This window comes from Pezoporus flaviventris, unplaced genomic scaffold, assembly GCF_033815535.1.
Source record: "Pezoporus flaviventris isolate CSIRO_AGI_PZ_B2104156 unplaced genomic scaffold, CSIRO_AGI_Pfla_v1 ptg000013l, whole genome shotgun sequence".
Classification (NCBI taxonomy): Eukaryota; Metazoa; Chordata; class Aves; order Psittaciformes; family Psittacidae; genus Pezoporus; species Pezoporus flaviventris.
In genome coordinates this window covers 19,052,863-19,197,041 of record NW_026892561.1, presented here as the reverse complement: position 1 = coordinate 19,197,041, position 144,179 = coordinate 19,052,863, and the positions used below count along the sequence as shown (strand labels likewise).

General features: G+C 37.8%; 2 protein-coding genes across 6 annotated transcripts; one reads left to right on the top strand and one right to left on the bottom strand.

Annotated features, from left to right (window-relative positions):
• The first annotated feature begins 25,960 nt into the window (after positions 1-25,960).
• RALGPS2 (Ral GEF with PH domain and SH3 binding motif 2) lies at positions 25,961-143,655 on the top strand. Of its 5 annotated transcripts, XM_061452017.1 has the most exons (21): positions 25,961-26,079; positions 33,835-33,930; positions 51,503-51,634; positions 54,710-54,817; positions 65,665-65,715; positions 72,391-72,474; positions 79,314-79,403; positions 82,270-82,362; positions 87,428-87,554; positions 112,969-113,106; positions 113,992-114,082; positions 116,191-116,258; positions 116,916-117,051; positions 117,890-118,041; positions 124,128-124,182; positions 128,136-128,213; positions 129,720-129,825; positions 130,523-130,615; positions 138,067-138,172; positions 139,644-139,735; positions 141,994-143,655. In XM_061452017.1, exons 3-21 carry the CDS (start codon positions 51,578-51,580, stop codon positions 142,021-142,023), a joined length of 1,755 nt encoding a protein of 584 aa, XP_061308001.1. In that variant the 5' UTR covers positions 25,961-26,079; positions 33,835-33,930; positions 51,503-51,577; the 3' UTR covers positions 142,024-143,655. The 5 variants fall into 5 exon arrangements, with proteins under 5 accessions (XP_061308001.1, XP_061307999.1, XP_061308000.1 ...); XM_061452015.1 differs by lacking the exon at positions 33,835-33,930; XM_061452016.1 differs by lacking the exons at positions 25,961-26,079; positions 33,835-33,930 and adding an exon at positions 26,098-26,786.
• Positions 93,650-110,429, bottom strand: ANGPTL1 (angiopoietin like 1). The gene is made up of 5 exons (XM_061452020.1): positions 110,007-110,429; positions 102,494-103,351; positions 97,586-97,779; positions 94,953-95,223; positions 93,650-93,927 (listed from the first exon to the last, which is right to left on the bottom strand). Exons 2-5 carry the CDS (start codon positions 103,317-103,319, stop codon positions 93,740-93,742), a joined length of 1,479 nt encoding a protein of 492 aa, XP_061308004.1. The 5' UTR covers positions 103,320-103,351; positions 110,007-110,429; the 3' UTR covers positions 93,650-93,739.
• Positions 143,656-144,179: the final 524 nt, after the last annotated feature.

The window sequence follows — 144,179 nt, the reverse complement described above, 5'->3', positions numbered from 1 at the left end:
GTTTTGTCATTGATGAGCTGAAAATTTAAACAGCTGCCATAGAATGTAGTGAAATTCTGGGTTTACAAGTTAGGGTTTGTGTGGGAGAAGGAAGCTGGCTGGATTTTCTTCTTGTTGTTAGGGTATAATTTTCAAACCCTAATTTATGACTGTGATGTAGTTTGGTAGCTAAACACATTGTATCAGTTTTGTGGTGAAAGTGATATCAGAATGAAGATAGATAAATATGGGCCTCTTCATAGCTACGAGAGAACATGCACAAGGGAATGCTTAAAGTGAATAGATTTGGAAGCTTTTCAGACAGGACAAAATAACCTAGTTTTGCTTACACGCAGCACACATTGGTTTAGAATATACTTCAGACTTTGCATATGTTTTGGAGTATTTAGCTGAAAACGAAGCACTGCACCTAACCATAATCTCATAGACAAATGCTACAGACTCAACACTTTGAAACGTAAATGCGACCACAATAATGATACTGACACAGGAGTGACAGAGGTAAAAGTGAGACACGCCTTCCACAAAGTTCAGCAAGAGCACCCAGGGCAGGTAGGAAGAACAGGGACAATGACGAGAAATAGAATAAAGGTTTCTAACACTCTACAGTTACACACAGGACTCGAGTCCATCTAATTCAGAACCTGTTCCTCAGAGAGTCACAAAGTGGAGTTTCAGTGCTGCCCCAAAAGTGTAATGCATCCAGCCAATGGTGATACTGAGGGGTCTGTGGTGTGGGTGAGGTGATGGTCTCTGCCTCACCCTCACTTGTTACTAAGTTTTGTCCTAGAGCTGAGATGCTGATGTGTATTTGAGCATTAATTAGGTCAGATGTGAACTATTTAATTATTGGCTAACCAACGGAGCTGGAGCGGGCTTTGAGTTTCTCAAAGCCCCTGACATTCAAGCCGAAATGCTCATTTAAAGAGGCCTTCTGTTCTTGAACTTGGACAGGAAAAATCTTTCCTTAAAAGCATCCCCAGTTCTAAACACAGTTTCAAGGGTTCTGTTGGAAAGCGGTGCCTCATCAGAGAAGTAAAGGAAATAGTTAAAAGGCAGGCATAGGAATTAGAAAAGGGAAGTTTCACATCTTAATCATCACCCAAATCAGTGCTGAGAGCGAGAGGAGGTCATGGTGCGCTGTGCTCAGCCAGCTGGTTATCTGGAAGCTCATTAGTGAAATGTGCAAAATTGCAAATGCCGCAGAGGATGGTGATGGGTAATCGCAGAGGAAGGATTAACGCCACGCTTGACGGCACAGGCAACAGGAAACAACACTGTTCAGACAGGCAGTGTCCAAGCAGAGGTCTGCAGTCTCACCTTAAAAACACACGGCTGTGTGCCTGCCTGGCACTAGGAGCCCAGAGCAGGGGAACGCTTGGAAAAGCTCCTCGTTGCCACTGGGTGGAGCTGAAGCCCTTTTTGTTCAAACTGCTCCTTTCGTAACTTCCCTTTCGTAGGGAAAAACTGTGAATCAGGCTGTTTACAGATCGGTTTGGAGAGCTCATTATACTGGTGACCTCATTCTTCTGGAAGGGGAGGTCAGTGAGTGGATTTCGTGGGGGGCTGGAGTTCTCCAACAGTACGCGGTTGTTTGGACCTACATGTCAGACGCAGCCAGGTCCTGTGACGAATTTGTAATGCAATCAGTCATATAAAATCATGGTGTCTTTAAATGCCTGTAATAAACCAGCCAGGAGGCTCTGACCTGAAAAAGTGAAAATACAGCTGAAAGAAATTTGTCAGGGTGAGGAGCGTGTATGTTAAACAATGTTTTCTTTGTTTCCCCATTTGGCATTTTTGCTCTAAATGATTTTAAGTGACAGTACCGGATCCATAAGAGACAAGATGGGAGCTTGGATCAGGACAGACATAAGGAAAACAAGACTTGTTTTGAAAGTAAATTCTAAGCAGATGGGCTGGGCAGCAGGAGGGTGAGAGCAGTTGCCCAGATCACTTGTTCTTTGTCCCGTCCCGCTCACTTGGGCTCCAGTTCCCTGTTTTCCACCTGCAACCAGACTCCCTTTATCTCATTCTGATTTCTCAGTGTTTTGCTAACTGCTCTGTTTTCTCACAGCTGGCTCAGGCCTGAGCCCAGTTCCCTGAAGCTGGGCCATTTGTGTGATGGCAGTTTTAGAGCATTCCACCCATGCCTGTCCTCACTGCCCCTTCCTGGAGGGTGGCTGATGCACAGTGAAGGTGGCGCAGTGGGCTGTGCTCTGTTCTGTCCGTGCCACAGATCACCTCCTAGACAAGCAGCTTATAACGCCAGGGAGCTGAGCTCCCTGAGATGTGAATCCTGGTGGTCAGGAGCTCATTTAACGATCCCTGCTGGATTTAGCTATGGTGGGTGAACATCTCAGTGCCTCACAGCTCTGAGAGCAGGGACTGGTGGCTTCAAGCTTTTAGTACGACAAAGGTCTGCTGATACAGCTGTGCCAGAAACAGTTACAGGTGCAGATATAACACTGTTCACCAGCATGTGCTTTTATTGCTTGGATTCATGTTACCCAGGCCATGAAAAGACACTAACAGCAAACATTTGCAAACAGCTGTGACCACGGAAGACCTTATTCTTTGTGGCTTGCTAGTGCTCTTCTGGAGGCTGCAGCACCCTGTATGTGCAGGCAGAAGAGACTGTGCTCTAGCCCATTTCAGACAAGGTTCATGGGGTGATTTAAAGAGCTGATGAAGGTAGCTAGTGCTTCATCCACCTTTGTCCAAAGTGTGAGAGAATGTCTTTTGTTGGCCCAGCTGCGTGGTGGTAACTCTGAGCTGCCAGATGCTGATGGACAGATGCTGTGAAGCAGGACACCTTCAGCCATCTCAGCCAGAAGGGCTAGGGGTGAGGGTGTCTGTCACTGGCCTCAGGAGATGGGATAGCTAATTTGGCAGACAAGCTCTTCCTGTTGGCCATGTTGGTAATAGGGAGCCCAGATGGCACAGCTCTGCTGGCACACACACAGCTGTGAAGATACTATGGCATGGAAATACCCCTTGTTTTTACTTTTGAAGTCATTCTGAACACTTTCAAGATGTTTGAAGGTTTCCTGTTACGCAGGAGTGCCCTGGCACACCCCTTGCCAGTCGCACCTCCTCTCTGCTCCTCTCATCTCTTCTTCGTAGACCCATCTCAGAATCAGCACACACGGTGCACCCTATCCACTGAAGGTTTCTGGCTTCACCTGGCACCACATTTGAATGTATTAAACAAGTCAGACATCTTGGTCTGTCTTTCCCCTATACTTTTTGTGCTCTACCCTAGGTCACTGCTGTTATAATTACTGTAGACCAGCACAAAGCGTCATTAGATCATGACAAAAAATGCATGTGTAATACAGCTTAGTGATTAGAACCAGTAGAGGGATCTTCTGATACCATAAACATGCTTGGATATGTGGGTGGTGATGTGATTGTAGTCTTTGCATCTATACCCTGTCCCATGTGATGATGAAAAGGGATAATTATTACACTCATTAATAATTGAGGAAGCTAAGCAACAGCATCTGGAAATTAGGTGTCAGTTTTACAAGATTTCCACAGAATGAGTAAGGATGAAAAATAGGTCAGGCAAAGTTACACTTTTGTCATTTTAGAGAGGGGAAAGAAGTATTTTTAGCAAGAAGAAAATGCTTTCCCTGCCTAGATATGCAACACAAGTAGGTGCCCATAACAGATGAGCTTTATTACACATGATTGCTCCGGGCCGGACAGATCGCTGATGCTTTCTACCACCACCCCACAGGAGCGTCAGGTGGTCACAGCACAGTGAAGCCCTGTGCTGGCAGTCTACCTGTGGTGATTCAGAGGGTCGTCTTTATTTTCTCCTTTTGGCTGAGAGGTATTGAGATTCCACAGGGCTGTGTTCTGGCATGGATTTGTTTTGTTCCTGACAGTAATTTTCCACAGCAAGCATCCTAAAACACTGTTTCCCAAAATTTATTTTTCTGTGCTTTCAGTACTGAAGAAAAAGTACACATACATACTCAGTGAGACAACAATAGGATGTTAGCGCTGCAGAAAGCTTGTCCTGATATGCAATTGAATAGAATCATCACAGAATCGTATGAATAAGAATCATAGAATAGGCTATGACAGATAAAAAAGAGTTGTCTGTGCTGTCTGTTCTGCTGTAGCTGGAATATTTCTCTCTTTCAGTTTTTAATTCCCCCATCTCCCTCCAGGCTGACGTGGATCATGGATCTTGAAAACTGCTTTCAAGGAGCATTATTATTGTTTGTATTTAAGAACACTATTTAAAATAGGAAGCCAAGTGAAGAGTTGTGACACACAGGGTGTGTATGTTTGGCACCTCTCAATAGTAACTGTGTTAAAATGCAAAATCTGTATTTTTGCAAATGCGTTATTACGATTCTAGCCGAGGAAAGGCCACTTTTAAAATTAAACATCTATGCTCTTAAATCAAACTGCTCCATTACTTTTCAGTATATAGCAGTACAATATGTATATAGCAACTAATTAATTGCTCTGCCTTATGTGATACTTTATTTCCTGGATAGCTTGAGGACCTTTGCAACTGTTCCTTTTGAGATTTGTGACCAGTGGGGCTGTTAGAAAAATAAGCCATCAAACCATGCATTACCAAACCACTTACTATCAAAATAGAAGCTACATGTCTTCTTCACTCTGCATTCACCTCCGTACAAGAGCAGCATGTCCATCTCTGGAAAAGTAGTTGGGAGCACCTTACAGGACACAGTAGACTCATCTTCTGATCAGTTGGATTAATTTTTATGGACATCAGGCGTTGGCTGGTCACTTATATTTTTAATCCCAAAGCATCCCAACAATGTGAATTTTGTACACATTTAAGTACATGCAGGGTGAATATTTAGCCAAACAAAGACTTGGTCTTTGTCCCAAGTCCCAGCTTAGTGTTGGGAGTGTACTAAGTGGTAGTTAAGTTTTTATTCTTGAAGTAAAAAGAGGATGGCACAATGACTGTAACTAGAGATCTCAAATGCAAATGGAGTGTGGAGACAGACCAAGTTAAGAAGGTAGGCCGACTCCTATCATCTTTCCTGCATAGGGAAGGGGACATTTTTCCTGGGGTAAAAGAACACAGCATGGAGGCGTTTTCACTCTACCCCATTACTTAGAACAGTGCAATCCATAACTGCCTCAGGAGTTATTTTCCCGGGCTCTGATAAGCTTGAGTCATTTTATATTTCACATTTGAATTTATCGTATCGCTTTGTATTCTGGAAAGATGTAATAGTATTGAGTCATATTTCTAAAAAAAAAAAATGTTTTCTTGCAGATTTTGGATTTTACTATGGGGAAGTTTAAGCCATTACAAGCTCCTGTATTTCACCTCTGATACGTGCTTTTACAGCCTCAGTTCTCCTGAGCAGTAGGAAGTGTTCCTTCACATTACAGAAACCTCAGTTATATATAGATGCTGGTGGACAGGAATCCTGCTGGATGGGTGCCAACATGTGTGCGTTTAAACCGATAGAGCTCTTAGGGTTGTTTTTAAACCATACTGTTATTTCAGTACTATTGTGTGCAATTTATGATTCTGAGATGCCTTTTTTTAAGTTTCTGGGATGAGTGGTGAGTGCAGCTCCTACAGCTTCTCTGTCAAGGATGCACCTGAATGACTCTTTATCTAGAAATATCAGTATTCTTCACTGGCCCCATGAAGGAACACTTCAGTACTGGCTGGTTTTACTGAAGTGGCACCATAAACATTTTTTTAATATGTTTTCTTACAGGATCCAAATTCATCCAGTCAATAACAATATTGTCTCAACAAAGTCTCATTTTAGTGTTTGGCCAGCCGCACTCCTTAGGTTAACTTTCAGTGGCAACAGGGTTTACATAATGCATAAATACCCTGGCACCTGTAATAATGTAGTGTATTACTTCCTGAATGTATTATAGGCTCTTAAGCACTTACTTAATCAAATTCCTTAGGATTATCTTCTGCATCCCCTTCTGGAGGCAGGTTTGTGTACCAATTTGATCATCTTTATCTGGGGAGTGCTTTTAACCTGAGCACATATGGGACTTTTTGTTCTGCTGTTACAAATCCTGTGAAGGTACACCTGCTCTTAGGCACACAACTTGCCACATGCTTACATTTGAAAGAGTATTAGGGCTTCCTTCGTTTTAAATTAGGCCCCCAGCAATATTTTTATACCCTTGTTTTAATTACTCTGTATTCCATTACAGTAGCTGTATTTCAGTTCATTCTGGCTCATTTATTACATGGTTATAAAGCTTTGGGTTTGTTTTTTTTTTTTGACTCTTCTACTTTGGAAACATTTTAGGATATGCAAGGAAAAATGCTATCTACCATAAATAGAGCATTTTCTCACTGTATGTTTATGCATTTGTTTTGGTCTGAAATTCCTTTCCAATTTGTAGTGAGTGCAATGCACTACTGCAGATTCCTTGCTTTTGGCAGGCATGACTTGAACCCCTTGTACAGATCCCTTCCCACGTGTCACAATCTTTTTCTAACTTCCATTGCAAATAAAACTTTTTCCTTCTGTTTAACTACCCTTACATTCTGTCTTCAGGCACTAGTACATGTTTTATACCAGAAACACCCTCATTTTCTTACTTCTTGTGAAATACTTCTGTATGGAAGTGTTGCAGCCACCAAATGTGCTCTGTTCTTAACTGTGTCCAGCTTGCCGTTGCAGCAACAGTTACTCCTTACATGTGTATGTGGCAGGATCTGAGTCAACAGGAAATGTGGCATTGTATATGGTACTCTAAACATCCCTGGCAACTTTAACCCTTTTTATCAAGAACAGTGGAAAAGTGAGTGGTTGTAAGATGTAAATGTATAAGGAACAAAATGTATGCTTTTAAAACAGTGCAGTAACTTCTATAAACTAGACAATTGCACTCACATATTATCCATCTTAAAGTCTCATTACTTCTAGATAGTCCATCTTATCAAATTCCTCCTTCATTTCTACTGTGATGTTTTTCTAGTGTCAAGACTTCTCTCTGTCACATGAAGTGCATGCAGCTAGCAGGTTAGACCTCTTACGTTGAGGAGGTGACTTGCTGTTACCTCAGATGGGATAAACAAGTGCTCTCTGTTCATGTGCTTTAAACTGTAAAAAATCCACCAAATAATCACGACAAGTTGTTCATTTCACTTCACATCAGTGAACTGATAATTCCTGTACACAAACACAGACTTTTTTGGATTATGCAACTTTTATCTGAAATTACTTTTATCTCCTTTGATTCTATGATCCTCTAAGCAATGGGGACAGATTAGAGTATGTGGCAAATACAGAACTAGCTCAATAAATAACCTTTTTTTTTTGCAAATGAAAAATCTAGTTTGTTTCTTGAGCACCAGCACATCTTCTAAGGCTATCTGTAATTGCAGTTGCATAGCTAAGTTAAAAAGGGGCTAATACAATACACCTGGGTTAAAGCCCATCAATTACCATACAGCTTTAAGATCATCTGAAGGCCTGATCTTGCTGTGTTATGATTCTGTATTTCCTTCTTGGTTGTTTTGCTTCATCTAGCTTTTAAAACATAGTTTATTATTTAAAAAAAAATAAATTAAGAAATCCTTCAGCTTCTAAGAGTTAGAGGTTATCCACTGTCAGAAGCCACCACATCCATCACCTGTCATAATTCTGAGCCCTACAGACCTCTAGGGAAGACCACTTCTGGATCAGGTTTAGAGATGCTTTGACATTTTTCTGGTTTTATAGATTCCAGCTATTTGAACACAAACTTTTATTTTATTTTAAAAATACAGGAGAAATTAGATAAAGGAAACCTTTATTGATATTCATGATTGTACTTTTCTCCATAATAATCAAGCAGTCATTGAAATCTGGGTTAACTCAAACTGGAAAACTCACAGGAATGACCCACATAGAGGGAAGGGTACAGAGTGGATTTTATACTAAGTTAAGCATGGCATAGTCCCAATTGTGTGGATTCTTCAGTAAGTGAATGGATCCTGGGAAATCTTTAAGAGTCAATTATCTCTGAAACCTAAGCTAGATGAAGCATAGTAACCTGTATGAGGATTCAAGGGTTTGGAAGATAAAACCAGTAGCAAATTCCTTCCAAATCTGAACTGTTAGCTGTGTTAGTCAGAGTAGCCAAGGGCACTAGTCTTCAATTGTGAGCTTACTCAGTAAAACCGCAAGGACTATGGGTCCTTTACTGTTGCATGACTCCAGAATATTCATATTCCTCTTTCCTAACACCATTCTGTGGAAATCTTGGAAAATGTTATAGCTTCACAAAACAAAAGCTGCAAAAGCCATCAGAGACATATGCCACCTCTTTCTTTCTGGTAGCATTAAAAAGAAGCCAGACATTGCCAGGTATTTTTACAGGGCTTTTTGTAGTCTTAATGGCCATGTCCTGACCCTGCTGAAGTCACGTAGCTGGGTTTACTCTGTGCCAAGCACAGGTCTGAGCCTGCATTTAAGCCCAGACTCGCCTCCAAAGCTCAGTGTTTACACATTAGGCTGTGCTGAGGAATAAAGCTTTGTCTGATCTCTTACACACTAGCACAGTATTTTAGTGCAGGCCTGGGCTGTCACTCCTCTGCCAGTCATAAGCAGTTGAGCTGCTATTGAGACCACAGCAGACTTCCCAGCCTGGATTCTTTGTCAACGTATGTAGTTGTTTTCCATTTCCATGCAGCTAGGCTAGTAGCTAGCCACATGCAAAGATGACATGTGGGAAGTAGAGCTCAGCAGGGGTAATCCTGCCCTCAGACCCTCTAGTATTACAGCACAAAGCCAAGCAGTTCTAAAGCAGTTTGGCTGTAGAAGGAATTCCCAGGTGTCAGCAGAGCCTTGGAAAAAGAGTACAGCTGTGTAGACAGCTGAGAATTACCCTCATCCCTCCTCCCAGTACAGGAAAGGACAGGCAGTGGAAAGGGCATGGCTGAAGAATGGCTTCATTCTGCAGATCCCCTGGGGCCACTGCAGCTAAAACAACTTTAATTTGCTCCTTGAGTCCCATCTGTTGTCTGGGACACAAGGAATCGAGTAATCGCTGAGCAGCCTATCTGTTCTCTGTGGGGATAGTTTGGGTGATGAGCGTGAGGCGTCTAGACAAGCACACTGAGCTGCCACTGGACTTTCCTATGCCCTGATTTTGTTCGGCAGCATGGCATTGCTACGCCAAAGAGTTCTGAGGCAGAAAATTCTTCCTCAATGCCCAACCTGCTTCTCTGAGTGGAGAGGAGAGGGAGACTGAAGGGACATGATGGGCTGCCCACTGAAATGCAGTTGGTAGGCCAGGTATGAGACATACAAACTCTGGTGGCCTCTAACTAACAAGCTCAAAACCTTATCAACTTTTATGGAATTGGAAAATTAATTGTGTCAACACAATGATGAACGGTCTGTGAGACAGTTTTGTTGTTTAGAGTCCAAGTACTTTCTGGCAAATGTTACACATTTGCATGGATAATTCTTCAGCCTTTATTTGAGCATTTCAAGTATGGCTTCCTCTCTTATTTGTACTACTAAATCCTTAGTTGAAAATAAAGCAGATAAAAAAAACAGTTGGTGATGGCTTACAGAAGTGAACTGCAAATGGTGATGTGTATATGCACGTGCCAGAATACATACCATACAACTGCAATCTACATGAATGTTCCTATAACATATTGAAAGATGGAATAATTATAATTACTTTCTGTTTAGAAGTATTGCAATAAAAATCAGATAACTGAAGTATTAAATGCAGCACACTCCAAGACTATAAAACATACATTACTACATTTAGTATGTACTTAAGCATAAGAATCAGATTTTTTGTAATAATTTCCTGCATCCCTTCAAATGCTTTTAACATACTCTGGAATAAGCAGGCATCAGGGAAGTGATGGAGATAGAGTTTACAGAGCTGCTCATGTGCTGAGTACACCAAATGCTGTAAGGAGTGCAATTCTGAGTGTTTTGGTTCTTACTAAAACTTCCTCATGCAAACAAAGGGACACACTGATAAAAATAGCATCATAGCAAGTTTCGTCTTTGTTAAAATTAAAAATTCTTATACTATCTGGCCTCATTTTTGATCAGGAGGCATTTATGTACATGTTCTAACAGATTTAGAGTATTGATTTTCAGAGTTTTACCCACCAGGGTCCTGTTAGTACTGTTTGTAAACTGTTCCCATAGCCTTGGCTAAGACATGATAACTAGCCAAGTGCATTCACTCGCCTTGTTACAAAATTAAATGGAGTGGATTAGATTAAACCACCTTCACTGATTAACTTGTTTTGCTGTATTAATACAAAAGTTATAATTATCAATAGCAAATTTTACCATGAAAAATCTATTTGTGCACATGGCAATCATCAGAATAATTGTATTAAAGACAGCTTATTGCGAAAATTAGTAAGGATTAATGTACATATTTGAGTAATTCCAAAAGAATTAATGGAGAGGAAGACTTATTTTAATTAAGATTATATCAATACTGCCTTCCTAAAAAATTATCTAGCTTTCCACGTCCCACTGAAGTATATATTATGTTAGCTACAATGGAGGATTTTATTTCATGCAGTCTTCTGCTCTTACGTGCAAGATAAGTCTCCTGATCAGAAATACTTCATGTCCTGATGACTACTACTACCACTCCTGACGCACAAAGTAGCAGAAAACTGAAAATGTTTTAATTTGTTCTTTGGGAGGAGTTCTAATTTTTTACTGAAGAGAAGCTATTAATCCATCTGAAGGTCCTGTACAGAACTTTGCAGGTATTAATTAAATCAGTTTGCCTCTTTTGTCTATTATGTGTGTGGAGCCAGTTGTGCCCTAACAGCAAAACCACTGTGCCTGTGACTGAGGTGAACAGCAGAGAAGTGTTGGTCTCTTTGGCTGTGAATGGACTCACCTTCTGTGTGTCAGGACTACTCTACCTCCATAATGATTTATCATTTTTAACTCTTTGTGATGCTTTTTTTCCGTCAGACTCATTTAACAATAGCTTTTGTTTCCCATTTTTTGTATGCAGTACCAGCCCTAAGTACAGTCTGAATTAACGCTTGCATTTTCAAAAGGTTCTGTATTTTTGTCTGTTTCCCATACAGTTGTATGGAAATGCATAGTCCAATAAAAACATAGAGGACTAAGACAACTTCAAGTTGTACACATATACAAAATTCACAGGCTTATATTCTCAATTTCTATGTTTGGTGAAAGAGGCAGTTGAGAAAAGACCTCTATGTTACTTAGTACACTTTTAACTAAAGAAATCTCTTCAGTAGTATATTAAAGTCAGTGTTTCACAGCTGTTGACCGAAGTAAAAAAGCATTAGCTGCTTATTACAGTTACAAATCTCACTGAGATGACTGTATTCTGGGAATAAAAGGCCCTAATACAGCTGTGTTGAAAACAGCACAGTGGGTTTTTCGAAGACCTTCACCTGCAAAATCAGCATTCTTGTGACCTCTGAGGTCTGGCTGTTATTTATTGAGTTCAAGTCAAGGTTTTCTTATGCGTTCTCAAAGGTTTTTAATAATATAGGATTCTGATCCTCAGTTTTGCTTCTCCTATTCCACTGTATTACAGCAAAGGTTCTGGAGAACAGAATGCTCTGGGAGGGACAAGCCATGACCTGCAAGATGCAATCAATAGCAGCTGACAGTCATTTGAGACCCCAAATCCCCTATGTGACTTGCTGTCACTGATGAGGCTGGAACCTCAGATTTCCTACCCAGGAGCTCTTAAGTCTGAATGTTACCTCATTTAATCACTAAAGCATACTCTCAAGCTGCTGTTGTGCGGGTGAAGCGAAAGGTTTTTATTTATTTGCTTGGGCTGTTGGTTTTTTTTTCTAGTTTAAAGACTATAGGTTTCTTTCGCAGGGAATCACTACCTCATTTTGAAAAATAAATTTTAAAATGCCTACTGACATTTCAAGGAGCCTGATATTCATGCTACACTGATGCCGAGTTCCTACTTAGCATGAAGTTCTGTGCAAATACATTGTGACTTCTGTCATATAGGAAATCTGCTACCTAGATAAATCATTATGTTGCTTCTCCTGTTGGAGTCATTAGGTGAGCTCAGTGGGTTAGATGGCACAGAAGGCCAGCTCAGTATTTCCCAAGTGAGGAACCTGATGTAACATGCTGTTAGTGAGTGAGGCAGCATCAAGGCAAGTGTTAAGACAATGAGACGTGACAGCATGTGTAATGGCAGGATATCCCTACGCAGTGTGAGTTGCTAGGCAGTGAGCTGACAGTGCACAATTGCAAACACCTGACAAATGGTGTGGTTCTTAATGTGCTTTCTTAGGATAAAAGAAAAAGAAAAAAAAAGTAAGCTTCACTGTAAATAGGAGCAGGGCTTTTTCAAAAAGTTAGTCTCCCAAATCTCACTTCATTTGAATGATTTGGGTTTTTTTTTCCAAACTTCCCTTGCACTTCAGTAAGTTCCAGGGCTGATTTTTCTTTTGACCAGACAGAATAGACAAGAGAGCAAAAACTAATAATTAAAAATCGTGTGTCAAATACCTTGGCATTGTAAGTGGGGAGGAAAGGTGATTGCAAACTATCTCTCATTTCTAAGACTCTCCAGAAAACTCTTTCTTTGCAAACTCAGGATGCAGATGTTGCAAGTAATGGGGAAGAAAACAGCAATACCATTTAGTGTATTACTTTTGCACCTTTTAATTGCCAGTCATAATCTGGATATCAGACACTGCTGCTCAGTGAAGCATTTCTTCCACATCTATAGTTTCTCCCCTCTTTGCATGAAAGTGTGTGGGAGGGGGGATTAGTGCATAGCCATATGGGAGGGAACTAACAGCAGAACAGTTTCTTAGTGAGCCCTGCTGCAGGACTCGTAGAGACAGCAAAGGCAGCAGGAAATGATGGAGGAGGAGGGGATTGAACTCTAATGACATTTAATGGAAGTGATGCAGAATTCCCACAAGGACCTGAGGGGCCAAGGACACGAAGGCTGTGACCCTTCCACATGCCTCGCAGATCCAACTGGAGAGGCACTCCAGTTGGGAGTAATTTAGCAATGCAAATTCCAGAATGTATTCTTTCCTACTTCATGGGATTTTCTAGTGGATGAGAAGGAGAAGGATGCATGCATTACTTAATGGGAAACTGAAATGAAGGTTGTTTGATGTTTCTTCTGTAAATCAGCAGGATGGATCATAACTTTATGCTCATAATATAGTAAAGCAGACAAACAGCAACTGTTAAAGACATCGTTCCTCCTCCCTGGTTACCAGAAGACTGGAAACTCCTAAAATGAAAGGTAGGGGATGGGTAAGTGGTAGGGGAGGGAATGGGTTGTGTGGGAGCAAGCAAGGACTTACACTGTCTCTGTTTCCTTTCTCCAAGTCTAAATCCTCTTCTACAATATTTCGGAGGCAGGTGCAGACTTTATGACTTAGCATTCAATCAGTGACTCATCAGTACTGCTCAGTTTAAGAGCACTGCCATTGTATCAGCAATCGTCTTTCTGCCCAGAGCCTTCACAGTATTTAAAAACCCTGACACCCAAATCAGCCCCTGCTTTTCATCTGTAGAAGGAAATCTCAGTGACAGCATTCTTCAGATTATCTCAGATCAACAAGAAAGAGATGTCCCACTGAAATCTGTCATTTCCTTTGGGATCTGTGGGAGTCAAGGACAGTTTTCCCCCAGCAGGCAGCTTTTCCAGCCAGCTCCCTAGCTGCATAGGCTTTCTCTGAGACACTACATGGGAACTATGCAGAACAGATAATATGGTCCTCTCCCAGTTAATTTTTCCTGGCGTATTTCCATGGGCCTGAAGAGCAGAAACATGTGAAGAAGTAGGAGGCAAGACCTGGCCCTGAGTATCTTCCTGAAAAGTTAGCTCTGTTCCACACATCTGCTGGTGGTCTCTCCCTCTGTATTTTTCCTAATAAAACCAGAAGTATTAATATTTTTTTTTCCTAAGGATGTTTCTTCAGCTATTATGCATATTCTGTTATTGCTTTGCAAATGTTGCTTGCTTTATCACACACTGGCATTTTTACTCCCTTTATTCTCACAGGTCAGTAGACCAGCTAGTAAGTCTAATTGCCCTCATTCTGTTCTGCTGCTTTCGACAGATAAGAGCTGTAAACTGGGTAATACTTCAGTATACTTCAGACCTTCTGCTTTATAAGCACCTCTCCAGCCTACTGCCTTTCCCTGTGGCTCATTGTGCAGCAATTGGTTTAAAAATATGTCTCCAGTTACTTAATAGAAAGAAACCAACAAAATAAATTTATTAAATTGAAATGGAAAAGTTTCAAAAGATGTTTCCTATCTGTATGAATCCAAACCATAACCGCTTAACTCAAATGGGATTAGAGGATACAAGGGAGAAAAAGAAGACTTTTTTTTTAAGATCCTTTATGTTCTTTTTTTTGAAATACCCAGCAACATAAATTTCACATATACACTTGCTTATTCCCTCTGCTTCAAAACAAAAATCGTGACAGTCTGGCTTTTTAATAATATATTATAAACAACTGGTAATACACCACCCCCCCACCCCCACCCCCCAAATAATAGAACCATGGACCATTAGTCTTGAGGATCTTCTCTGCCTCCAACAGCAGCCTATATCAAAGGCGACAGCTAAAGGCATAATGTGCCTGAACTTTACGCAAAATAGATAAAGGAGAGAAATTTCTCCAGTCAGTGATCAGTTTAGGCTGAGAAACAACACCAACACTAATGCTTGCAGTCGTTCTCCCTGTCAGCATGTTGCTATTATTCATGTACATGTCTAATCCCTCAAAAAGTCTTCTAAGATATTTGTTTCATTTGCTGAACTATTTGTTCTCTAGCACAGAGTTCCAGAGCCAAAGTAGTACATTCCATTAATAAGTATCTAAAGAGAGTTAATGAAAGCTTCTATTATCATTTGACAAGGTGTTTTCACTTTCTAATAGTATGTGACAGGGTGTAAGTTGTGTTTCATTCACTTCCCAGCTTCCTCTAAGCCTCCCTACTCTGTAAAGACGTAGTTTCCTTACAGCTTGTGTGGCCTGGCCCCTCTCCTCCCAAGAGGCAGGACACTAAGTCTGGCCTCGCCGCTGGTCTCAGACGCATTCAAACTGGGAAGCTGCCACAGAAGCCCAGGTCGTTCTGGGAGCTCAGCTCCCATGCTTTACCTGCAGAGAGCAGAGCGAAGCTGGAGCCAGGGGAACGTGGCCACGACTGGGGATTGCTATGGTGTGCCAGGCTGGGGGGTAAATTCTGCCTGAAGGCCTTGGTGCCCCCTCTTCCCTCAGCAAGCCCACCATGCTGCTACTGGAGATCTGTAATATTGTGTGCTGTTGAAAACATTGTACACCTTTGATCTTTGGAGTAGAAACTGTCACTGTCTATAAATTTATGTGCCTATGAGTGCACTGGCCTACTAGTTTCAACTGGATGATGATGATGCACGGGACTGGAGCACCTCCCATATGAAGACAGGCTGAGAAAGTTGGGGCTGTTCAGCCTGGAGAAGAGAAGGCTGTGTGGAGACCTCATAGCAGCCTTCCAGTATCTAAAGGAGGGCTATAAGGATGCTGGGGAGGGACTCTTCATTGGGGACTGTAGTGATAGCACAAGGGATAGTGGGTTCAAACTTAAACAGAGGAAGTTGAGATTGGACGTAAGGAAGAAGTGCTTTACTGTAAGGGTGGTGAGGCACTGGAATGGGTTGTCCAGGGAAGTTGTGAATGCTCCATCCCTGGCAGTGTTCAAGGCCAGGTTGGACAGAGCCTTGGGTGAGATGGTTTAATGTGAGGTGTCCCTGCCCATGGCAGGGGGCGTGGAACTAGATGATCTTAAGGTCCTTTCCAACCCTAACTATTCTATAATGAAGCTAAGAAATTTGTCTCTTCTCATCTGTCAATCAAAGTGCTTACACTGTTTTAGTTTCCTTACTCTTCTCTTGGGGCTCTTTTAGGTTCTTCTTCCTAATCCCCTTTTATTTTTATATACATTCTTAAGCCAGAAGCCCAAATGCAAAATAGCATTTAAGGTAACAATCTGTTGATGAAAATACTAAAGTATTTTCTGTGTTTTCCATATATAGTTCTAGTGTCCTAATCCTTTTTTTTAATAATATGCCCATAATTGCTTGATTTTAAGTCCACCTTCTAAAATCTGCTCCCACCACCAATTCTGCATTTCAGCATATTTCTCTTATCTCCATAAAACACACCTGACCTGCTCTTGATTTAAACAGAGATTCCCAAATTTAGTTTGCTTGTATGGTATGCAGAAGTCATGACTGTCCAGGTGAGAGCAACTATAGTAGTTTCCATGCAGGTGAAGGCATCTCCCATTCCTTTGCCTTTATTCCCCTGTTATTATGCAAACACACACAGCAAAGTAGTATCCCTCTCTTGGCTTTTGTGCTGTTTTCTGGTACCTCTTTTTGTCCTCAGCATTATGCTTTGACCTGCAGCAACAGTCCCCAAACTCATCTCTTTACCCAAGTATTTCCAGACCCACTGGCTAACTGGTATCCAAATGCTATCCAGGGTTCACAAATTATCATATGTATATAACCATTTGGGAATCCCAAGTATAACATGCATTCTATTCTGACAGCCTTCTTCCTGAAAGGGAGATGTGAACTTTATCTTGTAAGTTATCAGACTGAGAGAATGACAACTGTCACTTATGACAAGTAACATTGTAATGAATAGTGGCTCTTAAATGCCAAATATTAAGAAAAAAAAGATGTGACATGGGTGAAGTCAAACATCATACTTCCTCTGTGTTGCCTTTTGGCAGAGTATTACATCATGTTCAGTGTTAGTCCTTAACCTGAGGTTACTCAGTCATCTAAACTCAGTACTTCCATATGAGAACCTTAGACCTGGAAGCAAAATGTACCACGCTTGTTAGACACAAAGGAGCTTTCTGCTATATAGTACATTTCATCTATGTAGGAGACAGAGGCAGCCAGGTTGAGACCTTAGAAAGGATCCCTGTAAGAATTAAAGACCATTGGGAAACTCTCTAATTTCTGACTCAAGTTCAGTGTGTAACTCTTCAATTGTATCTTCTCTAGAGAAAACTAAAAGTATCTCTAGATATATCTAAAACACAAAGTGTAGCAAAACAATACAGCTTATTTACACTTCTCCTCCAGAGGGAGAAAAAGGCAATAAATCTGTCCAATTTTAGTTGCTGTTCGTAATGTGCTGAGAAGCGTTCAGATAGCATACAGGCAAAAGCGATGTCATAAACCATAGTATAGAATAACGTACTCCATTTCTACATTACGTCAGAATAATCCATGGCAAAGTACTTCCTCACGTAACTCTCAAAGGATAATCTATAATGGATGTGTAATTTTTCACTGTGTAATACTCCTCTGAGTCTTGGGTATGTGTTTTCTGATATTATGTGGTATACAGCAGTAGCTGGTAGGACACTGTAAAGTCAGAAACTTTTAGATTTTAGCAGTGTTGAATGTTTACTTCTAAGGTTTTTACCTTTTTAGAATTTACATATTTATAGAGTGTATTAACCACAAACTTAAACCTAACAGCCAGAAGCTCTCTTTATAGGGTTCCTTGTCATGGCTCCTCTTTTGAAAAATAAAACTCTGGAAACAGAGATTTAATCCTCTCATGTATTTATGCATCTGGTTTAGATCTGTAAGACTCAGATTTCAATCTTTAAATGACAACTTCCCAAGAATATCAGTGGGAAAGGATGATATGCAAATGAAAATTAGCTATAGATGTCAGTTTTGGTCACAGAATCAATCAGACAGCAGTAAAAGTTTAGGTGAACACTGGCTAAAATACACCCATTGTACTTCTGGAATTTGCTTGCTGAGCGTACTTTGAAGCCTCTCCAGAGTATACAGGAAAAATCTCTTCAAAATTTCAGTTCAGCAGCCATCTCCAGCTGGGACACATTTATAAACACTAGACCTTTCAGTCCAAGCTCTCCATATCTGATGATTTTTCTTAAGAAACAGGCCTTCCTCCATGTAGACTGACTTCTTATTTATTTTCAAAATTTAATTATTTGTTTTTTGGTTTCGTCTTTTTTTTTTTCCTTCCTTTCTCATGTAAAATAAACTATTCTGATGATAGCTAAAGTGATTTTTCAGCATGGATATTATAAGGCTATGAAAACGTCATGGTTATCTTTTCTCTTTAAAATGAAATTTTGAAAAGCCTCCATATTCTCCATAGTATTTATATTGATATGAAACCTCTTATCTTTAGAGAGAATTTTGGTCTAGAAACCCATATTAATTTCATACATGCATTTCTCAGTTCTAGTAGAAAATATTGAAACCATATGTAAATATTTTTCTAAATATTGTTTTGCCTTTTTGTTTTAATGTAAATGATCTTGAATCTTGTTGGCTAAATCCTGACATTGAGCTTATTCTAGACGTCCTGACTCTTACTGAACTCATCCTGGTAATGCCTGGGATACAGAGGAAACTATGGAGTACCTGAGGCATTACTTGTCTTTTTGTTCACTTGAAAATAAGTAACTAAAATTATATTATAACTTGGCTTCCTAATTTTCATTTAATCAGGAATGCAGCATAACATCAGAGTACTTATTCCATCTAACTCCAGCTCCCAACAAGCCACTTTACATGCAGTAGGATGATACTAAAGACATTACCAGCAGATAAGACTTACAGAGCAGGACATATAAACTACTGCAGGTGATGGCTTGCTGCTCTGCTTATCCTAAAAGTATTCCCAAGACATTTATATAAATAATTCTGAAAATACTGCCTGTAAACCAATGTATAGACCAACTATTTTAGTAATTTAAGCAATCGTATTTATTAAATCTAAAGCTGAACTGTCTTGACTACCCACATAGATCAGTAATGGATTGAAAGGCCTTCAATGGAGCTGCACCTATTTATACTAGTAGGCATTATACTCTCAGATTTTCAGACAAGGATTATTAGCTATAGATAAAAAAAAGACATTCTAGATTTGCATTGTTCTGCTTTATTTCTGACAATACTTCACAGTGTTTTATAAACAGTGCAAAAAATTGTTTTCCCTTCTTTGCAAGTAGTAGCAGTTATAATTGCAGGGGAGAGGAGAAGCATAGTAAATCAGCCAAAAGAGCAAAGACTAAAAGTGTCACTTCCTATGAAGCTCAGGAATGATAAGGTGAAATCCATAATTTCTTCTATATAGGAGGAAGAAAAAGTCTAAAAAAAAGAAAAAAAAAATTAGGAAACCATTAGAGAAAGAATAAGGTAATTTTTTAGTATGTTTATGACAGTATTATTATTGCATTGTGCCTCTAGTGTAACAAGTAACAAGATGCTTAGTACATCTCTAATACTTTTCATGGATTTAAAGGTTCCCAATAAGCACTAAGAGATGGATTGTGAGCAACCATTCTGTGAGTATGGTGAATGATGGATGCAGAGTAAAGTGCTTCCCTAACTAATGTGACCCACATGAGGACCAGGCGGGCTATAGCCTTGGCCAGAAGGCAGGACCACAGGATCTGTCAAATTTCTCTTTGGTTCTTCTCAGGAGAAAAGAGAGAGCTATGCCTCTATCCTTCCCCCTTCTCCATATGTGGACATAAAGAGCTAAGTACACAACACATCTCAAAGGCATGTAACTTGCAAGGCGTCCCATGGTGCAACTGAAGAATTGTAGGAAGTTTCCTTCTTTTTAAAGCAGAATGCTTCCTGATTTGCCCATATAACGTTACCTCTTAACAACAATTTGACTGATTAACTAAATGGTATTAACTTAATGTGCTCATGATTTATCACACTCTACAATGAAGCTACATTAACTCTGTGGGTGCAGTGTTTCCTGTTGCATGGTCAAACATAAAGATTACTGGAAACTGAAGTTGAGCACCTTATTCATAACATTTAGTATCACAAGAACTACAGAGAGCTAAGCAGGTGTGGTTTTAGTTGTTTAACATTTTTTCCAGTTGTCAACTCAGAAAAAAAAAAGCTCAAAAATTGAAAAAAGACTTTTTTAATTCTCCAAATAGTTGTTTAATTACTGCTTGATGTTAAAAAAAAAGTGTGTTGGAGCAGATGGCAAGAACATAGGATTTAAGCAGGAGACAGATGTAACCACATTAGGGAGTCTGGAAGATAAATCTCTTGAAGTCTTGTGGTCGACGTAATCATTACTTTGTTTACATAGATGAAATATTACTAGTTTCAATTAACAGTTGCTGTTGTCCATATTTGGGATCTTTCCCCTTCAGATAGTCATTAAAACCTGTTGTAAACCATCATGTTTGTGCTGCTTCCATACTGTGTATAAATCACTTAGGCATTCCAGCATTTTCTTTCTTTATGGAAAATGTGTAGATAGATATTTATACAACATAATAAATGGTGTTGGCTTTCTATTAAGCAGTTTACAAGTGCTGTCTCTAGTTATGTACTGTCTCCTGTGATATACAGGGGTACTAGGAAAGCAGAAAAAGGACAGTTGTACTCAGCCTCTGTGTTGCCAATCCATTCTTTGCTGTAGCTCCCTTTCCAGTACTATCAGCATTGTCCCTGCTGCAAATGGTTCCTCTCAGGACTCTAACATAAAGCATGTTTCTGACTTTCATACATCTGGAGCATAGGGAGGCAACACAGCAAAGAACAGTGTTCTCTTCCTATGGGGAAATCTGTAGCTTGTGTGAGAGACAGTGAGGAAATAGCATGTTATTTGTGTGTGGCTTCCTTGCTGCTGAGATACGTGGAAAAACCTTTGTTGAACTTAGTAAAACAATGCTTTGCAGATATAAAAAGGAAGTCCATTTGAAGTGTGTGTGTGTATAGCCCCACATTCTTTATTTTTATATGTGTATATATATATATGTATTTACATGTATGTTTGGGTGAATTCAGAAACTGCTGCTTGGATACACTCTTCAAAAAGTTGTGATCTTAGAAATATTAAGAAAAACCCAGAACCAGCTAAGACTGCTATTATGCTGTTGTAATTCCAATCTATCCCTTCATTATTGCTGGAACTGAGAAACAAGTAGATATGTATACCTAAGGAGGTGTTCTACCATTGATCACAGTACCTTTAGGAGCAAGTGATAGCACATCAGTTGAGCATCTTGAATTTGAGCAGCTGTGAAGCCTGCATCCATTCTTCATTACAGCATTCCTGGTAAATTTTAATTCCTCCAACTGTAAACTCTAAAGATGTAGGGTGTCTAGTGTTTAGTTGAACCAGATTTCTCTTGTATGGACATTTTTATCCGTTAGAAATTTTTTTTTTTTTTTGATGCTTAGTTTCGAGTTTAACTGAACCAACTAAAAATTCCATTTTGTTACGGCTGAAGCAGGAAGTTCTTCCTTCCTATTAAAGGGTAGAATATATATGTGTATATCATGTATTAAATGTAAACATCCTCCAGAAGGAAAGAGGAAGATGGTAATAGTTACAGAAATGTTACATTTATCCAGTTCTGACTGCTATTTTACCTAGAACAAAGGCAAGGACACCACAGAGTATCACAGATCAAAAAAGTAGGAATATGTAGGTGTACATTATTACAGACTATCTACCTTTCTAGAAGTCAGACCTGTATAGGTAAGCATTCCAAAATCAGGAAATAACAAAATTAAGGTGGCAGGTACTGCCACCGTTCTTCAGCACTGCGAAGCAGTCTTAAGATACGATTACGCAGTTTCAACAGAAAATTGTATCATTTTATTATCATAAATTAACAAGTAAATTTAGCAATATTCTACATTTCCTCAGCATTTCCTGTTGTGCTGTGTGAATTAAGTGCAGCCACAGAATAACTTAGTCAAAGAGTAAAAACAGAGCATAGCACTTACAGTTTATAGAAATAAAAATATTTTCTACTGTATTTTCATTCCTTAGGGAACTATATGCTTTAGCAGTTATCTGGTTTGGACATTTATCAAATTGATTTTAACTGATGACTTTTTATGATAATAACTGTATCTAGATTCAGGCAATATAAGAAGAACTTTATTTAGCATGCAATCAGTAATTAATGAAGTGTTAACTATATGCCAAAATGTAAGCTATACTCTTTCAAATCATTAGTTACTAAAACAAGATTAAGAAGTATCTTTTCTGCAGTACACATGAAGCTTGGCTGAAAGGCAACAAAATTAATTAGATTTTATATTAATGTATGGGTTTAATTCCAGAGCTTTGTATGCAGAATTACATATTTAGTCATAATCAAATACCATTTGTCTTTTTTTCCTTAAAGTGTTTAGAATAATTTGCTTTGTAATCTGTGCAAGCAAAGCTTATTACATTAAAGTAACTTATATTTTTTTAAAATCTAAAATGCTTAAGATACTCTCTATTAATGAAAGTGTAAGAAATAGGGACTGTACCCTGCTGGCATTTTTACAGCCTCAGATTTTACAATACCAAGTGCTTTGGGCTGTAGTCTCAACATTTCATCATAGCTGCTGTTGCAAACATATTGCACTTCATGTATGGAAGCACATTTTATGTTGCCCAATAGAAAAATGTTTTTGATCCGTGAAATTAGAAATATGCATAAATTTTCATTCTCTTAGTTGGAGAATAATGTCAAAGACACAAGCTGTTGCCTTCAAAAGGAAATGTTATGCCCTATATAGTTTCAAGAGTTTCTATGTACAGTGAAGCTAGTTACCCCCTAGCTACTTTGTTGATCAGTGAATTATATAAATAATCGTTGCTAATAAAATCTGGGATAAGTATGCCTAAAAGTAACTTCTGCAAACCATAGTAAATAATTGTTCAGAAGAATACTCTTCTGCAGAGTGGCTGACAGATACCATTTCTAAATTTGTTCTCTCAGGTAAAAGGTGCTGATGGCAAGAGTGATTTCCTGTGGGCTGTAACAATTTTGGCCACGTTCATCTGGATTGATTCAGCTAGCCATGTTTGCTTGGGTTTGTCCCTCTGCACCCATTCCCTCACAGTCTGCCAGTCACAAGTGACAGAGGTTTCCTGTTATTTTTGACAGCAGCTTTCTGCATTATAACCGTTTTGCCACATATTTTCATCTAGTAATTTCCTCCATTTTTGATGCTTCCTGTGATTTGAATATTTAATGGCACAGCTGCAGTATTCAACTAATAATGAATTTAAAATGGAATACTTAGTATAATGAGGAAAACCTGTCCCTATAAAATAATGAGGAACATCAGCTACGTGTATAGAGGGGCCCACTGAATACCGGAAAGTGGTATCTTGGAAAAGATTTCAGAATCACAGGGGAAGAGCAACTAAACATGGGGCTCTAGTGTAAAACTGGCATTTCAGCACTTTAGTGGAATTGAGCATTTCAGTTTCACAGCCTAACGTACATTTGCATTCCCACTCATTCTTTAAAACACTTCTGGATATGAAATGATGACAGCTAACCATCTCTGTTTTTCTCCATGTTGCACCGCGACATGTTGCGTGCATGACTGTGTTCATATACTGAGATTTCCGCTGAACTATTGCCTAGGATGCCTGTGTATTTCTTAAACTATAACTTTTGGTTTAGACCCCTCTATAATGTATTAACAGATTTCTTTCCCCCAGTATGTATTGTGTTGCATTGATGACTATTTATCAATATTGAATGGCACTCCAAGACCTTTTCTAGATTATTTTTAAGGGCATTTATAAGAAAACCTTAAAAACATCTTACTCTTTTTAGGTTTTTCACAATGATTATGCATTCTCCTGTTTAATCTCTCTTAGTTTTTGGTCTATGACGTCACTTCTTCTTCACAACCCCATTATGCAGTTTTTCTGGAAGCATTTAATAAAAGAATTTTAAATCATCTTTCAAAATTTGTCGTCTAACTCTGTATCCACCACTGAGTGCTAAGAAATGTTGACAAGCTTTTATTATTAGATACTTTGTCTCCTGCTTTTAGTGAAGGAGAATATCTTACAAAAAAAATTACCTTTGCTTCCCCCTTCAGCGGCATGTTTACTGCCTTTTTCCTTTTCATCTTCCTATATTATTTTCTTATTTCTGTGTTAAAAGTTGTTGTGGTTCCAAATATGGTGAAACATTCTTTCCCTTCACTGATTCACCTTCTCCTGTGGAAAACCTTGCAGAAGGATGGCAATTTGTCCTGTTTCAGAATGAGGTTGACACTATGCCAGATTAGCATGGTAAAAAAACCCACAAAACCCAAACAAAAACCAAAAAACCACCACCCCCAAAACAGCGAAAAGAATGTTCTAGGCGCAAAGCTTAATTAAAATTAGGAAAAAGGTAATGTATTTTTGCTTTACTGTCAAACTTGTGCCTACACTTTCTCAAATCATAGAATCATAGAATAGTTAGGGTTGGAAAGGACATTAAGATCGTCTAGTTCCACCCCCTCCCTGCTGTGGGCAGGGACACCTTACGCTAAATCATATCACCCAAGGCCTCGTCCAACCTGGTCTTGAACACTGCCAGGGATGGAGCATTCACAACCTCCCTGGGCAACCTATTCCAGTGCCTCACCACCCTCACAGGAAAGAATTTCCTTCTTATAACCAACCTAAACTTCCCCTGTTTAAGTTTGAACCCGTTACCCCTTGTCCTCTCACTACAGTCTCTAATGAAGAGTCCCTCTCCAGCATCCCTATAGGCCCCCTACAGATACTGGAAGGCTGCTATGAAGTCTCCACGCAGCCTTCTCTTCTCCAGGCTGAACAGCCCCAACTTTCTCAGCCTGTCTTCATATGGGAGGTGCTCCAGTCCCCTGATCATCCTCGTGGCCCTTCGCTGGACTTGTTCCAACAGTTCCTGCCTCATTTCCCTGCCTGTTTTAAAAACTAGTACCATCTTTCCTGCATGCAGTACTCATTTAATCTGGGCCTTTCAAATAGGCTCTGGATCCTGGTACTTGTATTAGCAAGAGTACCTGTACCTGTGTTATAGCAAGAGGCTACATACTGCATTAAAAATGCATAACAGATGGCTGTATGTCGGGAGGCACAACATGAACTATATGAACAACTTACTTGCTGACTCTGTCTCTGAAATACGTGAAGCAAACTATCGTAATTCCATGACAGGATGAAACAAATAAATTCACAAGTTAACAACAGCATGCACTGTTCACAGATCCTTCTGCATATGTATAAACAGAAGCTATAAATTATTGTAATGACCCTGGCAGGGTGTAAGTGGGCTATGCCGAGCCCCGTCTCCACCACAGCAGCATGGCGAGCATTGGTGCCTTTATTGCAATTCTTGCAAAACCTGGTGGTTTTCTGTGGAATTTCACTCCTGAAATGATGCAAACACCCTGGGGCCTTGCTTTCCTCTAGGAATCACCGAACAATTGTGAGAGCAGGGAAAAAGCCTAGGAAGTCCTTGCACCGTGTTACTTCTGAACGAATGGATTTCTTAGCAACGTAATGTTGTTTGGATGTGGGTTGTTATTTTATTTGGGCTTGTTTTGTTTGGTTGGTTTTGGTTTCTTTTGAGCCGGTCCCTTCCCTTGCCCCAGCCGTCTTTCCTAACTACGGGAGCGGCGCATCCCGCTGAGCTATTTGTCCCTCCGTGCCTGCGGTTCCCGCTGGTTTCACCGGCGGTGGCGGTGAGCAGTACCACTCGCACGCACCGCTCGGGCTGCTTGCGGGCAAGCAGAAGCGGCGGGGCGCGGCAAGCCGTGAGGTGGGGTGACGGGGCGGCCCTGCCCCGGAGGCCCCGGCGAACGCCGCTCCTCAGAGCGAGGCTGCCCCGCGCGCCCCCCCATCGCCACGGTAACCCGCGCGGACGTTGGGGCACGCCCCGCCCCGCTCCGCAGCGCGCCCGGCGGCCCTCGGGCACCTGGTCTCTGTTCGGGGTGGCGCGTGCGCACTGCGCGCCCGACGCTGGCGCTCAGCCACACGGGAGGAGGCGGGCCAGCGGGGTTCGGCGCCCATGCGCGGCCAGCGCCGAGTGCCCCCCCAACCCCCCTCCCCGAGTGTGTGTGTGTGTGTGTGTGTGTGTAAGGGAGGGCGGGAGTGCGTGTGGTAGCGGCGCTGCCAGCCCCCGCACCGGTGAGGCCCGCGGGCGGAGCGCAGCCCGCAGCCCCTCCAGCAGCCGGAGCGGCTTCCCCATCCTCACCCGCCCCCGCTCATCCTTCCTCCTCTAGCAGGTGAGCAGGGCTGTCGCGGGGAGGAGGAAGAGGAGGGGGAGCCGCGCGGCCGGCGCCCGCCTCCGCGGGGAGCTGCGGTGGGACTTATTGTCCGGTTCTTCGGGGGAGGAGAGAAAAGGAGGTTTAGCCCCGGCAAGCACGCCGGGCCCTGAAGGGCTGCCGACCGGGGATTGGAGGCACACGGTTCCCTCCCAGATCCGGGGAGGGTCCCGGCCCCCACCCGCCACCCCGCCGCCGGCCGGCTACTCGCTGAGCCGCGCCGTCTGCTGCCCACCTGTCGCCCGCCGCCTCACACGGGGGGCGGTGGGGAACGGGGCGCTGACCCCGCGGACCGGGCCGGCGGCTCGACAGCGCCCTCTCCCCCGGCAGCGTGTTTGGGGTGTGTGTCGCGTGACGGCGTTGCCCGGGCCCTACGGCCGTGCTGCGGGATGGAGCGGTGCGTGGCTGTGGGGCGAGCCTGGAGCGCGCCTCCAGCCATTTATCCTCTCCCCTCGGCGCTACCTGCGTGAGGGGCCAGAGAGCGGGGTGGGGGGAAGCTGCTTCCTTCGCTCTGTAGAGAGGCCTCGGGGTGTGGGGCGGTAGCCGCGCACCGGCGAAGGAAGTGTGGGGTGTGTGTGAAGGGGTAGAGCCGTGTTCCCCCGTGGGTCACCGGGCTGTGCTACAGTGGAGCCCGAGAGGGGCCCTGGGAGGCGCCAGGGCGGAGGAGGGTGGGTGTAGCTGAGAGATAGTGCTATCCAGTCAGCCTTTCCCGGGGGGGCTGGGACACCTTCCCATTAAGTGAGGCCGAGTTAATGTGTTAGGAAATGCAGGGCAGCAAGACCCCGGGCTGGGTCAGAGCACACGGGTGGGGTTGAGAGGGGTACTCACGGTGTCCACACCACACGGTGTTTCTTTTATATAAAACGGGTAAGTTCAGAGCGCCAGTAATGCATTGCCTTCCTGTAGACAAGAGATGTGCTTTAGAGGGTGGACAAATAGGTGCTATTTATTTGACATCAAGAGTGCTTTCTGTATTTCTTTCCTGTCAGCAGGTACTGGAAAAGCAATTAGATAAATTTAAACCAGGATAAGTGGTGATGATAGGCAATAGTTTGAAGTCGCTTGTCCCCATGTGTTTAATAGTAGTTACTGGCTTGATGAAATTCTACAGGTATGTTTATCTATTTGAGAGATCTTTGTACTGACAAAAGGTGTCTTTGCACACAGGTGTTATTCCTGTCCTCCCTTTCTCCTTCGCCTGATGTTCCTGTGCTAAACTATGGGATTTTGTAATCATAGATAGAGGAGATGGGTGGCTATTTCTTATCAAATAGGATAAGGCAATCACATGTTTTGTAGGCCTACAGTTTTTGAGTTTCTTGACAGGAACATGTCATGGGATGCACAATGATTGTTTTATTATCACTGCCTGCCTCTGCAGCTGACTTGCTTTTAGTAGTATTTGGTGATGTTTTGTTTGTAAGTGAAATGGGCTTAACTTTCTCGTTGTGTCAAACAGTAGTTTGCAACATTTTTGATATACAGACTTACAGTGGTTGTGCACATTTTTGTTTAATGAACTTCGACTCGCCAGCTTTTTTTTTTTTTTTTTAAATCTTTATTGGGTCTCAGCAGATCATTAGAAATAATATATGGACCAAAGGTTGAAAACTGCTCACCCTGCTGATACTTTTGTATTACCTTTATGCAAATGGTTTAATTTTTGACCCTCTTAAACAGCATCATATGTGGAAAAATGTGTTGTTTCCCAGAGACTTCTTTTGACAATGTAGACGTTTGATATTTTTTTTTCATGTATTATTGTAAGGTTTAGTATCTCTGATAATATTACCAGAGGAATTCCACAGGCACCTCTACATGAGCTGTACTGGCTTGGGCCCTACTTCTGTACATTTGGGTGCGAAAACTGCTTGAGTCAGTTGGTGCCATCAAGTACTACAGTGTAATAATACAGAAGTTGATACTTGCCTGTGACCTTTACGAGCAGTGTCTCAAGTTACTTTGAAAAATAATTCAAGTTTCTGGGATAAATAATTAAATTGCATTTATGTTTGGTGGTTTTGCTGTTTGTGGGGTTTTGTTTTTTTTTCCCAAGGGAAATCTTTGAGGCCCTTAGTGACATGGTTTAGTGGTGAACTTGGCAGTCCTGGCGTAATGGTTGGACATAATGATCTCGGAGGTCTTTTCCAGCTTAGTTGATTCTATGATCTCTTGCAAAAGCGAAACTATTGCTGTTTTGTGCTGCCTCTGCGGGTCCCTGCTTGTGGGTTGACCAGTCTTTCTCAGAAGTTTGCTAAAGCTAGGTCACTTTAATTGAAAGAGTGCCCTCTGGTGATATCTGTAGAGAAGCACTCCTGCTACTTTGAAATTCAGTATTTTTCCCAACAAGGTTGGAGATGTATTCTGCACTGGAATGCTAGTGTGGCATGGCTGAGATGGGGGATGAGGAGTTGCTTGCAAATATATGTGGAAGATGTACAGCAGTCACTTGGAGTCTGTTAGCCCCCTTGTGAAATACTCTACCTTGTAATTTATTTTTACTGGATTTTGATAAGAAATGTTTGATTCCTTAGTCTAATGGAGAAATAAAAACAGCCAATCCACAACCCAACAACAAAATAAAACCCTCTTCATGAGGCTGAGTGGTTTACTGTCAGGTGTTTTTCTTCCTCTGAAACCTGCCTTTGTACAGATATTTTTGAGAGATCCCTTTCCTTTCACACTTGTATCTTACTAATGACTGTGAAGATTAAAAATCCCAATCTTTAGATATATTCTTAATCTTGATGCTGCTCAGCAACAGTGAACAAGAATGAAGGTACAGAGCTAACTCTAATTTCAGTTACTCTTGTAAACTGTGATTTTTAAAATTGTCTGTATTCATAATAAACATCTTCAAGACTTCAGGAGGTTAATGAAGTCTTAATGTGCTAATGTTCTCCTTGACATGTCTTTGAATATTAAAAGATTTGAATTTATAAAGACACACCTCCACCTTAAACAGATTGTTCTTCTGTTGTATTTGTGTTTGTTTTTGTTTTTTGTTTTTTTTTTTAACCTTCTTCGAGATTAGGGATTAATCTTTTCCTTTATGTTTGCTTGGAGCTGAGTCATGTGGGCTCCTCCTTTCATTCAATAAAGCTGAGTTGTAAACTTCCTTTAGGGTTGGGGTGTGTAATTTGTTGTGTTTTATTAAAGGATGAGGCATCAAAGGCATGGTATATTTCTGATCCGAGTGTTGTTTATAGCCCTTGTTAGCAAAGACAGTTAAAAATACATTTTCAAAATAATGAGAAAACATTTCTGTTAATACCCTTTACATTTAAATACCTGGAACTGCTGCAGTAGAAATAATCTTTTAATATTCATGCATGCGTAATATTTATTGCTTGAACAGGAGCTTTGTGGGCTTCATGTTTTGTCTCTCTGTGAACTTATTACCTTGAAAGACTGCTGAAGCAAGAGAGTCTTGATGTTACAGTTGGGTGTTTTTAAGTAGATGCTCTGTATGCTTAGTCCTCTAGAATGTGTGGATGTGTGACTGCAACTGTTACTCATTTACTCTTTACTCCTTAAAGGCCCCATAGGACTCAGGGGAAAACGGCATTGCAAGCCTTCTTGTGGGCAAGCTGGTACAACACAGTATTCTGCCAAGCAGAAAAGGGACATCTGAAGTAAGAGCTAGAGCAAGGCAGTTGTGAGGTGTCAGAGAGCTTGCAACTCTTGCTGCTGTCGTGGCAGTCCAGTCTCTAGGCTAAGCTAGTGGCAGCAGCTTTAGGCGGTTGGGTGGAGCCATGTGAAGTGGAGAAGGTAGGATGAAAAAGGAGAGGGTGGCCTGGAGTCACAGAAGGGAAGGACGTGTTCAGCAGCATGGCATATACTGAACATTGGAGCTTTTTGCTGTGACTTTGAAAAGTTAACATGGTGTAAGTGGTGGTCATTGAACCTGCTTGTTGGCTGAGAAAGAGGGAGACTTTCCTGTCTGTGTTCCAGTTATAAGAAACTTGGTTTAGAAAAATTGACCCGTTCATTGACTCTTAGTGCATAGCAAAATAAAGTACTGGGAATTCTGGTGGGCTAGCACAAAGGATTTTAAAATACAATGTTTGTGACAACCATGAAAGATTAATATTTGCTCTTTTGGGCTTGCTGTTCTGAGGTGTGCCACTCTAGTACACTTGCAGCTGCACTTTTCAAACCTCCTTAGAGGCTTCCAGATCGGTTGTAGACTGTCATGTGGCACAAATGGTGTCTTCCTTCAATCACCCTTGGACATGCCTTGACAATGCTCTCGGAATCCTTACTATCCCAGCTTTATTGTTGGTGTAAATTTTTACATGGCTGTAACTTAAGTGCAGAGAAATGAGTTTCCATGCTTGTTGTGTGCCTTTCCGTAAGTAAGGATAGGATTCACTTTTCCTTCCTCTGCCTCTGTTATCTTATGGTCCTAACAAGAACAGCCATTTAAGTAGAACTGTGGAGCAGTAATGCTGGAGGAAAAAAGGAGCTGTGTAACTTGCAGGTCCCAGAAGCTTTGCCTTTATTTCCGTAGGGCCGCACCAGTCAGGCTGTTTTTCTGGCTCTTTGTGACAGCGTCGAGAGCATCAACAAGTCAAGGTTTCCTGCCCCAGAAGATCTCTGGCTTTGCTGCAGTGCGTTTTTCTGCCTGACACAGAGAAGCTCAGCAGCTGCTTAGTCAGAATATCAATAAACATGCTTGTGAGCCCCTCATATGCATTATATTTGTGATTTAAGAACCTCCTTATTTCTCAGTGGTAAAGAGCAGCCTCTTTTTGTTCAGATTAAACATATAACAGTTGATCTCATGCCAAATCTGGGGTATGAGCAATGATTTGTTTCTGCTTGATGGTTACATGGAAGCCCTCCCCTTCTCCCTCGCTAAGGCAGATTTGCTTGTAGTTCCCTATGGTAGGATTCACCCTTGTGCAAACTCATAGGAATAGTTATTTATTGCGATTCTTTGAGGTGTCAGGCTTGTGATCTGTTCTCCATGGCTGTTTCAGAATTTCATTTATATGTATGCATATGGATTCATTTAATAGGCAATGTAAGCTTTAGATTGCAAGTGAACTGGGAGAGGCATATGCTTGCCCTGTTTTCTCTGGACTAACTTTAGACTGGGGAGACTGGGGAGACTAACTTTAAGTCTCCCCAGTATGTTGAAGGTGTGACCACAACAGTTATGTAGCCCAGTGCCACATCAGCATGCAGTTAAGATTTGAACATGGATTAAAGCAAACTGGCTGAAGTGCAATCCAGGTAAAATATACATGATGATGTGGATGTAATTATCAGTCTTCCTAATCGGAGGAGTGCATCTGCCTTAGAAGTGTTAGTGCCCTCTGGTGACTTTGAGTTTATTAGTTATTGTTCTTAGCAATCATATTGAAGCAGTAAAATCAGGAATGGTTTGGATTTTTATTTTTTGGTTGTTTGTTTTTTTTTTTAAAATCTTTGACTGAAAGATTGAGACCTCCTCACCTGATCAGAGCTGCCTAGAATCTGAAGTAGTCTCCTCCCCTCCTCCCATTGATTTTTAGATTGTTATAGCAGTTCCTAGTACAAGTAATGAAGTGTAACTTGGGGAGAACCTGAGTCAGTTAAGGAAGAAAGAACGGCATGCTCAAGAATAACCAGAAATGCCAGAGGAGAAGAGTTATTATTAAGCTTGGTATGGGGTCCTCTGCTAAAAAGTAGTCAGCCCAATTTAGTGATTTCTTGGAGCTCATGAATCTTTTCACTTATACTGTTTTACTGTATGTCTGTTGGCTGTCTGAGGGCTGAAGCGCTCAAAGTCGAAGAGAAGAAATATGTAATGGGGGATTGTAGAGAAGAAGTTTTATGTGTGTAACTCCAAAGAGATTTGGAGACAAAATGTGATGCAGAAGGTTTTGCTGTCTTTGGCACTGTCTCAGTAGGAGTTGGGCACTGGTACTTCGGGATATAGATGTGTTACATCTTTTTCTCTTACAGACCTCTGGTATTGGCAGCAGTCAGTTATGCCTGAAGTGACCCAGGACTGGCTATCAACTCTTTGGCCATTGTTGTAGTAGTGTGACATTAAAAGCTGTTTGATTTGTGCATCCCTCGTTATTCATTAAGGGACAGCTTTGAAACTATGGATTTGGCTCTCCTCATTGAGATTGGTTCAGATTGATCATGCTTTTGAAGTTGATCTTTAAAAAAGATTTGATCTTCAAGTTGAAGATGTAATTCTTCGATAATAGTGGCTAGATAAAACTGGCAGAGATCCTGAAAAAGTGATCTGAATGCACTTTATAAATTAAATTGCTTTTATCCTGTTATTCGGGTGCCCAGGGTTTGGGATAATTGTCTAAACTACAGTATTATATTTTCATTAGATTCAGAATAAGTGGTGTAGTCTCACAGAGTGACTGGAGTTGGACCAATAAGTGAAGAAACAGGACTAGTAAAAAGCACATTTTCTGCCTTTTTAGATTAATGTGTACGTAGGCAGAAGCCTTCACTGAAAAGCTAAAAGTCCCAATTTACTAAGTTTTTCTTTGTAAGCTCCATGTCCGAATCTGCATCTGAAGAGGCATGGAAGCACAGGTTGACTTGTGACTTTTTAGTTTCATGTAGAACTTGCATTTATAAACTCTTTTAACAGGTTGTGTTTCTAGTCCACTTGTTTTATTGCCAAGTGTTTTGTTTAATCATCTAATGGTTCTTAAGTTCCATTACTTACTTGATAATGTTGGGGTCCTACACAGTTCTAACTAATTTAAATTGTTTTGTGATTTAGTTAGGTAGTGACCCTGCATGCAGTGGGGCAGCTTATTTATTGATGGCTCACTCCTCTCACTGCTATAGCAGAAATACTAGCAAACTTAACTGCATGAGAGAACTTACCCAGCTAGGGCTTTTTCCCCTCTTGCCTTGGTTTTCAGTTTGATATTTTCCCCAAACTGTTTATTCTTCAGCTGTACAAAATCTGGCTCTGATGTCATGGGAGAGAAAAGGAATGAAAAAAAAAAAAAACAATTAAAAAAGCAGAGATGACTGGCAAGTATAAAATCAGAGTTCCCATAAAGGAACTGAAATCAATTAACTGAATTTGTCCCTTTGGTTTGGTTTTTTTTTTTTGGTTTTTTTTTTGAGTGCTGATTTCTGGTATTAGAGCCTAAGCTCATCTCTATCCTGAATCTCTAGCTGGGTTTGCAAGTCTGGGAGCTTGTGGGAAAAACTCCTGAGTTTCAGATTTTATGCAGAAATATTTGAGGCATGATAGGATCCTTGTGACATTTCTGAAAACTTTAGCATAAAGTTAAAATTAACAGTCACTGCTCTCTTACAGTAGGCTGATTTGGGAATAATGTTGGTGCTACTGAGAACTTGATAATACAGCCTTTTTTATGATCAAGCAAAAAGTAATCCAGAAGCCTGTAAAGTATTTGGGGGATTCCAGAAGCATTTGCAGTATGATATAACATTTACTCGTGTGAGGTGTCAGAATGCTGCTGGGATAACCTAGTTCCTTAGGTGTACATCTTGGTTTTCGAAATGCACATAAATTGTTTGAAGTGCTAAATCAGTTAAAAAGAAAAAATGGATTTGGGTTACTTTCTCCCCTATTAATGCATCAGTGTTTTATGCTGTTACTAATTAGTAACTCTAAGATAATGAGGTGTATTGATAAAGCATATGGTTAAGTGAATGACTCGTATTTCCTCCCCTGCTGCCACATAATTAACTTTCTCTGTGTGGTTAAAGGGCACATGAACTGTGCTGCCATTGCTAGCAAGGCCACACCACTTTGCCAATAGCCTTGTCTTTGAGTACCAGCCAGTTTTCCCATGTGCTTTATTGGTAAGTATACCTGAGTAGTGGCAGCTATCTCATCTATTTTTAGCATAATAGTCACGTACTTTTAGACTAACCAGTGTGTTTAGGCGTTACTTCTCAGGCTTGTCTGTTAAGTGCCTTTAAATAATTGTTATATTCTTATTGATCAAACTTTTATGGAAATATGCCAACATGCATTTTGGAAAAGAGTAATGTATAAGAAGAATAGAATCTATTGATTTCAGCCCTTCTTTGCAGTTGGGATGATCTTCAAATATCTTCCGGAGCTCAGAGTGCAAAATTACTGGAGGCTTAGCAAGATTTCTTCTTAGCTGGACTCTAACCTGAGAACCATGGTTCTGAGAAGCATGAACGTGGTAAAGCGTAAGCAGCCTGAAACTTAAGATGTTTGTTAGTGCAGGTAGAACCTGGGCCTTGTAGGTCTGCCTTAATATAGGATGAGAATAAACATTACCTAAGTATAAGGCTTTTATTAGTTTTTAATATGCCATACATGGATAGTATCAGGTGTGCAGTTTCAAATGAAGCTGGTTTCTAATGTCCCTCTAGAACAGAAATGGTTTTGCTACTTTCTGTTTGAAAAGTGCTTGACTAGCCACTCTTTGTTTTCTGGTTGAGTACCCTACTGGTTATGCATAATTTCTTTTAATCCTCCTTTGTTGTGGTGGTTTTGCTGTTGTTTATTTGTTCCTCCTCCTCCGCCCCCCAGTCTGGGCCTATTTTGGATTGATTTTGAGCTTATTTTGCCAGTTAAATCTTTCGTAATAGATTTTGGTATTCTTAGTTATGTGCCTTGCTAAAGGTGCTTTTCTCCTTACTAGTGAACAAAAACTTTCTTTCTGATCCAGTCATGGTAATAGATAATTTATAATGGTACTTTGAACAAGCTCATATTGTGTTACATTGGACCAAGTCTTCATTACAAATGTGCCAAAGGTAGTAGTACCAAACCTTAATCTCATTATGAAACTGTGATTCTTCGGTTATTTTTTTAATACCTTTTAGCTCTGCTAGATCTACAAAAATAAAATTATTTTGTATGTGAAAGTTGTTCAGCTCTACAGATAACACCTGTTTTAAGTGTTCAAAGTGTCCACCCAGAATACTTCTAAGAGAATTTGGAGAGGAAAAAAATGTTAATAAAATTGTAGTCAGGAGATCAAACAAAAAGGCAAGCTTGATACTGTTTTCATGTGAGGTGGCTGCCAGATGTACAATGTTTTATAAAATTGAAGGCATATTAAAGTGATATTAAAGAAGTGGAAAAACTAGTTTTGTGGTACAGTGTTTATTTACCTTTGAAGAACAACAGCTATTCCTAAACAGATAGTGTGCTTTAGGACCTGCTTGCAGATGTGCTTCCTCAATGTCTGCATGTAATGGCTTGCCCTTGCACTTAATTAACTTGCTGACTTTTTTTTTTTTAATGTGGATAGGGTCTGTGTGATGACAACTCAAACTGTATTTCATGCTGTGACTTGTGTTTGAAACTCCTGCAAAGTCAATCTTGACTCCTATCTGAAACTGTCTCGTGATGGAAGGTCTTCTTTGCTAGGATCTAGTTTTCATGTTTTAGAAAAGGTAATTTAACTTTCTTAAAAGAAATATTCATACAAGTCTGTGTGTAAGCTAGCATTCAGGGACTTCGGTTTGTTAAAGAGGGTTGTCTTAAAATGGTCTGTTACAGCTCAGCAGTCAGACTTGCTTTAGTTTCTTCTCTCTTTGGTAACGAATGCTGTATGACTAGGAGAGGGAAAAGGAGTATCTTCATATCTGTTGTTACATGATCCCATATTTTTTTTTTGTATATACGATGGAAAATGTTAAAGTATTTAAGATAACAGAATTCTAGGGCATCTAGAAACTTACAGAAAATCTGGTGGTTTTGGTTTTGTCCTGTGAAATTGAGTGCCTTCCCTGTTCAATTTGATTAGCTTATGGGAGAAAACACCTACAGGTGTGAAAGCAGGGTGTACAGTTGCAGCATGTGCTTGTTGTAAGTCCAAAGTGAACATATGCAAAATGGGTAGGAATTCCTAACAAGTTTATACTTAGAGTAACAGAGGTATATGTGCTAATGATTTGAGGTTGACATAGTTTTGTTGAGGAATAATTCTTAATCTAAGTTTCATAACTTATTTATAAGACATGAAAGAGATTAATTGAAAAGGTATTGCTGAGGCCAAAAAGCCTTTTATAAAGGATAGCTTAGTGAAATCTGTTGGGCAGATAATTCAGGGGTGTGTTGTATTTGTTACGCTAAGTTTGATAGATATAGAAATCTAGTTAGCCTATGTTAAGTGATACTGTTAAAAAGGGAAGCTTCTTTGATAAATAATGCAAGTAGCTAACATGAAAGATGTCTTGCTAAGGTATTCTGCCCACAAAACTTTTGTTAAATCTTCTATTTATTTATAAACAAAAGTATATTTTAGAAAAGTTGAGGGCTTTGATTATTTCAGCTGTACCTATTTAAAAAGAAAAAAACACCACCAAAAATATCTCTTTCATGACTTAAAAAAAATTCCATGGTTTCACGTATTTACCCTTATTCTGTGAAGTCATAGTCTTCAGTGAAAAATGGAATTAGGCAGTAACAGAGTTAAAGGATATGGACAGAAGTGAGATCTCTCCAGTGAACAGGAAAAAAAGACTTCCTGTGCTGTCTTGAGATATGCTGGAGTTTGTGTTGCTTTTACGTGTCATCTTTCTGTGTGGACTGGTACTGAGTGTCAAGAATATCTTCTTGATTTTACTTGTCGAAGTGAGGGAGGGAAGATGGGGAGAAGTGATGGGCTTCAGGAATGGAAGTTTTTGTTGCAGGTCTCTTTCTCTGGTATCATCTTTCCCTATTACACTCCAGGTCATTAATGGAATTGGATATCGTCCCCCTCCCCTCTTCCTCTCCTCCCTGGACCACAGGGCATGTTTCTGTTGTCTTATCATCAGACTGGCTCCTTGGTATTTGTTTGCAGCTTTTTTTGTATTTATGATTCTCCTAATATTGGTAGAAGTGCTTTGCTTACAGGAAGAAAATTAGAATCTTTTGGCAAAGAAGGCCAACATTCTTTGATGTAACAATCCTCAAAATTGGAAAACACATTTTGGAAGAGAAAAAGGGGTCTTGCCTAGGTTGGAGATAATATTTGCATATTGCGTACTTTAGGGGGATGGGGCTTGGTTAAGCATGCAATTAGGTCCCAGAGCATACTGATGTTGTATTTGCTCTGTTCCTCAATGGGGGAGCTGGATGATGTGTCAGTGTCTGTGGCAGAGCAGTTCCACTGCCTGCTGTGTGATAGCTTTGTCAGATTTATGATGTTTAATAGCCACACACAACTCGGGTGCAAAACCCCACTCTTTGTAGGAAAAACTAGATTCTTAGATTGGAAAGATCTGTGAATCACTGTATGAATATTGCATTTAAATTAGTAGCTGTTTGCTGTGTTTGCTGAGGTTGTTTTTTCACTGTCTTGGAGGTAGTAGAAGATAAATTTGTGCAGCTCATTAAACACTTAAAAGCTAAAACATTTTAAAGTGTTTTGTGTGTTTTATTGTGGGTTTTGTGGTTTGTTTTTTAAGGGTTTTTTTGCCCTCTTTTTTTTTTAATAAAGCTGTTTCTAAAGTACCACTTGCCAAAAACACACCAACCATGTTATGTCTAGTGACTTCAGTGGTACTTCAGCTGTAAGTAATCTTATTTGTGATTTGACTGATTCTCCTGTATGTTTAAATAACATTAATGACCAAAATGAACCTCCCCAACCTAGCAAGCTGAATATGAAATGAACTAAAATAATACAGTATTTTCAAAGCACAGCCAAGGTGTTAGTGTTATCAGCCATTCTTTTCACCTGGTAGTATAGAATGGGAAAACTGATTACTAAATTGGTGTGGTTTGGGGTTTTGTTGTTGTTTCTTTTTGTTTTGGTGGGTTATTTTAATTATTCAGTAATATACGATCTTGACGTTGAGACAACACTGAAGCATCTGAATTTATTTAGTTAAAGTGTATGTATCTTAAGTGTAGCAAAAAATAGCTGCGTATTAATTTCTTTCACCAAATTATTTCTAGTTCCAAGTAGTCATAGGCAGTATTGGTTAACTCTCTCATGGTGGTGACACCATGAATTGTTGGAGTATCAAAGCACTGTGAAGTCTTTTGTCCAAGATGACTAGAAGAAGTAGGCACACATAAGGGCTTGCATGTACTCAGTCTTTGTTCTTTCCTTTAATGATACCCAGCTGATATGCTGTTTACTTGCTTACTTGACTCTTGTTTCATAGCATGGAAGGTTGCAGCTTTTATCTCCTGTTCCTGATTATGGCCTTCTATCACCTGTACACTTCATTTTTCAAACAGACCTCAAGCTTTTTTAATAACATTTATCTGCTTTTTGGAATCTAAAAAATATATAGAAATTCATATCATCAAGAGCAAGAAATGAAGTAGATTGTGTGGTTTGATTGTGCTTGAACAGTATATTTGGGTATACTTCTTTCTCTCTGAACCTATACACTATCCTAATTAGATCATGAAGGCCTTTTGTGTTTTCCTTAAACTAGAGAATCAGAATACTTTGGGGGAGGCACCTGGTTGTCATCTAATCCACATTGTTGCTTGGACAGCAAAGACAGTTTATTATTAGAACCGTTTGAAAATACTGCAATGTAAAGTGTTTTAATATATCTTGTATGTCAGCAAAGAATACCTTCAGGAATTGAAAATTTACACAATTTTTGAACTAGAAATCAAATTCACTTCTTGCCACAATATTGCAGTGGTAAAGTAACTTATGCCCAAATTTTTTTATCCCCCACCCCGAATTTGAAAGCACAAAATTCTGCACAGCAGAACTCTCCTCCAACAGGCAGCCCATGGGCTGTGGTCTGTGTCTGCAGGGCAGCAAAACAGTCCTGCTGGTAACTGGGTTCCCCGTTCAGCTCTCCCAGCTCAGCTTTTTTCCCAGCACATCTTTCTCTTCATGGGGTCTTTTTTGTTGCAAGGCTACTCCCTGTTTGGTGTGCAGTGTCTGCTTATCTTTATTCTGTTGACAGATATCCTTGCATCTCCAGCAGAAGGATGGTTTGATGTCAGTAGTTACGAAGCAGTATCAAATCCTTGTCCAAAGTGTAACTTAGGCTAATGGCTCCAAATATTATAAGTGTTCTTCAGAGCCTTTCAGTTCTTTGTATCAGTCATGGCCTTTTTTTCATTTCACCTACTCATGTTGAATCTTGCTTGATGGCAAAAATGCTTGTCCTGGCCTGCTGTGTATTAATTTGGGCGGCTGAAATTTTTATTTATTTATTTTAATATAGACTTAAAGCTCTTCAGGCAGCAAGAGAGGGCATGACAGGGTCTCAAAGAAGTGTTGTACTTTCATTTAGATATGATAAAGAATTAGCTTTTATTGGTTTGTCCAGAATGGCTTATCTCTCTTGCTTAAGAGTAAGCCAGTGCTGGTAATTAGTTTGAGCCAAATGATTCCCTTTTTGTAGAAGGGGACAGAATTCCAGCAAGCTTTCCTGCCAGAAGTTGCCAGAAGAGCTTACCTGGTAGGTGTTTTAGGATCTGAAGATCTTTGCTTTTGTTCTAACTGTAATTTCCTCAAGATTTGTACTTGTTTGTTTTAGCGCTGTGATGGTTTTGGTGATCCTAGAAAGGAAGGCAAAGCATTTTCTAATCAGTGTGCTAAGATTACAGATTTCAGCTGTTTGTACTAACTGAAGTTAGTTTATAGTTTATTGCTGTAAAACAATAAATTTACATTCAAAATATCTTTCACAAACAAATCTCTATTAAAACTACATTGTGTCATTGTTCTTTGACCCAAGTTTTCAGCTTACATGTGTCTGCACTTAAATAAATTTTTAATGCGTGCATCCATTGATTTGACAGAAATGGACACAGCTGCATTTTATAAACTGAAGGATATGTTTAAGTAATAATTATCCAGTCATCCACTGAATGTCTCAAATATCCAAGTAGAATTTGGATAGGATATTGCTTGTGAATTTACTATGTTGAGTTCATAGTGCTGGAATAATCTTAAAAAATCCTTTATTAATCCTAATTAATCCTATTAATCCTAATCATTACCCTGAATTTATTTTTCTGTTTTGTAACAAGAATTTGAGGCTTGACTTTACTACCATTAGAGATATATAAATGTTTTGGCATAGTTGGTTCTCGTACTTTGCCAGCTATGCTCTTCAGATTAATGCTTGTCTTACGTCTCAGTATCTTTTTGATGCCTTCTGGAAAACATTGTATTCTACATCAGTTATACAAGTTATACAAACTAGATATTTATTATGTCATTCCTTCCTTAGAGCAGATTCTTCCATCAATAATGTAGATAGATGACTAAGAAATAGCTCCAGCAGGGTGCTCCTTTATGCTGTCTGTTTACCTGAAACCACATTTAGTTTTTCTGGTGATTCAACTGTTGATGTTAGTGCACAAGAAGTACAGTGGATATACCAGAATTTCAAGCCTTGAGATAAATTCCTGTCACCTTTGAGTATCTGAAGAGACAAGATTTCCCTGTAATCTACTGTAAGTCTGTTTTGAAAACAAGAAAGTCTGATACAATCTTAAAAATACACTACCCCATTCATGAAAATATTTACTCCAAGTTATTTTAGTTGAATATATGCTTGGTCTCTAATTTGAGGCACTTTGACTAGGTCATAGACATCTGGTTGGGCCAGCTGACAAATTCGCCCTGGATTTATTTGGACATTCTTGAACATGTGAAACAAGTTTCCAACATCATTTGGTTTGTTAAAGTCCTGGATTTGTATGAATTAACTTGGATTTACTTGATTTCTGTATTATGTTTTTTTTTTTTTTTTAGGCAGATGCTTTGCTGGTCAGCAGTTACTGACTGGTCTTGGGTGAAGAAAAATATTTAGTATTAAACTATTGGTATTTGGCTCTTTACCTGTTCTTATTAGTTTCCTGATTTACTGAGGTTCTCCTGAAGGGAGGTAGAAATGTGGGGAAGAAGTGGATGCTTGGATAGATAAATGTCTGGCTTGTGTCTCGCTTGCTTGTAGAAGTCGGATACTCTGAGCTTGACACACTTTCTTAAACAACTGCAGCAGATAGTGGCACAGCAGAAAATCCAGCTTTCTTCCCCAGATGTCTGTTGTGGTTCTACAGGATACTTGTCATACTGAATAAAGGCAATTCATATGCTGATAGATTATTTTTTTTTAATTTCCTGTTAGCACCACTTCTTTAGCAACCGTGCAAACTTCCATATCAGTGCATGATGTTAAAAAAGGAATAATTGTAGAGAACATTGTTGAAATGTTGTCATTAGAGGTGTTAATGATAAAGAGTATACTCATCTGTCTGAAAGCTGAATTTTAAAACGGACAAAGTATTGTGTGTCTTCTTCAAGAAAGATCCTGATTGTCGATTAATGGCTTTACAAAAAAATATAGTAGAACGTTCTGTCAGCAGTCGTTCTCCTGAATGAGAAAGTCAGGCATTCAGTGGGGGAGGAGTTTTGCCTTCTTTTTACTAAATCTAAGTCTCTTTTGTCTTGCCGCACAAAAAAAGTGTGCAGTTGAGGCAGGTGGATGTATTGAGTCTTTAGTTCTGTGGATTTGGAGGCTGTTATTCAGCCACAGTTGGTACTTCATCATCTCTCGCTTTTTAAAAAGCCATCTTAGGATGGTTTGATCATCTTGGTTTTGCTTTGGCTGTTCACAGTTTTAACTCTAGCACTTAATGCCTACAGAAGATTATGCAATGAGTTCATGGGTATTCAAGTTTTCTTTACATCTCTGTGTGGTGCGTATATTTATGCAGAATATTCATTCTGGATCCTCAGTCCGTTTTCATCGTTTTTTCTTTTATGTGCTTTTGGCATGTGAGTTGTGGTGGTTGGTGGCAGAGTTCTTCTAGCCTGTTGACAGCAACAAAGCTCATGCCATCAGTTGTCATCTCTGTTTCACAACTGGTAAGTGTGCAGTTGCACATAAAATTTTATTGAAATATTTTTCCCAAATGTTTTTACTGTGAAGTATTCTTTCTGTTCTGAGGGAAAATATGCCACCTGTATGGGTCCGTTTGTAGATTTTTATACTTGGCTTCTGTTGGAATTAACTAAAAATTCCATCAGAATTTATGAAATTTACAAAAAGTAAAAAAAAGCTACAACTGAAAATAAAAAAGGCAGTTTCTGTAGACTTTTGTTTATATTACTTTGCTGTGATATTTTTGCTGATGCACAGTCTATAGCAGTTCTTTCCTATTCATGTTATTTGCGTTACCCAGAAACAAAACTGTGGATCTGAGTACCTCTGATGAGAATATTTGGATGCTGGAGTCCATGCTAGCAGCAGTCAATGCTCCACTACTGCATGCTCTTAAGTATGACTTCTCTATTTATAATGTTATCCACAGATGTATTCTTCCTTTGGTAGTTCTGCTGATACCATGCCTGCACATTTAACCTGTAACAAAAATATTCTGCAAGCTAAGTGTCAGGTTAATTGACAGGACATTAACCCGCTCTTGTTTTCTAACAAAACTGATAGCTGCATGCCCACGTGGAGGGGGTCATGGAAAAAACAGTTATGGAAAGGTTATCATCTTATAGAGCTACCTGATTAGAAGTAGCGCTTCTAGTTTAAATAACACCTATTTGTATTTTTGCTTTTTTACTTCTTATTCATGGAAGTAAATATCAGTAGTTCCTAGCTTTCAGAAATGTTTCTAGGTTATGATTTCTCTTGTTTTGTGTGTTTGGGGTGAGGAGGGATCCCTCCTCTGGTTACTGACTGAGCATGCCTCTACTTATTTGGGTATTTAAAGAAATGTTTCTCCAACAGTCTAAACTGTCAGCAGGCATGACTTCTGGAGGGGGAGACTGAGGAGGGCAAAACCTTATTATTATACTTGTACTTTCTGTGCTAAAATAGTTTGGTTCCCTGATGCTTACCCTTTTGGTATATGGAGGAAAAACAAGCCGTGGATCATAACTTGAGCTGTTCAATGTGTTCTGACAGCAGTTTTAAAATAATAGCCAGAACCAGAGGAATAAATAATTCTTCCGTGCAATGTCCTTTCTAAAGAACTATAAAATGGAACAAAGGCTTGTAGGTGATCTCTGAAGAAAGTAGCTCTGGGAACCTGATAATTCGTAAGCAGTTTGTGAGCAGAAACTTGATCAGTTCTTGTGCAGTTCAGTTGTTTTCTTGATGAACCTACATTTTTAACACTCAAGTTCTGCTGAAGAGATCTTTTGTTAGAAAAATGCAAACCTCTTACAACCCCAGGATAAACTTAAATACATTTACACATGTTCACATTTTTGGCTTACTCCATTTGTTACCTGCAATGATTCTTTCCTTCTGCTTGATTCCTGCCTGTATTGTGTGAGGGCCAGGATCTACTGCTTGCAGCTGTGTACCAGTGCTAGTGCTAAAATTTGTTGCCTTGTGCTACAGTATCCACCACTTAACTCTTGGCTGTGAGTCAGCTGACAGAGTAGAGCTGCTTTCGAAGGGTGGAAGTCAGAACGGTAAGGATCTCCTTGCTATTTGCGCGTAACTAAAAGTCTTCCATATTGAGCGGAACTTTGTTGTTGCTGTAAGTTGATTAGCAAACTTGGCTAATAGTTTGATTTTTGTAACAGGATTTCATTAATTTTTGTAATGGTATTTGTTTGATTTTTGCAATAGGATTTGGTAAACAAGTAGCTTGTGCCCTGGAGAAAGATATTCTGGATTTCTGAAGTTTTTTATTCATCTGAGGAGATGGAAGCTATGGGTTATATCGGTTCTTGAGATTAAAAAAGGAGAGCCCTAGGTACTGGAGCACGATGTACCAAGAAGGACTTTTAACAACTGGAGACTGAACATTAAGGCTGCATCTCATTTATATCTTATTTCTCTCTTCCTTTAGTCGTGCCTCCATGTCATGCACACTCACACACACACACCCCTGCCACACATCCCCCTCCCCAAAGTCAGAGAATGAGGTGCATAAAAGAAGCAATAATATGATTTTGTTGTTCGCATTGTGAGCACATGATAGTGAAAGTGCTCTGTGGGTTGTATCTTAAAGAATAAAAATTTCACTTAATTGCATGTCCAGGTAAAGCATCTTCTAGGGTAAGAGAAGAGAATCTAAGTTAAGGACCATAGCTAAATGAAGCTTGCTTTTCTTTTTTTTTTTCCCTAACTTCATTGTCAAACTTAAGAAAACTTTTTTTTTTCCTAATTATTTTTAATTTTTATTTTCTTATTCCATTTGTTATCCTGCAGATTCTAATTTCAGCTGTCTTGGAGCTTAAACAGCTGATACTGCTTGTGACTGTTGTGCAACAGATGTTTAGGGAAAGAGTGGTTGTGTGACATAACTGAGTGGTTGAGTTGGATGGACATAGAAGTGCTTTGACTTTGCAGCAGGACTAATCAAAGCAATGAAGAAAAGAGTCTCATGGTTACTGGATTAGTTATGCTGCTGATGCAGATGCCATATGACACTGTGTCATATGTGTAGACAAGGAGTCTAGTATCAACTTCAGCTATAGTTTTTGCTTTTAGTACTGTTTTCTGGAAATTGTTCAAGAATCCAATTGCTATATTTTGATTTGAGCTAAAATTTACATTTTACTCACACTCCTGGTATGTCCTTCCAATACTTATATATGGTTTCCATTTCTTGCAATGGAGTCTTCAGAGAGCCTGGAAGCCCTTCTCTGCATATATGTCCTTCAGAAAATCTGTTTGAAGCCAGGTGTCCAGAGCTGCATTGAGTACCACATCAGTGTCTCAAGATGTTTTGGAGGTAGTATTTGGATGTAACTAATGCAAACATCTTGATCTCATGCGGCTACTTCATGCTTACAGCATTGGTGCCAACTCATTTCCAACTGAAATTCATAGCAAAAATTTTACAGGGGTCAACCCAAATGATCCTTTCATGGTTGACTTCAGTTTGTCATTCTTCTGTCCATCAGATAACGTAATTTGTCCTGTGGTACGTTGCTTTCTTGTATTTCTAAATGTTTTATCATTCAGATATTTAAACTGGTGTTGCATACTTAATAACTGCTAATAATCTCTTTCTAAGCTAATATTATGCTCCTCTGTCTCAGTTACTGTCATGTCTGTGCCCCATGCATATTGTCTTCCAGTATCTCTGCCTTCACTAGTAGCAGCTGATGCTTTGACAAGATTCATGTGGCTGACTGCAGATATTGTAGCATGTGAAATTTTAGGTCTGGGATTTGATTCTCTTCAGTGATAAATTTCTTGCAGGAGGATGAAGTTATATTAAGTTGAATAAGTTGCTTGAGCTTTTGTTTCTATTGTGGAAGTTTATTTTCTTATGAGTTTTGCTATCTTTATATTACCTCTTAATATTGTCATGCCTACTGAAAACTGAATTAAAGCATGTGTTTAGGTGATTTTCATTTTTCTTTTGTAATGCTGTATACATACTACCTTTATTCATACAGTATAACTTAGGTTTTTATGTTTTACGTTTAATGAGAAGCTTAGTTTTTTGTTTTGGTGGGTTGAATGTAAACCTGAAGAATATAGTTTGGAAGGTACAGTTTGGTTTTGAATTGACAAAATATTCCTTCATAGTTGAATGAACATTCTTTGTCAGGTCACCTATTCCTTGCTTTCTGTTTAATTATAAGCTTTCCTGTGTGTTGTTTTCTGTTTTGGTGTGGGGTGGTTTGCTTTTTTTTTTTTTTTTAAAATAAGTTTGGGGTTTTTTTTAGGTTTTCTCTTTTTGTTTTAGCAGTTCTCTGCCTTTTAGACAATGAGTTTTTTTCCCTCTTTAGATATATTTCTAGCTTTACCTATCTGTTTATAGCTCCTTTAGACTTTGAGGGATTGCAGTGGGAAGTAACGAAGAACAGTGGCTCTGTGGTGAGGAGGAGGCCCTGCATTTCTCTTTGTCAGGAGCATTAAAGGTCTGGTGGTCTGCTCAGACTATCTTGGGTTCTTTTGCCACTGTGGTACCTGTAATGACTCTTGTTATCACAGTGCAGCCTTGTGCTAATTCCTGAATCTTGCCTGTTGCAGAACAGACAGCACCATCTGGCAAATGAGTTATATTTCTTTGGTGTTGGCTAGTATGTGCCTTAGCTAACATTGTTGTTATGTACACAAGTCTTCTAGGCATACTGAGGTGCTTGCATGTGTACCAAACTGCAGGGAAGAACTGTGAGTGTGATCAGCCCTCGCCCTGATGGTGAGTGGTATGAATACTGGTACATGGTGCTGAGTGTAGTACCTGTATGCCTCTGGGGGACCTTCGGTGGTAATTCAGACAGTGCCAAACAATGCTGGAAAAAATACACTTCCAGTTAAGAATTAAAGAGCTTGAATTCAGAATGAGATTTCAGTCAGTGGCTCCAAGATTTCATTGAAGCATCTTGAGGTCCTGGTATGGAATAGTTAAACCTAGCTAGGCTGTATTATGCATGGGGGAGTGAAGATTCCAGGTTTAGAAAGAAATAGCTTTTTCTGTACTGTTTGTGAAAATACCAGTGAGAGTTTCCAAAAGATGAAGAGCTCAGGTTGATTGTCTTTAGAACCAATTTTTTGGTTCCTACTGTTCTTTGGACCCCAGAGTCTTTGGTAGTAAGTCTGCAGAGCGATCTGTGGTCAAAACAAATGACATTTAGTACTGACATTATCAATAAAAACAGAAAGGATATTGGTCATCATGACTCTTAAGCTATTCATAAAATGGCACTGTGGCTTTGTTTCCTCAAAGCTTTTGTACTGTTCTGGACAGGAAGTTTTTAATGTAATTTTAGAGTAATCTTTTAAATGCCACTTGTACAATATTTTTTTGGGATAGTGCTTGACCCAAGCTGAGACAAGAATATCCCTGGATTCCGCTGTAGAAGGGAGTCAGGCTTAGGTGTCCTGTTAGGCACCTATCAGAGTCCAGTACAGTGACCAGAGTGTAATGTTTAATATTAAATTTATTATTTGAAGATAGTTGATGTTACAGAGGATTTCTAATTCAGCAGAGTGTTACAAAAGATACTAAATCACAATGTAAATGCAGGTTAAACTAGGCAAAATCAATTGCAATATAAAGTTCACAATGCCAAAATCTGATCCCCATTACTGCTCTCCAGAATATGCTCGCTGTCACAATGTTGGGCAACCCCAGTCACCAGGAAGGAATACATGTATTGAAGCTAGCTTAAACCTGTTGCTCTCTTTGACATTCGTTTATTAATTACTTGGGTTTTGCACTCAGTTGGGCTGAACCACTTTTTCACTCCCCCCACCCCCCCATGTGGTCTAGTTAACTTAGGGAGACATTCAGGTTTTTTAAGGAACTCTGGGAGAAACGTTTACACCACTAGTTGATTCACACAACTAATATAGTCATTTGATCCACTCAACTGACATAGCTGCTCATCTAAAACAAAGGCCACCCTCTTGTCCTCTTTGTGCTAAGTGCAGCTTCTTTGCAACAGCTGTGCTCAGTCACACCCTGCATTGTTCTCTGAGCATCAGCAATGTGACCATGAAGCTCATCTTCACAGAGCTGCCTTCCATTTTGGGGTTTATAGGTCAGTCACTACAATGGTATGATCATCAAGTCATCAAAACCTTGAATGAATTTCCCGGGAAAACACGGGCTCACTGAAGATAGCCAACCCTGCTTGGTTGTGCTGGTTTGGCTGGGGTAAAGTTAATTTTCTTCATAATAGTATGGGGCAATGTTTTTGGTTTTGTGCTAGAAACAGCGTTGATAACACAGCAGTGTTTTAGTTACTGTTGAGCAATGCTTACACAGGGTCAAGGCCTTTCCTGTTTCTCACACAGCCCCACCAGCGAGGTTAGCCAGGGGTGCACAAGTTGCTGGGAGGGAACACAGCCAGGATAGATGACCCCAGCTGATCAAAGGGATATCCCATACTGTATGATGTCATGTTCAGCATGTAAAGCTGGGGGAGGAAGGGAGGGACATCTGGAGTGATGGGATTTATCTTCCCAAGTAACCTTTTCATGTGATAGAGCCCTGCTGTCCTGGAGATGGCAGAAGACTTGCGTGCTGAAGGGAAGTAGTGGATGAATTCCTTATTTTGCTTTGCTTGCACACGTGGCTTTTGCTTTACATATTAAATTGTCTTTATTTCACCCCATGATTTTTTTTACTTTTAGCCCATCCAGGGGGAGTAAGTGAGCAGCTGTGTGGTGCTTAGTTGCTGGCTGGGGTTAAACCACAGTGTTAGTCCAGACATTTTAATTCTTTGGGTATAATGAATCTTTTTCAGTATTTTTAGTTAATTTTTTTTTTACTGTACAGCACTCATGGCATGGAGAGGTAGGAAGCTACCACATAGCGTCTCTAGGCTTCAGGTTGGCATAAATGCATGCGTAAGTATTTTATGTGTTGTGTAAAGCACTTTCAATTCCACTTGAATGCATTTCTGAGCACAAAGGCATTTATTAAATTGAAGAGGAGAAACAGACTGGAAGTTAAAATTGCCCCATGTAATTCAGTTTTTGTAATTGGATATACAGGCTATGCAGTGAAAACTGACTCACTGCTGTAGTTCAGCAACATTCATTTTGTATATCCAGATATGTTGCTCTAAACAGCTCTGCTGTTGATCACTTTCTGATATTGCTGTTTACTGCTTATTTTGGTGTTGAGCAGAATGGTAGTATAGCAAGCAAATTTTTTATTTATTCCAGTGTTAAGGTTGTGGGGTTTTGTTGTTATTTTTTTCAGTATTTGTTTTAAATGATACACTGGCCAAAATTGTTGCTGTGATTTTTCGTTGTTGTGGGAGTTGTGATATTCTCATGTCTAATGCAGCATTGAAAAGTACATTTTAAATGCTGCAAATTCTGGAACTTTTAAGTTGATAAATGCTGGCTTATAGCAGTTCAGTATTAATTCTGCCCCTTACTGTATCTCCATGAAGTGGGAAAAAGTATATATGTATTCAAACATACTGTTGTAATGTACCAGTGGGTGCCAAATTAAGATTGCATGGACAGCTTTAGTTATGATACAGCCTGACTGGCAGATGTTCTATTTTGTAATATCAGTTTCCTTTGCATGTAGGCTTGTCCAAGTGACTTTCTTTCATTTTTAAAACATGTAAAAAAAAAAAGTTAAAAATCCCTCATAGGAGTCTCTTCTCTGCATGTTGACCAGTTTCAGCCATGCTTGACTAAGGGACAGACATCACAGTCAGTAACTGGGTAGAAAAGGAAAACCTGAATCGGTGTGTGCCACCACTGTATCTCCAGGAACCGTTCTCTGAAATGGAAAGTCTATCACGCAGTTGCTAGGCTTACTGATCCCATTTAGCCTGCTGTTGGGTGATTGAGCACATGCTGTGTTGAGACAGCACACTGCCTGTCTATCACTCAGAATGGGTGGGCAGGTGTAAACAAAGCTTGTAATAGCTAAGGAAACGGTAGCAAACTGGAGCTGTTATGTTAAGGGACCAAGGGGGTATGGCTTGAGGTAGCATATTAGGAAATGGCTTCTGTGATGTGCATAACTTCTTTTAAATAGCAGCATCTAAATACCTCAGCAAAAACCCCTCCAAACTTCAGTTTTCACTTACCTTTGGTCAGAAACATTTCTTCCTCAATTCTCTTCCTTCCTACACCCCATTAGTATGGGGAGGGGGAACGACTGAAGTAAATGTGACACAAGCATGAAATATATAATCTTAAACTAAAGATTGGCCTAGTATGGTACAATTATGAGCAAGATAGTATGATGAAATTACGCAGTGTCAAATTTCCTTATGATTCCCGTGGCTAAATACAAATTTTTAAAGGGTAGGGTTTTTTTTCAGCAGAGATGGTGATTAAAATGGGACAGGTGTACTATTTTGAGCACGTGGAGGGCCTGAAAATGGTTTTGGAGGTGTGATTCCTCTTGTCCTCTACTGAGAACAATAATTCTCGTAAGCATAAATGAGAATTATAGCACATCAGTTGGTTTCATTTCCTTGCTTTTCAGTTCAGTAAATGAAAAGGCTATAGGAAAGGGGATTTGGTGACCTGAGCATTTGAAGGTATTCCACATAAGACAATCTGAGGGTAATTGAGATAGAAAAGGACATGATAGCAGTGACACTCAAGCCAAAGATGAGTTAATTCTTTCCCTTCATATGGCCTGTTAGTATAATACCAGCTATAATGTAAGTGCAGTTAAGTGTATTTTTAGTGGTGGAAACACAATCTTAATTCTAGCCTGTGGGCTAGGAGTATAATGTTAAAGGAAAATGTAGCATCTTTGTCCTGTGAATGAGACAGTTACATCTTTTTTTTTTTAGGAAAAAAAAAAACAACAGGGTATAATGTGGAATGGCTGTTCTGAACTGCAGAAGTACAGCTCAACATAGTTCAGATGGGGACTCTTATTACCCCAAAATATCTAGAACCTGTAGAGTTTGACTGAGCTTTGCAGTGTGGCTAGCTTTCAGTTGCTCTTCTTTCTGTATTGCATTCCTGTGATGACACTTTAAAGTTACTGCTTCTTTTGAGGCTATTTTATTTTTTCAGTTTTGCAGTTTCTCACCTTCCAGGCTTGTTTATCTGACATACCTGGTTTAGATCACTTGGAGATAGAGCTTTTTGGAATACTTTATTTCGTTACATAGAGGGCTTACGTATGAGTTGCTGTAATACTGTTTTGTCATGCGTTATTTGTTACCTGTTACTTACTTTCTCTATTCACGACTGTGTTAATAGTTCTGAGTTAAACTACAGACCTAAAGTGATTTTCGTAAATAATAACTTCAGAAACATTTGCACTTGTTATAAACATAGACCTGTGAAAACTGATTTATAATCGTTTTCGCACTAGAGGGCACTAACATCTTGTGAAATGTAAGCCCAAACCAATTTTTACTCTCTCGATAACACCTAAGTGTTGGGTAGTCTTACTGATTTTGTAGTGGATGCCAAAATTTTCTATTTCTTTGTAGCCTTTTCTCTGTAGAAATGAAAAGCAATAGTTTTCTTGCCAGGATACATTAAAAGTTAGTGCGTGGAGTTTTTCTTTGTATAGGGTTTGTTTGTTTGCTTTTACTAAACAATTTGAGTAATTTGTGGGAAAAAGTGTAAATTCCACTTGTATCTTAAATTGCTTTTAATGAGGGAATTTTAACTTAAAGCTGGTGAATAGGCATATAGGATTGGAAATTATAGGATAACTTCTTATGAAAGTTATCTAATAGGTTACAGCTGGAGTTTACTTTTTAAAGTTGGTAATCAAAGGAAAAGAATCATATGTGAACTGATGTTGCAGGCCTAACTTTAAGTTGGAGTTAATGCATATGTTTACATATCGAAAGTAGTAGGAAAAAGAATATGAAAGTCTGTACTTTCAGTAACTAATGGATAGCAGTGCAACCTGCAATTGCTTATGTCATCTTAAAGCAGCAGGTAATTTCAGAATATGTTTGAATGTAAAGTTTGGATCTCAAAGTGGTTTATTCCTTTTTTTTTTCCTACAGATTTTTATATACTGAATCTTGTTTACGCATGAATAAAATGGTTTCTGATTACTTTTTGCTCTTTGTAGGAATGGTTACTCAGTTGCCTTGGAGATGATCCTGTTGCTGTAAATGTAGGGCTGAACATTAATGGTGGGGGCAGGATGGACCTAATGAACGGACAGTCAAGCTGTGTTAATATTGCAGCTACCGCTTCAGAGGTAAGGATTACAAAACTTAGTTGTTGGATTCCTAAGACCATAAGTACTTAATTTTTTTTTTTAATGCACCAAAATGTAGGTTTTTCTTTTAACAAATCTGGTGCGATAGACTCTTTGTTTTTTGTGTGTTGGTTTCATATGCCCCGGTTTAGATGTGAATAACTTAGTTCTGACCTTTGTATACCAAAATAAAGCATGAGCTAGCATTTACAGCCTTGCCACAGCCAAAGCTGCCTTTTTTACGTTCTCTTCCATCACATCTAGACAAAGAAGTTTTCCTTTTCAAGTTTTAACAATACTAGACGCTCTTAGTGCAATAAGCTGGCAAGGTCTGTGGGAAATGTTCCCTTCTTTGGCGCAGGTACTTGTGTGTGTTGGGGCTGCCTGATACAGTAGCAGTGGAATAAGGATGTTGCCTTTGTCTCTTGGGCTACATTCAGACCTTGGTATGGGCTCCAGTGTAACATATTTATACATGTGTTTATGTTTATATTGTTTATATGTAAACATATTTATACATGTGTTTTGATAGCAGAGCTGCATGTGTGCTGCACACTTGCATGTGCATAGGGAATATGGAAAGTACCACAAACAAGGCAAAAGGAAAACTGGAGTGTTGTGTTATCAAAAGAAATGAAATACTCTCCAGCACAGTTTCACAATTATTGTCAATATTTGAACAAGAAAACTGTCATCAATCTTCAAGAACATTGTTTTTTTTTTTATACTGATTCTTGTACTTACCATTGTGTTATGAATCATTGATTGACCATTTGTTGGCATGCAACTGAAATTTTCTTGGAGAAAAGCTCTCGTTCTCTTCTGCAAGATAGCCTTAAGTGTTTACATGATGTCTGATAAAATAGAGTAAAATATATTTTGGCCAAGTAACATGAATCTGCTTTCTGAAACTGGATTTTTTTTCCCCATCTTGACTAACTGTGAGGAGGGAGAACTTGTAACTGAAATGTTTCTGTAAGTGTGTTGGTTACTGAAAATACCTGTCTGGTGTGGAGTTTTTGGTGTTTTCAAAGTCAATTTTTCAGGGAGATGGTACTATTAGAATAACCTAACTGAAACTGGATACGATTACTAAATATAAGTGCTTTTAACAAACATGCTTAAAAATGGACAGGAGTTTATTTCAGCTGAAGTCTTAAGGAGTTCAGATGTCCTTGTTTCTGTGAGTATGAAGCCAAAGTCAAAATATATGTGATGTAGCCCTAAAATACTGTCTTGTTAGATTTTCAGGAGAAGACACCACCACAGTAGAACTATTTACCAGCATCATTGGCCATGCAGTACCTTCCCTTCTGCCTTGGCATCAGCAGACATGGTGTAGGTGCTACTGAAAGTGCAGTGTAACAGTGCTGAAATTTGACTTCTGCCAGAAGTTATTTGGTAAAGTGGTCATTCATACACACGTTGTGGATATGACCTACAGCCATGGTCTGGAAAACTTCCAGTATTAGCATACACAAACTGTCAGAAAGTGCCTTCCTTATGTGGGTTGAACTCTTAATGTTTTCAGCTTTCTAGGAGGCATGCCTCTGTGATGGTGGCTAGGATAGAGTACTTAAGGATGCATTAGTGACCAACTTAAGACTAGGCAGGTCTTGATATGTGCTGAGTGTTTTTTGCCACAGCTGAGCTGGAGCTCCCAGCAATGGTGAGGTAAAGTTCTGTGCATTGATACTAGTTTTCTTTCTCTTGAATCTTTCCAAACAGTGTATTAGGAAAACTGTTGTGGAGCTGTGTTAGTGTTTACATCAAGGTTGTGCTGTTGCTGAAGAATGTAGGTGCCGTACAGTACTCCAGGCAAGCATACTGTTTGCTGAGGAAGTGTTAAATTTGATATGGGTATTGATTGTAGTAACTGTGGTCTTTCATGATGGTTTTGTCCATGTGTCATCTTAGTTCTTATTTTGTAGTTGAGAGATTGCTTTATACCAGGTTTCTGAAAGTGAGAAGAAACTAAGAAGCAAGAAACATACATTCATAGCCTTTCCAAGGAGAGTGTGTGGCAGCAAAGTGATTGCATGTCATATACTTATTTCTGAAATAAGTATACCTAAGGTTCAGTTGTGAAGCATACATCTGGTTGTGACATCTCAATTTCCATGCCCTTCTTTCCTGTAATGATCAAACAGAATCTAGGTTTGTATCTGTATACTAGAGGAAGAGATTACTTGTATGAAAATAATATGTGAAGCATATGAAGTGTGTTAATTTCATACAAAGGTTTAATTTTTTTAATAGAATCAAATCATAGAATAACTAGAGTTGGAAAGGACCTTAAGATCATCTAGTTCCAACCTCCCTGCTGTGGGCAGGGACACCACACACTAAAACATGTCACTCAAGACTCCATCCAGCCTGGCCTTGAACACTGCCAGGGATGGGGTGTTTGTCACTTCACCATCCTCACAGTAAAGAACTTCTTCCTTATATCTAACCTAAACTTTTTGAACTGTATTTGTATTCTGCAGGGAAGAAAATCTTTATATTGTAGATGAAGAGTCATAGAAAAATATTCTAGGATGTGGTATTTTTTGCAAATGTTAATTACTAGCATTAAAAAATCCAAACAACTTCAAAGCTGAAATAGTTCATACTGAGTGCCTTCAACAGGAACACACATGTAATTTTTTTAAGTTTTAATGCTCCTAAGAGAATTAGGAAGATTGATAATGTTCTTTGATGTTAACTGTTCCTTTTGGATGGGCTTTGTCTTTTTTTCCTCACCACAGTGGTGTTTTTTCTGTTTGCAATTCAGTGTGACTGTATTATTACTGCTGTTAACTTTCCTGTCAGTGAAATTGGAATTTAAATATGCATTGAGAAATAACTGTTTTGTTTTGAGGAACACCTTTGAAATGCATTGAAGTCTGTTTGAGAGTCTCTGATTTAGCAGTCTTGGTCAGCAGAAAGTGTATCCTGTGACTGACTTTTAGTTGATTATTTGCCCAGTAGAAAAATTCTGTGAGCAGTGATGTTTAAGCAGAAATTTTGCTTTTGGGTATGTAAAAAAGAAAAGAAGCAAAATATCATCAGTGGTTTTATTTGTTTCTGCAGAAGAGCAGCAGCTCAGAATCCTTGAGTGACAAAGGATCAGCTGAGCTGAAGAAGAGCTTTGATGCAGTGGTATTTGATGTTCTAAAAGTTACACCAGAAGAATATGCGGTAAGCAATTAAAGTAATTTTTGTTAGCTTGTGTGTGAATCTTCTTGACAGCTTTTCCTCTGATTCTCTGTTTCTGTTTTTTGCATGACTTCTGTTGTCCGTGGGTCTCAAAACTGGATCCTGCACTATAGTTCTTCATTGTCTATATTCTGTTTAGTGTTAAATGATCTTTTTTGGGCTATGATGTCTGTGGGGTTGTTTTTTTTGTTTGTTTTTTTTCCCAACCCACAATCTTACCTGTAGCGTAGACCAGAGATTCTTAAATCAGTATGATGCAGCTTAATTCTGACATGAATATTTCAGTTGTAAGAATAATACTTGACCTGTACTTGTTTTTTTTTTGGAGGTGTCTTTATTTTTTAATTCTGGCAATTCTTATGTCTAGGGAGTGTTTTCTTATTTTGGGTGCACAGGTGCAGGATAATGAGTTGGGTAGCCTGCAGGACCAAGAGCAATGAGAATAACGTTTACTGAAACATCGTGTAACTTTTTAATTTCTAATTTTAATCCTACTTGTAGAGGTTACGATGACACATGGTCTCTCTAAATGATTCAAGTATGTTACTTAGAAAGATTGCTAACAAACTATTGCTCCTACTGCATTTAAAATTCAACTGAAGAGGTTCCTGATGACTTGTCCTGGGGCGACTATCAATACGTGGTAGTATGTATCACAGAATATTCTCATTATATTTGTTTTATTTTTTAATTGTTAATAGCTGTTACAGTTAATTATTAAGGGGTAAATTGATTTTAATGAGTATACTGAAAATTTAAAGCATCTAGATTATGAATTGGTACTTACACATTAGATTCTTATATGATTTATTCCTGACTGAGGGTCACGTCATGTGGTTCAAACCTCTTCCTTGCTCTGTTGTCAGGAACAGTTGGGTAATGAATCACCTACTTTTCAGAAGATGTTTTTGGTGCTGGCTATCAATTCAGTTTATCTTAAGAGTTCTCTACATAAAGGAAATCTAAGTACTTTGGGAATTTGGGGCTAGGGGCATGAATTCAAGTGGAATTATGCATTCAGGCCAGAATAAGTTCTTTTGAATGGCTCTGCTATGTAGCCAGTGGTGGATGCTGTTGAGCAGCAAAGTAGATCACCTAGTCTCTGTGGAGTTGCTGTCACTCACTTGGACAGCAGGAAATACAAATGTTTTGTCTTGCATCCCATTTCATAATTGTTTTGCTCTACTGTCAAATCCTTCATCTCTCAAACAGGAACCTTTTACGTTCATGGGTGTTCTAAATGTTACCTGTTTAGTAAATCTTGATTAGATAAAAATATTTCTTAAAATCCAGTGTTCCTTCTGTTTTCATATTATGAAAACTGGGCAGAGTTCCACTCACAAACAGGAATCTTTTAATGAAGTATTTCCCATTACAATTACAAACCTGTGTTTTGTATTTTTTATTTATAGTATCCAGTATAATATCGCTGTTTTCTCAGTTCCTCAAAAGAAAACATCTTTACTCTCAGTCTTTTCCCTTTTAAACTATCTAGATCTTCATATCAGGCTTCAGTTACTGTAAATGGATCTGAAATGTCCTATAGATAGAATTCTGGACAATTGAGCAAGATTGCCATTAGTCAGTGTTCAGCCCTTTGGCAAGGTAATAATTAATTCAACTTCTTCATATGTTTCTGTACACAGCTGCATGTCTTTGTTAATGTTTGTTTCCCCAGGCAAGTTTATCTGCTTTTTCAGTAGGGCTTGTTTGCTTTGTCTTTTTCTGATGATTCTTACTGAATGATGTAGAAATAAGTAAATTAGCCAAAAATTTAGGCACCTTGGAGGAAAAGTACCTTTAACCATTACCCTTGTTTTCATTTTATTGGCCTTTTTCTTATTCTTCCTGGTTTTAGTCCTGCTGTAACAGAGAAGTGCAAAATCTTCATCTGGATTTCAGTTTTGGTATTGATTTGGAGAAAACTCCAGGGACAAACTTGCCAACAAAGTTTTTAGGTTGACAAGCAGTTATTCTTTATTGCGGTGCCGGGAGACACAGGGGATAGTTCCTCCTAACATGTGTCCCCGTATTGCTACACAAGCCGTCCTTATATAGTCCCTGGGCATACGTACATATTCATGAGGCTACATATGGATTACATCATTTTCCAGAAAGTTCCCCGCATGCATACAGAATTGTGGTGGTGGTCTCTGAGGGTCGTTTACTTCTCCCAACAATCTTCATCACTTCTGGCAGCCTTTGAAGCACGCACAGTAGATGCTTATAGCAGCCTAATTGGTTCTTTAGCACCAGAGACATAATAATCCTCCTGTCCTCCTACTTATCATTTGTTTTAACTGTAGCCCATCCTGGACACCTGCCATTCCCAGATACTCCTTATCCCTGTGTCCTGTTCTTCTAGACAGTTTTTCTTAAAACTGTGTCAACTGTAATGATTTATCTTGTACAAGAATTCTCAGTATGTTTTCTAGCTGTACTCTACATTTTTTTCTGTATAGCATGGACCTCAGTAATTTTCCATTGCTACTGTTACAAAGCCATCAAACTTAACATTACTTAAAACTGATTCTAAAGGCTTATATATTCAATTTTGTAATTTTGTGCCCCCCCTTATCTCAGTATGAGGCTACCAAAGTGATGCAGTATGGCCAAGCTCTTGAGGATATCAGCACTAATGATAACTCAAAACTGTGTTAGTAACTTTTATGTTATAATATATGCTACTAATTGCTTTTTCAAAGTATGAGGAAGCTTATAGTTTAATGATGCCTCTTCTAAAAACAGGTGCAGTCCAGACTACTGACATCTGTGACTTAGTGAGGGCTGAATGAATAGTGTTTAAAAAAAAAAAATTCATTTAAAGTGTTAAACTGAGGAAAGAATATGTGGGCTGTGTAAATATCTTTTACACGGTGAGAAAAGATAATGTGATAAAGCCAGTAAAATGGCAGTAAAAGCAAGGTGTTGCATCAGAGCTAGTTAGTTGTCTAATGGTTAGGAAATCTTGGCTTAAATTAAAAAAATCCAGTGCATAGGTAGCATAAAGAAGAGTTACTGATAAAGTCAACATCATCATTGAGAAGTCTCATCCCATACCTTCTGTATGTTACATTTTGATCAAAATGAGTCACACTGTACAGATGGGACAATTACCATTATGCTGGAGAAAGAAGAGCAAAAATCTGAAAGATAATTAAGTTTGAGAGGTTCTGGAAATAAGATTCATGCTAGTGGTTTCAGTACTGATATGAGAGGGACAGATGTCTTTTTAGTTCCCACTCTGTTAGAGACATCATTGTTACTTCAAAACGTGATCTGTTTAGTCAGTTAGTGGGTCAGAGACAAACTGGACTATAAAAGCTATTGCTTGTAATCTTGTATTTTCAAGAAGCTGCTTCCCAAGCCAAAGAGAAGCCCAACTGTAAATATTTTTTTATTTTATTTCCATATTCTTCCCTTTGGCAGTCATCTAACACTACCCTGAATGCACAGTCGGTGTGCTGTTTGATGTAGTGATCTTTTGTTCAGTCTTGTAACTTTTTAGCAGAAGCACATCAGCCCTGCAAGGGGTCTAATTTGATCAGTAACAGAAATCATTATTGTCATGTATGTGTAATAGACCAGTTATACTGTTGTAACTAGCCTGGTGGCTTAAGTTCTTTGTAAGTTTGAAGGCCACTTTAGAAACAGGTGAGATCTTCAGGCATAGCTGCTGCTGTTGCAAATTTATAGTGTGTATTATCCCCATGCAGCTTACAAAACCAGTTTCCAGGGGATGTTTCATGAATTTTGGGGAAAAAAGAATCCCATTCAGTGAGTATTGAAGTAGGACACATTTGTTTTCTTCAGAGACAGCTTTCTAGCTGTAACTAATAAGGAGACTGTCTCTATTCTAAATACCTGCTTTTATGCTGATCACTGCTCACTTCTTTATTAAACGGCTAAAAGCCACAAAACAAGTTGGTGCCAGGATTACCCACTGGTGTCTGGCCCTGCTGATGGGAGTCGTTGTATGTGTACAGGGTGGACACAGTTGCAGTGAATGCTGTCCATTTTCGCTGAAGGGAGAAGTGTGGTTTCTAGTGTACAGGGCACAATTTGTGGGGGAGGGATATGTTAATGGTGCAGTGGCAGTAGAAAGCGGGACCTGGTGTGAGTGAAAGTAAAAGGAAAATGCTTGGGGACATGAGCTCCAAATTAAGATGCTGGCGAACCTCAGGTTGAAGAAATATTTATTTTTTGCTTTACAGTAAATTCTTATTCCTTAGGCTGCTACTGTTTAATTATTTGACTGTTTATTACTTTTTGACTCACTTTTCCATTTTATGCTTCAACTTAGCCACGGTGGTGTAAATATTTGAGGTAGAATTAAGGGAAGCACAGCTGTATAAATCCATTGCTTTTTTTTCCACCTAGTTATCTAAGAAGGATTCTTTATTCTTTACCCTAATTTCTGAAAGTGCTATGAAGTAAGCTCACACTAAGATGTACATGTATTTCTCTCTTTTTAATTCCAATTAAGCTGGGTCAGATGGATGTTGGAAAAGAGAATATTGCTTATTTTGGAAATAATATATAAAGAAAGTTTATTTTAAAAATGCTTATATGAAACAAGGAACAAAGGTGTTCTTACGACAGTTAAGTACCAAGTTATCTTTATCTGAAGAAAGAGCATGAGGGTGTGTTTTGTAAAGGAAGCAGGTCCCAAGAGTTTTGAAACCACATTGTTTGTGTAATAGAAGTAGAGAAATAAATTTTGAGGTGTATGGGCTTCAACAAATTCATTTTTTGCCCCTTCAAACAGAACAAAGTAGCTTCAACTGGCCCAAGGTTCCCTCGAAGAGAACTTTGTCTTATGCAGGACTCTGGCAGATTCAGAGTCCGTTCTGCGAGTTCCTGCGCAGCTACTGGTGTGAGTTGTGCTACACGGTTCCTGGCAGTAATGTTGGTTTTGGCCTTTCCTGAGGCTGGTTGTCAGTGGATTAGGGAGTTTGAGACAAGTTTGTCTGCTGTATCTGAGAGCAGTTTGAATAAAGTGAAGTACTGGGTCCTGGGAGCTTTTGATGAAAAGAACTTTTTCTTGTATGTTTTCCTGTTAGCTCTATTTTACAGAAGAATATGAAAGAGTAAGTATGTTCCCAATGAGAGCAAGAAGAAGCAACTTTATTGTTGCATGTGGAGGAACTATTAATGATAAAAGTTTTGGAGTTGACTTTGAGAAAACAAGCAGAGTTTCAACACAGGAACTTAATCCACCAGCATTCATTTTGAACAGCAGAATTACTCTCCTACTGATGGCAGTGCTTAACAGAGGGTTAGCTATTTTTTTCAGTGAGGAAAAGTATTCTGGCAGCCTGGAGAGACAGTGCTAAGCCAAGTTGGAAGGCTTAAATATAATTCCTTCTAAAAATTCAGATTAAGGAACAATTTATGAAGTGCTGCTTGAACCAACATGGCTTCAAGGAAACTCGTGTTATGGCAGTATTCTTCAGTAACCAAAATGTAGATATTTGATTATTTTTTATTTTTTTTTTTTTCTTCTTCCCATCTCAGACAGAAACTTAGTTTTTCTTTTCACACTGAGGGTCTCTGTCCAGGAGCTCCTTGGGAAGTGCACTGTCCTTACAGTAGGTACATGGCAGGAAAACTTGTAGTACAACAAATAGCCTCATAGAAAGTTTATGCTTGAGAAGGTGTAGGGACCAGAAAGGTGGGTTTATAGCCCAGGCCAAAAAGGGGTTGTGAATGCTCCTTCCCTGGCAGTGTTCATGGCCAGGTTGGATGGGGCTTGGAGCGGCCTGGTCTGGTGGGGGCTGTCCCTGCCCATGGCAGGGGTTTGGAACTGAATAATCTTGGGGTCCTTTCCAAATCAAACCATTCTGTATAGTAGCATGGAGAGGAGCTCAGTTGTGATGGTGTTAACTGCTACTAGAAGTTCTTAAATTACAGGGTTTTATGAAAGGAGGGTAATCCGTATGTATTCACACAAAAGAGAAAAGAGTTGGAGAGTATCTTAAAATCTCATTTCATTGAGCTTCTCCATGTCCTTCAAAGAAGCAGCATACTGAAATGTAGTTCTTGATTATCTATGTGTAAAATTTGTGGCCTGACACATCTCCCTGAGAGAGAGGTGAATCTCTTTTTACTTACTGAAGCTCTGTGGTAATAATTTTATTATTTTGAAATACTTAATTGTTAACAAGTCCAGCATCTCAGCACCTAGGAGGAGTAAAGTATTTTTAAACTTGACTGTTGCAGAATGTCCCCAGGCAAAGTCTGTTACATGCAGAAGTTCCCAGGGCTGTGTGGGGAAAAAGAGGGGAGAGAATTATCTTCCAACTGCCATTCCAGTGTGTTATCATTCACTGTTGTTAAGATGGTTTTCTCTTGTAGGGTTCTTCAAGTGGTTGAGAATTGGGGAATGTATTAGCTGTACATTCAAAACATAGCTCTCTTAATCAAATCCTAGAATTGTTATTAGGATCTAGGGCAAGCATAAACACAAACTTCTATTCTGTGCTTTGATTGTCTGAGCAATGAAGAAGTACTTTAATGTATAAATGAACTTGATAGACGTACCACTTCATACCACTTCTGGAAAGGCAAAAAATATCAAGTTCTGTGATCTTTGTGTAATCTGAATGCTTATTTAAACAGTCAGTGAGATGAAGTTCAGAGTTTTATATTGCACATGTAATTCTATATTTATTTATTTTTTTAAATCTGTGCAGCTGACAACTCAAAAACTGGAGAGGTTATGCTTCGCTTGTCTCATGTAACAAATAGATGTGAACTCTTAGAATTTTTTGTTTGAATATTAAAACATTAAACCACATTTAGAAGAGGGGGCTATCCATGAATTTGTATTGGCTGGGTTAAGGAGCTGGAATGAGAAAAGTCAGTGCATTGTTTCTCTTTCATTGCAGAAACCAAACTAGTGCCTTTGTTTATTGGGGTTTAAATTTCCCCTGAGTTGGTCAAGATAGACCAACTTCAAGATAGAAGTTTTTTCTTCTCTCCAACTCCAACAGTAACAGAAGTTACTGTTAGAGTTGAGCATGTCATAAATACTGTATTTTTGAAATTTTGTCATTTCATGTACTGTTAATTAGAATGCCAGCCTTTCAGTTTGCTTTATTTTTGACTTAGTAGTGAGCAAGTGTCTGTAAAAGGGTAAAAATTCAGTTAAGTGTTAGACTTCTAAATATGAATAAGCTAACGTTTAAAAAATTCTGTTTTGTCAAAGGTATTTTTAAACTCTTATGTCAGGTACCTGCAAACTCAGATGGCTTCCTATCCATCAGCTTAGGCATTCAGCTATTAGTTGCTCTTTTGAAGTTTGAACAGTTCTTAAGAGAGAAAACAATTCTTGATGCTTTCAATGGAAACTGCAATTTCTCCAAGAAAGGAACCTCAGTAATGGATGTTTCAAATGGTAATGCGATACAATGTTACTGAAGATTTTGGTGAAAGCAGCAAGCTGCATAAACAAGAAAAAAAAACCCAAACAAATCAGTCTAATACCAGTGTGATAGTAGAAGAAAGAAGTTTCTCTGTTAAAACTCACTGAGTTTTTTTAAGTCTCAGACATCCTTTTTTAAATACTGTAATATACTTAATAGCAATTAAAAGCTTTTTAGTAATGAATGTTAGTCTTAAGCTTTGACCTTTTTTTGGTTTCTTTCAATGTTAATATACCCATTTTATGTAGTCGTTTAAATGTATGCATTTATTTTAATGTGTGAATTTATAACAACAGTCTTTGTTTCATAATTATTGAGTACAGATACTGTCTTAAGGTAAATTTGTTTAGGAATCACTCATGAAGGAAGTAATTTATATAAGGCAGTTCAGGTTGATTATGAGTACAAATTCCAGAAGGCTGGGAGGGAAGACAACACTTACTTTTAAGCATTCTCTCTTTTATATGGACAATGAATTGGTTTCCTGGCCTATTTTTCGTTGTACTGTTGTTTTAGTCTTGTTCTAGAGAGGAGGATTTGCAGTTAAATGTTAATAACCATTGAAATGTCTGGCTCTCTTGTAAGCATGTTTTAATATACCCTATATGCAAACTTTAACAAAGTGCCCATTCTGTCGGTTTCATCTTCCCCACCTTGCCCCAGCCAATTTTGTAATTAATTTTCTTTATTGAGAAGCATGGCAATACATTCAATTAGCCACATAATTACCCAAAATAATACATTTCTGAGGAAGCTTGAGGTACTTGAGCAGACAAATGGGAGACTAGAGAATGAGTTTTAGAACTGGTTTCAGAACTGGGTTCTTCACCTTGAAAATCAGAAGAAAGAGTTAACTCTGGCTGCTCTATGGACAGGATTGGACTAGGTGAGAGGAAACAGATCCATGCTTTCCTTCTGTCTCTTTGTCTCTTAATGTTCTCAGCACGTAGGAAAGTGTAATTCCTCGGTGCTTGGGCCTGCACAGCCATAGGTATGTGGTTAGATGATTTACAGAACTGGGACAGATTTGCTCTTTTCTAGTGAGTGGGAAGTTTAGAAATAACACATGCTCCCAGGTATCAGGCAAGTTTGTCTTACACAGTGGTACAGATTTTCTGTGCAGTATTTAGGTAAGTGCTGCCCTCATAGGGAGGCCTTTTTCTTAGGTATTCTCAATTTATCATATAAATTTCTAAATATTGCTTAACAGTTTAATATATAAACTTGGGTCTCATTTTCTTTTAGGATGTGTTCTCTGAACACATCTTGACTATTAGCTTTGAGTCCATTTCAACTCTAGAAATTAGTTAGCCAGATTTCCCCTGCTTTGTTCCCCCTATTGGTCAGATGTCTTTCCTTTGCCCATTTGCCTTGCCTGTTTCTTTCCTCGAAAGAGCCTTATACATAGATATATCAAATAAGGGGGGGTGCTGTTAAATTGTCAGGATGAAGCCATATTTGCATACTCAGGTGGAGTGTAACTGTCACTGTCCAAGGGTCCTAGTCCTTTCCCAGATAACTTGCTAGGAAAAGGTGGGAAATAGTACAGAAAATTACTGGCATTGTCCACACACACATTCAGAGGCCTTCAGAAGCAGAGTCTTACTAACCACTGTTGGAATAGTTTATGTTGTCTGGGTGCACTTTCACAAATTACCTGCTTCTCTTGACAGGAATGACACTTGTTGCTGTCAGTACTTCTTGTGGCAAAATAAGACAATCCCTTTTGAAAAAAGACTTTGTGTGACGATATTTGTGTTTCTGACTTTGATGATCTGAAAAAATAGTGCTGAAAGAGTCTTTAATTTTAGGAAAACAATTTTTATTTGTTCAAGAATAAGTCACTTTAGGCATCAAAAGAATAGAATGGTTCCAGATGGCAAGATTGCTTTCAGTTTCAAAGGCATCTTTTGGTTTTGCCTGAAGTTTATCATACGTTTTCACTGGAGTTGCTGTGGGTGCAAGGGAAGAGAGAAGCTGTGTTGAAGGCAAAGAGTATTTTGGCCCACTATATTCTGAATTTTCATTCTTATTAATTGCTGCTGTTTAAAACAAACTTGGAGGGGGCATGTTTGCTATGCTTGATATCATTTAAACTTTTAAGATACAGTATAATTTGTGCTGTCAAGACATGGTACAGTTGATCCATTGTCTGTTAAACCACATTTAAAAATGGTAGTTTGGGGATTGATTTTTAAGCTGGCATTTAAGTAGTTTATAGGTATTAATGAATGATAGGTAAAAATTATATGTCTAATACTACATGTGAGTGTTGGTTACAGGACCAAAAATGTTTGTTTATATAAAAGCTTGTACAGGACTTACTGCAACAAAGATGTTGAGACATGCTTATTTGTGTGCCTGTTTTCTTGTTTGTAGTTGAGTATGTGGACTCAGTTAAATAGGTCTGATTCAATCTCGCTATTGCCCAAGACTAGAAAAATCTAGTGTCTTTATTAAAATTGGAAAATTATAGAATTTTTTTTTAGGTTGGAAAAGACCTCTAAGTTAGTTGAGTCCAAGCATTAACCTGGTGCTGCTAATTCCACCACTAAACCGTGTCCATAAGTGCCACACCTACATGTTTTTTAAACGCCTCCAGGGATGTCTGCATCACTTCCGTGGGCAGCCTGTTCCAGTGCTTGAAAACCCTTTCAGTGAAGAATTTCTTTCCTGATACCCAGTCTAAGCCTCCCCTGGTGCAGCTGTATTTCTGGGCTACCTACGTACTTTGTGAAAGAGATGATCTCTTTCTTTCACATTCATAGGTAGGCAGCAGTCTTAAGTTGTATGCTTAAAATGAGGATCTGTGACTATGTTTCAAAATGTAAAACCTGGGGTTTGACTCTGTGCGTTCCTCTTTGCCCTTTCCAAAGCTAAACAGACATCCCGGAATGAAAATGTACTTATTAGTTCTGACTTGCTCAAAGTGAGATGGCTAAATCTGATTTTAACTCTTGTTGTGCAACTGAACAGTTTCTTAGCTTAGTTATTCAAAATAGGGTTCAAGTATCGACTGAAAAATTTTAGGGATGTTTCAACAGAATTGTGTAACATCTAGAGTGAGGCTCAGTTTGAAGAGAAACTGCCCTTGAGCAGTTGACGGTAGTTCCTTGTATTCTTGGATAGCTTCTTAAGTAGTGTTTCTGAGATCAAGCTCTAACTTGCATACGTAACTACAGGATTATTCTCCTGAGAATGATTTGTCATAATTTGTTTATTAAACGTAAAGTTTGGCACACTATTTTTTTTTTGGGACAGCTCTGTGGTAGAGCCAAAACCTCTGAAATTAGCTACAACGTAAAAGTCAAATAATAAACAGAACAAACATAGTTTTCATGCAGCGCAACAATGTAATCGAATGTGAAGTTAATTTTTAGCTTATGATTTATTTTATTTCAGGGTCAGATAACTCTAATGGATGTTCCTGTATTTAAAGCAATTCAGCCAGAGGTAAGTAGTTCATTGTTTAGTTGTTTGGTTGTTTATTTTTTTGTTTGGTTGTTTGGTTTTCTTTTAATTTAGATATAAAAAAGTTGTGCCAGTGTATAAATTCTGGAATTGCAAAGTCAAAATATGTCAATAAATCTTATTTTTTTCCCTGGTTCATATAGCTCTGAAGCAGGTGGTTTTATAACACACAAATATCTGGAACTGTTAGTTTGGGGAATGAAGTGTTGGTATTTAAATATGTTCAGCTAGTGCTAGAGGTGAAGTATCTGGTTTTTTATGTTTCTGAATTATAAATATCTTGATCTGACTATTCTGATAATGTTTTAGGTTTCAGCTCCTTATACCTTGTGCCATACCTAATCCTGTCCTCTGTTTTCTCTAACTGGTTTGTATCTTTTTTTGGAAAAAGAAAAAAGGCTGTAGCGGCATCTTGTGTTCAAGATGGGTTTGATCTGTGGATATATATTGGGATAATTTATTGATGATTTTTGTTCTCTGTTTTGTTTTTACATAATGCTACATTTCTTTCTGATTGCAACCTGCCTTGAACTGATGTTTTCAGAATCTTCAGTGTCTGTAATAAGTGATGAATTTGTTTGTCCTTATTTCTGTACAATAAGCATTTTCTGATGGGCATTGTTTTGCAGTTTTGAAAGTTATTTTTCACTGAACTATCCACTTTATCAGTAGTGTGGAAGCCTTTCAGATCATTAGTCACCTTTAGACTATCACGAGCTATTTTATTGGTAGCAAGCTTTGTCATGTCACTCTTATATTTTGCTTGAAGTAGAGACACCTGCTGAATCTCTTGGTTGTGATAACTGATTTCATCATTTGTGTAACCACAATTTTTTGGAAGGCTTTCTTTTGATCTGTACTTGAAAATGTTGTCATAATTTAGCTGTCATGATTTCAGCAAGCTATTTCCCAATCCATGTGGATTTATATGGGGTTTTTTGTTTGTTGGTTTCTTTTAAACCTTTCAAAAAGGCCCCCCATTTGATCTCTTATTTACTCTCTTATCTGATTCTTATAATTGTTTACTGTTTTTTCTAATGCTAATCATTCCTGCTGTGCAGGATTCTGCCCCCTCCCCAGTGCTGATGTTGAATAAACTCTGGGTGCTTTTACAGAGTGTCTTATCTCTAGTTGCACTGAGCTTCAAAGTACTGAATATCGAAAAATCAGAACACCAATTTAGCTAGTTAAGACTTTACCTAAAAATATTCCACTGCTTGAGTTTGATGGTAGGTTATGGTTTGCAGTCTGCTTCTGACACTGCACAGGATGAGCAGTCAGCTGTGTAACAACCACGAGGAATCAAGTTAGGTATAGTGGCAGTGATCCAGTATTCCATACCTCATAATTTGTTGCTCTTTTAATGCTACCTCTTGTATCTCAGATACTGTTGTGTGAATAGACCTATGGAAAGTCTGTGGGAGATGAGAAGATACGACAAAGTACATTTAAATTTGTTAGCTGTTCTAACGCATTATTGTAAACCATAAGAGGGAAAAGCTGAATAAGTGAAACTTAACAGAGAGAAACTGTGAGAGAATAGATATCTAGAGAGCAGTGATGCCTTCACTGAAAAATATGCATATGTGAAAGGGTAGCTGTTTTGACACTTCTCAAGTGTTTGCAGAAAGGAGTTGAAGGCACTGACAGTGTGCAAGTATTATCAAGTGCTCTTTCACTTTCTTGCAAGTATTATGCAAGTCTGTCAGTGTTCCTTCACAGACACAGAGGTCTGTTGTCTTGTATCTTTGTGTGCCTCTAAATTGTGTTAATCCCCTATGAAAAAGGAGCATACAATTAATTCTCAGGTCAGAATAAGATAGACACAATTAAAACTGTTTTCTCCTGTTTTGCAGAAGGAGGAAACAGGCATGGAACATGTTGTTTGCCTGAAGGTGTCTTGATGGCAGATAATGAAGTGTTACAGATTTCCGAGTTTCTTTGAAGTACCTGTACCAGACTGTGTGCTATGTCCATATCTTGATTCAGCTTGTAAAATCTTCACACATAACTTGACGCGCACTCAAGTGTTGAATTTGTTTGCATGTATGGTGGGAAAGGATGAGCAATATCTTTCCCAAGTTTTAAATCAAAAAAATTAAAGTCTGGGTGTCTACTGCAGATTGTAGTAATTCACTGACAAAACTGTTTATATAGGCTGTGAATCTCCATCTGCTTCCCAACTCTATAGCATGGTGCATGAATGAATATTTTTAGCCTTTAATGTGTTTCCATTTATTTTCCCAAATAAGGGTTCTGAAAGATTTATTCCAAGATACTTAATTTCTAAGATAACTGGAGTGGATTTTTACCATCTTTAGGATGTATGAGCAGTGTTCTTTACCTGTTGTTTTTCTTGACTGTATCAATTACTGTGTTGCATCATCTTCATTGTCGTAAAATCTTTAAGTATTGTGAGTTTGTGTTTTGTTTTGTTTGGTGTGGGGTTTTTTTTGTTTTTTTGTTTGTTTGTTTTGGTTTAGTGTGGGGTTTTTTTTTCTTTTTAAAGTGACATCAGAACGTCATCTTGGTTATTTTACCAAAGCCAAGAGCTGAATAACACTATTTACCCAATACATAGTAATTTTTTTTAGCATCAAAATCAGTGAACAGACTCATAGCAGGCACTTAACATACTTCTACGGTCTTTTGACTCTCTCTACAGCAAATAAATGTAATTCTCTCTGCCTGTATTAAAATTTCCTGCAGATATGGTAGGTTTGCGTGTGTGCTTGAGTTCCTACATATCACCCGCTACACTTCCTGTTTCATGCTCTTGGCAAGAAATGGAAAGAGAACTTAGTTTAGCCCACATAACTGAGGATTAAGGTACAGTGAATCACTTTACATTTTGGATGAGCCAGAAGCATGGACTTGAACATTTACCATAGCTTAGTATATAGTGACGTGATTAACACGATCCTCTGCTTGAGCCCTAAGCAGACTGCATCAATCCAACTGGTATTGGAAACCGCCTTTCTTCATCATTTTGAAATTCCTGCAAGTTATTTCTGAGCTTAGAAAGCAGAAGGTATTACTGTTTCTTTGTTAACTAATAATTGGTGGGCTCCAGAATAAGAAATTAAGGTAATAAGAACACTCCTCTGGTACATAAACCACTGTCTGAGTGAAAGCAGCTGATTTGCATTTTCATTTTTGGGAAACAATAAATGATGGAGTTCCGAAAGTCAATCGGATGACTCCCGTCTATCCCCCATAAGTGAAAGTAGTGTGCTGGGGTTTTTTTTTTGTTGTTGTAGTGGTTGTGACTTTCTAGAGATCACTAGCAGCAAAGCACAAAGGTAGTCATAGAGTTGCTCAGCTGTGCTGCTGATAGCTACGTTAACATTAACTACCAGATGTCCCCTTGTAGAACACATTAGCTTACTGTTCTTGGAAAAATCTGATTACCTGTTGCACGTACTTTAATATATCCTCCAGAATTATTTACCCACTTGTAGTCTGTCACATTGAAGATCTCCACTGGGTTATTGTCTTGGACTTCTTTATCCCCTTTGCTTTACTAAGCTAGGCAGTGGAAAAAAAAAAAGTTTGCATATTGAATATTCATCTCTACTTGCTCTGAAGTTGTATAATGGTTTCACTATTAATCCTTGCTTTTTATTTCTCCTATTTTTGAAACTTTCACTTTGACCCATATATAAAGACTTTAATGAGAAGTACAGTCTTTCTGCCATGCAGTACAGGTTATAATTTAAGTGTTACTGTAGTATTTTGTTAAGGAAAATAAAATTTTGTAGACTCAAAAGGAATCAAGACCCAAATGAGTTACAAAGAAAGTCCAGCTTTTGTATTCTTGATCTTTAACCTTTCAGTCTTCCACCTAATTTTAAATAAATCATACAAAACAAAAAATTGGTAGTGGTGATGATATAGCTCCTGTGCTTGAGTTCACTGGCAGACTGAGGAAATTATCCTTGTGACTAAATGTGGGTTTGAAACTTGTAGTGGAAAAAGTGAAATTTAGAAGGAAGTTCCAAGAAACATGCCTGCATTGGAGTAATGGAATAGGCAGCACAGTCTTTAGTGAAGAAATTGAATATTTTGATGGAACTATAAGAATGGTTTGATTACAATCAACCCTGGTGTATTCTGTATTTTTTGACTGAACTAGAATTTAAGGGTTTTAAATATGTGATATGGTCAATAATGCATAACAAAGCCTTTATCTTTTTGTGAGACCACATGAAAACACATTTCAACCCACGATACGGATGTTGATGTACAACTTTATGTACAATCTTACAGCCAGCCTCCGGCCCAGGAATACAGACATGGTCATAGGATAATCTGCTAGGAATGTGTTCCAGGAGCTATTTCTGCTATGCCTCATTGTTTAGTTTTCAGTCTTACTTACCAAAACATTTATTCTCTGCCAGTCACTGGTTTCTCTTTCCATTCAGACAGGGCAAATCTCAAAGAGGATTTTTCTGGAGCAGAATCTTCAGTTGTTTGAGTCTTCTGTCAAAATAGGGAGACCTCTACTTTGAAATAACAATTTTTTATATATATATATATATATATACTGTTTACAGTCTGAGAGTCAGATCTGCATCTGTGTCCAAATGATATTAGACCTCTACTTTTTAATATATGACTTCAACAATACTGTTTAAAGATTTTTGGTAATGTTTTCTACTTAATCACCACTTCTGCTGCAAATCATATCAGTGCCACAAACCTCAGTGCTAGGTCTGCTTCTAACGGCTGGACCATGTAAGCCCTTAAGATACACTGGACCATGTAAGCCCTTAAGATACACAGTGCCAGGGCAATGGGTCACTTGTGCTCAAAATAATAATTTGTTTTTTTACTTGGTGATGAGAATTGAAATAGTACACAAGATGCCCTGAATTAATAAGAAATTGCCATGCTTTTCTCTGAAGGTGAGATGGCAACTGTTTTGGTTTCTTTGGTGTTTTGTTTTTTTTTTTTTACTGCTGTTAAGGAAATGTGATCATCAGATGGCAGGAAGGATGAATCACCTTGTATTCTCCCAAGTGCAGAAATTTGTTTGTAACTGCTGCACTGGGAGATCCTGAGGAATAGAGAATGCAAACAAGAGTCTCTTGAATGGGTCCTTCTCCAATAGTCCACTCTCCTTTGCAACAGAAGCAGTTCAGGGCTGCATAGTTGTGCATAGTCATTAAAATGCAATATAAGGGGTTGGGCATGTGCATTCCTGTGCCAAACATACTGACATTTTCCAGGACAGGTTTTGGTGACAGAACTTTCTAATGAAATTTGAAGGAAAGTACGGAGCTGGATTTTCTGCATGCTTCTTAGAGCTGTGGAAAAGGAGCATCTCAGTCTTCTCTAACAAATACCAGCATGCCACAGACTTCAACAAGTGGAAGAATTCAAGGTGTCTCTTAACTGTCATGAGACTATTTAGTAGTTTTGGGGTGTCAGTTGAAAAGATGTTAAGTTCCTGATTAGAAACAAACAAAAAACACCCCAACAAACCAACAAACCCCTCCCACCTCCCCACCACAACTTTATAGCTTAGAATAACCAGATAACAAATTCTTTTAAAACTATGACTGTCTTAAATGGGACAATTTTTGGTTACCTGTTAAGTCATCTTACCCACTTTATATGGTAGCTGGATGTACAGTGTGATATTGGTTTCAGTAAGTAGTTTTCAGTGTGGTGATAAAACTAAGGGCACTTCAGAGTGGAAGATGTGGAAAGAAAGCATTAATAAATAAAAATGAAAGGCTGCACTTTGCTATTATGACACTTTAATAATTTAGCTGTCTCTGTAGTGATTATTTTTTCTTGGTAGTACTGGAATACGTTGCATGCTGTATATATATGCATTTATTCTGTATGCTTTTGTATGTTGATAGAGCTCATTTTGATACATTTAGGTTATTATTTTAATCAAAATTGCTTTACTGAAACTAAGTGGTAGCAAATAAAAAGGAAGATATAGTTGCCCAGGTGCTGACTAAGATTTACAGACAAGTTAAGAGGCATTGTAAGTTTGTATGTAACTGTGTGAGATTTTTTTTAAGGAGGTCCTTTTGCTCTGTTTTACTCCACAAAACTATTTGCTTGAGTGCTGAGTGTTGTTCAGCTTTAAATTAAATTGGCTCCTTTTGGAAGGGAAAACTGGAAATATATTTCTTTTATTGTAGCTGCAAAAGATTACAATTTTGGTATTTTTTTAATGCAACATGCCAACTTAAAATAATGGGACACGTTTTATTTTGAGGTAACAAGGTGTATCTTCTCAGTAGACTTTAAATATCTTCAGAAAGCAATTGAAAAGAAAAGAACATGCTGTTCTCCCTAGCTCAGATTCATACTTTTAAAGCAGGATTTTCTATGGGAGCAAAATGGATCCTGAATAACTTCAGTGGTTTCTAATAAGCCCTGAATAAAAATAACCCAAGTCCTTAATTCAACAAAAGATTAATTTAAAAAATATAATAATTCAAAATAATTCAGAAATTACAGCTGTGGAATCTTGATTTATAGAAGAAATCAGTAATGTAACTATATTTTATTTCAATGTATCATGCTCTGTTATTTGGAAACTTTTTAAGATTTGTCTCTCTGATCTTGGTTCTGAATATGTGTTATGTGCTAATTTAAAAAAAAAAATAAATTTCATCCTCATTCTCCTAGGAGCTGGCAAGCTGTGGCTGGAATAAAAAAGAGAAATACAGTTCTGCACCAAATGCTGTTGCTTTCACCAGAAGATTCAATCATGTGAGTTACTTTTTTTCCAGTGTCATTACATGTACAAATTTAAAAAGTCTGGGGGATTAAGTGTTCTGGCACATCATTTTTATTGCTGGTCACAGCTGGTTACTTGAAAACTCAAAAGTATTTGCTAGAAGGAGTTCCTTCAAGATACACAGAAACAGTACTGAAGAAATTGCTGTATTTTAAATAGTGGTTATTGATGTAACAAAGTGTTGTGGTTTCTGTACACCACACACCCCCCATACGCCTCCCCACAACCCAAATAAATACTGGCTGTTCTTTATATAAAGAATTTATCATAATTACAGGTTTAAAGGCTTCCTAAATAGGATTTCTGGAGTAGCAATTACATGTAATTTCTTTCTGTGTTATTTGAGTGTCTTTTGCTCAACATATATTTCTAGAGACTAAAACATCTAAGACGCTTGTCAGCATTGTTACCTTTTTAAGTTGATTCTGGGAAAACTTCAAAAATTCCAAAATGTTTTACTGTGCAGAACTTGTGATTTAACTCTGGCATATTTTTTCAGGTAGTGTATTTGAGATGTACAGCTTTCTTACTTAAAAATTTCCTGGTGTAAAATCAACTTCTAAAATCGGAATTTTAGCTTTCCTGGTGTAAAATCAACTTTTATAATCAGAATTTTAGCTTTCTTCACAGTTAAAGCTGTAGGACTCCAACTCTGTACTTAGCCAACCAAGTCTCAAAACTGTGATTTTTCTTTTTTTTTTTTTTCTTTTTCAATGTAATGCCATGTTTTGTATTTCAGATGAAGTAATGCTATTATTACCCTCACTTCTCCTCTTGTAAATGTTTGATTATGTCTCAAACCCCCAAGTTCTGTTCCAGATGTATCTTCTGTACCTGGTCTCACATCTACAGACAGCTTTGTTAATAGTCTGAAGTTTAGATCAGTCCTCTAACTTTTTCAGGGTTGTGGGGTTTTGTGGTTTTTTTTGTTTGTTTGTTTGTTTTTAATCATCTGTTGTGTACTTTCTCATTTTTCAGTATCACTCACTTTCAGGATATTACCAAATCCTATTACTTCTCATCAACAATACTTAGTATATTTCTTAACCTTGTAATGACTGAAACGCTTGTTTGGGTATGGGTAATCACCTGATTCTCCTCTTGATTGAAGAGAAAATGTTACACCTCAAAGTTATTGTGACCATACCATCTATTGAAATCTAAGGGAATGTAGGAATTTTCTTGAAATTTTCCTTCTGAAGTTGCTCCTTTATTGGGCTATATATATCCAGCCTGAAACTCATGTAAGAACACCAGTGCTTTTTACACTAATTTCACTGATATGCCAGTGATTCCAACATTTGGTGTCTTATGTAAGTCATCTTTTCAAAGAAACATTTTGTTTTGCTAAATATTACGAAATGCCTTTGTAGTAAGGGCCATGTTAGGCAGCTTACCTTATCAAGGACCTCACTTCTCATTTGTTATTGTATAATAACATATATAATACAGAGAACTCACCATGGGAATATGCAATCATCTGTCTGCAAACTGACCATCAATGGTTTCATTGCAGAGGACTCATTCATTCCAATAGTAATGTCATATTTATATTCACCATGGTGTTGGGAGCAGTGAAACCCTGGAATTCCTATGGGATAGACAGTAGCAGCTGGGAATAAGAAAGCATGGTAGAGTAAGCAGTTTTCGTCTTCCATGTCTGGTTTGCCTTCTCAACATTCAGTTCTCGCCCACGATGCTTGCTCACCCTGTTGGGCACCTGCCCCACTGACTTGGGTATCTCTAATGCTTAGACCTAAAGTAAGTTATCAGGAAAATCATTGCAACTTTTGACTTTTATCAGGCATTAATACATTACATCAAACTTCTTTTAACCTTTGAAATTTTCCTGGTTTTAAATTATGAATTATGCATCTGTCTCTTTCCTTTTTCCACCACTTTACTAAAAGCAAACCATGAACAGCTCTCACTTTGTAAATAAAGAGAATATTAAATCACTAACAGCTGCTTCACAGCAAATTGATTGACTGATAGCATTTTGGAAACAGTAATGATTATGCGCAGTTGATTGCAGTCCACTGAGAATGAAGTAGTGTATTTCCAGCATTAGTTATGTGATAATTATAAGTGATGCCTGTAAAAACAGATTGAGTTCAGGGAAGAGAAACCAGTTGAATCATTCCATGCCAGGACTGTCTTATTCTTGAAGAATACATTGCTATGTGGTACTCCATAGATCTACACATATACTACTAAGTATTCTTTTTAAATATGTAATTTCTTTACATTGTTGTTTTGAAACTCTGATCTGTCTTTTTCAGCTTTCTGCTGAAAGGTAGTTGTATACTTGCATTCTACTGTTGTTGCTGGCAAATCTGTTAGTGCAAAATTGGCAAGTTTGCCTACTTCCTAAGCCAAACAAAAAGTGTGGGTTTTTCTTTTTTGGTTTTTTTTTTTTTTGAGATTGCTTTTAGGAATTGATATGAAAACATTTCATAGTTTATGTAAAGGTAGTTGACTTTCCTGGTTGTAAGATTAGCTGTATTGAAATTCTCCTTCTTGAGGTTTTTATTTAAATGGGAGTGGAACTGTTTTGCCACAGAGTTTAAAATATTAGAGAAACTTGTCAACTAGATTCAGTACTTTGGAAAAAAATTAAAGCAAAAGTTACCATGTGAAACTGGCAAATTTTGTATTTTATGAACTGTGTAACCATGGTTGATTTGAGTTGTGTTGGTTTGTTGGTTTTTTTTTTTGGTGGTTGTTGGGTTTTTTGTTTATTTGGGCTATTTTAACCAAATGGAAACTTCGTGTAAGAGAAGCTTGTCTTGAATATTCTAGTGTTTCTGAGTTGCAGTGAAGTGCGATAGTGAAATTTCACTGGGGTTACCAAATGAAAAAATGGGGTGGGGAAGAGGTCAGTGTGCTTCCTTTGGAAACAGAACAGATGGGGATTTTAACTTAGCTGTAGTGATACAAAATCATTACTGTTTGGTTTGCATTACATGCTTTTTATACAGATTGTTTTTAAGAGATACATCTCAGATTGTTTTTAAGAGATACTTGTAGGAATGATCCAGAAACTAATGAGGAATATCTTGAATTTGCCTATTCATTAATTAGCACAGAAAGCACAGTTAGTTTTGGAACCAGCAACTAACTATGAGCTTAAAAGCACCAGTATAATAAAATTAGTATGTCAGTTAAGGCAAACATAGGATAAGTTAAAAAGCTTAAGCTCTGATTTAAGAAAAGCTATGTTCAAAAGTTAAGCATGTTTTTCTAGGTTGACCTTAAGAGGGCAGAGAATATACGCACAAATCTGTCGAGCGTTAAATGCTGTCTTGAACTGGTATCAAAGGCATTGATGGCCAAAGGCTGTGCGCCGTTTAACTTATAAATATTGTTAGGACAGTGTGAGAAATAATAACATTTAAATGCAGCGATAGAGGACTCGAAGCAAAATAACCACAAAATACGTATGGGACAAGTGTATTCTTTATTTAATGAACTAACCTGGATAAAATAAAAAAGTTGCCTGTTGAAACAAAAGGATTTATTTACATTGCTAATTTTTCAGTATTTGGAATCATCAGATTATGGTGCTGTCTAAAGGTACAAATGAATAGACAAAACCAGCCAAAAAACAATGTCAATGCCAGTAAAAACTCATCAAAAAAGAGTAGAGGTGGTTGGACTGGAAATTACAAAGTGCTTTTAATTCTTCTATCTCCTGCTTGCTCTGTCACTGAAGGGACTGGATAGCTCTAAGCTTCGAAGAAAGTTTTGCATTTTGTTCTGGCTCCTGCAAAGAGGCTGGGATTGAGATGCTTACTCAGGAAGCCTGGTTTCCGAGTGTACTTGCGTGGCACGGTGCTTATATCATTGCAGTACTAATAAACTTTCATAGAAGTCAAGGCCAACATAATATATTGTTTGTTTTTTCATCATTATGAAAATGATTGAGCATTGCTGTGTATTTTGAGCAAGTCTCCTATTATATCGACACTCCGCTAACTTGAGACCAAAGAGATCTGTGATCTTAAGGCATAGCAGTACATGTGTTTCTCTACCTGATTCTTTATGATACAGAGTTCTGGGTTAAAAATTTAAATTCCCTTTATCTTCAAAGGGAAAGAATCTCTTTAGAAACTCATTCATCACTCAAGGGGAAAGTTGGTTTTATCAAGCTGTGTAGCTACAGCAGAATATCAGACTGAGGTTTAACTTTTTTGACAGTATTTGGAAGTACTGTCATACTTAAGTATTTATGTATTCAGGACTTACGTATACTTGTGTATTTAAAAAGGTAAAAAAAAGAGAAAGGAAGAAAACTGCGCTCTGTGGTTAATTCTTTCTTGTTTAATACAGCCTCAAACAAACAGACCAAAGGAAAGCAATTGTTATGCAAGGTCTTTGTGGAATTTTCATGTTCATTTTGGTTTTTAGTTGTTTTTTGGTTTTTTTTTGGTTTTTTTTGTTGTGGTTTTTTGGTATTATTGTTTCTTTGTTTTGTTTTTGTTTGTTTGTTTTGCAACTCTTCCAATTTTTTGAAACAACAGTTCCAAAGAGCTGTTGTGTTTTGACCTGCCAGTTCTTATCACATCACTGTACTTTCAATGAAAATACCGTAAGTTTGGAGGTGTGGGTCTTCTTGTGCTATTCTGTATAAAGAGCTGTCATACTGCACAAACTGAAATGGGATATTTCATTTATTTTTAATTGAAATTTTGGGCAGGAACCTGAATACATACACAACGTTAGTTTACAAGAAGTAGTTTAGCATCACTCTTAAAAAATCAAAGCATCATGACGCGTTGGAAGATGCTTATATATGAAAGACTAAATCTTTAATGGTGGATAAAGAACTGGCTGGATGGCTGCATGCAGAGAGTTGTGGTCAATGGCTCAGTCTCCAGCTGGAGACCAGTAATGAGTGGTGTCCCTCAGGGATCAGTGTTGGGGCCGGTCTTGTTCAACATCTTTGTTGCTGACGTGGACAGTGGGATTGAGTGTGCCCTCGGCAAGTTTGCCGATGACTCCAAGCCGTGTGGTTCGGTTGATATGCTGGAGGGAAGGAATGTCATCCAGAGGGACCTTGACACGCTTGTGAGGGGGGCTCATACCAACCTTATGATGTTCAACCAAGCCAAGTGCAAGGTCCTACACCTGGGTTGGAGCAATCCCAGGCACAGCTGCAGGTTGGACAGATAAGAGATTCAGAGCAGCCCTGCGGAGAAGGACTTGGGGGTGTTGGTCGATGAGAAAGGCCAGAGGAGGGCCACGAGGATGATCGGGACTGGAGCATCTCCCATATGAAGACAGGCTGAGAAAGTTGGGGCTGTCAGCCTGGAGAAGAGAAGGCTGCGTGGAGACCTCATAGCAACCTTCCAGCGTCTGAAGGGGGCCTATAGGGATGCTGGGGAGGGACCCTTCATTAGGGACTGTAGTGATAGGAGAAGGGGTAACGGGTTAAAACTTAAACAAAGGAAGTTTAGATTGGATATAAGGAGGAAGTTCTTTACTATAAGAGAGGTGAGGCACTGGAATGGGTTGCCAAGGAAGTTGTGAATGCTCCATCCCTGGCGGTGTTCAAGGCCAGGTTGGACGAGGCCTTGCGTGGCATGGTTTACTGTGAGGTGTTCCTGCCCACGGCAGGGGGGTTGGAACTAGATGATCTTAAGGTCCTTTCCAACCCTAACTATTCTATGCTTCTCTAGTTTTGAGTCATTCATTTAACTGTGAAACGCAGCAAGTATCCTTTGTGCCATACTGAATGTACCAGTGATTTTTGTACAACAGCAAAGTTAGTCCTGTAACACTTAAAATCTAGTATGGTGGCATACTAGATAATTGGTAATTGGCTTAGCCAGCAGTAAAAGTACAAACTATAAACTCTAGGTTATTCCAGAAGCTTTCTACCTTATTTCAGTTTTATTTGGGTTATATTGCTTTGATTAGGTTTTTTTTTTTTTTAGAGGTGTTCAGAATTTGAAAGTGTTTAGGGAATTGTACTTGAAGGTATTCAGCTTATCTGAGAGTTGGATAGTGCAGCGTTGAAGCTGTGAAAAGGAAAGCCAAAGGATGTAACTCCATTTTCTTCATTTTTGTGCTCTCCTCATAAAATTTCTTCCTTATTTTATTTTCTTGGGAGAACTTTGTTTGAAGCTTGAGAATTTTGCCATTTGCTCTGTGTCTGTGAGATCTCATCCTCAAACTTAGCCTGAAAGCAAGTCTGTCTGCATAGATTGTATGGGTTTTTGTGGTTTTTGTTTGGTTGTTTTGGGGTTTGCCTTTTTTTTTTTTTTTTTTGAGATATGCTGATGACAAGGGTTTTCCTCATTAAAAAAATAGATCCAAATGTTTTTTGTATGCAAGAGACTGATGTGATAGATTTTACAAAGACAAGTTCTAGCCACTCATGCACTTAGAGAGAAAGGCAGGCACTATCTAACAAAATACTGGAATGAGTGGCTACCAGTTGTGAAATAAGGAAGGTGAAGAGAGTAACAGGATTCAGTACATTTAGAATTCAATGAATTCTAAACGTAAGTTGGATTTATGAATTTGATTTAAGCAAGTGGTTGACTATGTAATGCTAGAAGTTACCTTGGGTAAGAATGAGTAGAATGACATAGCAAAACACTTTGAAGAAAGTTTTTTATTAATATCTGGGTTGTATTGCTTGGAATTTTATAGTATAATGATTTGCATCTTCTAATATGAATTCAGCATTATAGGTAGAAGTTGACTGCTGAGATACTTTTAATATTTTTATTTCCTGAGTAATACATTAAAAGAATAATGTAAACGGTCTGTATTTTAAAAAGGCAAATTTTCTTCTTTTTAGGTAAGCTTCTGGGTTGTTAGAGAGATTCTACATGCACAGACTTTAAAAATAAGAGCTGAGGTTTTGAGCCACTATATTAAAACTGCGAAGGTAAGAATTTGCGTTGAGGGGTGGCTGTGGGATTCACCGTGATAGTTCTTATACTTAAGGTGGTCAGTTCAGAAATAAATGTGGGTAAATATTTATCTGATACCTGATTTAGCTGTGGTTGTATCTGCTGACATGAATAGCTGTTTGGTTTCTGCATTTAACAAAGTTGTCAGAAATAGTGACAGACCCAAGTCCTGAAATAGAAGCCTTTGTTTACAACAAAAACCCAACAAATAGCTTAACTGTTGAAAAGTTATGTTGTTTCAAATATTGTATATTAGGTAATATAATTTGCTGGATGTGTTTTCTAATGTTGATTGAACCAAAAAGCTGTGTAAATCTGTTCAAACTGTAAAATCAGTTCAAACAGCACCAGTCAGAACAGAAATAGTTTGTTTGCTTTTACTACTGGAAGGAAATGATCTTTTATGTCTTATTCAAATTGTCATGAATAGTATCAGCTTAATAAATACTGTTTCAAAAATATACCTGATATACCTGATCTCTTTAGGCTTTCATCTGTGATATCTGCGATATCTTACTGGAAGCCTTTAGGACAGACTTTCATAAGAAAAGAGTCAGCAAATCTTGGCTTATGAATAGATGAACCAAAGTCCTGGCCCTTCAAACAGATTTAAACTTCATTGTAGTGTGAAGAGAGGGATGTTTTTTGCTGTCAGATGGTGGTTGACTGTTACTACAGATAACTTCTGTGACTACCACAGGTTACCTGCAAAAAGAAATGTAAAATTTTTGTAATTACCTTGATATTTATTTTGTAAGTGCATTCTTTGTCTTTGTATGCACAGTTTTAATAATGTAGTATTTTACCTCTATGGGATTTGACTATAAAATTTGGGCAAAGCAGGCTAATTCTGTAGGATTCCACAGGCTTTGCTAATGCTGTGGTCATAAACTGTTAAGGATCTCTCAAATATCTTTTGATATCTGGTGAGTTAATGTATTATCATCTAATGTATTCTTAAAAATCAGTTCGTTTTTTGTTTGAAATACAAACATACAAAATTTTGCCTCGTGATCCATGTCCCTCCTTAGAAGCGGGGAGGTTCACTTGTATTGTTATAGTTCAGAACCAGTTTTGGAAGCCAGGTTGGGTCAGGTTTGCTTACTGTTTGGATAGGTCTTGCTAGTGCTGGGTGTTGTAGGCTCTGCTATGCGCATAGCACCCTGCATATGCCTTATCAGTGGACTGCAGACAGCAGTGTCTGCTGAAATGCTGCTGGTTTTGATACAGTTATGTGCTCTAACAATTAGCTGGTTGAGCTTTGCTTGCCTGCAAGTTCTAAAAATCACAATTACAAAAAGCAAGAAACTGTATATGGCGTGGGTTTTTATATCTGTTAATTTATTTATGTTATCTTGGCTTTGCTTACATATGGCTGCTCACATGAAGTTACTGCTGTTAGTGAAGTTAGTGCCATTTGAAGGATTTTCTGTTTACACCAAAGCTATTATCAAAGCAGGTTGGTGCCAGAGGTCACACTATGTTTCTTCGGAGCTGTAAATTCACTCCACAGTACTGACAGCTATTTGTAGTGTAGCTAGCAGTTCTTTAATGGTATCTCACACTGTATTGCTTTATGCATGAGCTAATTAGCTTTAATAGTTGCATTCCTCTGAAGTTCCCAATATCCTGATTAGTTATGACTTCTGTTTCAGTGCTGATAGTCAGCATGTAGTCTAGCTTTTTTGTCCTGTTATCTCATGAAAGGTGTTCTAATCAATAAAAATTGTGTAAGCTGAGTTTCAAGGAGGTAAAAAAAATACTTCCATTTCTTGAATAGCAAGGGTTCCTTATATTATTGTGTCATTTCTAGCTGGAATCTTAATATACCCTGATGAATTTTCCAAACAGGCTAAAGAGGATTTTCCATATTGTGATTGAGTATACATTTCTTTATCAAAGTCTTTTATTTGGGGTAATACCTCAGTTTGTGTGTGTGCTTCACCAAAAATGCCTGAATGTAGTTCATATCTCTGGTTGCTTGTAGCTATTTGAATAATTGATACTGCAGAAAATCTTGAGAAACAGTATTTTCTTCCAGACCATTTTTAAGCTTTCATGGTGTAGTACCAGTAGGTAATTGGCCAAGGCAGATTGATGGGTTTGGAGACATACGGAAAGAAAAAGAGGGGAGTGAAATTCCAGTATATAAGAAAATGCACTTATGTGCTGGGTTTGTAGACATTTTTTAAGAAAATTCTTTTACAGTGATGTTTTCCGTGTTCAATCTTGCTTTCATTGTTCCATTCTACTAGTTAGCTTTAGTTGTCACGTCCTAAAAATTGTACTTCAGTGTCAGAAGTACTCAAAGTAAATGGCTTTTGAAATTTACCTGCTTGATTTCAACCTGCAGCAATATTTTCTTGGCCTCTTTGATGCAGCATTGGTAGCAACATAAACCTGCAGTGCCAAATGCATTTACAGCATTAAGTACTGCCATGATTACGTCATGCACAACTGGGTTATCCTTTTTGGCATGTTAACCTTTAAAATACTGTTGAATGCTATGAAAGGAATTTGTTGGGTTTGAATGTCAGAAAAATTCTGGCACTTCTGACATATGTCCCAGGATGGGTAAATGTATAGATTTTATTTATTTATTTATTTTTAAGCATTCTTAATGGAATATCAAGCAACTAATACAGTCTAATCCAAACCTGTATAGATGCCGTAAGGAAAAATTAGGAGGTGCTGTGAAAGTGGTATGGGTTCATAGCAGTTCACTGTAACTTCATTTTAGAGCATGCAAGATTTCCTCATTTTTAGGTTATTTATTCTCTGTTCATTGTTGAAAGCACTTGGAATGTTGCTTATTGTTATTGTATGTGGTTTTATCCTCAGAAACTGTATGAGCTGAATAATCTGCATGCTCTTATGGCAGTTGTGTCAGGCCTACAGAGTGCTCCAATCTTCAGGCTGACTAAAACATGGGCGGTAAGTGAGCAGCAGGACAATGGAGGGGTTTTAATTTGGTCTTAGAAAAATACAATGTTCTGTGGCTTACTTTCAAGGATGCAATACTTATTCCAGGTACTTCTAATAATAATAATTTTTCTAGTGTCTCTTACGTAATTTTTCTAGTGCGTCTTAAGTCTAGTTTCCTGTTGCATTTTTTTTCCATTCTGGCATAGAAATATTTTCCTTTGAAAAATAGCTCCCTGCAGATTCTGCTAAATGCAGAGGCTTCTAATTTGGCCAGAAGCTATTTTGTATTTAGTTGCTGGAAAATTAAGAATGCCAAGGTGGGTCATACTTTAATCATTTAGGGGTTTATACTGTTGGAATTTTTTTTGCTATGGAGAGCAGATGTCCAGGAACTCTTAATTCAGTTTCCATAAAGAGATTTGTAGTTTCTCTGACTGATAACTAAATCTAGCAATTTTTCTCAGTTTTCAGAAGTGTTTTCATAGTTACAGCAACCGCATTACGCAGTATACTTGTAGGTGTGCTTTTGTACAGTTATGAATGATTGTTGTTCTTTGGAAACACTTTTATGTGAGATCTGGTTTTTGAACTGGAATTAATATTATTTTTGTGTAGTTCTATCTTTGATCAGAAGAACATTGGAAATTACTTTTGCTCATAGATACCTCAGATCTGAGAGAACACTGTGCTTGATTCAGCCACAAATTGTGTAGTCATCCAGGTGTATAAACAGATGAACTGTGACATTTTCAACTGTGATAAAAATAACCAGGTGATTGAGATACTGCTATGCGAGAGATCCATATAAAATAGATCATTAAAAGTAGCTAAAATGGCTCAATGTCCAGCTGCCGACCACTAACGAGTGGTGTCCCTCAGGGACTGGTGCTGGGACCGGTCTTGTTTAACATCTTCGTCGCTGACATGGACAGTGGGATTGAGTGTGCCCTCAGCAAGCTTGCCGATGACACCAAGCTGTGTGGATTGGTTAATATGCTGAAGGGAAGGAATGCCATCCAGAGGGACCTTGACACGCTTGTGAGGGGGGCTGATGCCAACCTCATGAGGTTTAACCATGCCAAGTACAAGGTCCTACACCTGGGTTGGAGCAATCCCAGGCACAGCTGCAGGTTGGGCAGAGAAGAGATTCAGAGCAGCCCTGCGGAGAAGGACTTGGGGGTGGTGGTCAATGAGAAAATGAACATGAGCCGGCTGCAGTGTGTGCTTGCAGCCCAGAAAGCCAACTGTATCCTGGGCCGCATCAAAAGGAGTGTGACCAGCAGGTCGAAGGAGGTGATCCTGCCCCTCTACTCTGCTCTCATGAGACCTCACTTGCAGTATTGTGTGCAGTTCTGGTGTCCTCAACATAAAAAGGACATGGAACTGTTGGAACAAGTCCAGAGAAGGGCCACGAGGATGATCAGGGGACTGGAGCACCTCCCATATGAAGACAGGCTGAGGAAGCTGGGGCTGTTGAGCCTTGAGAAGAGAAGGCTGCGTGGAGACTTCATAGCAGCCTTCCACTATCTGAAGGGGGCCTATAGGGATGCTGGGGAGGGACTCTTCATTAGGGACTGTAGGGATAGGACAAGGGGTAATGGGTTAAAACTTAAACAGGGGAAGTTTAGGTTGGATATAAGAAGGAAATTCTTTCCTGTGAGGGTGGTGAGGCACTGGAATGGGTTGCCCAAGGAAGTTGTGAATGCTCCATCCCTGGCAGTGTTCAAGACCGGGTTGGACGAAGCTTTGGGTGAGATGGTTTAGTGTGAGGTGTTCCTGCCCACGGCAGGGGGGGTTGGAACTAGATGATCTTAAGGTCCTTTCCAAACCTAACTTTTCTGTGATTCTAAAAACTTGCACTGAAGACATGTCAACATATCCTCGCATGTTACAAAAAGTATTTATTTGTCTGAAAACTGAATGATAGTGTTGTTCAGTTGATAAATGTTACCAAAACTGTATATAACTTATTCCTCCTGAGGTTACCTCTCTAGGATTCTGAGCACATTTTGTAAATACACAGTCAAGTGAGGTATTGTTTCAAAATACCAAAAATGTCTCTAAAGAGATCTGAATGTACTTAATGTTTCAAAATGATCTTAAGGAGAGCTTCTGTTCTTGTTTTGTCATGTTGATGAATTAATGTCTCAACAATTTTACATAACTGTGATACCAAATTGATTTGAGTTTTTCTTTCGTGGAAAAAAAAAGAGGTCAACTATAAGCATATATTAACATAACCATATTAGCTACTACCATGATTATGCCATTCAGAATTGGGTGCCCCCAGTTTCTTTTCCTGATTGGTCAGTTAGAATTCCTAGTTTTTACTTATGAAGATGATACGTACTGTCGGAATATGTATCATTTTTTAAAGTTTACTCCTCTTCCAACCTCTGAAATGCCATGTAACTTCTCCTGCGTTTCTGCAGGTGTTTAGTTTCTCATATAATACCAAGCAAGTCTCTACTTTTTTGTCATCTTACATAAGCCTTTGCAAATTCAAGTTGCAGGATAGTTCCTAGCAATTGTGTATTGCAAACCAATTCAGTTGTCTTTCTCTTGGAAATTTAGTTTATAGATTCTTGATGTAATTCTAAGTCTTTGGCTTTCTGTATATTAAAGCCAAGAAAAGATACGAAAAGGCAAACCAAGCCATTATTTGAGTCATCACCAGGTCATTTGAGTAAGTTATACAATAACCTTCTGAAACCTTCAATATGGGAGGATTTTTTTCTCCATTTCTGAGGTAGTTTGTAGCAGCCCACAATCAACTTGAAGTTGCGAAAATAGCTACAAGTATATTCACTTCCTAAGAAAAAAACCCAAAACCTCATTTTACGTGGTTGGAATCCAGAGCTGAAAGGAACCATGGAACCATTAAATATTTACGTGTTAATCTAATGTTCCTAAAAAAGATAAAAGTCTTGTCTTCTGACAGTATGTCTGAAAGTTGTCTCAGTCATTGCCAGCACACCCTCTGAACTCTGGAGAATAATAAATGCTTCTAATGCATGGTGTGCCCTGATCAAAACTTGAAAAGAATTACAAATCTTTCCAAGAAATTTCATAGAATATTCTATTCTACTTCATTTAATGTAAGGAAAGTCCGAATGACTAGCTAAGACTTGGGCAATGAAAGCGAATATCTGAAGTTAGGTGTGTGAATCCCACCCACTCTGCCAGTACTCTGAAACCTCATCACTGTTCCTGCATTTCAAAAGGTTGTCTTCAGTGCTGGCACTCTATAATGAGAAAGCAAAAAACAGTCTCAAAGGCTCCAAATCTTTCCCTGCTACTGTAAACTATCAGCTTTAGCTTTTATTGTTTCTGCATATGTATATCTCTACTGTTCTTTGCATCCTTTGAGTCTAAAAAACAGAAGAAGAAAAATTATTTAGAAAAAGAAGCAGCTTCAAAACCAAAGAAATAATAGCTGGGTCATTACTTGCCCTGACAGAAACTCTTTAAATATTGTCAGTTTCTCTGTACTTTTCTATATTAATGCAGAAAGTGGAGGCATGATGTGAATTGCTTCATGAGCACACGGGAAAGTCATACAGGGTCAGCTCATTCAGAAATTATTCAAAGACCCTGAAATGATGTATCAGACTTGAACAAGATTGTGCAAATCATCATGTTTTAAGGAAAATAAAATTAATTTCATTCAAGCCTGAATTTAGGCTATTACTGTATCTGTTAGTCTTGTCTTACCTTCCAGTCTGCAAAATACAGAAGTATTACACACACCAGATGGTATCAGAATGTTTTAGAGTATTATTAAATGGAAGCTAATCTAGGCTGATTAAACTGGAACCATCTTTGAGGAGATAAGCTTCAAAATATAAATGTTGTGTTCCAGTGGCTGGAAAGAATTCATGCCTGTCTACTGTTTCCTTGTACTGGAATTGGCAGATGTCTGCAGTTTTAATGAACAGGGGATGCTGTTTATCTGAATATTGGAACCAAAGCGAAGGATGTAAATTATGCTGGAATGTCAGAGATCAGCGCGTCTCAGGGAAACAGTTCACTTTTTTTAGAAGTGACTTTCTTCTGAAAGTCAGAGTTTAGTGTGTTAGCTAAGAAGATGAGGTAGGAAATGTAAGTAAAAATAATGCAGTAGTGAATTTGCAGAAGGAATACTTCTAGCATGTTCACATATGTTCTTTAACTGAAAGAGTAAAGGGAATATGTGTAAAGCATTTGGTGATCAGACCCTTGTAAGTTTTGCACTATTGGATATCATATATGGGAAAAATTGTGACTAGGACTAGAACACTGAGACTTCTGCCAGAATATTCAGCCGGAACATCTTACACCCTTCTTTAAGTCTTGACTATGAATTGAAATGAAGCCTTTCAGGTGATTTTGCAGCAGTAGTTCTGCTAGATGTTTTAAAAGTAAGTTTTCACAATTTCTTTTTCCAGACCTTCAAGTACATGGACATGTACATCTGCATGCATTGTTTTTAAAATTTTTGTTAAATGATATTTATCAGAAATTAATGCTATTGTTTTGTTATTTGGAGAATTATTTGTTGAGAGAGCTCTCAAAACAGGATTAAGAACAAATTTTGGAATTTGGGGTTTTGTTTTTTTTTTTTCTTTTGAAGCAGGATTAGTATAAAATCTTAAGTCTTTCTGACAAAGAAATGCTAACTTATGTTGTGGTTTACCCCAGCTGAGGAATGGCATGAGGAGCAGAAAAGGCATTAGCTCTGTGTAAGTTAATAGTCTTTTGAGAACTTGTATTATTTCAGAAGAATCCTCCAGGACACCAAAGTTTTACCTGTTTGTGTGTTGTTTTGGTTTTTTTTCCCAAAAGATAGTTTAAATTTAACAACCAAGTAGCAACTTTTCTTTGTAAACTCTCCAAGAACTCATTGTTAAGGAGTAAATGCTGTAATTCTAAAGCAGTTGTTATGGGTTTGGTTTTTAAATACAACAGTGGGGGAGTAGAGATGGGAATCCATGCTTATAAGGGTAGAAGAGAAACGATAATGATCAAACTTAAGCTCATCTGGTTTTGCTTTTTGTGTTGTGTTTTGGTTTTGGTTTGGTTCTTTTTCCCGTAGTTACTGAGTCGGAAGGATAAAGCCACCTTTGAAAAGTTGGAGTATGTTATGAGTAAAGAAGATAATTACAAAAGGCTTAGAGACTATATCAGCAGCTTGAAGATGACTCCTTGTATTCCCTATTTAGGTAAGTTGAAGCATTGCTAGTGGGAAACGCTAATGACAAAATGACAAACATACTTCTCCAGTAATTACACAAACTAAACACCATCTTTTCATGAAACTGTTTGAACACTTCAGTAAAGAATCTATAACCACTAGTTGATTATGGATGCTCTGTATTTGACAAGAGCTAACTTCACTAGCTTCAGAAAGAAAACACCTTTTAAACCTCACAAACACTTCAGGTTTTACATACAGTATCAGTTTTCTGGGAAATTATTTTCCCATATGCTTTATAGATACATTAACAGACTTCTGGAGAAGTACTTAAATTGTTATGCCTGCTAGCACTCTTAGTGATATATACTTGACTGTTACAGTAATGATGGCTTTTAATTTATGAGAAGGTAATAAATCACCAACCTCTGAGATAAGTATATGTAGATCTTGGTTTGGAACATGATAAAATTGCTGCATTTAATTATGCTAAGGTGACAAGAGAAACTGGGTTGTTATGACTGACTCAGCTTTATAGAATAATTATGAGTAAATGATATTCCTCTGTATCTGAAAGCCAGATAAATGTGTTTAATATGTATTGTGTTTGTTGCCAAGATAATCTAGTTTTACTTAATGTCTCCACTTAGTTTGGTTAAAGTGGTCAGTGTGCCTTTTTTTTTTTCCTTAGTGTAGCTTTTCTTTGGTATCATAAGATGTTGATAAAATCAAGGTAATGTTTACCCATTTTTTTACTTTTTGAGGAAAAAATAGTTGATTTTTTTTTCAGCATAAGTTGCTCTTACACTTAAATTCAGGATGACCTTTTTGTGGTCACTAAGGCGTAGTAAGCTGTAATCAGCTGGTTCCTGAGTTTGATACTTCCTTTACTCAGCTGGGTTATTAACTTCTTCAAGCTTAAAAATTTGACAGTCATCTTTACGCTGTGAGCTGTGTGTCCATCACAGTACTATTTCGGTAGCTTCATAGCTTGATATGGATGACAATACCGTCATTGATGTCAGAATCTAGAATGATGCCTCTAAAAAAATGCATATATTTAGGTTTTGTCAAATCTGTTCAATTTTGCATGCTTTATACTTAAAAAAAAACACCAAAAACAAACAAAAAAAAACAAAACCTTTCTGTGGAGAACCAATAATAATTTTAGTGACAGTCTTATAGAATTCCTCATTCTGCCTTCAGTTTTTACTTCCTTGTTACATCCCTCCCAGAAACATCCATCAGTTTCAACATGATCTTAACAGCTGTTAATTTCCTGTAATTTCAGATATTCAGAAACTGGTAATTATTTGTGCCTAGAATGGTAGAAGCATCATGAGCATATTTTGTCTGAAGGTCAGGTTTGAAAATTGCTGGTGTGGTATACTATCATATGCTACCCTGTTTGTTGACATAGCTATTAAAATTAGACCCAAATTAAAAGGGGCAAAAAAGTCAAGCATGTGATGTGATTAAGCATGTCATTTCGTAGCTTTCTCATCATGTGTACACACATAGCATATATGCACTGTATATGGTTCTGGAATGTGGTTTCTAGCTTTCCAGATATTTTTTAACTATGTGCCATGGTTTTTGAAATTTGAAGCCAGACTCAAATTGTTTTCTTGCTGATTAGAAAAGTTCTAAGCTGATCAGCTGTCAGATTTTTTGAAATCTCATGATACTCTGACCTTTGCCATTATGGTCTTCTGGTACTTACTGTTATACAGAGAAATCTTTATGCTTTGGTGTATTTGTCTGTTACTTTAAAAATCCTGCATTACTGTGTGCAAGTGTATATTAAAAAAAAAAAAGGTGAAATGTTGGAAAACAATGTTTTAAGTTTTGTTCTGTTACAGATGTTTTCCTCAATACATTAGCAACTTCTTGCCTAGCTTTTGTATTAGAATAGGCTTTGACGTTTGATAGTTTGTTGAAGTGAAATGTGTATTTCTTTTTTACTTAGAAAGAAATGCTTTTTGCTATAACCTGCTGTGGTTAAAGAATATGTTGTGACCTGGTTTCAAATTATATCAGTTCTTACTGATGATATGAAGAATATCTTCAAGCGTTTTTTAAAATTCCAAGGGAGTAGCTTACCTACTGGTGCATTCCCACTAAAATTAATCTTGTAATGTTTAAATAATTGGAAAAAGAGCAAAATTGCCTTGAAACTACAGTTGTGACAAATCTGCATCTATCTTGGAGGATTGGCTGTTGAGACCAATTATTCTCATTTGATTTCAAGCTTTACTCTCCGGTAAGACCTGAGTAGATCTGCAGGAGTGTTTTTACTAAAAGTTCCTTCCCAAGGCATTTTTACTAATGCAGAAGTCATATGGGACAGAAGTAACTTAATTTGCTTGTATTACTATTTTAAGGTTACCAGGTAATAATTTCTGAAAGGATCTTTTTCTGCTGTTGCTGGTATAAAATCTTAGTGCTATTCCTGGTTTAAAAGGCATAGAAAAATCTACCGAAAGTCTGCAGTTCAAGATCGTGACTGTGGTGTATGCCAGGCAGGGGGATTAATCATAAGGTCCATTTCCTATTAGGGGTAAAAAAGGGGTGTGGTAGTGCTTTCTTCAGTGTAGATGTAGAGATCCTGAAGTTTTGCTCCCCTAAAATGCTTTCTAGAAGAGTGCAGAGAATCAAGCCTGCCACACAGTTGTATTTGGCATTGCAGATCCCCTCTGGAGAAGTATCAGCATTCATTGTGATGAGCCGTGTTTGGAAGGTCATAGGTAAAATGAGCTTATAAGGAAATTTCGGCTGCGGTTTCAAGGATGAATGCTTTACCATTTAGAGGTTACTAGGTTTACCCTTATGCAGCCAAATATCAAATGTGGGTGTGTAGTTTTTTCACGACTGTCTTAACATTCTAAGATAAAACTTAAATAAGGTGGTTGGGTTTTTTTTTTGTGTAGTCTTTGCAATGAGAATAGAGATGCAAAAGTATAAATTGTTTTCTTATTACCACAGCTCACTCACCGTGGTCAAGGTAAAGATGTCCTTCCACATTTAACTAGGGGGAGAAATAAAAATATTTTTCGGTTTGCTGCAGCAACAGGTGTGATGTGCTTTCAGAGTTCTAGAAATGCAAGTGAGAGCAGCGCATTGTCAGTGTGCAAGGATTAAGAGCTGTGCAACACCAATAAAAATGTTCAGCATTTGGTCCTCATTTACACAGTGTGGGGTATGTTGTCAATGTTGCATCACTGGTCCAACTAAAGTAGCCAAATAAATGTGATATTTTGCCTTAGAATAAAAACCCATTCTTACAGGGAGTCTTATCATGGAGTTCTGATTATTTGAGATTGCACAATGAAACGATTGAGCCACTTCTTGAGAAGTAAAATTTTTATTTAACTAAGCAGTACTACCTTGTGAAATATGTTCTTATAGCTGTTTTTCAGGAGTTATATCCAGAAACAGAAAAGCTGAAAACAGGTTACTGAAGTATTCATATGATGAATATTCAGCTACTTCAGTGGTAATGGTTGCAACAGACTTTGGAAATATATGTGAAAACTGTGTTTCAGATTTAGTAGAGGTTAAACTTTTTCAAGGTCTGTTTGGTTAAATTTGGACTGATAGTACAAGAATGGTGAAAGTTATATCCTTCCCAGACAGACTGCTGCTGAGTGTCCAGCGAAGTTAGCTTGATGCTACATATGCCTCTAAAAAAAGTGTGAGTGAAAACATTTAACTTTTAAAGTATTTTACCCTGCTTAGGAAATTCAGCCTGAAAGCTAAGAACTGGTAGAGTTACAAGCATTTTAAAGTAGTAAATTATTGTAGAGTATGAACCAACCTGAAAAAGAGATACTATGCTTTCCCTTCTTGTAATCTTAAATCAGCAGCATACAATTAAGTCGTCTCTTTCAATAGCACAGCATGTGTACAGTCTGAGCTTTCTGGATTTATTTTATAATAATGTTTAGCTAACATCATCCTACAGCTTTAAATTGGGGAAGACTCAACTTTTTACATGTCTAATATATAAGATTTAATTTAAAGGCTGAGTGCAAGCTAATTTTACTTTTGGGTTTCTGCAAATTACACCTTTCACTGACTGTGCTGAATAAACAACCACTGTTTTTGTAGCAGGCAAGAGATCCTTGTGGTAAAATAAGATCTCTTCCAAGGAGAGGAAATCTGTCGGTTGAATGAACTAAAGCTGTCAGAAGTGTTCATTAAAGGAATGTTTTGGAGGGCATTTTCAGCTTTTAAATTTACTTGAACTGTTTTTCTGTCTACTTACCATAGAAAAAAAAGAACAGATTATAAATAGTCTGAATTTTAAGCATTTGCAATTAAAAAGCATTTGTATGCTCAATGAGGTCTGTACGATATTTGTAACAAACAAATATTCCTTATATGAAGAGCAATTTCATAATTATCATCGTTTATATCAGATAAAATTCTTGGCATTTGGGAATGGAATATACTGGGACTAATGCCCCACCTACCCAACCACCCCTGCAGCCCCAATTAAGTATTGGTGAGAGTTGTTGGCTTTGATTGCTGACCAAAGATTTAACTGCAACCCTTGCAGCCCTGTATCATCAGTGAAGCTTTATCAGCTCCGGGGAATGTGTTTTGAAAGCAGAATGCTATTTTCTCTCCTCTGAATTACAAATGAGATTTTGCATTGCTGTTGATATCAACTAATTTACCATCACAATAATATTATTCTTTCAGCTATTAGGGTTTCTTCTGTTAAATAGGGGCAAAGTTCTTTAAAATCCTGAAGGCACATGCAAGGTGTCAAACAAATACATTGGTTACAGTTCAGAACAGCATATTTAGGTTTTGTGTAATATCAAATTAAATTAGGTAAGCTGTGTGGCTAAGTACAATTAATAAATTTTATATACTAGAAAGAAAGCTTTAGTTTTGGAGACTGGTACCTGAAGCAAACATTTTGTTTCTGGTTTTGGAAGTATCTTGTTTTGATGCAGTGGGGTATGACCTTTTGTTGGAAAAAGGTTGTAAAGCATTTTCTAATCAATTTCTTTAATTACATATTAATTCAAGTGGAAATTTAATATCTAGAAGGTAGAAAATTTAATATACAGAGTATCAAAAGTTTTATATACATATAGAGGAAGGGAAATGTGTGTGTCCTAAGAGCAGCCCAAGTTTGGGTGTTGGGAAGAATACACTTGGAGCTGATTTCTAGCCTTTGTTTTATTACGTCAGCAGAAAGCTGTGTTGGAGGGAAGCTGCTAATGTTCAGTGACTTGGTCCTTCTCTTAATTAGTATGTGTGAACACTTGTTCAGATATCAGTCACTCTGAATTGGAGCAGGGGAGGGGTCTCCCAAGTGTCAAGTCATGATTTTAATATCAGGACTTTTGATTTTTGCTATTTAAGTTCAAAGTATCAAGACATATTTTTGTTTAATTAAGTTCTTTGAATATTGAGGTTGAAAGTAAAATAAGTACTGAGCAATTTAGTTGTCTTAAGCTGATCAGTAATTATATACAATTAATTTTTCTTACATTAGGAACAATTTGCCTAAGTATTTTACAGAAGGTAGGATATGCAGATCCTAAGGAATTCTCTACATGACTAAGACATCTTATGTTTAATATTTAGTTCACCACTTCATACTGAAATGATTATTTGTTGCAAAAATCCCTCTGCTGCCAAACCTAGAATATTTTCAATTTTTGTGTAGCTTCTTGGAGTAAATCTTAAATCTTAGACCAGTAATATGAAGTCAGATTTTCATTGAAAGTAATACCAACATTTTTAAATAAATTGTTAAATAACTAATCAATTTTCACATTAAAGCAAGACAATGTCATTTCACATATTTACAATTAAGGGTTGAATTAACCTGAAAAAAGCATAAGCTTTTTAAGTGAAAAAGCTTATATCTTGTCATATGTCTGGATGTTTTTTTAACCAGCTTTAATGACTGTTTACATAAAGTATGCTGGACTTGAACAAAGATAAATATGCTTTGCAAGCACAGACATCTGCTTTGGTGAATGTGTGTTTGAAAAAAACACCGTCACAGTGGAAAAGCTTTCTAAAATAGGAGAACAGGGAAAAAAGAAAGACAGGAAAACTGTAGACCTGCATTTTGCAGGAGCAGATTGTGCAAAGTAATGATTAAAAAGTAATGTTTTATTTTTCTGGAACTCAAGCACTGAGAAGTTTCTACATGATCACTTGAGCACTGTGGGGTATTCTTCCTCAGTCTATAGGTCTGATCATCATTTGAACTGCTTTCAAGGAGTAGGAGCCTCCCCGGTACTCAGCCCAAAATACTCCATCCTGATACTTGCTCCTGTAGTGGCCTCCTCTGTACCACACCCCATTAAGGTTGGAGTGGGCACACGCATTGTACCACCAGCCGCCTTTGTGAAAATGAGCGCAGTTGCCTGTGGGACAAAAAGAGATGAATGAACTTTAAAGAGGAGAAATGGAGATTAGCAAATGCTTTCACGTTCTGGCTTATTCTTAGAGTGAACTTTGAAATACTTTATAACCTGTTGTGGTCATAGCAATTGCTGCTTCTACCTAGACTATAAATTCTGTTGTAACAACAGCCAGAGAGGATTATTGACATCTTCTTTAATGTGTCAGCTGAAAACTAAAGAGATCAACTGTAGACTACCAGCAATGCTTATCCATGAGCTAACATTCAAGGAACTTGGAATATGTACTGTTTAGAAATACTTCAGTGGAAGCAACGTGAGTTGATACAGTTCCAAGCAGCAGGCTACGCTTAGGCGTAGCTTACGCAGTTCCACAAAGAGTTGCTTGTAACTTGTGTATTTACTGTTACAGGCTTGTTTAGGAGTTTGCAAGATTTGTCCAGCTTTATGGTTATTGACCACTGAAAAAAAAAAAAAGGCAGCTTGAAGTACTACACTCCCCAACCTTTCTTTTAGTGCTAGGGTTTTAAGAGGAAGGCTGGAGTAAGAGAATTGAAATGAACAAAAAACTGTCCTTCAGAGAGAATGAAACAAAGTGATCTGCCCATTTCTCAAGTATTGGTGCATAACTAAGCCAGTGCACAATTGCAGCTCCTTTTATGCTGCTCAGACGCTTTAGTTTGTGGTGATAAAATAATTCCATTATGTGGCCACAGCGCTACTTTCAGAGATCACCTGGACAGATAGTCAGGCTACAAAGTCACATGCAAGTGATAAGGGTGTGTCATAGAGCTAAATAGAAAGCTGGCTCAAGTGTGCTTGTAATGGAGGTGATAGAAATTGAATTTTTCAATGGCTCAGAGGGTTGCAGGAGCCCTGTCAATGCGATTTCATAATCGATTTGAAGCATCTTTCAATAAAGTTGTTTTATCAGAATTTACATACTTTTTTGTACTTTATTTTTTAAAGGTGGTATCACAAATGTAATCTGCTGTATTCTCTTTTTACATATGTACCAGTTTCCTTACCTGAATACATATCCCTGTCTCTGTCCAGTGTTGTAAATTGCTTTCCGTTATGCCATATCATGGAATCGCCTGCGTTTCCTTGATATGTGCCTAAGCGTAGCCTGTAGAATTCACTTTCAGGTTCCAGGCGGAAACTGCTGTATTCTGCATAAACCTTCTTGTTGCTCCAGTCCTCTAATTCAATCAGTAGTCTGTAGTTATCCTGATTGGTAAGCATGTAAATATTTTCTAGTCCCAGCCAGTACTCTCCATCAATGTTTCCAAATCCTTTCTGTGCAAAAGAAAATCGGAAGTGGTGTTGGTTTAGGTTTTCTTGTTTGTCAAACACTCATCAGCAGGAGTATTCCAAACCGGTAGAACTAGGGTACTGAAAGCCTTTTAAGCTTCTGAATGTCTGCTCAACCCATGCATTTAAATGCTTTATTTTGCTGCACTTGGCCATTTATTCAGTTAGACTGCTAGCTGCCTGAGGTACTGCCAGAATCAGTAAAATCTTTAAGATTTCTTTTCTCTTTTTAAGGTAAAGGGTGATAGAATAGGGAAGCTGAAAGAACAAAAACTTCTTGATAAAGCTAAGAGGATCTGTAAGAATATATGAATAATGAAATTTAAGGGGGTATATTTCCAGGTTGGAAAGGATATTACGATACCAGCAGTTTCAGTGTTCAATGTAAATGACTTTCTGTTGCCTTTTTAATACAATTACTGTTAGTTTTTTTTACTGTAAATTTCATCACGCAATTCATCTATGATCTTTACTAGATTTGGAAATATAAAGATGTCCTTCTTTTCAAATCATGAACTACCAGTACACTAGCTGTGAAGTGATAATTTCATATCTGCTGTTTCCTGTCCCTGAGTAAACAAGTGTTGTTAGTGTTTGTTGCAGCTAAAGTAGGTACATTATCCACCACAGCAATCTGTTATGTGTCCTAGTCTGTGAGGTCTTCCTACCCTTGTTCTCAGGACATTGATTATGTACGACCTACAGTTGATTTCTTGCTTTGAATCACTTTCTGAAGAAGTCTCTCTCTAGCAGATAAACAGCAAAATTAGGAGCCTAGACGCTTCTAATTCAAGCTGCAGTTTCACGAGTGGCTTGAGCTGATCTAGCAGCATGCTGCTGCCAAAAATGGTAGCAGTGCTTTTGGCCTGGCTCATGGCCACGTTTGCAGTACTTCCCTTGGGCCAACATTGTAGCTGCACAGCCACACAGTGGTCAGAAAAGAATCGGAAATGTGGGCATGAGAGACATTTCTGTTGTCAGTGTTGCAGGTTTTAGTTTAAAGCCAGTCACAGAGGTGCACCTTCAGATACTTGAAATTAGGTGAATCTTTGGCCACTGCAATTTAATGAGAAATCTTTTGGGGGCAAATTTGCCCAAGCTTGAGCAATTATCACCATTTACACACTCTTACATTTTCTTTGCATTTTGTTGAAAATATTCATGGTTAATTTATAAGGCACTCTGTAACTGCCTCATAACATTAAAAAAAAAAAACAAAACAAAACAACTGAAAACGCAACCACTTTTCTGAGAAGTAGACTGAATAACTACTGCTAAATAATTAACATTTGAATCATTACATTCCAAGAATGCAAAAAGTGAAAATCCTCATTGTAATTTTTTGTCAGCTCCTTTGTATATATTGTACTGTTTTAAGATTACCAGTTGAGTTAAAGATGGCTCAGTTCTGTCTTCAGATAAAATGCACATGGCAATTGCAGATCCACTACAAAGCATAGTGAGCGCAACATCATATGGAAAAACTATCTTGTATGTATGAAGTCAGTAGGTTTCATACCATCCAAACCCAGGTAGGTTTCAGATCCAACCAAATGGACTTCTAGATCTCCTGTCTAGCATGTGTTCAAGGTCAGGTTGGACAGAGCCTTGGGTGGCATGGTTTAGTGTGAGGTGTCCCTGCCCATGGCAAGGGGTTTGGAACTAGATGATCTTAAGGTCCTTTTCCAACCCTAACTATTATGCTGGAGCATAATATCCCAGTAACAAATAAGAATGTATTCCCCTTCACTAGCCCTACATCTTCAGATTTCTAACCTAATTTTACAGGTAGAAATTATATCCATTAATGCTTTATTAGGAACTTTTTGAAGTTGAAGACCTGATCCTGCAAATCTGTTAATATGCTTAAATGAGTATTTCCACTGCCTGGGACCCCTTATTCATAAGGGAGACAATTAAGCTTTTAAGGTACTTGCTGTAGGTCTCAGTGTGTTAATAAAAATAATGTGTTTAGTTAGGTCTTTGTAATAAACTACTTCCTGGTCACTGTCTAGAATAACGTGTCTCCCCAGTTGTTGGGTTGTGCATTACAAATGCCGGCTATTTAAGACAGTAAGTTTATACAGAGTTCAGTAGTGCATTGTGAAAAGGGTCATTCCCACTGAAACGTGTTTGCCTCTGAGGAATGACCACTCTTTCTAGTTACCTTTGTTGATAAAATTAATTTTACTGTCTTAAGCAGCTATCTGTTTGCGGTTCCTCAGTGTTTATCATTCAATGCAACGGTTTGTAGTGAAGAATTGCATTTGAAAAGTTTGCATCATCTTGACTGCAATAGAAATATCAGTGAAATGAAGTAGCTGATTTTCTGCATTCCAGAAGTTACCTTGTAACTGTCCCAGTTCCTGAAGAAGTTGACAGATCCATCTGTCCTCTTCTGAATAACTGCCCATCCTCCAGGGTCCAGGCTGTTCTCACACCATAGCTGCATTGGCTCATTGCTATTTTCAGGTTTGATCATATAAATCCCGCTGTTGGAATGCCCAGCTTCCTTGGCTTGTTGGCAATCTTTGAATGGACCTTTTTGAAAGAAATACTGTAAGCATTCAAGCTTGGCTGTGCAGTGGACATAGTTCAAGCATATTTTGTAATGGTAATGGAAAGTCAGTAATTAAGGTAAAACTGCCATGGAAAATAGTGTAAAAAGTTACTGTCTTAGATAAATTGTATATATGTAAATAAACATGTCAATACTCCATATATATTTAAACAAAAACTTGATTTTGCTAAACAGATAATTACTTTGGTTACCAACACATTTTTTAACTTCATCTATGGTGTTCTATTGTGATCTATACACTGATATTTAAGAAGTGCATTATGATTTTTACTATTTTCTCCTTCACTTTTCTTCTCCTCTCTTTATCTTTTGTAAAAGGTAAATCTCGGTTTACTTCATTGTGCTCTCATCTGAATAAATGTACATGAATATTAGTGTATCCATTTGAAACTAGTGGAAGTTTGAAATAGACCCAGAACATGAATGACACACATGCACCCTCCCAGTACAGAAATAGTTCAAGAACTGCTGTAAGAAATATTTGCTGCCAAAGTCTAAAGATGTCGACTTTAGTGTAAAAGTATTCATACGCTGTATAATTTTTTTGCCTTTACGTGCTTACCCAGTTATAGGATCAGCCTATTAACTGGGGATAGGAATCTTTTAAAAGTTTCATGTGTCATCCTGATGTGCTATGTGTATGTCAATATCAGTCAAGCAAATACGCAAGCAATGGAGAAGGACTTTTGAGCAGCTAAAAGGGTTCACATCCTTTTTTTCAGGGCTGTGATTCTACAAAAATGCTATTGCTGTTAACAGTACTGCTTGAAAGCTCTATTTTAGGCCATGTGAGTAGTGGCTTTACAAATACTACTTACAGAAGAGCATCTGGTTATTTTGCAGCTTGCATATTTCTGAAAATTTTGCCCAGTTTGCCTTTCAATTTTTGGTAGTATTTTTATTTTCTATCTTTTAAAAAAAGGATTTATGTTCACGTATCATTACTTCAGTTGATTTAGAGACTGGTTATTTACTAATGAAAAGCAGGGTGTGTTCTGATGGCTAGTTAGTGGTCAGCACCCTAAGTGCTTTGAAAACTCATACTCAGTAAATCTGAACTTAAATTACCTAGAGCTTTCCTCTCATTTTAGGAGGTTTTCTCAAATCTACTTGGAAGTTTAGAGAAAACTCATCAGTCAGAGACAAAGCTAATGTGCAAAGAAACATAGGAGACAGTTACTGAGTTTATTCTTTATTGCAAAGTAGAGGTTGAGTGAAGGTGATCTTCACTGCAGATTGAGATTGAAAATCATGAAAGTTGCCATTGGGATAAGTGTTTAATTAGCAGAAATCCAGAAAGTACTTCATATTAGAGTGCAAAAAGCTTGTGTATCTAATGAAGGTGACTACTAGGAGATTCTGGCTGAGACAGTGCTACCAGGAGCACTGCAGGCATTAAGCCATCCTAAGTACTGCTGCTTACATATTCTGTACTGTCAGTATTTATCAATGTTTTTGTCGTTCTTGCAGTGCATACAGTAGTAGCTTAGGAAAGAAATACTGTAGCTTCAGTATATGAGGGATTTTTCTCTTGCTCACAGTTAAAATTTCCATGTAGATTGTGTGCATTGCAAAGCTTACCCAGTGGGTAATTTCCTTGGCTAAGTTGGTTCTCACTCTCTCTCTTTGAAATACGTGAAGTAAATTTGGATGCTGTATAAATGAACAGGGAGGTGTTTCTAGAAGTATTGTTGTAAGCAGTTTTTCCATTAGAAAAAGTGTAAGCAGGAAAGTAGTGATCTTTGTAATGTTCGTTGAATAGTAAGAATAGTTCAGTTAGATCTACTGTGTATTATTTCACATGATTTCTACTGAGGAGGAATTGGGGGTTCATTTTTCCGTAAGACGTCGAAACAGATGTTTGGAGCGATTTTAAGTAGCTTTTAAGGCAGAGAGAATTGTGCTGCCCTGATTATATAATACACTTTTGGTCACTTCTGAATTTCAGCTGGCACTGAGGTCTCAGGATGCATCTCATATGCTTTTTGATGCTCAGATTTGAGTATGTGCTTATCACAAATTAATGTTGGACTAGAGGTAACAGACTTCTGCTCTCAGTATAAGGAAATCCAAGAAATCGAGTGACTTTCAGTGTATAGCCTCGAGTCACTTTCGAGAAGTTCTTTTGTTATATGTAATTCTTTTTTAAGTTCATGGTGTAAGAACTGAACCCTTTTCAGTGGAAATACTGAGATTCATGAAGCAGTGTAACATTCTCCACAATGCTGGTATGAGTGGACACTCTGGCTAATGAAAAAAAACCATAATTTTTCTATTTAAAATATTATTACCTATGCAAGGAATAAGTATCTCATGCATATCTAGTCTTTTGTAACAGTCTGTGTAAACTCTCAAGTTGCTGAGACAGAAATGGGAGATTCTCTGAGAAGATGTTAAATATTACATGTTTAAAATTGTGGTTTTGACTTATGATTTAGTACAGATCATATTCTATTGTAAATTAGATGTAGTAGAGAAGGAAAGTGATTAAATATTTTTTAAGTTGGAAGCTTAATAAAATTATGACTGAATCTTCTTAAAGATGCCAGACGTTACCTTGAGCAGATGATATAGAAGCTTTGCTTATTTAAAACTTTGTATAGAGAATTTTTGGGGCAATAATAGAGGAAAATTCCAAAATAGAATGGGGCACATATTCAAAAAAACCCTACAACATGTTGTTAACAGGGAGGTATTAGCAACAGAGGGCTGTGTGTAACTTTCAAGTAATTTGTCTACTTAAAGCTACTTTTTGCAATGTAGTGGCAGTAAAATTTGGGGATGCTGGCTATTGTTTGATGGACTAAGAATTGTGAAAATTATAGTTCACAGGAACATTATTCTTCCTCAGTTTCTAGAGCCAGTTGTTTATCCTGTCATAACCAAGCCTGACAGATCTATTTCTAAATAGGTTTGTTTGGTTTTCATTGGTCTTATTTGACGTCTTTATAAATAGTCACCATCTTTTAACTGGAAAATTAATTTCTCTGTGACATAGTTTTGGTTCTGCGCACCCTTCAACGTGCTTACCTTAATTTAAAATATCAAGGAGAATAACTGGGCTTTGTGTTGCAAGTTAGAAGTTTTGGTTTTGATGACTGATGCTGTATCAGCTGTAGCAATTCTGAACCCTCATTTCCCCAGAGAAGAAACATTTAAACTTCAAACTTGGGAATCTAATATTAAATAAAGGAAGTTGAATAATGTTAAAAGAAATTGCCTAATATTTCTTTATGTTCCTTTACAAAAACTGTTTCAAACTGTGAACATTTGCAGTTAAAGGGGATAGTGAAAACCATGGTAGACAATTTGGAGGAAAATACTGCTGTTGCTTCATTTTGTATGTACAGCAGATATATACTGAGGGAGAAAAAGATGAATTTATACAAAACCTTAAAGCATGGTTTTATGGGAAACAGGAAGTTGCTGGGGTTTAAAGGATTACAGTTTTGCTGTTTGACCAGACATTAACATAGTGCCTTTATATTAGTTGTTTCTTTTGTGTCATGGTACGTGATTTAAATTCTCGTGATACCTGGCATGTTACCTGGGTTTGTGCTGGAATTTTCTGTAGACCCTGAATAAAAATAGTTGTTCTTTGCATCAGCAGCTAGATTTTTGTAATGCTGTAGAACAGTCCCAAGTAAACATTTGTAATAATTTTAGGAACCAAGCTGAATTTCCAGCTGTGACTAAAGGCAATTTGAAAGCAAAAAAAGCCAGCCCAAACCCAACACACATACACACCTCCCCCCCAAACCCTTTTGCTGTTCAAGCTAACAGAAGCCAAAAGCAAGCACTTGAACTGCTTGAAGTCTGAGAAAAATGTATTTTTCTGAATCCTTAATTTTTTTAATTGCAATTGTGTCGAACTTATAATAGAGTAAGAATCCTGATAGATTTAAAGGCAGCTCAGAGGTAGTTAAATTTCGTCACTAGTTTTTTGTTACCTTTTTTAACCTGAAGAATGACACAGTCTCCTCAATGTGTTTTCGTAATATTTATGGTGTTAGTTTAACTTGCCATCCTCTACTGACATAAAATTACTGGCAATGTAGTTATTTAAATTTTCAAAGTTCAGTGCAGGTATCCTTTCAGACTTATCTAAGAGACCTATTGCACAGTTGTGTTGGTGGAATTAGATGTTAATTTCAAACAGCTCGGAATAGGAATAAAATCCTTCTAGCAAGATTAACTTCTGGCAAATGTATATGTGTAAGTATAATGGACAACTACTCTAAAATTATTTAAGATGAGGTACTTTATCTTATTCACCATTGCCAGTTACTTTATCATGTAGCTAATAGGCATCTTCGAAGAAACAGGGCTAAATACCAGAAAGTATGAAAGTATATGCTAATATAGAATTTTAATTCCCGTACCTCAAACCCAGCTGAAGACAGAAATGCCAGTACTTTGTGACTCAGAGGTGTAAATTCTTCAGATTGAATTTGTGAGTATCAACTATTTCAACAAATTCATCTTATGCAGCTATATCTTAACGAGTAAACTGTCAAACTAAAGCTTTCCTCGAGGCAGGGGGAGAAAATCAGAATCAGGAGCAAGGGCTAGCTGTATCAGATACTTTTTAAATTCTGCCTTCCATTTCTATAGCCAGGACAGTTTACCTCTGAGAGAAATCTTAGGTTACGTAAATAGTGATAGGTAACTCACCCTCATTTATTAAAGCCAGTGGTGGGACTCTGAAAGGACTCTTTGTAGGAGAAGTAGCTGGATCTGGTGGTGGTCTTACATCTCTGTCTCTAGGGTAACCTGGGTCTCGCTGTATCTCATTACCTCCCAGAAGAATGGGAGTGTATGGCTGGCTGTTAGGAATGTGTTGTGGCACAACTTGAACAAGAGGTGGAGACCCTTGGGTGTCCTGTCGCGAGAAGATTCTCAAGCACTGCTCTTCTAGCAAGGAGATGGTCACAGACTGATTATTTACAAGATCGGTCAATGCTGCATATTTTACTTCAAGCTCTTTGTATTTTGTTGCCATCTTCAACATTTCTGTTGTAACATTAAGAACTTTGTTTTCCAGTTGGGAAAGCTCAAGTGAGTTATCACGTTTTCGAATAATCTCATGCAAGAGTTGCATATAGAGTTGGGTGACCCGAGAGTTCATGTTACGACTTTCCTTCCTCAGTAATTTTACTTCATTCACAATGTTTCCATCCACATCCACTACCAATTGCAAAATGTCAATCTCCCGCTTTTGCTTGGACAGCACATCCTTCAAGTTCTCTATGTCCATTCTTGTGACTTCATCTTTTCTGTTACCAGTACCTGGTCCATTAGTATTCACACAAATTGGCCCTGTAATTTTTTGTTCTGGGACCAAGAATGTGTAACCACATTTCTTCCCTTCCTCTCCACTGTCTGCTGAACGAGGGTGCCTCCGCTGAGATATTTTATTTGGTGTAGATTGTTCTGTACAGCGCCCAATAGACAACAGCAGGAACAGTAGTATACACAAAGTCCATTTAAATATCTTCATTTTAAAGCAAGTATGATGACTGTCAGAAGAGACTATTGAACAGATAAAAACCAAAATGATTAAATAACTAATGTTCCTGTACTGTTTAAGCTGCCTAAACTGATGGGTTTGCCATGCTTACATGTATATAGACAGGTCTTTGCAATCTGTTACTTGGAGTTAGATTCCATTAGATTAGCTTCAAAGAATAGGTCTCTGTTTTGAGCAGCAAACCCTAAAATTTTGGTACTGGATTTAGTAGAGAAGTTCTTGCAATGGATAAATTTTCAGAAACAATGTTCTGCTTATAGTCAGTATTATGCTTTCATTATAAATTCGACTGCAATTAAATGCACAAGGTTATAGAACATATAAAGTGCTCTCAGAATATCTTCATCAAAGGGAAGTAGAAAGACGATAGTATTTTCAAAAATGTATAAATATGGGAATTTATATAAGCCTTTCTGGTCCTCTTTTAACTTTATATATACATATGGATGTATAATTTGTTAAATACTATCTACATACCTATTCATACATACATACACTTTTCAAATTTATACATGGACGTAGCAGACTTGAAAAATACACACATATCTAGTGCTACTTTTGAACATTAGTGTTAGGCAGGAGGTTAGCATAAAATAATTGTCTTTAAATGGTGCAAAATTACATACTCAAGTAACTTCAAATTTGTAGGGAAAGCCTATAACACTGTTTGCTCTGCATGTGTTCCTAGTTAGTTGCCTTTGGAGATGAGCATTTAAAATTGTCACACTATTTTTGTATCTGTGAGAGTATTTTTATCCAAATAACATTGAAGTATCAGGTCTGTTATCACTATAAATATGATACTGAAGTGTTTTTTAAGAAAATAATGTATTTCTTTTAAATTTGTGTAAAAAATTAAAATGCAGTGATAAAGATTCAAGAATGATTTTAGAGACCTGTTTTTTAGTTTTATTTGCTAAATATTTGATATGATGACCAGAGTACCTAACGAGAAGAAAAAATTGAATCCAAAAAACACCAAACAAAAACCACCCAACCAACAAAAAAAAACACAGACCCTCATTTTGCATGTCTTATTTATTTGTCAAGCAGATTTCTGCTCTTATCTCAGCCACTAATCTCGCTTTCCTTTCCAGACTACTGTTAGCAGGCTTAGGAGACCTTGTACAGTGGCCTTTGTATAGTTACAAAAAGAAAAAAAATAAACCCACAGAAAGTTAGTTTTTGTGTTGTTCCTGCCAAATTCAAGTGCATTTGGCAATCCTGAAATAGTCACCTTGAGAGAGAAGCAGACCTATAACGCTTCCTTTACGTTCACATTTATAGATGTTATGGTGACTTTTATGTCAAGTCACTTCTCCCACTTTCTGGCTTTAATGTTATTGCTTCTAATGATGTCTTCTCAACCTTAGAGTCTTTATTTTTTGCTTCACTAAGGGCAGGGGTTACACAAACCATACTGTGCATGCAGGCAGGAATTATATCTAGTGATCTTGATCAAATGTTGCCTAAAAGATAACTTTTTCGCTGTTGTATCTCAAACCCTACTTCTGGTTGGTTAAGAAAACACTTGCTTTTAACACATACTGAAAATCATTTCTCACCCTCTATAAGTGGAGAGGATACATAAAAATGTTGATAGAGTTTGTATTTCTACAGTCACTTCTGTGTGGTTTTATTGTTAGCATGTAGTAGGAAGTATTTTGATGTCTACTAGTAATTTTTTTTTCCCAGAAACAGGTTAAAAGCTCTGTTACTATTTCTTGGCTGAAAATGGAAGTCCTGACTTGTTTGGTTTGGTTTGTTTTTTTTATTTTGGGTTTTTTTGGGGGGTTTGTTTTTTTTTTTAAGTAGGGGAAAGTATCACTTTTCTTCAGAACTATATTTTTCTTTTGTCATTTCATATATTTTAAAATACTAATCACTTGAACTATGTTCAGAGTAGAAAGTTCATTAGGTTAAATTTCGACATGAATCATGATAAATACATGGAAAACAGGTCTGTGTGGTTTCTGACTTGATAAGAATGAGCTGAACTACTTGTCTGAAGTTGATATTTCTTCACCTCAATTATTTTTCAGTATTCTTAAGTTCAGTGTTTGCAGATGCAGGAAAGTGACGTCATGGCATATGGTTAAGTTTGAAGCCGCAATACAAGTCCAGTATTTTACTATTTTCACAGTACGTATCAGCTACTTCATAGTCCAAAAAGATGAATAACACTATAGTTTTTGATAGTTTTTAAGGACCCTACACAGTTAGTTAAATAATGAATGGCTGGGGTTTTCCCACAGCAGCACATTTTTCCCTTGAAATACATTAAAACTAAATGAAGCATTTTGCAGTGTTGCCCACCTTCTGGCCATGTATTCTGCTGCAGTCTGCTTTCTGGATTTTTTTTAAATATTTTATGTCTTGATTTTGAACTTTTACACTTATGTATTGAATTTGGAAGTTCTGTATCTACATATGTGCCATAAAATTAATAAGAAGGTTCAACATAGCCTAACCAAATGCAACAGCTGCATAAGAACATGCCGTAGATCTTTGAAGTAATTTAAATATTTTAAACTGAGACATTCAGATAAGCAGGGATGAGTTCCTTCTGAGTGTCTACCTGGTAAGGGAACATGTGTGCTACCATGGAAATTCTGACGTTAAAAGAATTAAACATCTTACAATGTTGTTTGGTATGTTTGAGCAGCTTACTGCCTAACTTGTTATGCAAGAATAGGTTCTGAGGAAGATATTTACCTGGAGTTTTAATCAGCTTAGAAGGAAATGAAAATGCTGTTCAAAAAATTTCCTGATGTTCTGGGCAAGCAGCTTAAAAAAATATAAACTGTTTATCCAAAATATTACAGAATGATAGCCTAATACATGAGACCTAAAACTGACAAATATTTGAGTTGGGGAGCAGCACAAGGTGTTTTAATCCAATGCATTATGTCACATATGGCCAGGTTTATATGTTTAGGTAGTGTCATAACTGTAACAAGCTAAAGTGATTGAGACTCAAGAATTAGTTTAGACAGAACCACAGTCTCAAACCCTTCCTGCAAATCTAGAGTTACTTGTAGTGAGTGGGGCTGCTGAAATGCCTGAATGCAAACCTGGCAAAATAAGCAAGGGAGATTGTGATTATAGATACTATAGCTTTAAAATAATTATTTAACTCTTTATGAACTGTCATGGGTTTAAAATTAGAATAGGCTGTCACTTCACTTGGTTCTGTCATGTTTTTGTTACCCAGTTTTAGGTCACAGATTTCTGTAGAAGTTGCATTATATCTGTTCTGGCATGCTGATCTTTTATTGCTTGTGCAGGAGGAAATGTGCAGCTAGTCATAGCTATGCAAACTTCAGCATCTTGTCAGAAATATTCAGAGCTGTAGATAGGGCTTCAATACCATTTTATGTTTTAATACCATTCATTTTCTTCTGGTTTCTTTCTACTTCCAGACTGATCCCCATGAAAACACAAAACAAAAAAAATAAACAAAAAGAAAGGGGGGAGGGGGGGAACCCAACCTAACCTTGTTTCTAAAATTAGTCTTTATTACTTCTGAAAGTGTTTAAAGGAACAAAATTCCAATTTAAAATAGCAAAAACTGCTATAACATGGGCTGTGTTACCCCCAAACATATTGTATCACTTAATTATTTTGGTTGCAGGGATGAGGAAGTGTGGAAGCTATTAAATATTTGAAAGTTTTGTATTTTCTACTCAGCAAACTATTTGTTCTTTATTGTATACTGTGACTCTTGCATTCAGGAAGATGTAGAGTCTGGAGACCCACAACACATATTAGAATCTGTTCTTTCAGAGCTGACAAAGATGGGGCAGTATAGGTTGTTGTAACTGAATATAATGGAAGTGCTGCAAGTAAATGTGAATCCCTTTGTATGGAAAGCATATCTTTGTATATACTTAGGTATCTTTATTCAGGACATTTACTCAAAGAATATAGTCAAATGATAAATACCAGCAGTGCCCTCTATTATAAACCCCCATTTATGAACATGTAAAGCAGAAGGAGAAGCAAACAGGTTTTCTTAAGAAAGTAGATTAATAGTGTGAAAGATCCTTTGAACATGATACCAGTTAATCTGAAAACACTCTTGATTTTGGGCATACTTCATTTTCTGTTAAGTGTGTCTAAGCAGCTAAAAATCAATAGAACTGTCTATGTTTCCCTATCTCTGTACAGAGTAAGTGGAGATTTTTGTGGGCTTAGCTTAAAACTGGGTCCTTAATGTTAGAAGTAACACTGATATGGGGAAAACACTCTTATTGTAGGAGAAACGTTCACATGGATTTTTGATGTACCATGTACTTCAGTAAGTTACTTTTCCCTGTATAATCAAGTGTTTTTTTCCAGCACGTCACTCTACCTTTGCTGAAATAACAGTGTTACTTCTATTGTATTGACTGGGATCCAGGAATAGTATGTGCTTGGGTTTTGTTAGATACATGATACATTGAGTCACAGAATTCTGCTTCTTTGAGATTACAAGAATCTGATTCCTTCTAGGAAAGGCAATCTAAGCATCTTCAGGGGCTTTTGAAGTAGCCATTAAAAATATGTCATATTTTAAAATTAGGTGTGCTTAGAAATTCTCTGTAGAAAAGGTTTGTGAATCTTGCCATACTAGATATTCTGAAAACACAGAAAAATACCATAGCATTCCCAGCTTTTTGGTGAAGGTATTTTTATTTGAGGGTTCCTTTATATTTGTTTGCAGCCATTGTATGTATTTGCACCATTTTAACAGGCAGGTACAATGCAGTGTTGCATTTTGCATCCAGAAATGTGTTATTTAGGGGCTTCAGGAATCTCTGTAAATCATACTGAGGACATTAAGCATCTAGTGATGTTTGTTATAGGAAATTTTTACTTAATTCATTGGTATATAAATTTTAAGGACCCAGACTATTTCGGCATGTTACAAAAAAACAAACTAAGCCCAGTAAAACAATAATTAAGACCTGATAAAGTAATGTAGTTATTGGCAAAAGTTTAGAAGTTCAGAATTTCCATTCTTTGAGGTAAATTCCCGTAAAACTTGGCATAAAAAAATGGCATATTTTTACATCATACTTTAGGTCATTCTTATGGCAACAGCATAATGTTAGTATTGTGTTACTTGTTTTAAGATAAGCATTTCAAAATTCAAACTCTAAAGTTAGAAGACAGGGAAGGAGAGAGAGTTAGAACTTCGCACACAGTTTATTGCTTTAAAATTGACTCAGCTGTTCTCATTTGTGAAAGATTTGGGAATTGTTCTGAGCAGCATAAATCAAAACCTTGGCTAATCATGAATGGAGACTGGTGTCCAAGGCATACTATGTAAGCTTCAAATGGGATTTTTGTTGTTGTTGTTGTTTAGATTGTTCTTTTTAATGTGTAAAGAAGCACAAAAAGATACTAAGAAAAAGTGCTCAAGAACTTGGAAAAGATGCATCTTTCTTGTTTGTCAAGACTTTCAGACTTAGCTACTAAATCTTAATTAAGTCTGCTTTCTGTAACACTTTGTCTCTTCTTTTAGTACCACCCCTTCATTCTCGCTTAATGTGTCAGAGATTTCTGAGTTTGTTAATACAAATTTGTAACTTTAATTCTTTTCTATTGTTCTGTTAACCCTTATTTACCATGTTTTAATTTCCAAGTCAGCATGAATAAAGGCAAAAAGTAGGAGATTAAGTATTAGCAGTTCTGGGGTTTTTTTTCTGTAATTTTATCTTCTGTTTGTAAACAATATTTTCGTTTTAATCCTTTATGAGCCACTGCATCCTTTCCCTTTTCTTCCCCCATACCCTAAAAAACTGTGACAAAACTCTCTATTTTCCACTTAATATAGTGTTGCCTTTTACGTTGCATTTCATGTTTAAGAAATGAATCTTTATTTAGAAACAAACTGCTGTTCAAGTGAGGTATAATTAACTTCACCATAGTTCCACAAAATGTTAAAGGGAAAGATTAGTGCCTGTGCCTGTTGCAGCAATGTTTTTTGATTTTCAGCTGCATGATTGTTTCTGCTACAAACTTGGTTATATTCTGAATCACCATATGACTGCTTTCTTGATTGGTTGTACAACTCATACTACTTCTATTGCTCAGAACTATCATAAATAAAAATTTAGTGGAAATGATATGCAATAATTGCTACTTACAGATGTGCATTGATTTACTTGAGGCTTTTTACAGTGGTTTTATTGAGGTATCCATTTTCTAGTTCTAGTAATGCTAGGTCTGTGCTCTACTGTTGGGTGAAATCCAGCTTCCCTGAAATCGATAGGATTTTTGGCTTTACTTTCTGGTAGGATTAGAATTTCACATTAATACGTTCACAATACTCAGATTACATGCTTAGCAAAAGAATATGGTAGTATTAGTTTTCTGTAACATTAGATATCAAAATCTGTGGAAGGTTTACAGCTAAACAACTGCAATTTTTTCGTTCTTACAACTGGAGTGATTTAGTCTCTGCTGTTATGCAGAGTCCTTTTTAATTCTTTCCAAGTTTCCGAAGTCTACCAAATGCCACGAAAGTGAGTTTTGTATTTTAGTTGTCAGACTTCTCTTAAGATGAGAGAGATTTGTTTCTTCACATAGTTGTATGTTGAAGGAGAACTAGGTAGAATTCACAAACAGCTCAAAATTAAACTTGCAAGTAAGAATAACTTTAAAACTTACCAAGAAAAAAAGGCTTCCAGCTGTTTTGCTTCTGTGGTAGATGGAAAATCCAGAGGCCAAGTTGCTTTTTCTTCCTATATTACCCAGTGCTGTGGATTGTTAATCTGCAGTTGGAGTTGAAAACTGCTTTTGTCTTCCTCTGTTAGATCCAAGCTGTACTGAGGAATCGAGTTTCTCCATACAGTAACCAAGCTAACTAATCATTAAGAAGAAAAAAAAAAAAGAAAGGAAAAAGTAATGTTCCAGTGTGTGTTATTCCAGATGAGAGAAAGAAATGACTTTTGAAACTGCAGTGTTTTACTCTCACATGCAGGAGTGCGCTAACCAGCTACAGCTGACCCAGATTCCATATACATCACTTCTGGACAGTGTTTTTTTTAAACAAGCACACACTCAACTTAGACGTTCAGCCCACATATGATGTCACCGCCAACACACTGAGAGCAGGAGAAACTCCTCCTTCGGATTTCCTATCCATACCCTCCAGAAGAGGAGGGGGTAGGGAGGCTGAGAAGCTCTGAACAAGGAAAGATTGTTTGCTGGTAGAAGGGAGGGTACCATATGGCAACAGACTGTGCTAGAGTTCAGCAGGCAATTACAAATCAAACATTTTTACTACGCTGCCTAAAGATGCCTTTCAAGTTATTACAGTGCTGGGCTTCATTTAGAAGAAAGATTCTTTCAGGCTGATGAAACTCTATTTGTGTTGCTGGGAATAAAAGGGGTAGCCTGGCTGGATACAACAGGAAAAATGAACCATTTATAGTCTAGAAGAATGTTCAACAGAATGTCGCATTCAATTCTTGATGTTCACTTAATAAGAAACAGTTCCAGTTGTTAAATGCATGAAGTCTCCATACATGTGGAAAATCTTAAAACTGTGTGTGATGATTTTGGGTAGGTATCAGAATATTTGATAACATCTGACTGGTGTTAGAAGTAGCAAAAGCCACAGAGATTAGGCTCTGTGAGGAATGCTGAGTTCTGTCAATAGTCAGCCAGCACTTAAGTGTGTTTTTGTTTGGTTTGACTGATATTTTTACTTTCTTTACAAAGGATGTGAAAATTATGTTTGGAAGAGAATTATCCTAATATGCTTTCAAAATTACTTTGGACTTCACAGAAATGCATCAAATAAATATAAACAACAGCTTTCTACATAAGAGTTCCTGATGTAGCTAAAAGAACAAAAATCAGTGCTTAATTGAGCAAGCTATTCAGAAAGATAATCCTACAAATACATTGGCTTATAAAATCCTGCATAATATTGCAGGTGCCTCCTCACAATGAATTTCCTTAATTACAGTTAGTAAGCATGATTTACTTTCTGTAGAAAACTTGAGCGGGTTTGGGTTTTTTAAGGTCTGTTTGGACATGAAAATTAGGTTTGGGACAGTTTATGCAGTCTAGGTGGTGTAGCAATCGAGTGTGACTATCTGATATTTCTGATTATTCTTTCTGTTTTTTAAGTAAACTGATTCTAGCAGAACAGAAAAATGAGAAATGTAGTTCTATATCAGATCATGTGTAATACCTTTTTGTTCACTTTTTTTTTGTATGTCACCTTTCAACCACAAGTATTTTAATTTGTTTCTGTGTGTGTGCACACGCGTGTGTATGTGTTGATTTTGGAGTGATGCCCAGAGTTTCCCAGCTCACATTTTGAGAACTGTACTGGTTAGGTGCTATACAAACACAACTGCAGTTCTTGTGAGGTTGTATTAATAGCCTTCCACCTGTAAAGCTAAACTTCTTGTTACGACTTTGGTTATACAAGGCTGAGAGGTGAAGCAGAATATAATTTTAGAAATTCCCTGTTACTGAAATAAGTTTCTTAAAAATCTTAAAGTTTGCTTTGTTGTTGGGGGGGGGGTATTTTTTTAATATCTTGTGGAAGAGGCAGAGGATGAAGAGCAATTCCTTTTAATAGAGTTGGTCAGGATATGTTTCATTTAGCTGAGACAAAAATGATTGTCTTTCAGTGAATTTAAAGAAGTTGAGTTGCATTTGGATTTGAAATAAACAATTTGACTACAGCATTAGTATGTAAGGAGGAGGAGTTTCCTTTTGACATGATCAAAGGATTGAAAGAGTAGTATGGTTACAATGGTTGTAGGGAAGAAAGCAGATAGAAGACTTGAAGAGGCTTATCTATAAGGCTGTTGGATCTTTAGAGCTGCAGGATTTGTACCACATCTCAATGAGTGCACTTTTTGCATAGTTAATTTTTTGCATGTTGCTGCAAGTTGAGTTTAAGTTTCTATTCAGCCTGAAGGATTATCGATAATACGAATTTTCCTGCTGTTATTGATTGAATTGGAGGAATGAAATAATAGAGTTCCTAAAATCTTTAGCAATTCTGATGATGTATTTTAGCATTGTGCGTTTAGTATGCTTCATATTTGTCAAAGTAATAATTATTTGGTTATATAGCAGAAGATCTGCTTCATGAATAGTTGATCATGGCCTTGCAATTACTGTTAGATTTAGAAATAATTACACTGCTAGAGACAAAGTCAGCTAGTACATGCCGAGTGTGATGCAGGAAGAAAGGATCCTCTCTGCCTCCCACTGTGATTTAGTCATGCAGAGAATGAAAGCTTGCATACAGAAACCTAGCTGTACTTTACACCCTCAGTATCTGCAAATACAACTGAGACAAGTCTGAAAAAACTAAGGACTGAGTGATTGAGGAGAATGCAAATTCAATCCCAGACATGGGTGGCAAGGTGATGCACTTTCCTGTAGGTCCAAGCATTATTACTGTTTGAGGTCTGAAGGCTCTCGGAGATCTTCTGAAAATGATTTTTCAGGTAAATAATGAACTCTGTTCTGAAGCAGTGCTGTTGTCAACCTGCATGAGCATTCATCAGTGAAAGCAACAGTTCTTCAAAATATTGTTTGTGAGGCTTTTTTCTGCTAAATGTGAGACACTAAAGCTTTTCATTCTAATCTTATTCAGGTATTTACCTGTCAGACTTGACATATATTGACTCTGCCTACCCATCAACAGGGAGCATTCTGGAAAGCGAACAAAGAACAAATTTAATGAACAACATTCTTCGAATTATCTCAGACTTACAGCAGTCGTGTGAATATGGTAAGTTAGTATGTAAATATCTCAGTATTAAAGAGAACAACTTCAAAAGCTTTAATATTTGTTTTCTGTAATGCAGTGTAAGGAAGGCCTAACCCTTTTGAATGCCGTTAATGCTCTCCCTCACTCTCTCAGCCCAAAAGTCTTAAGTTTGTTCTGGTATTGCTGGTTACAACAGAGCATCAGTGTGAGGGAACAGAATAAAATTACCCTTCTGTTACACGCATTCTTGCAGTACATATTTTCTGATGAAAATGTGGAATATGTTGTTCTTAACAGTAGTTTTACAAGTACGTCGTTAACTTGTATCCCTGTGTTTCATGATATTATGACTCAGTGAGTTCTTAAAATACTAGGATTGCTTTTGGAGTAGTACTTTTACTAGAGATAACAAAATATGTTCGGCTTGTCTTTTGGGCATTTATAGTTCTGTTCATAGATCAGATAATGTATTTTTCCTTCAAAGGTGGTCTCATCACAATAGTTTTTTAGTAAGCCTGTATTTGTGATGGTGGAATGTGAATTAGCACAGGACTGTGGATTCACTAAAAGCTCAATATAATGATAATGCGGGCCATGAAGGAGTCCTCAGATACAACCCTTCAGGTTCCAGGTTTGGGCCTTTAGTTTGGCCAAAGGCACGCTGTCACTTTTCCCTTACATATGCTGTCTTAAGTAGAGCAGCTCAAGGGAGATACATACCTGGCTTTATGGATGTCGGCTCAATGCATGGGAATTGCTGTGAAAAATGGCAACATCAGTGGGGACTGTAGTTTGTATCTCCATCTCACATAAAAGGGCAAGAGATCTGATTCTTTTAAAATAATTTCTGGAAAATATGCTTACCAATGAATGGGGCAGTGATAATGAATGTCATATGTTCTCCAGATATTCCTCTGTTGCCTCATGTCCAAAAATATTTGAACTCAGTTCAGTACATAGAAGAACTGCAAAAGTTTGTAGAAGATGACAATTACAAGTAAGTATGAAATGCTGTAACTGACTGTAGCTCATCATAAAGTAACTTTTTTAACAGAAAGGCGGTAATTTTTAAGATTGCACTTGTACCAGGGGATTATGTGTCTCAGATGCACCAGTTGCAAGTAGGGAGGTTACAGCAGGGTCCTGTGCTCAAGACAGTTTTCAGCATGCTGGATGGCATATCTCCTTCCTTTTCTATGCCTGACTGCATTAAGCCCTGGCTTTCAGGTCTGTTTGCTCTGTTGGTTTGATCTGCAGATCTCTTTCAGTGTTCACTAATGAAGACTGCGTACTTCCAGCTCACATGTAACACTTTTCAGTCAGTAAGATGGATCCCATGATTGGAGATAGCTTGGGTCATTTCTCATCCTAATAAAGTCATCTGTGTGTTCCAGTCCCAAGTTGTTACTGAGGGTGACTTAAGGCTTTCACTTTCATATGTATTTTGCTTCCATTTTATGTTTTTTCTCCTTGATTGGGTTATACAGTGTTAGTAAAATATAAGCACTTGATTTTTGAGAGGCGAATTACCATCCGTGTCCCCACCCCATTCCTTCCATCATACCACCCAAAAAAGAGGTTTCTACTTCCTTAATTAGAAGATTATTACTGCATTAAGTGATTTGGCATCCAGCAAAACTGGGAGATGTAAATCTCTGGCAAGAGACAGGAACAAGCCCTAAGGATAGGAAAAAAACTAAAAAATCTGTTGCATATGAAGAAAGTTTTTGTTCATTGGTTGATCTCCTTGAGGAGGTTCCCCACCCATTCCCATCCTGCCTGCCTGAGAAGTTTGTCACCTCACTTGTGTTGAATTGGTTGCTTGTGTAGCTACGTTCAAATGGTGGGAGGGCTACGCACGCTAGAGGAACAGATATGCTTTACCATTTAATACCTTGAATTTACAAAAAGGCAGCAAATGGGGACCTTTTAGTTTCTATCAAAGAAAGTTAACAGGGGCTCAGACACTTAGCTTCCCTTCTAAGATTTGTAAATTTTTCTCTGCATGTACATATGCAAGCATCCAGCTTTACCTTTTTGCTAAAATGTTCTGTACCCTGATTTTGGGGAGGGAGAGGAGCTGTCAGATTTTAAACTTTTTCTCCCCAAAATAAAGTAGATGGTTTTCCCAACTCACTAATTTCAAAGATTCTAGTTGTGTGAACTGTGTGGACAAGGTATGCTTGATCTTCTGGGAGTTCTTTGCTCCTGGACTCTGTCCTCTTTGTGGTGCTGTTGGCAATGGCATTAAAAGTGCCTGTTTAAGAAAAGCTTGAATTATGGATGCAGTCAAGTTAATGGATTTTCCAAAATGCAAAGAAAGGATTTTGGCTTTTAGACCAGTAAAGACAAAAGGCTTGGCCCAGCACTCTAGAGCACTTACTTTGTATTTGATTTTTTCTATTAACTAAATAAATGCTGCGGTCAGGTGGGGAGAGCAGTCGTATACTTTGTATTCTTTCCAGTTCTTATGCTAGAGTAGTGGTATAATCACTGATTTTCATGTGTCTGCTAGAGGTTGCTGGGCCATGTAGGTTCTAGCTTGTGTGTCTGGGTTTCCCTTGGAGGCTGGCGCCAATGCAATGCGGTAGCCTCTTCCCCTGTTCCTCCCACAGTGTGACTTTGCCACACCTTTTTAACAGCTCAGGTAGAGCTTTTGTTCACAGAGGGTGAAGGCAGCAACTGGTGGCTGTTTGGCTGCTTTGGCTGGTTGTGCCAGCTGTGTCAGGCTCCTTGATGCAGAAGACGTTGAAAGGGCAGTGCTGTAGCCAACATTTTGTTCTTGAGTCCAGTCCTCGTTCAGCATGATATTACAAGCCTGTCATAGTCTATATGAACCAAAGTAATAAGCATATTTACTACATTATGCCCTTGTATGTCTGTCTGGTTTGGTTTGGTTTGTTTTTTTTCTACCAAAATAAAGAGTATTTGGAAATAGTGTGTGCTAAAGATAGCCATGCAAAGTTTGTATTAACTTTATAATGTTTCTTGCAATTACAGACAGGCAGCTTTCAATTGTAAATTAAAACCCCTAATTTTTCAAAAACTTACTTTTCTTTGCTTTTATTTCCTGATAAAGTAATTTTTAATGCTTCTTTAATGCAGACTTTCATTAAAGATAGAACCAGGGACCAGCACCCCACACTCTGCTGCTTCCAGAGAAGATTTAGTAGGTAAATGCTTAATAAACATGAGAAGACTTGAGGTTGTCGAATGCATTATTTGAGTTGCGAATGTGGAAAGTATTGCTTGAGGCTAATAAAGAAGTGTGACGTATAAACAGTATATATTTGTAATAAAAAGCCTAAAGGTGATCTGTCAAGAAATTCTTTCAAGGAACTGAGTCAGTTTTTTAGATTCTTGTATATATTGTGGCACTAACTTGTTAGTTTCATTTGGAGTGACGGGCTGTTAAATAGTCATTCTTCATTGTATCTAGACAGAAAGGCCTTCATATAAACCTCTCATGGTATAATATGCTTCCAAAAATGTACATTATTTTTATCAGTACTGAAAGTGGTTGAAGGCAGGAGTTTCAAAACAGAATCAGTGGGACCTGTTTAATGTCAACATAGCTAATGCAGCAGCCTTTAGGACTTACAAAATACTTGTACCTAGATGGTCTATTTGAAATAAGTGTGTTTATTTTTAATCCTGTGCAAAAAATGTGAAGTACAGGGCATTTAATTATCAATCTGCCAGTAAGTTTTATTACTGGCTATCTCTTACCAATTGAGTTTAGGAAGTTTTTCTCTTCCACAATGTTCTGAGAAGTAAACCTGACAGTAATTTTCAAGTTACTTCGGAGTAATGTCTTCTTTTGTTCCCAGGCTCTGAAGTTGGAGCGTCTCCACAAAGTAGACGGAAAAATGTTGCAGCTGAAGGAGCTTTGCTACCACCAACGCCCCCCTCACCCAGGAACCTGATACCGCATGGACATAGGAAATGTCACAGTTTGGGATACAAGTCAGCATTTCATTTAACCTGAAAACCCTAAGTTTTGTGATTTAGCCCGTCAATACAAAAGCAGCACTTCTTAAAAGTAGCATTATTTGTACACAATACTTCACTTAAAGACCAATTTGCGGCAAGAGAGCAAGCTCAGAACTATAATGGCAGTATCCCAGCCAAAGAGAATTCATCAAAATAAGACTGTGCAGCTGTTATGATGATAAGAATAGCCAATGAGTTAGCCAAAATAGGCTTTTTATGAATGCCAGAACTGTCACTTATAGCAACTGAATGCCAGTATAATTCTTTCAAATTCAAACTGAAATAATTGCTTTAATAGTATTTTTAAGGTGAGACCTCTCTTGTAGACTTCATATAACTTTGTACAGCAATAGCTTCAGGGGTTTTTTTTCTATATAGGTGTACTTCTAATTGATACCTTGATCATTAAATCATTAATTGACTCATCCTCCTTACAAAATACAAGGTTGTAGCTATTTAGTAATTTATGTCTTAACGTATGCTGTACTGTGTAATTTTACCTTTATTGAGCTAGAATGCATTTCTAAATTTCAATTACGTATGTGTTATACAGGGACAAAAATATCTTAGGATGTTGAAAGTAATTTTTAAAGTACTCCTGACTTTCTCTTATCTCCAAGAGCGCTGTGCAATTTTAAGCTTAGCAATCCCTATAGATAATGTAATTTATGCACATTTATCTATGACTTGAGTGATGATTTAGATTGGTATTTGGAACACACTGCATGGAACCCTTCAGGATCTTAAAACAACAACTTGTGAAATGTATCAAAGATAACGCTGTAACAGTTTTACTCCTTTTCATTTCTAGTTTCATACACAAAATGAATACAGCTGAATTTAAAAGCGCAACATTCCCCAACGCGGGACCAAGGCATCTACTGGATGACAGTGTCATGGAGCCTCATGTCCCATCCCGAGGGCAGGCAGAAAGCTCCACCCTTTCTAGTGGAATTTCAATAGGTAGGAACTGTAAACATACCTGTGCAGTACATAGTCTTTTAAAAAGCTTTAGCGTAAGTAGTTGGTGATTGTACAAGAGAAGTAGTATTCTAGAATACCAGTTCTGTTATAGAACAAATTTGAGAAATATAGCTGAAAGGCAGCATAATTTATACTGCATGAACTGACAAATTATAAAGAAGCAGATTTTTTTCTTGACATTTGACCAGTTGTATATACAATATCAGATGGGAAATGTTCTCTTTAATTCAGGAATGTAATAGGAGGAAATAGTCTCTTCTAAGTTTTAGACTTCTGTAATTTAGACAGCTGTAATTGAACTCTTTATAAACACATAGAGATTTTGATATCTTCAAAGATATGATTCATCTTATCTTAGGTGGGTGGCTAAAAAGAGGTTATATGACTTGGATCTTATATCCCCACGTTATTTTGTCTCAGACTTTTGACAGATAACACATGGAGATACATACAGATGAATACTGCTGAAAATATATCTGGTTTTGTGCTGACAATTCAGAATGCTTTTAGTAAATTGGAATGGATGCTTTTACTTTGCAATGAAAATTCATGGAGAACTCCCCCTACTTGCTATCAGTAACTCTGTTATGTGATCCCTTCATTTTGGTGAGGTCACTATATGCACTCTTTCAAAAAAGCAAGTTTGCCCTTCTGAGGTCTTAGCATTGCTCTTGGCTGGGTTGAGGGAACCACCTACACATGCATTCTCCTGGATGTATTAGTCTGCTGTCACCTTCTCACCTAAAAGTAGGGTAAATTAAGATGCTTTTATTAGATGGTGGTTCCACTCAGAAATAGCTTGAAACTTTTATTCATGTTTTTCATCAGAATACATGTTTTTGTAATGCCCTCTGTTTTTTCTTACACTTCTCAAGTGTTCTTGTTTAAGTGTACTCTGAAGTATATTTGCAGCAATGTTCAGCTCAATTAATGTTCTCGGAAGTTTTGTATTTTCACCATTTCTAACAATGTGTCTTAGCTGTGTTACTGGATTTCTTTTCTGAACATGAATTTGTTTACAATGGCTACTGATCCAAATAAAGCTGTAAAGGGGCAATGTAAAATAGACCCCTCTTTTCATATGTTGCTTCTGTGTGACTTTTCTCCTCTTACAGCACCTAACGTATGGGTTTCAAAGTAATTTTGTTTAGAAGGTGTTGGGGCTTTTTAAAGGGTGTTCTGACTTCGGGGTGTTTTTTTACTCAAACTATTTCTTGTCTCCCGCTTATTTTTCCTAATCTACAATGATATGGATGAAAGCTCTGGAGAAACTAAGGCTCTTGAACATTTGCTTTCATTTGAATGTTCCAGCCACTTAAGAATAACTTCTGTCTTTATTCTAATGCAATCAAAGAAATTAATGCTGCAGAGTCAAAGGTATTTTAAATTGATGTGAGTTAATGTAAGAAAGTACCTTTGTACAAACATTTTCAGACCTAAGATGGCATAAAATGTGTACAAGAATATCAGCATTCCAATAAATTCCTCTATTAAGTCACCATCTTTAAGCAGTTGAATTCTACAAGGGATTATATTTCTCTTTAAATAAACAAAGTATAGGTGTAGGTATACACTATTTGCATTTACTTTCAGGTTTTTGGCAGCCTATACAGTAAGGAAGAGCTCTACACAGCCAATGTTTGTTTGATTTCTTACCCTGTAGTGTACTGTTCAGGTGTGTAGGACTGATTCACCAACAATCTGCATCAGAAGATCAAAGTTTGGGTAGGGTTTCAGGCAGAAGAAATGTTTGAGGTTTTTACATTCCATTTAAATGAGTATATAGATATCTGCCTCTTGGCCTAAACGCGGATACCCTGCTTTGCTATTGTGTTCTACTGCCCTATTAATGATAGGGTAAATATAAAAGCTGGATAATACTTTAGGTTAAAACTGCAGATGTAAGTGCTTGGATTTGAGAGAAGAAGAGGGATATACAGTTCTAGCACACTATTGCTTCCCCAATCCTTATTAGTGTTGTTTGGTCCAAGGCATGTGCTCTGAGTGTTTTGCAATTAACATAGTTGCAGAAACACTGTTTCTGCCCCATCTTTATCCATTTGGTTATTTGCTCTTGTTTGTCTTTCACAATGAAACTCGTTATCAGTGATGGTATTAAAAGTTTGTGTTGATTCTCTAACATTATCTTGCTTGGGTCGTTTGCAGGTCTTCACACTATTCTTAGTTAACTAGCAAGCCGAAGTTGAGCTATTTAAACTTTACTGTACAATAGCTAAATGGTAACTAACTAATAGAATATAATGAGGATTTTTGGTATGGTCATAGACTCAGCAAGGCAGAACGTAACTTTTAGGTCATGGAGTCCATCTCTGTGATGTTAGCTGGGCTATATTGTGCTATGGCAATTCATGTTCAGGTCTCTTGGCCACTTTTTTGTGATTACACATTTAAATTTCAAGCTCTACCAGGTCAGTCACCAGTTATTGTTACTAGTGGTTTGGAAACACCGTGTAACTGTAGCCAAGAGAGTGTCAGTTACAGATTTGAGAAGAGGGAAAGAATTTTTAGTCTGAATAGTTTTTAAATTCTTTGGGTTGGTTTGTTTATATTAACACCTGTTTAACTTTGAGGACCAACTTCTGGATAAAGGAAGCCTGTGTTAAATGTTCAGCATCCTCAGACTTTCATCGCATACCCCTGGTCATGGTACCATGACCGTGGTATCCATGACCAGGGGTATGCGATGATACAGGCATTCCCTGTCACATAACTAGGAACCTAGTAGTATGCTGTTTGTGTGGCTCCTGCATAGATACATTTATATGCATCTACAGTGCAAACAGAAAATTCATGTCTGTATTCAGCTGCGGTACTAGGGCTCTGTGTAAACAATCCTGAAACTTCTCAGATAACATCATTTTTGTTATTCCTGAGGTAGGAAAAAGCCTTCACGTTAAGTAATAAGCACAACACTGATACACTTTTTAAAATCCTGAACAAGAAATCTAAAATCTTATTAGCAATAAAGAAAACTAGCAAGATAGTGGTTTGTCACATGGCTTCTTACATAAAGCCAACGTTTGTGTAGAACATTTTTTAATAGAAGGGACTTAGGCTACATAGGATTTGTTAGAAAGTTTAACCTGAAGACCAACTTGAGGTTCTTGGAAAAACTCAAATATTGAGTGCATACTTGAGAAAAATTTAAGAAGGTGATATATTTTTAAAGCACTAAATGAATGAAATATTTCCAGATGAAATGATAGTCAAATAGTGCACTTAATGTTTAAACAGAATTTGGCTAGACATCTAACTTTTACCAAGTTAAAACCAGCTCTTTTCACCTCTGTTTGGTTTTGAAGGGAGGGATGTAATGTATACTCTTTTGGGGAAAGAGATTTTTTTAGTATGAGAACTTCTGTTGTGGAAAAAAATCCTCTACAGTTTTTTAGAATCTAAAATCTCCTGTTAAAGGTGGTCTATATAGATGTTAGAGGACTAGTCAAACTCTAAAATTTAACCTTTTCTAGGTCTGTATTACAATTCTTTTAAAACCTGTGTAAGCATCAACAAATATCAATAACTGATGTTTGGCCCACTTTTTTGCAAATTAACATTTTTTTTTAAAGTGTAATTGGCAAAATCTGTATATATTAAACTTTTTAAATGAAACTTTTTGTTACAAATCCCCCAAATTAGTTCAAGTTTTATAAGTATACTGATGTTCTAACAAGGATTATCACTTTCTGAAAGATGGTGTCAGCTCTTTTGCTCTAGATTGTTTTGCAATTTTAGAAAGGAACACGGGCTTCTAAATCTTCCCATTTAGAGTACTTTGTACAGTGTTGTATCCCTGTTAATATAAAACTAAGTCTGTGCAGTGTTAAGGAAATAAATAAGATTCTGAGTGTCCCTAATAACTTCAGCGTTGGCTGGATGACTAGGGAAATGGGAATTACTGCATCATTTTGCAGGATTGACTGCTCCAAGTATCAACAAGGAAAATTTCAATACCTGTAAGGAAAACTTTTCTTACAACCAGGTTGTGAAACTCAGTAACAGGTTACTCAGAGAAACTGTAGACTCTGCCTCCCTGAAGAACATCACTAGATGAGGCCCTCAGCGATATGATCAATATATAGGTTTGTTTTCACCAGAATGTTGAATCAGATGACCTCTCAAGGTCCCTTTGAGCCAGAATTACTACAGAATACATGAGTAGTTGTGCTGGTTTTCCCTGGGATAGAGTTAATTTTCTTAATAGTAGCTAGTATGGGATTATGTTTTGATTTGTGCTGAGAGCAGCGTGGAGAATTCAGGGATGTTTTAGCATTGCTGAGTAGTGCTTACATAGAGTCAGGGCCTTTTCTGCTTCTCACACAGCCCCACCAGTGAGTTGGTTGGGGGTGCACAAGGAGGTGGGAGGGGACACAGCCGGGACACAGCTGACCCAAGGGGTATTTCATACCATATGGTGCTATGCTCAGTATAAAGCTGGGGGAAGAAAGAGAAAGCGGGGGATGTTCAGAGTGATAGCATTTGTCTTCCCAGCTAACCTTTTTGTGATGTAACCTGCTTTCCTGGGGATGGCTGAACACCTGCCTGCTGAAGGGAAGTAGTGGATGAATTTCTTGTTTCACTTGCACACATGGCTTTTGCTTTACCTATTAAACTGTCTTTATCTCTACCCAGGAGTCTTTTCACTTTTACTCTTGTCTGGGGAAGCAAGCAAGGGGCTGTGTGGTGTGTAGTTGCCAGCTGGGGTTAAACTATGACAGTAGGCAAGTACAGCACAGAAACAACCAAGACAGTGTAGAAACAAACAGGAGCGCCTCTCTGTTTCGGCAGGTGTGGATCAGGCCTTCTTGGAAACAGTCAAGGCCATGCTGTACTGGAGTACTACATTTGCTTAGAATAATGCAGTCTGTGCTTTAGTATGATGCAAGTGCACGAGATAGTAGCATCAGTTGCTCACTTCCTGATCATGCCATTCTCTTATTTCTACTCCTTGGTATTCAGATGGCTCAAGAAACTCATTCATGTCTTTACAACAGACTAGGGTGCTGGATTCTCTCTAAGAAATCATCGTGCTTGAAACTTACCGTCTTAATTGTCATTCCACCTCTTGAAAGTATCACAGTACTAGAAGATACTCTTTCAAACAGTCTTCTTCAGAAACAGTCAGCTCAGAGGTCTTATCCAAAATACCTGCTTAAAGTTGTGCCTGGATTCTCTCACATATGGTTCTGTCTTTTCATCCCCAAATGATGTTAATTGTTTGAAGAGACCATGTTGCTGGTCAGATGTAAACTGTGCTGAACAGAACTTGTGATTATTTTTATAGCCAGTTTTTACTCACCTGCCTTGTTAAGCTAGAATGGCTGCTGATAAATTTATACAGTCAGTGGAGTAAAGACACTCACAGATAACTGCCTTATGCCTGTATTTAAATACTAATTTTCAGGCTGTTAGAATTTACTATACTTGTAAAGTTAGCATGTTCTTTACGGGCCTGCCATGAGTGGCTACATCAGATACTTGGATTTTGTGGTTTTTGTCTACTTTTTTAAAATAAAAAATACTTGCAGAAATGTTGAATTACTTTGTGAAGCACAGAAGGAAAAAATACTGTTGTGATCTGATACAGTAAGTGGGAGATAGCTTTAAAAAATTGTTCAGGGCTTCTAAACCAGGAGAGCCTTTAATGTGTTGAAGAGTCAGCAACGAGTTTGCATTACTAAAAGTTTGCACTTCTGTCATGACAATGTTTGTGTTCCTAAAGAATTTTTAAAATAAGTGACCTTTCTTTTTAAATGCTTTTTGTATTAATCAGACAAATGTGCATTTAGGATGTTCTTTAAATTTTGAAAGTGCCTTTCCCATTTATTAGCACTCCTTCAGCTTCCTAATGTGCAACTGTCCCTTCAAATCTCTACCTCAGTTTATGTGAAATTCCTGAAGCAAATCACAAAATATTTTCATTGAACTGTTTTAGTGAAGTGGTTTTTATACATTTGATCTTAAATAAAATGAGTAGAAACAGACAGAAGTGAAATAGATGGATCGTAGATGTTGAAATAAACTATCATTCATTCTTTTTCAAGGTAGCAGTGATGGTTCTGAACTCAGTGAAGAGACCTCCTGGCCTGCTTTTGAGAGGTAAGAAAAACTGCCACTCAAACCCTGCATTTCTCTAGTTAGACCTTACTTACAGTCTTTCACTCAGTCCTGAAAATGTTGCTTTATTTTAGTGATCTAGAGATTTTCTGTATGTAAGAATATTAATAACTGTAGTAACGTCACTGGATCTGGTAAAGCAGTAGACATGTACCTTTTGCTCACTAGTAGTTAACAGGGATTTTGTCTAATTGGGTGCATACTCATTGCACACATTCTTTTAAAAAGCTCAACCAGAGTACTGTTAACCCCCAAATGATTTTTCTGGTTTTATATATTTGTGTGTCTTGTGTGATATTCATATGACCTATCTGCTTTTAATTTTCACTTTCCCCAAATTACTTCATCTGTTCTTTGTCCCTTTGTTCTTGTCATTGACGCTGTCAGCTGTTTTCTCTCTCTCACCTGCTTTTCACTTCTTTGTTACTTGCCATTGTGTTACATGGGAAAACACAGAAATGCCCCTTTCTAATGTCTGGTTTTGTATTCTAGAATTAACATTTTTGCTCCTTATCCAATACCTTCAAATGCTCAGGTGACACTGACTGCTTCAGTCCTTTCCCATGCTGAATTTGAGAATGTGGAAAAAGACTAACAGCTGTAGTTTTATATAGTAACAGTTGGGAATTTCATCTTCCCACACCTGAGTTAAGATGCACAATACAGTGCGTAGTTTCCCTGTATAATTCAATTTCAGGTAATCCATCAGCTTCAGAGTTGCCATGGATGAATTTTTTTTACTGTGCTTTGATGACGTATTTTGTAGAAATTTTTGTCAAAAGAACTTTATGGGTGGGAACTGTTACCACAAAGCTTATGTTCTGCTTGAATTCATTGAAGCAGTTGAGGTTCTGTGTTACTTTTTGGAAAAAAATCTCTGAAATCTCTCTGTGCCAAAGGTGCACTCTTTGATATTTCATGACTTAAATATGATTACATACATGAAGAATGCCCTTATGGTTCCATTATGTAACCAATAAGAACGTTCCATATGGGCATAGAAAGAAAATTGGATCAGAAAGAAAATTTCTATCTTCTGTGATGCAACCTGCAGCATGCCGAAGATTTTCTTGCTTTTTACTTCCCTGCTGCCTTATGAAATTAATCAAGTTCAGTCATTTCTCAAAGATAAAAAGTTATGTGGAAAAACCTTAGAGAAAATGGTGAACTGAAGTGCTTTTACTTCAGTAGCATAAGAAACTTCTAAATCTCAGTAAGCCTTAGGCTTCAGCTCCAGAATTTTTTGGGTAGACTTCTGAGGTAAAGCAAATGTTTTCATCCCTGTCCTAATGAGAACTGGCTGGCCCAGACTCTCCCTAGTTAAAAGGTTTGCTCTATGTAAGACAATTATGTCAGAAGACTCCTCTTCCAAATCCCACTTAACCTTCAGTACTTTCTTCTGAGAGATCTCTTTGAGAACTCGGTTTGAAGTTGTATGTTTTTCAAGGTGAGTTTTCTTGCCTGCTTCCAGGGAGAGGGTTTGGGTTCCTCACAGACATTCAGAACATCATGTGTGAGATTCCTAGACACAGCAACCTTGTGTCTGTTCCTTGATGAAGCGCATTTTGGAATTTCATAGGTAATACACTGACATGCAAATGTTAAAATTCAAGTTAACTCGAGGGTTTCTGTCTTGATCTATACAGTGGATTTCCATTGTTGTAAAAGAGTCTAAGTGAGGGAAAAGCATTCGTTATCTGGAATGGACAGCTACTGTCAAAATTGGGAAACATCCAGTATTACTAATGATTACTTCCTTTTCAGTGTCAGTGGGAATTCAGTATTTCCCAGTGATTTAGGAACAGGATCTTTGGGTAGGAGGACTTAAAAGGAAGAAATAAGATACTCCACATGCAAATTCCCCATGTAACAGAAGGAATTGTAACAAATATTTTTGATTTTTCCTGGCCCTCTTGTTGTTTGTAACTGAGAAGTGCAGAAGGGGTGAGAAGCAGGGTCACTGATTCTTTAAGTGCAACAGAAACTTAGTTTGAAACTTGAGAGTTTTCAGCATTGGGGTGTCCCCTTAGGCTAATCAAAGTTACTTAAAGGACTTTTAATTCATAGAACCATAGAATAGTTAGGGTTGGAAAGGACCTTAAGATCATCTAGTTCCAACCCCCCTGCCATTGGCAGGGACACCTCACAGTAAACCATGTCACGCAAGGCTTCGTCCAACCTTTCAGCATTCACAACCTCCCTGAGCAACCCATTCCAGTGCCTTACCACCCTCACAGTAAAGAACTTCCTTCTTATATTCAATCTACACTTCCCCTGTTTAAGTTTTAACCCGTTACCCCTTGTCCTGTCACTACAGTCCCTAATGAAGAGTCCCTCCCCAGCATCCCTATAGGCCCCCTTCAGATACTGGAAGGCTGCTATGAGGTCTCCACGCAGCCTTCTCTTCTCCAGGCTGAGCAGCCCCAACTTTCTCAGCCTGTCAAGTCTTGACAGTTATATTGTGTTAAGGGCAATATACTAAGTGGCAGTTCAGTTTCATTGGTTGTCATTGTGTCCCTGAATTGATTTCCCTGAAATAGCATGAATGCAAGAGTGATAGTCTTATTGTTATGCAAAAAAAAAAACAAACAAACAAAAAAAAAAAACCACAACCTTAAAGGTAAGAAATATATATCCACACACAAATATACAGCTTATATTACCTTTTTTCCTTCAACTGAATTACTGCTTTATTTGTCTACATCTTGAATATTTTCTTAAAAATTTTGGTAAATTTGAAGGTATAGTTATGTTGAAAAACAAATGATGGCAAATTCTGGGCTAGATTAGAAGGTCATAATTCATTAGTATCTTTTAGATAATTCTTCCTGCAACAAAGGCAATAGTTGGAGCTGGTTTTAAAAAAAAAAAAAATTAAAAAAGAAAATTAAAAAAAAAGACAAAACCAAACAAATACCCCTCATTCTTGTTTAATGCTGCTGATCTTTACTGTATCCCTTCTATAAGCCTGTTTGGTCTGCTGTATGCTATTCTGAGTTCAGACTGAAACATGAAAATTCTAGTTGTTTAGGTTTCCCATTCTGAGAAATACTGCCCTGTCTTACTTCCAGCTAATGCAAAGCCCCTGTTACAGGTGACAGATTGTTAGATTTATACTATGTAGGAGATTTTGCCTGTAAAATTCTCTTAGGCTTGTACATAATTGCCTTAACTTGTACTTAACGTGCCTGCTCCTGCAGATTTAGAGCTGATTTTAAATCTTCCAGCATAATACAAGCAACTAGAAAAACAGAATAAATAGGTCAGGACAAAGTGCTTGTGCTTCTGTTAAATTAAACTCAGTTGTCAAAGGGGTCTGATCCCAAATAATGGGATTCAGTAAAGTGAAGTGGAATTCAAAATGCAGGTCTAGAACACAGTTGTTGGCTAGGGATCACAGTATAGGTCAGGATAAGGACGAAAATGTGAATCTTACAGGTAAAGTTTAAAGCTTATATGAATTGGAGAATTGAAATGTTGCTTAGCTTATTTCAGTGTTACTTAATACAACAGGCATATTTTGACAGTGCTTTTGATTCCTTTCAGCCCAACATCTTGTGTTTGTGCATACTAATAGAAGTTGAAATTTATTTTTTTTTTTTTTTTGGAGCGACATCCAAAGTCAGATTGGTTACTTTACATTGAGTTAATCTCTACAAACCAGATACAAACTTTGCTTTCAAAATTCAAAATTCCCTGCCAGTAAAACAGTTCAATATTACGAGTTCTGACAAAGCAAACATCTGATGAAATAAAAACCTAACATAGTATCTACCTCTGCATGCATTTTTCTAAATAAAATTAGCCTGTTTCTTAAATGGATGATGTGGCTTTGTGATGTGCACACACAAATATACTATGCTGTTTTAGCAGTCATGCTGTTTGTGTGAATGAAAGTATATGTAATACGTACAATTTATAATGGAATCCAACAGGAAGAGGTTGTACCATTCTCTCGGTCCGGGGACAAGAGTGTCACGAAATGGCTATCGAGGCCACATGAAGGCCAGCAGGTACAATCTCCACTGCACACAGAGGTGTCAAACTTTCCCTCTGGTGTTGGTGATTCGGTTTGGTTTAATAATTAAGTGGGTGTTTTTTAATGTTATGTTTCTAACTTACATGTCAAAATAAAGAGACCTTCTTCAGACTTGAAACTCTTCTCTTCTGTGACTTAATCTGTATCACCATTATGGGCTTTTGTTCATTCCAGTCTGCAAATCCAAATTCTGAACCATTGGATCTTTATATCAAGGCTTAAAGATGTTTTACCAGAGGTAGCTTTCTAGCTGCATGCCACTGCATAGCAGTATTGGTAGTTCTGACATGGACAAAAAAGCTGATACTTGTGCTGATGGCGTTCAAGATGTTTTCTTTGCTGGCAGTTCCGTATTGAATTTCTTTTCCCCTCTCCCCTGAAATCAGAGATTTGTTATATATATTGCATTAACTGCAAGCTGATAGCATAATAGAACTAATTATTCTGGTTAGTTAAAATACAAATTCTGACTCCAGCTGTGTGGCACTGTAGTTGGGAAAGAGATGGCCATTAACTATGAAGCATTTTTCATGTTAAGAAGCCAGCACTGTCTCTCACTGAATTAAACTCATGTTCATATATATCAATGTCCAAAAACATCTCCATATCATCATCCTCAGTAGGTACTGCAATGAAAATGTTTGCTAAACTTCCAGTTTACTGTGAATGTTCATGAATATTAGGATCAATGGAAATGGCAAATCCTGGCTTACTTCAAAATGAGTTTCAGGCACTACTCAATTTCTTGGCTTTTCTAGAAAGCTGCTGGGTTTAGCAGTTTAGTTCTATGCTCTGACTGACATTTCGTGTTGTAATTTTTTTTCTTTTTATTGAAAATGTTTTGTAAGTCAGTCAGCTTCATAATTTTAATAAAGCTGAGTTTTATCTTCACAATGCTGTACCTGGCATTTGTTTTGGCCTATTGGTCTTGGATCCTATGTAGGGTATATGTTCAATAGAGCACCAGATGCATTAAAACACCTTAAAGCTGTGGTTTGGGTTTCTACTCTTTATTACTGCTCCTGCCCACTCTTCTTGCTTTCAGATAAAGATTGTGCATGTTTGAGCTGCTCTTTGGTTTCAATATGCTAATGATTCTAGTGTTCCTAACAAAAAAAATAATCTTTCTTGCAAGGGCTGAAGGAGAGGTTTTAATGCATATGGCAACTGTGTGAATGTACTTTAAATGTTTGCTTTTTAAATTTAATTGTTCTTCTATTTCAGTTGTCTTCAGTTTTCCTTTTTAAATTCAGGATTACCTGCTTCACTAATTAATTTTTCTGATCACTTTTGCTTGTTAGTGTAAATTCCACAACACCAGTTCATTGTAACAGCAAAAGTCTTTTTCCACAATGACGTCCAATAAGTACTTGTCATTTCTAAATTAAAATACAGGTACTTGAATTAGTTTGTGGTAATGATTGGAAAACTACTTAAGGAAGAATGCTTTTTCACACAAATCTTCACATGTTCCTTTCAGCTCCCTAGAATCTGAAGATTTGGCTGTTCATTTGTATCCAGGAGCAGTTACTATTCAAGGTGTTCTCAGGAGGAAGACTTTGTTGAAAGAAGGCAAAAAGCCTACAGTAAGATTTTTGATTCATTTTCACACCTTATTCATTTGCCCAGTTTATAAATACAGTAAAATGGCCACTGTGCAACTAATTCCAGTGTCGGAGATCATCTCTGCCTTGCTAATCGAGGTTTATGCTTCTGTGGTGGATTATTCAGTTTATAAGGCTATAGCCGTAATCAAGGGAGTAGAATAGAAGTGTAATGCTACATAAAATTTCTTAAAATTACTGGTAACTCTAAAAGAGAGGAGCATGTTTTGTCTTCCTGAATGGTAGGTGGATCCTAACAATTTATCAACATACAATAACTTTTAGCATTTCCATTTCAAATGCTTGATTGTGAATTATAAATAAAACTATATATTCATGGCAGCGGGAGGTGCTTTATGACTGTACAAAATGAAAAAGCAGCAGATGTGCTGTAACTCGATACGTTCAATAAGGGTTGCAGAAACTATAGAGTGAGATGCAGAAATCTTTTCAGATTTGTGAGAAAAGCACATGTTCTTTCTGCTTTCTAGATTTTTAATGCATTCAGAGGCCTACACAAATAACTAGAAACAGCAGTTTTGGAAACATGGCTGGCAGTTTAGCTGGGCAGTTAGTGCTGTCATGTTCTTGCAGGATGATGCCTGATATTTTACAGCTCAATATTATGAAATATTTCACTCATCTATTGCACTTTTGGTTTTTACTCTTTTCTCTTTAGGTAGCATCTTGGACAAAATATTGGGTAGCACTGTGTGGAACCCAGCTCTTTTACTATGCTGCAAAATCTCTGAAGGCTACAGAGAGAAAACATGTATGTAAACCAGACATATTCCAGTATCATCTGCCAAAATTAAAATGTTATTTCCTGATGTAAACACTGAAAGTAGTTCGGGACTTGCATGATTTCTAGTCTGCACTATCTTGTCTTCCAGTCAGTCACCTCCTATGGATATGCCCTAATGGAAGTACCATGCTTGGTTTATACGCTACACCAAGAACATCTGCTTTGCATACGCCATGTGTCTCTTTGAGTTTGTTGTTCTATAAGGGAAGGAACTATATCATTGGGTCTGTCTGCTTTTCTAAAATAGACGTCTTATTTTTTGATTATCTCTGAGTCTTGCCACAGTTTGTTGCTACTTGAAATCCAAACAAACATTGATGTGGAAAGACTGAGAAGTCACTACGTATGGCATTAAGCATGTACTGATTTAATATCTGTGGTAAATTAGACTTTTTTTTTCTATGTAATCCTGTAGTCTATTAACTGCAACAGAGTACAGAACACTTCATGTTAAGCAGAAACCTAGCATATCATATGATGCTGGCTTTCCATTTATTTGCTACAGCTTTGTTTGAAAGAAGCTAATAAGACTTTGCTTATGTGGGGAAATAGTAATAAGATTTTCTGTAGATGTTCCAGGGATGTTACAATGTGCGTAGTTCCTTGTTTTGCTGGTTAATTACAATGAAAGGGGATGCCGCCAGAGAATCTATTAAGAAAGTTTGTAAAATCTGAGATACTTTTATCTTTTTCCAAGTTTATTCACTAGTTGAAACTGCTGCTTACAGTTGCCTTGGCCAGTGTTTCAGATTAATTTATGGCAATGCTCACTGAAAGATGTTTTGCATAAAGCTTGTGTAATCTTATAAACTGAGATGTGCTTCTAGAATCCTTATAAGTGGCCTTTTTCCTTTTTTTTTTTTTTTTTCTTTGCATCATCCTCTTCAGTAGTCCCTCCCCTACTGGCTCTGATGTCTTAGGTGAGATTGAAACTGATCCTACTCAATTTGTCTTCCAAATTAAGACAATACTAGCCCAGACAAAAGGACTGTTAGCCAAGAATCCTGTCTCAAGCATCCTTTAGAGAACTGTATGTGTTTGGGTGTATTTGCCTCTGGTATCAGTGAAAACTTTATGGGAGGGAGTCTGTCTCAGTAAAAGTAAAGGTAGTTGGAAAGAGCAGACTTGTAAATATCATGAGCAGAAATACAAAGTATTAAAGCAAATGAAGAAGAAAGAACCAAGGGGGAACTTGTGCTGGCATCATGTCTCTAGCAGTTGGTTGCTTGTTTTTTCTGGAAACGTTGAGAAATGGAAAAGAAATTTTTTTGTAATGTCAGAATTCATGGTCCTGTTATGATGTGATGCCTTTAGGCTTTATGCCAAAATTGCGTTTTGTTTTCTTTTAAGAATAGAATATGTATTTGTAAATCTCTCGTCTATTGCCTGTCAAAGTACTGTATGATGGCAGACTTTATCATAGTTGTACCTATTAAATCATAAGCTTTTTCAGTATTGTGCATAAATGTTTTAAAACAATCTAAGTAACATATGGGTTTAGAGAACTTGGAAAAATTGCATAGCTGGTAATTTTATTGTTTGGAAATTAAGTATATTGAACTTTTGTGGTCCGTTTGCATACATGTTTCCTTCACAATAACATTCATTTAAATGGTCCTGCCATTCCTTTAGGAAAAGTGAATGAAGTAAAAAAAGTAATAAATGTAAGCATTCAAGACTGGTATCTGATCCTCTTGAGTCTCTGACTGCAAAAGCCTTTGTCTTGAAACAGAAGCTTTTGTCGTGAAATGCAGTCATACCCATTTAGAATGCTCTTTCAAAAATTATTTTCTGAACTGATGGAGCTAACTTTTAATATTCCCCAAGTCACTGCTGCGTGGTGATACTTACAACCAAACTACTAGTGAATAGAGACTAGTCCCTAGGAAGCTGTAATCTGTCTCTCATCCTTACGTTCTAATGTTTCTTTGTCCAAGAATGTGCCAGCCCAATAATGAAATTTGCAGATAGAGACTAGAAGACATTGTCCTGGGTTCAGCAGTGGCAGTCATGTTTCTCCTTGTGGTAGCTGGTGCAGTGCTGTGTTTTGACTTCCAGCCTGGGAAGAGTGCTGGTGATACCGATGTTTTCGGTTGTTGCTAAGTGATGTTTACCCTGACCAAGGACTTTGTGAGGCTCATGCTCTGCCAGGGAGGAGGGGAAGCTGTGGGGAAGCAGAGATGGGGTGCCTGACCCGGGCTGGCCGTGGGGGTGTTCCATACCACAGCACGTCATGCCCGGGGTGAGGGGTAACTGGGGTTACCCAAAAGGACACAGGCTTCTGGGTCGGACTCGTTTCTTGCCCGGTGGTATTGTATTCTCTTCCCTTGTTATTTTCTCCTATCATTGTTGTCGGTGGTGGTAGCGGTGGTGATTTGTGTTGTACACTGGTTGCTGGACTGCTCTTGTCTCAACACGTGGGAGTTGCACTCTTTCAGTCCTCCTCCCCGTTCCTCCGGGAGTGGGGAAGGGGAGAGCCCCGGGGCAGGGGGGGTGTTTCTTTCACAGTTGGCTCTGTGAGACTGTACTGAACTATCCAGTGCAACCTAGGCATTGTCTGTACACAGCTGAAGACTTGCTTTTAGCTTTTTAGGGCAGCAGACATATTTTGTTCTGTTTGTGTTTTCAAAGGATGTTACGAAGCTCAGATCTTCTGTGTGTTTTCCCAAGTACAGTCATGGTTAAAAATAATGTAATACCTCTTAGCTACAGTTTGGATTGTCTTTCATTGAAATAAATAGTTCACAGTGCATGCACACATACTTCTGCTCCAAAGTTTATTACAACACAGAGTATGGTCTTTAGGCAGAAGTTAAGGTGGAAAATAACCTGGTAACTGCTGGGAGAGACTGAGGTTGGTGGATTAGGGAGAGAGGCTCCAGTTTAATAGACAGCCTAGTAATAGGTGGTCAGTAACTTTGTTCAGCTAGTCTATCTGTGTTCTAATTTTAGCCTAGGTATTGATGGCTTATTTTTCCATGCATTTCACTACGGGGTTATAGCCCAAAACCTCAGCTTTTGTTCTGCAGTCTGTGAAGATGGCTACAGAATAAACTGTAGGTGGTCAACCATCCATAGCTAGCCAGTGCATGGGTATAAGGTCACTGTACAAATCCACTGGTATTCCCAAGAGGTACATTCTGAAAAGAAAAAAAAACTATATATTTGAGGCTATGTTTTGGTTTGTTACTGTCCAGGTTAAATGGATAAAAAGGATGATGCTGTCTACTTTGAATCGTTTGTTTTTCAGATGGATACATTTGAGATTTTCGCAGGTAAAATATTCCAAGCATCTTCTGGAGCCATGTAAACATCTGTCTTTTCAGCTTCCTTTCTCAAGGCCTCTGTGACATGGAAAGGAACGCTGGCAACAAAAAAGTCAGTCTGCTATATAAAGTTTCCTGGCTTAGAACTCTCATGGTGAATGTGTCTTGATTACAGGCATGCTTTTGACTGTTCCGCTGCTGCTATTGCTTAAAGGCAGCTGAGACTGAGAACTTGGAATGCACTGACACTAAAAGCTCTTCCAAGCTTATACTAGCCAAACTCTTAGGAAAATTACTTCATAAAAATCTCAGTGTAATCCAGCAAAAAGTGCAAGAGATCCCCTCCCTTATAGACACAGGCAAGTCAGCTCTTCTCATGCCTATGATCGAAGACAAAGGAGTGCATCCAGTATAGTGTGTGTTCTAGATGTGAATCTAGTCAAGAGGATGTTGTAGATACCTGGATGTAACAAGCTTTCTTGTGCTGTGTCTACTAAGAAACACTACTGATTATAATGAGCTTTGCATTTTAAGTCTTGAAGAGGTTTCAGTTATTACTACAGTACTTGTAAAGTTGTCTGTAATGAGCATGTGAACTTGAGAGCCCAGAGATGTGGCACAGCAGAACCGGGGAGGACTGTGTCTCGAATGCTTAAGGTTTTCTCTCATATGCTGAAAAGGTAGCCACAGATGAGCTTCTGTGATAGAACTGTATCACTTGTGCACCTTCAGAAAAGGACAACAGTAAAAAATAGCCAACTTGGAATTAGTCTTACGTAAAGCATTCACCCTGGAAAATGTGAATATGCCCATAAAAAAATTTTATTTCTGTTTATAGTGATTGAGCTGGAAGAATCTCACCAGTTTCTGTGACAGCATAGCATGCATGAGAGATTTTTCCATGTTTGTAAGTACTTGGAAAAGTAACAGAGGTTTTTTGAAGCTTCATGCTTGGGCATGAACCCTTGTTCATTCCAAGCCTTCCACTGCATTCAGAATTAGACCCATTTATTGGCATTCTAGACGACTTGGTAGTAGTTGTTCAGGCACTTTCCCTGAAATACCCTGATAAAGAATGCTGTCATCCTAGGAAGTATGTTCAACCACCAAGGAAATGATTTGAGTATTAGAAAGCTGTAAAATCTCAGCAGGAGAAGAGGAGGGATCTGTAGGTGCCAAAAGGTTGGAGTGAAAAGTCTGTTCACAGATCAATTCAGAGGTTTTGATTCAAAGATGTATAAAAGCCCTTGAGCTCCGAACAACAAGAAGAAATGAATTATGTGAAGCCTAGCAGTAGAGCTGTGTAATTTTATATGTGTATTATAAGAGGTCATTCCAGTGACCTATATTAAAAAAAAAAGTGAAGAGCAACGAGGAACATTAAATTACAATGATGCTTTCATTCCCTTCAGGTTAACAAAGCAGACTTGCTGTTAGCAAGGCTCTGCGTGTCAGTAGGGAATGAACTGCCTTGGGGGATTATGTAAACATGGCATGCAAATTCAGCCTTGCACAGGGATGGAAAACTGACATGTGTTTTAAGTGACGATGGATTGATGCTGGCGGGAAACACTTTCCTTGTGTGGAGCTTTTTACTTTTTGGAGAAGTACCATGATTAGCTAATTGTTTTGAATTAAGTGCAAAAGCAAGCAAGCTCTAGCAATTTTGATTGCATGGCACTTTTATATATTGTATACCTACTGTTATGATATATAGCTAACATAGGAAAGTGCAAATGTTTTCATGAAACTCTAGAAAGGAGTGCAGTTTAAGAGGTACGTTGTTGATCTGTAGCCTGTTAAAACCACTTGTGAATCAAATTTCAACCTCTGGGAAAATGATCTATTAACACTTTGTAGGACTACTTGGAAGTTTGCATTTTGCAGATCCCTTGTAAGTGTAAGCTGTGCCATCTTTATTTTTCGAGGCAATGTCTTCAGTGGATCCATAGCAAGTCCTTTAATAACTCATAAGCTGTATCCTTTTTTTTTTCTTTATTATTCCCTTTCCCTGTCTTTATTCCTTCTTTCAGATAAAATTCCTTAATGTTTTTCATCACTGACTGGAATTTTCAAAGGAATTTTAGTTTCCATTTGGAAAGATGTAATACTGTCTGATAGAGCTTTACAATTTACTTTTCTTATGAGGTGTTAACAAATCTGTCTACCTTCCAAAGGCAGTAGAGTTACTTAACTTTAATATATATAGTTCTATCGGTTTTATGAGGATTAGTCTTTTCCCACAGTTTTAGCCTTAGTTACAGCAAAAAAAGGGCATCCATTTTGAAGTTTGGCAGGCGGGTCTTTCCTAAGAACAATCATCATCACTCTTATGCTTAAGCTATCTGTACAAGCATCCTTTCAAAGTTTCCAAGCTTTTATATTTCCACTAACATTAGATAAAGGTCAGCTGAACTTGACTGGTAGGAACTTGTGATGGACTTCCTCCAGGTGTAACTATAGCAACAAAAAGAGGGCAGTACAGAGATGATGCATTCAGATGTTTATAACGTATAGAGAGACTGGACTCTTAAATTATTCTGAACTTGCTTCAAATTGCTTTTTGTTTCAAATGTTGGTCTTAATGTTTGTTCATTTAAAGTTCTAACGTAGCCTGTTGCACAAGCCCCAGACAGATAAACTTATCTGGATATTCAAGGTCTCCAGTTAATCTGTGGCATAGATTAGAATAACTGACATTAGACTCACAGTGGAATTTTACTTATAAAGTAATTATATTCCTATATAGAGAATATTCTTATAAACTCTCACATTACTTTGTTGTGCTCTCAAGCTTATTAGCAGTAATGGGTTTTGCTGTACCAGAGTTCTAGATTTGGAATAGTAAAGCAATATCTCTAAAATGAAACAAAAGACATATTTAATGTTGTAAATCTGCTATGTGGTGTTAATATGGAGAATTAAAGTATTCTAGAAGTATACATTTATTTTAATGACTTTAAAGGTTCCTGTGATTGTATTAGCTTTATCATTTCTAATAATGTAATTAAAGAGAGGTCAAAATTATTGTACTAAGAAAGAAGTTAGAATACAGATTTCACAAGACAGGAGGAAGACACATCTGATGAGGACCTACAGCAGAGTTGGACCTCCTGAGCAGAAAAGTGAGGTAAAGCACTGCAGAGGGCAAGAGTGCTAGGACTGGTGAAAAATCTGACAGATCCATGAATGTAGGAAGAAGAGATCAGATCTGGCAACCAGAGAGTTGGGAGAAACTGAATGAATTAGGTATTGGGAAGAGAATGGGAGCACCTGAGCAAGTACTGAGAGGTGATTTGTGAGGGTCTACTAAGAGATAAACAAGGAGACCAGGGAGAAGGAACCTTGTGGTTTGGAAATGGGTTGGATTTAATGGACAAGGAGCCTGTAACTGAGAGGAGAAGCCTGACAATTAGAAAATAATACTGACCAGGTGAATGAAAAAGGGGAGTGGGACTAAGAGAGGCTAGTGTAGCAGAGACAGATAGTGTACTTATAAGAGGCCTAAGTTGTAAGTGTGTGAGTAGCACTTTGAACAGGAAAAACCTGTCATTTTGAACATCTTGTTGATAAATGAGCACATTGTATTCTGTGCACTTGTTTATTGAATCTATACCCCCATTTGATCCATTTCATTCATCAGGTCATAATATTTAATTGCACAGTTGTGTTATCTGGTTCACAGGACTCATCTAATTACAGTCTGTTATAATACTTAACGCATGTTAACTTTGAATAATTATGGCACAGGCAAGTTTAATTCTCAGTTTGTTAACAACAGAGGGATTAGCTTTGCTTTGTTAATGCCCTTTTCTGTACTGGAGTGTACTACACGTGCAATAACGTCAGGAATGCTATTGTTTTCATACAGTACAGTTTAGATGCCTTTTGGTACATTTTGGGGGATTTTGGTACTGCTTTTCATTTGTTTTGAATATCATTCATTGTATTAAGCTCTGTTTTCACCAATTCCATATACAATTCATAACATTCTTAATTTTATGAAGTTCTGTGCTTCCTTTGAAGTTATTCTGTGTCTTGAAAGAGTTGCACTGAAAAGAACTGCCCTTTTGCGTGCTTATTCTGTGTAGTGTTGTCTGTCTGGCTAAAGCGTCTTGTTCTACTTCAGTTGGTCTCTGCTTGTATTTGCAGTTCAAATCCACACCAAGTAAGAATGTGTCAGTGGTGGGCTGGATGGTGATGATGGCAGATGACCCTGAGCATCCAGATCTCTTCTTATTGACTGATTCTGAGAAGGGTAAGCAATGGTAGCACCAAGAGTGCAGGGATCCTCAGAATAAACATTGCTTTGCTGAGGCATTCATAAGCAACAAAGAGAAATTGGAAAGATGTTATTTTTCACCTATTTGGCTGCTCTGAAACATGTCATATGTGCCTTTAGAATGCTATGGGAACAATTGTCTGTGGAGAATCCTTAGAGACTACATTGAGTTCTAAGAACTCTCCAAACTAATAACTCCATTTGTGCTTCTGTTGCAAGTATTCATCTGCATTCTTTTAAGCTATGTTTAGGCCACTCAGAGGCATTTTCACATATGTGAAAATGTAAGTAACAATGAAAGCAAGAAGTTCAATATTTAGCTAACACTAGGTACTTGACCAGTCCCCTCTCCTCTCCAATTGAAAAATAAAACCCAAACCATGTGTTCAAATGTAGTGCTCTTACCAGTAGGAAAACTCCTAGGAGATCTTGACAGTTTTGCAGAGAAGCCTTGATTTCCATTACTCTAGTGTAGCATACTAGTTTCAGTTTAAACAGTGACTCATAGAATGGTTTGGATTGGAAAAGACCTTAAGATCATCCAGTTCCAATCCCCTGCCATTGGCAGGGACCCCTTCCACTAGACTAGGTTTCTCAAAAGGCCCTGTCTTAACCTGGTCTTGAACACTGCCAAAGATGGAGCATTCACAGCCTCCCTGGGCAACCCATTCCAGTGCCTCACCACTCTCACAGTAAAGAACTTCTTCCTTATATCTAACCTAAATCTCCCCTGTTTAAGTTTGAACCCAAGTCCTGTCACTACAGACCTTGACCGTGGCCCTTCAAGCTATGCAGAAAGAAAATAATTTGCTTAATGTTGTTGACTACCTTGTCTACTTCAAGAATTAGTGTATTTTATTTCCAAGCATCTATTCTAGTACCACTGATACGTGGTGTAAATTATGAATATTGGTCCACTTAAGCTCAGTAATAACAACATGAAATATTTTTGTCATATCTGGTCTTTCTGAGCCTAAGCAAGCACTGTGTAACACCAGACACTGAAAATAATAGTCTGAAATGTGTTGATATTTTAGGAACAGTCTTCAAATATTTTCAAATCCAACTTTCTAGAGTGTATTTCAGTGCTATCTTGCACTTCTTAAAAAATTATGAAATCATATTAGCAAATTGCAATAATGGTATTGAATAAAAACATTTCTATTGTAGGGCTCTGAGAATGTTTTGTTCTTTCCTCATTCTCACTGGTGTTAGTTGAAATTTAGAATGTTGGAAAAGAAGGCAGATGAGCTGAAACTTCTTTCACAATAGGCCAAACAATTAAGTTGCACCTATGCCAGACTAAGTGTGAAGTTATGTGACCCTTCTGCTATTAAGTCTTTACATAATGTTTTAGTTCATAGGTATTTGAATATGGGTAGGATTTTAAATATATAGGATTGTTTATGTTTCTTTATCAGCTTTTTTCTGTACCTTTCTCATATAGGAAATTCATACAAATTTCAAGCTGGAAACAGAATGAATGCAATGCTCTGGTTTAAACACCTGAGTGCTGCCTGCCAAAGCAACAGACAACAGGTGAGAGCAAGGTGTTGAAAAAGAGTATGAGCTATTAAGAACTCAGAACAGATAAGTCTTCAAGATGACGAAGCTGTAACTGATAGCGTTGTATGAAGAGCAGTCTACTCTGAGCAGCATGTACATCAGTTTCACATGCCTGTTGATCTGCTTAGCTTTCCTGTTTGTCCTTTTGCAAACAAGTCCTCAAGAGTTTCTGTGGTAATGAAGAAAGATTTGGGGCTATCTTGAGGCTACTTTAAAGCAATTGGGGGAATGGAAGGAATGCTCTAAAATACCTGTCTGATCAGCAATATCTTTGTCATTGCCTATTTAAAAAGGCTATAGTACAGTTATATAAAAAGCAGTAAACCTTGGCATTCAAAAGTATAAGAGACAGTGTGAAGGAGAGGAAGTTCCTCTGTGTTCCTGGCTGGAGAATGTGGGAATAGTGGCAAAGAATTTGCAAGCAAGTGGTGACTTCCAGGCAAGCCTGAAAACTGCCCTCTGAGGACAGCTTCTATTCAGTAAGGCTTAACAATATTATTTAATGCAAACTTCTTTAAAGCATTCAGCCCCTAGCTTGTGCAAACACAGCAGGCTTAAGGGTCTTGGTGAAGCTTCCTGTGGAAAAAATGACAGCAAAGTGAAGATAAGTGAAGGAGATCTTAAAAGAAAAAAAATCAGGGGAGGATTAGTTAAAGGGGAAAAAAACAAACAAACAAAAAAAAACACATCTTCCACTGAAAGGCAAAAACCCTGATACCATAATTTGTTGCATATTTTCTGTTTCCTGGCATGTTGTGTGTAGTTGTACTATAGGGGTTCCTGCAGCATAGTTGCATCTATAGAAGAAGCAGTGCTCCACAGACATTAGGGTATAAAGGCTGATTTACCAAATGGGGGGAGGGGGTTGGAAATCCTGTAAAAGTTTTTCTCTTGATTGTGATTTGACTCCAGAGCAGTGCCTTCCGTAGAGAGATGCCTTATGGTACTATTTACAATGAAAGATCTTGTTTGCTTGTTAGCAGTATGACTGCCTAAGAAAGTTTAGTTGTTTAAGTGTGCTTCTGATGGAGTATAGAAACCTACCCAGTTTTGAATAATATTGGGAACTATTTTAATAGATACTATTTTTAATTTTAATGATGGAACTTTAGCCCAGTTGATCATTTTTGGTTCTACAGGTAAGTGGTGAATTATAGAATGGTTAGGACTGGAAAGGATCTTAAGATCATTTAGTTCCACCCCCCTGCCATGAACAGGGATGCCTCACACTAGACTGTGTTGCCCAAGGCTCTGTCCAGCCTGGCCTTGAGCACTGCCAGGGCTGGAGCATTTACCACTTCTTTGGGCAACCTGTTCCAGTGCCTCACCACCCTCACAGTAAAGAACTTCTTCCTTATATCCAACCTGAACTTCCGCTGTTTCATTTTAAACCCATTCCCCCTTGTCCTGTCGCTACAGTCCCTAATGAAGAGTCCCTCTCCAGCATCCCTATAGGCCCCCTTCAGATACTGGAAGGCTGCTATGAGGTCTCCACGCAGCCTTCTTTTCTCCAGGCTGAACAGCCCCAACTTTCTCAGCCTGTCTTCATAGGGGAGGTACTCAAGAAAAATACATGCAAAATAAGAAATTCATGCTTCAAATCTGACCAAACTCGGTATTTATTGAAAGTCATCTGGAATTTGGTGGCTTGTTAATAACCCAAGTAAACGAGATGTTGCTGATGGGAAGAAGATGGGGATGTAAACTAATGTAATGCAAACTAGCTTTAATCTTCATGAAAGGGGGTGATGTCTACAGCAGGCATTCAGGTTTCCTATGGGAAAAGCCCAGGCAAGTGTTTATGCCTTGTTTTTTTAAAATTAGCCTTAAAAATACTGGAAGGCCTACATCAATCACTGACCTGTGTGCCAAGAATTCTGTAGGTGGGACTCAAGTGAGAAACTTCTGCTTGTGTAGTTTGGTGCTGAGATTTATCATGCTAAGGTTGTTTTGCTGACAGCTTAAATCTTAAATGTCATCAAAATTATTAAGATCTGTGGCAATATATATAAAATTATAAACCACACAGCAGCTGAATATTTTGGTTATACCTTGGTTTTCTTCAGCTCTAAGTATATTTGTACTGCTGAATGATAGTTGTGTTCTTCCTCCCATTGTTTGGAGACAGTACAAGCATTAATGATGTGCATTTAAACAGGTGACTAGTCTGTGAAATGGTGGAGTGTAGTTAGCTGCTACACAAACTAAATTTGCTATATTTTTGTTTTAAGGTTCCTGCCAACTTGATGACCTTTGAATAATAGCTTAATTCAAAACAAAAAAAAAGAACAATTTAAACCATCTCAGAATTGAGAACAAGGTCCTGATGACAAATGTGCCAGCTGTATTCTGTGCCAGAACAGCCTGTCAACTCGATCTCTGAACTCTGGAGCCCTGAACAAAGCCACTGATGCTTGGGGAGTAGAGTCCCCCGAATTAAAAAATGGAGTTACAACAAGTATTGCCATGGACCATGCTTCATTCTGTTCTCTGAACTGACCTGTGGAAACCACTGCCTTAAAGAGTGAAAGGAGGAACAACATGAAACACCAAATAGTGTGTGTGAAATTTCTGGCGGTGCTGTGCTTGAGTTAAATAGATAATAGATTGTAGCTAGTTTGAGTTTCTTTTAACTTTATACTAATTTTGAAAATAACTCACCTTTTTAGGCATTCTTAAGAAAACAAACTGGTATTTAAGACTTGTATCAAAAGCTATGTATGAACCAGGTAAAAGAGGTACTATGCGTTCTAGATATGCTGTTTATACCAGGAGCTGTCAATGGGAGCTTGTCCCAGGCACATTTAGCCTGGAGCAATGTTATTTCTCTCAGACCTACAAGTATAAGAAATGTTAACCACTGCAAGCTTAAGTAGCAGTAAGCTTGCAAACCTTAGTACTGTATGGGAGCCATATTCCCTACAAGTGGCACAAAGGCTGAGCACTTACACACCAAAATTTTTTTTGGTACGTTGTTACCTAATTCCGTGTTAAAAATGTAGTTCACGTGTTTTGGGTGGTCAAGGTGTGTGTGTGTGGAAGAGACAAACCTGAAAGCACTGTGGGGTCAGAACTGAGTGTTTTCTTCCCATTTGTTTCTATACCTATCACTCCTCTACATGCAAAGGTTGAATAACAAAAGAACCAAACACCTTGGTATAGCTCACTGAGACATTTTACTGCTCTGGGTATCTGTTAATTATCGGTTAGGGGCCACTGTTCGCATATGGTGTTTCATAGTATCACTTAAGATCTCCATTTTAAAAAGATAGAGGCACAGTTTCAAGCTTTCATGTTCTCATTTGGCAATAACTGATTTTTAGTATCTGTCTTGGTCAAAATAGTTGATGTTGTGTGGTGCTGATAACATGGCCTAAAGCAGACCTTACATATAGAAACTTCTCTGATCTCCAGACAAATAATTAATATATTAGAAGGTAGGGTAACCTAAGGAAAGAAAAGATGTGGGACTGAAAATTCCACCCTTGACAGGCATAATTGTTGGTCACTGAAATTACTCTCAGAGAAAAACATTATGGTTGTAAAAAGGGAGCTGTGCTTTATGTGTGTTTTATGCTTAAGACTTTGATACTTGCTTTATTTGGATTTCCTTGACGTCACCTAGATATAGTTTCCTGAATGATTAGTCTTTCTTTAATCTTCAAAAATGCAATCTTTGTAAAGCAAGGAGATGTTGTCCAAAATGTGACTCTGATGTCAGAACTCTGAAGTCTGTGAAAAAGTAGTAACTGTTCCATTGACATTGTGGTTTACTGGCCGTAAATATGCCTGCAGATTCCACCATGAATACTCCTTTTTAAAAAGAAATAAGCTACCTACTAGTCTGTGGCAGAGTTCTCTAACTATCTAATAAAGGTTTCTACTAGTAGTTATTATTTTGAAAATGTACAGTTTGTTTATTGCATTGAGTAGAAGCCTATAAATTTTTTTTTTTTTTTTTTTCCAGGGTTAGATTCATCTCTTAATGGAAATTATTGGGGTTTTTTTGGGAGGGAAGAGGGGAGGAGGGGGAAGTGGAACAAAAAAAAATGATAATTAAATCACATTGCAAAACAAACAAAACCACAACAAACTTCAGCTACTTAGTGATGTAGAATAAAGAGTAATAGGCTGGTTTGTTTCCAGTAATTGTTCTTGTGAATAGGCTGTTGGTAGAAAGGATGCTTCTGTCAGAATTACACGACATGGGAATTTGAGTACCTTTGCAATTCGTGTTGTTGTTGTTGTTCTGATGGGGAATGGTCTGTTCTGATCCTGAAGTCATTCATTTTCGGAAGGGTGCTGAATCCCTCTGTAATTCACACATCTCCCAATCTTACCTATGTTGGGCGTATAGTAAAGACATCACCTTCATAGACAGCAGTGTTACAGTAGTAGACTTTGCACAACTTTAATT

Bases quoted from the DNA above. Each gene is read 5' to 3' on its own strand.
- RALGPS2 (XM_061452015.1), top strand. From the start codon at position 51,578: ATGGACCTAATGAACGGACAGTCAAGCTGTGTTAATATTGCAGCTACC. The intron at 79,404-82,269 runs GTAAGAATTTGC...TTTTATCCTCAG, and splicing joins ACTATATTAAAACTGCGAAG to AAACTGTATGAGCTGAATAA. The intron at 113,107-113,991 runs GTAAGTTAGTAT...TATGTTCTCCAG, and splicing joins ACAGCAGTCGTGTGAATATG to ATATTCCTCTGTTGCCTCAT.
- ANGPTL1 (XM_061452020.1), bottom strand. From the start codon at position 103,319: ATGAAGATATTTAAATGGACTTTGTGTATACTACTGTTCCTGCTGTTG. The intron at 97,780-102,493 runs GTGAGTTACCTA...TCTTTCAAAAAG, and splicing joins ACTGGCTTTAATAAATGAGG to GTCCATTCAAAGATTGCCAA. The intron at 93,928-94,952 runs GTAAGGAAACTG...TTTGTCCCACAG, and splicing joins AGACAGGGATATGTATTCAG to GCAACTGCGCTCATTTTCAC.